Source organism: Micromys minutus, assembly GCF_963924665.1.
Source record: "Micromys minutus genome assembly, chromosome: 2".
Taxonomy (NCBI): domain Eukaryota; kingdom Metazoa; phylum Chordata; class Mammalia; order Rodentia; family Muridae; genus Micromys; species Micromys minutus.
Window position 1 is genome coordinate 54128031 of NC_137971.1, and position 138743 is coordinate 54266773.

General features: G+C 43.3%; 2 protein-coding genes across 7 annotated transcripts in view; both read left to right on the forward strand.

Moving 5' to 3' along the window:
• Positions 1-874, forward strand: part of LRP5 (LDL receptor related protein 5) — a 93934-nt gene extending 93060 nt beyond the window's left edge. The window contains exon 23 of the mRNA XM_080913228.1: positions 478-874. Within this exon, the coding sequence (XP_080769354.1) occupies positions 478-739 (262 nt within the window). The 3' untranslated portion in view covers positions 740-874. The remainder of the gene's footprint in view (positions 1-477) is intronic.
• Positions 875-7637: 6763 nt separating this feature from the next.
• PPP6R3 (protein phosphatase 6 regulatory subunit 3) lies at positions 7638-112747 on the forward strand. Of its 6 annotated transcripts, XM_080912383.1 has the most exons (25): positions 7674-7728; positions 26814-26874; positions 31321-31468; positions 46092-46324; positions 51543-51729; positions 54609-54746; positions 57667-57732; positions 60564-60676; positions 64507-64620; positions 72982-73111; positions 75571-75723; positions 77079-77228; positions 78566-78630; positions 80605-80720; positions 82733-82818; positions 89107-89193; positions 93421-93518; positions 95292-95346; positions 95796-95926; positions 96943-97064; positions 100681-100834; positions 101382-101488; positions 103256-103406; positions 108194-108313; positions 110650-112747. In XM_080912383.1, exons 4-25 carry the CDS (start codon positions 46098-46100, stop codon positions 110699-110701), a joined length of 2622 nt encoding a protein of 873 aa, XP_080768509.1. In that variant the 5' UTR covers positions 7674-7728; positions 26814-26874; positions 31321-31468; positions 46092-46097; the 3' UTR covers positions 110702-112747. The 6 variants fall into 6 exon arrangements, with proteins under 6 accessions (XP_080768508.1, XP_080768511.1, XP_080768510.1 ...); XM_080912382.1 differs by lacking the exon at positions 26814-26874 and having other exon boundaries at positions 7638-7728; XM_080912385.1 differs by lacking the exon at positions 26814-26874 and having other exon boundaries at positions 7638-7728; positions 93472-93518.
• The last annotated feature ends 25996 nt before the right edge of the window (positions 112748-138743 follow it).

Here is a 138743-nt window from a genome sequence, read left to right on the forward strand (position 1 = left end):
GACAGAGGCAGGAGCATCCTGGGGGCTCACTGGCTAGCTAGTATAGCTAAATTAGTGAGCCCTAGGTTGAGTGAGAGCCCCTTCTTCAAAGGATAGCGTGGAGAGTGATCTGTCACTCAGAAGACATCTGAGTTCAATCTCTGTCCTCCATACTTGTCCATGCGCACTCACACGTGATATGCACACCCACACCTCCAAAGCAGGAGTGTTTTCTTTTGAGAAACAGAAGTTTGGAGGTTAACTGAGCTCTTGCCAGTCAGCCAACAGGATCTGCTGACCTGTTGTCTGGGAAAGGACCAGAGATCTAGTTCTTACCAAGCCTTAGCTATGGAGGCAGAAAGGGAGAAAGAGACTAAACTCTAGGTCAGGTCACCCAGCAGGCCTTCTGCTTATAAAAATTGCTAAGGACCAGCAGTTCAAGGGCCTTGTACGCATGTGGCTAGGCACCCATGTAAACTTCTTCTTTGTTCCCTCTAGGCCCTACGTCATTCGAGGTATGGCACCCCCCACAACACCCTGCAGCACAGATGTGTGTGACAGTGACTACAGCACCAGTCGCTGGAAGACCAGCAAATACTACCTGGACTTGAACTCGGACTCAGACCCTTACCCACCCCCGCCCACTCCCCACAGCCAGTACCTGTCTGCAGAGGACAGCTGCCCACCCTCGCCAGTCACTGAGAGAAGCTACTGCCACCTCTTCCCACCCCCTCCATCCCCCTGCACGGACTCATCCTGACCTTGGCTGTCCACCCGGGCCTTGCTGCCTCCCTGTAAATATTTTTAAATATGAACAAAGGAAAATATATTTTATGATTTAAAAAAATAAATATAATTGGGATTTTTAAGAAGTGAGAAACACGAATGGTGAAGGGTGGGCAGGGCTGGGAAAACTTTGTACAGCGGAGAAAATATTTATAAACTTAATTTTTTAAAACATACCTGCCATTCTTTTATGCTTTATGAGTATTTGAGTGTTGAGCCTGTTCCCAAAGAACAGATTTCACCCCACTTATGCATGGCTGTCCTTCTCTCAAGCCCCCTTAGGCAGAGACAGATTGTGACTTGACCTGTCCAGAGAATCAGTCACATGCTGCTCAAAGGCTCAGGGCGTTTCCCATTTTGTGTTCCTTGGCTTCAAGCTGTGTTGGCATTCTGGCTTATCCTGGTGTTAATCACGAGGACCAGAGGCCAAGGTGGTCTCTGACCATCCCATCTGTGTAGACCCCATTGGATGGAGCTGTGAACTCGACTCTGCCAGACTGTAGTTGCTCTGGTCACGTCATAGACAGTGCCTTTTGTCCCTAGAGACATCCAGTCAGCAGAACCTGAGGTCTGTCCACATGTTCACCTGGGTGGTGCTGAAGTATAGAGTCCTGATCTCTATCCTGAGGAGGGATCTCCTGTCTGACAGGTGGTGAAGTTAAGTTGGGGCATGGACTGAGGAAGAGTGGGTGACTCAAGTGTCCTGACAGTTGAAGGGGATGATGTCCTGTCACATCAGCTTCAAGCTTGACTACATTTGTGGCGTTGGAGTGAAGTCAGAACACTCAGTTTTGGGTGTGACGGTGCCTAAGAACTGAGAAAGAAAATCTAGAGCCTTGGGCCTGCCAATGGAGTCCTGAGACTGAATTTTTGAGCTATTCCAAGGGGCCTGAAAGTGCGGAACGAGGTAAAAGTGGCTGAAGGAGAGAGGCCTAGGAACTGCAGGCACTGTTTGATAGAACATACCAGAGTTTCTTTCCTGGCCTGAGACTGATCAGGAGCCCCCATCCCACCCCCACCCCCCAGGATGATAGTCAGGCATAGCAGTGACACAGGCAGGCTGACTTGCAGGTTTCGCCACTGACATCTACTGGTCCTCTGTAAACAGACGCAGTCGTGAAACGATCTGATTGGCACCTGTCACTGGTGGTCCTCCTAAGGGTTCTGTGCAACAATGCCAGAGGAGACTGTCCACAGCAGGGGCGGTCTTTGGTAAAACACAGGTTGTGACCTGTTAAAGCTCAGAGGTAATGGGCAGGCCTAAGTTTATTACAAAGTCTGACAGAGCCAGAGGAACACTTGAACTCCTATCACCAAAGGCCAGATCTGCCACCAAGTTGCTTTTGGGGATTAAGCACCCAGAATTGCTGGCTTTTTAGTTGATCCACATGTTTTGAGGCACTCATTGAAATTCAACTTCCAGCCTGGTCTGTTTCTGACTGAGCTGACATACGAGCTACCTGCATGTGGGCAGGGGGTGACAAGCATCCTTGGTTTCCCTGTGCCATCCATGCATCCAGCCCAGTGACCAGGCAAGGGGTGGGAAAGAGAGAACTTGAGCTGCTGGCCTTTGGCAGCCTGCCTGAGCAGGGAAAAGGCCAAGTCACACTCTGCAGCTCTCTCCTCCCAGTACTGTGGGCAATACTGTCTGCATATAGTGCTGTTACATGGCTAGAGTACCTGTTCCACCAACAGGTTATCATATGCCTAAGGATGCTGGCTGCTGCTCAGAGGCCTCATCTCTGGTCTTTTTCCTGTTTGTGTGGTTGGCTAGTAAAAGCTGGCAGCCAGTCTAGTCATCACCTACAAGGTACCAAGGGAGGGTCAGGCTGTCACTGAGATGCCCAATTTAGCATGGGCCTTGAATCCCGAATACTGCATCCCTGGAGCTCAACTTGTAGGCAGCTGCAGGTTGGAGCATCTCCTCTCAGCAGCCATCATTAAGCTAATATAGCTTCTAAGAGGGATTTTTGTGAATTCTGTAAATTTCAGGAGCCCCCTGAGGCTTGTGAATTTTTACTTCTATGCCTTGTAAGTTTCCTGTCCTTCCTGAGTCTTCTAAAGTATCCTCCAAGGAGGGATGTTTTAGTTTGAAGAAAAACAGCTATGGGGGCACTTCCACCCCAGGGTTCACCATCCAGAGATACAGACATTTCAAAACTATGAGGAAGGCCCTGTACTGACACTGTGCTCTTCTGTGCCCCTGTGAGGGGCATCTTGGTACTGAGACAGGAAGGCTTTCTGAAGGAACTGGTGTCTGAGCTGTGGTGGTACAAAAAAGGAGGGGCATTTACCTGGCTCTTTGCAGCAGCCTAGTTAGATGTTTCCCATTTGTTGTTAAGGAAACCAAGGCTTGTTACAAATTGTTGTTTGTACCCAAAAGAAACAATTGTTTCTATTCATCTGTCCCCTTCTACCTTCCCTGTCACTTTCCTATCTTCCTTACACCTCTCTGAGCCCCCAGGAATTTCCTTTTTTAACAGTCCCTCCTTCAGCAGACCTGTTCAGCACATCCCTCCTCCATTAGACTGTATCTACTGTCCTATGTGCACAATCCTTGGTCTACATCTATAGCTATCCTGAGGCACTGAGACAGCATCCATCTTGAGGGATGGACAGTTCATGGGACCAGGTCTTGGGCATTTTCACCTGCCCAGATTCAGGAAGTTTGGTGGACTTCAGGTTCTACTTAGCTTCTCAAATGATCAGGGTTGGGGTCCCACCCTCTAAGCCCTCACTGGCTTCTTGCTGATGATCTGCTGTGGTCTCTCGCTCTACCCAAAAGTCTTTTTCACTTCCTTTCCCAGAAGCTTGATAGCCACAAGTGGTCAGCACTCCTGGAGGGCTGGAGGGTCCCCTTTTCACAGACTGGGCAGCTATGAGCTGTCCTTTTAGGGAAGTTCAGCTCCTTGCCAGCTCTCACACTGTAAAACTAAAACAGAACGAAACAAAACAAACAAAACAAAACAACAACAACAACAAAACGGGAGGGAAAGAGAGTGAACTTCAAGACTAAGTGGGTGAGTGCTCAGGTTCCCTAGGAGACTCTGGTTACTCCTCTTGAACCTCAGGATTTCTTGATCTGACTCAGCAACAGCCTGTATGCCAGCCCTGCCCTCCTGGACCTTGTCCTCTGCCAGGGCAGTAATGGCCCCATTTCATCCCCTGGGTCTGTGTCAGCAGAGAGTGGAAGAGAAGATAGTATAAGGCACTGGTGGGGGGGGGCATCCTTCCTCAGGCCCAACTTGCCTACTTTAGTTTTTATGCAGAGCTCCTCTTTCTCTTGCAGTATATGACAGGTATGTCAAAGCATCCTCTGGGGAAGTCTGAGGGGTTTGCTTCTTTGCATTCTTTTACATTATATCCTCAATGAATTTAATCCAGGCAGCTCTGTATTTGCTCCCAAAGTTTAAGGAGCAGCAGTTGGATGTTCTCTTGCCACTCCACTGTCTACTGATTGGGCTTAAAAGAAAATCTGAAATGGCTGTGCTCTTTAAAATGGACTGAAAAGTGAGCTGTTCACTCCAGAGGGAAGTGGTGTGAGAAAGGGATGGATGGTGGGGGGGGGGGGGAGAGAGAGGTGGAGAGAAGGAGAGAGAGAGAGGTGGAGAGGGAGGGAGGGAGAAAAAGGTGGAGAGAGGTGGAGAGGGAAGGAGGGAAAGGTGGAGAGAGAGGGAGAGAGGTGGAGAGGGAGGAAGAGAGGTGGAGAGGGAGGGAGGGAGAGGTGCAGAGAGAGGTGGAGAGGGAGGGAGGGAGAGAGGTGCAGAGAGGTGGAGAGGGAGGGAGGGAGAGAGAGGTGGAGAGAGGGAGAGAGAGGTGGAGAGGGAGGGAGGGAGAGAGGTGGAGAGAGGGAGAGAGAGGTGGAGAGGGAAGGAGAGAGGAGAGAAGCAGAGGGAGAGAGAGAGGTGGAGAGGGAGGGAGGGAGAGAGGTGGAGAGGGAGGGAGAGAGGTGGAGAGGAAGGGAGAGAGGTGGAGAGGGAAGGAGAGAGGAGAGAAGCAGAGGGAGAGAGAGGTGGAGAGGGAGGAAGAGAGGTGGAGAGGGAGGGAGGGAGAGAGAGGTAGAGAGGGAGGGAGGGAGAGAGGTACAGAGAGAGGTGGAGAGGGAGGGAGGGAGAGAAAGGTTGAGAGAGAGGGAGAGGGAGGGAGAGAGAGAGGTGGAGAGGGAAGGAGAGAGGAGAGAAGCAGAGGGAGAGAGGGAGAAAGACAAAGAGGGAGATAGGAGGAGAGAGAGGTAGAGGGAGAGGAGGTCCTTCAAACTTGCACAGTTTCAGGCATGGAACTTAATCTGTGTCACATGCAAGGCTTTTCTCTGATTCCATGGCTCTATGGGGCTGGCAAGCAGGCTTCAGGCTCAAGTACCTTCTTCCCTAGGAAGCCCTCCCTGACTTCAATGTGTCTGGCTAGGTTAGGAATGAGTGCACCATATCTGATAATTATGGGCTAATTACTGTTGTCTGAGTGGTGTGGTGGGTTATCTCTTAGTTGTAATATGTATGTACCTGGAACCCATGTGAGTCTGGGAGAAAATAATGCAAAACAGATGCCAGCAGGTGCTTTCACTACAAATAAATGAAGGAACAATGCTTTGGGGCCACTGATGACTCTTCCAGATGGCAGGAGGTGGCTGGTTTGGTCAGTGAGGCAGCTGGGCTTTGCCTTCATCGACAGCACAGAAGGCAGCCTTCTCCCACTTCAAGCTGGCCCCTCCACTCCCAGCTGGCCCTTCCAGCCAGGGCCCAGTCTTTAACTGCTGCCCTGCCGTGAGCTTTCTGCCTCCGTAACTCTTCACCAATAGGCCTCAGTTTTAACAATGTTTGTCACTAGTTATGTGGCCGCAGGCAAGCCTTCAAGCCTCTGTGTTCCTTAGTTAACATTTGTTGTCTCTCTAAGCGCCTGGAGGGATGTCCTTGATGTGAGCTGGGAGATAGCATCACTTGCACTTCTGAGAAGTGGAGGGTCAGAAAGGTTAGGTCACCTGGCTAAGGTCATCCAACCCCTACATGGACTCTGGTGTCAGAATGATCTCTGGATCATAGTTAGCTAGTTTGTAAAATGGGGACTATAATGTTGCGGTGGATCTACTGGCAATAAACGTTTTCTGGAATCTGCATTCCTGGAAGGTGAACTGGAGGCCAGGGTAGGTTATGTCCAGTTGCATAACTGTACAGCTCTCTCATGCTGCCCTAGAGGTGGAATTCAGAGCCAGACTGAGTGAGGCAGCGGACTCAGGCTAGCGGGACTCTGTGTAAAGGACAGGGGTGAAGGTTCAGAGATTGGGAACCTGGGGAAAGCATCAAGTGTCCAATAAGGTAGGTCCTGTCTCCTTCAGTCCAAGGGCTAGGTTCTATCACTTTCCCCAGGGGATGGAGGCCTAGAGGCAGCCTAGAAAAGATGCTCAGGAGACGATGCTCTCTGAGCTTCAGTAAATCACCGGAGAAGCCTGGGACCCAGACTGCTGGACCTGCTGGAAGAGCTATGCAGGTGGTCGCACTGCCACTCAAGGCCTGTGTAACTCAGTTACCTCTGCTATCCTGTCTCCCAACCATACCTGAGCCATTCCTGCCTTTGAAACTCCAAAGCTCCACCCTGGGGTCTCTGTAACACCTTTTCTCTCCCTGCCATCAACACCGTACGGATTTGGAGTTTGGTCCTATCACTTGTTTTCCAGATGGCACGGGAAGGCTTGCTTCATGAAAGGCCTTGAGTCAGAGATTTTGTTGACCATGGTACAGTGCACCTGAACTTCTGTCCTACCCATTCTGAACCAGGCAGGTTATTTACAGGGGCCTCAGGGGAGCATCTTAGTATCTCTTCCTGTTGCTGTGATAAAATATTCTGACAAAAGCAACTTCAGGGAGAAAGGGTTCATTTTGTCTCACAGTTCAAGGATATAGGCCAATATGGCAGGGAAGTCAAGGCGGCAGGTGTAGGAGCCTGCCAGCCAGGAGGCTGAGAATGCTTGTGGTCAGCTCGATTTCTCCTTTTTATACAGCCCTAGGAGAATTAACAACCGGGACTAACCTTGACAGTAGTAAGCGCAGGGTTTTAGAGCGGCGACCCTGATGCCTAGGACCCCAGTTCGGGGCTGAAGCATTTGGAAGAAATTCATGTGTAAAAATTGTTTGTGACAAAAATGATACGGCTTGCTCTCCTTTGTATTAGGAAACCCTACACTCTGACCCCATTTTCAGAGATGTCACTTTACGCTGTATGAAATGACCAAACTGGTCTTTCATAAAACTACACCATGGAGAATGCAGGCATCGATCCCGCTACCTCTCACATGCTAAGCGAGCGCTCTACCATTTGAGCTAATTCCCCAGCTATAATTAGCTTCCGTCGCAGATTCTATTGTGTTTCACGTCATCGCCGGTTTTGTTTTTTTTTCTCTCCAGCCCCCCCAACCTCCGCCCGTGGCCGTTGCCCCACCGCCTGTTGTCATTGTGCTAGCCCATTGGCTTCCCGGCATCCGGAGCTACACAGCCGGGATTGGTTTGGTTTATTTGTTTTAAAATGCATTGACTATGCGGATTGGTGGCCCCAAGCGTCCGTCATGCGAGGTCCCGCTGTTGCTACGGGGCAGAGGGACCCAGCCTAAGCTTCTCTCAATTTCTCTGACTTGTTTCTCAGACACCGGGGTCCTAGAGGTTCCGGATCCGTCAAGATCATGGGAAAAAGAATTCGCCTCTCGCATTTGACTGACAAGGCCTCAGAGCCAATCGAAGTGGAACCGAGGGAACCGCTGGGCGGGCCAATAGGTTGTGGGGGGCGGGAGAGGCAGGCCAATGATCCTTGTGGAGGGGCGGGGTCTATCTTGTAATTGGCTGACGGGTGGCCGGAGGGAGGGCGGGGGTAACTCAAGGCCTGCTTGATACGTCCGCCATTTTGGGCGCTTCGCTGATGGTGTCGGTGAACCCTTTTCCCGCCTGAGCGCGACTAGCTGCGGGTTGTGGGCGCCTCCAGGTAACTCAGAGGAGGGGGCGGCGGCTCGGGGTGTGCGGGTCGCGCGGGCGAGCGGCCGACCGACGGGGGCGGTGGTCCGGTCCGGGCGGCGTGGGGAGGGAGCGTCCCGGCCCCTTTCCCCTCCCCCCCGGAATCGGCTGCTTCGGCGGCCCGGGAGGCGGCGTCCAGTCCTAGCCAGGACCGGGCCGCCAGCTCCTGTCAGCCTGGCCGCGCGTAGGCAGTCAGCCGAGCCGACTGCGAACTTTGGACGCCGAGGTGACTCCGGGCTTGGCTCGGCGGGAGCCTAGGCGAGGCGAGGCGAGGCGCGCCCCGAGCCAAGTCGGGGGTCCTGGGCGAGTTCCCCGGCTCCCGCGCCCCGGCCTTCCCAGCGACTTCTCGGGATCTCCAGGAGCTTGTCAACTTGCTGGAGAGCTTCGCGAAGGCCGTTGTTGGACTCTTGTCCTTCGAGAAACAAGTTTTGTGGGTTTCTGGGCATTAGCAGAGTCATCGGAATACACAAAAACCAGTTTTGAGTCTCCCGGGGCCATCGCAGTGAATCTTCACCCTCTGCCGCTGAGTCTCTTATGGAGATGCGGGCTTTTGGAGGTTCCTTAGTGTTTTGGAGCTGAAGTGAGGGGCTACCCTTCTTGTGACTTAAAGCACCTCCCTTTTAAAGCTCGGTTCACTGCTAACTTGGAGGTCTTTTTCCCACCAGTCTTGTCTTTCATTAGAACTTGGACTTGAAGTCGTAGGTGGGACAGGATGAGTGATCTGATTAGCTCTGTGCCTGGACTTCGCCACCCGCATGACTTACTGTCATTTGCCCCCTACCTGCTGTGGTCTCTTTAGGATGGGTTAGAGCTTTGTTTATGTTTTGCTTTTGTGGAGGGAGGGGAACACTTAGACGAGGTTTCCCTCCATCTGAGCACTTGTTAAGATACTGTTTCATTTTCTTAAGTGAAGTTTACTTTGGTTTTTGTCCTCAAGGTCATGTTGGGAATGACACAGCCCTTAAGAAAGGGACTTAAGATTTCCTCCCACTATATTTGTTTCTTGAAACAGCAAGGTGCAAGATCCCTGTTGTGAATGGTGTTTGAACTTTCTTTTGGGCCACCTGAAAATTAAATCGTTCTTTGCCACTTTCTAGTCCTGTGACCTTGGATTAATTAGTCCTCTTTGCTGCCCCTGTAACCCAGGAAAACAAGTTTGTTCCATACGTTTATCTTATGTTAGGTTCCAATTATATCTAACGCGTACGTATTAGACCTGTAGCTGAGTATATATGTAAATAAGTTAGCACAAAGTACGTAGAATCGTGCTTTGCTCATAGAGTCAGCTCAGTAGTGACCATACTTACCAAATTCAACTTGATCTTATTTTATTTGTTTTTGAGGCAGGGTTTTATTATGTGGTGGAAGATCTTTACTGCTTCTGCCTTTAATAATGGGATTAATAAAGTTATGCACCTCTACACCTGGCTCATTATTTAATTTTTGAGATAATAGGGTTTTCTGTAGTTTAGGATGTTCTTGACCTTCCTATTCAGATGAGTCTGGCCTCAAATTCTTGATCTTGCTGTCTCTACCTGACAAGCATTATGAGTAGAGGTGTGTATCACCACACCTAGTTTAAAATTAACTTTTAAATGTTTAGGCACAATTAGGAAAGCCATGTATTTAAGGATCAGCTGGGCTAAAAAATTACTGGAAGTTATTTTAATTTTTTTATGAGAAGGGATGTTGAAAATATACTAAATCACTTGAGAGTTTTGTCTAAACCAGTATAGAAAACACCTTCAGGAACTTAAACATCACCTCTCTGCTGCTTCTAGGTACTGCTTCTTGTGTAGTTGCCTCAAATCATAATCTTAGGTTTTCCTGGTTGTTATTGCAATTGAAAGACTGCAGTCTTGAGAGCTTCAGCAAAGGTTCAGGTTAAACATGTCTAATCTCTAGATGCTCAGAAAACGGATAGCTTTTGAGTATCAGATTGTGTATGTAGGTAGTAGTTTGTATTAGGGATGCAAAACTGGTAAAGTCTGTACCAATACTTCAGAATCTGAATCTGCTGATATTGTTGTAGTCTTAAACCACCTTGGAAAAGGTATACTCAGCTTGTTGCTTGGGGAGTAGTGTGGTGTGTGGGTGCTTTGGGACCTATTCTGCACTTTACTTTTTTAAATGTCTGCCCTGTGCCTTATCCATGGTACTTGAAAAGAGGACAACTCTTGGTGATAGTTGCTTGTGCACTGGGGAAGCATATTTTGATGGACTCTATCTTAAGTAGACTTGAATATACTGATTGCTTCAACAGGCTTTAGCTTTTTGAATAAAACACCCCCTGCCCAACTGCACAAAAACCAATCTGCTACAAAAACAAAGCTTGCTAGTTTGCATTAACTGAGTGCTTAAGGAGTCTATAGTTGGTCAAAAATGGATAGCACTGAAGATAGGACAAGTGGGGTTTACTTAGCTACTTTAAGGTGAATTTTGACAGTTTCCTCTAAAAAAATGTGTTGTTACAAGTAAGCATTTCTTTTTAAAAACAGTATTTTTAGGGTTGATGATCAACTTGGATCTTCTATGATTAACTTAGTAGTTGAGATAGTTGAAAGCTCAGATGTTACCAGTGTATATTTTTGCATTTTACTACACTTCAGTAGAGTAAATGTAGATATCTGTTCAACTAAAACTCAGCACTAAGTTTACTTTATTAAGAGGGCAGGAGTCTGGCCTGGCACCTGTGTGTCAAGATCTGGCTGCAGTGGAGGCTGAAAAGTTGCCTTTTTTCTTTTTTCAAGAATGTATCAAATATACTGACCAGGCCTCTTGACTTTCAGTTATATGTCCTATCTCAAGATATCAATTGACTTTCCTTTTTTTTTTCATTAGCCCATGATGCATGTTTATGTGGAACAGAATGCTTGAATGTAATGTGTATAGATGAAATAAAGGTAATTTAAGCATTTCTTTTTTAAAGAATTTACTTATCTTATGAGTACACTGTGGCTGTCTTCAGACACACTAGAAGAGGGCATTGGATCCTGTTACAGATGGTTGTGAGTCACCATGTGGTTGCTGGGAATTGAACCCAAGACCTCTGGAAAAACAGTGCCCTTAACCATTGAGCCATCTCTCCAGCTCCCTGAAGCATTTCTTGCCACAAAGATTGCCTTGGATTAGGAAGTCTGGCAATGTACAGCACTTGATCAAGATGCATGAGGCTCTTGATATCTATCAGTAGTACCCAAAGAGATGAAGCTAGGCATGGTACCTACCTGTAATCCCAGCACTTGGGAAGCAGAGGCAGGAAGAGCTGGAGTTGAAGGTGATCCTGGGCCTTGTAATGAGACCCTGTCTCAAAGAAACAATGAAAAAAAAACCTCAGTAAAATATTTTTTTCCTTGTTGCTGTGGTCCTGGGAATTAAACCTATAGTCTTATTCGTGTTAGGCAAGTGCTTTACACTAGATAAGAGTTTTCCAACCTTTTCCCCTCAGGAAGCATTCTTTTTGTCCTATCATACCTCTGGTGTGCTGTAGAGGGTAGAGGCCAGTTAAACCTACAATGCACAACCGCCTACTCTCTCCATTCTTTTCTACCATCCAGCCCTAAATATCAGTGGTGCTGACATCATGATAGATTAATATACATGAGAATTATTTGGATACTTTAAGACCATGTTGAACTTTATCTCTGGAAATTTGTGGTAGTAAAGACTATATAATTTTTCAAAAATTAGTTTATTATGTATATGTGAACTCTCATGTGCGTATCTGTAGGTGCACATGTACTATAGTGCACACAACACAAATATGGATATTAGAAGACAGCTTTTGCAAGTCTGTCCTTCCCAGGGATCAAACTCAGGTCATCAGGCTTGTGGTAAGCATGATTAACCACTGACCCATCTTGCAGGCTGGACTTTGATAAATCTTCGTAGACAAATTGAGGTGTTTTAAGAAAACTATAGATTTAGCACTAAATGGTACCATTTGCACACATTCTAAGACAGGAATCATGGAGATGCCTTCTGACTTTAGTCTTGAACCTTAGCTTGTGGTTGTACTGAGGACTGTAGTCAGCCTACCCACAACACTTAACCACTGTCTTTGTTTCCACCATCTCCCCATTTAGAGACAGGGTCTTGTCATCCTGTGTCTGCCTTCCAAGTGCTAAGATTTAGTTGTTAGCCATTATACCCACCTCCATCTACTTCTGATCTTAATGTGTTTTAGATTCATTATATTTTGTGCATGAGTGTTTGTATGTGTGCTGCTGTGCTCGCAGAGTACATTGGATAGATCACTTAGAACATTATAAGCATTTGTGATCAACTATGTGAATGATGCTGGGAACTGAACCTAGGTGGGTTCGTTTGTTTTTAATACAAGAGTAGAAGTTCTTTTAACTATTGGGCCATTTCTCCAGCCTCTAGTCTTCATGATTTTTGATCAGAAGTTGTATTAACTGAATCTCTTCTTTGTCAGTAATGTATTAGGGGATTAATCGATGAATAGCCTTTCAGGACCTATGTCTGGAGGGAGACAGTTGGCAATTTCAGTTAACCAAGGTTTCTTAGTATTATATAGTCATCCCTCTGTATCATTGAGCTCCATATTTGTGAGTTTACACAGCATGGATTAAATGTATTACATTTCAGAAAGTTCTAAAAAGCCAAATTTGAATTTGTCACAGGTGGAGCACTTTACTGAGTCCTGTAATAAATGTGAATGTAGATATGCTCTGCTGTAGCCACACACCACTTCACAGGTCTTCAGTGTCTCCCACTGCAATGCTTTGTGTGCTGCTTTTGTGTCTTGTGTCCAGCTTTTGGGAGGTTGCTGGTCTGTGTCTGTGTATTGAGCATTCAGACAAGTTCATTTTCCTTTTATTCCCTGAATAATGCAGTATAACATCTCTTACACAGTATCACATTACGTTGATTTTTGGATGATCTAGAGAGGTTTTAAAGACGCAGAAGGCAGGCATCCCAGCAGGGTCCTAGAAGCAGTATTCTGCCACTAGTTAGGTATGGCCTGGTGGTAAGGTTTAAGTAGAAGCCTAGGAGGAAAGGGCTGCTATTGCTTGACCAGTTTTATTTGTTTGAACTTTGTGTAGCTTAAGTTGTTAGAAGTCTTGGAAACAAATGTGCCTGGTGTAGGCCTGTAACCCAGCTACTTGGGAGGTTGAGGTAGGAGGATAGCAAGTTCAGAGTCTGCCTGGGCAATTTAGCAAGATTTTCTTAAACTGGGGGAAGAGATGGCTCAGTAGTTTAAAACACTGGCTGCTTTTGCAGAGGACCTGACTTCAATTCCCAGCACCCACTTGATGTCTCACATCTGCTTTTAACTTCAGTGGAGGATCTGGTGTCCTCTGACTTGGGCAAGCTCCTGCACACATGTGGTACACAAGCATACATATACCCAGACACATACAAGTAAATAAATATTTAAAAAGCACTTTTGCTTAGCTTGGTCTTGGCCTTTGAGTCCCCAGTGCTACTAAGAAAAAATTAAAAAGGGTTCTTTGTTTCTCAGAATGGTTACTTTGATGAATCTCCTTGATTTGGGTGATTTAAAAAGGACTGCTGGTTCTCTCAGGCTGGTGAAGCAGCTGTGTGATAACAAGATGGATACTTGTTGCTTGAAAACACTTAACTCCCTGTTTCCAGACCTATCAAGTCTTCTTCTAGATTCTGTGTATTGTCTCTGCTTCCATTGTCTCTGATATTGCCCCCTCCCCAACTCCATTTTGATGAAAGTTCTTGGGCTGTGGCTTAGGTTGGCCTTTAAGTTGAGAAAAAGTTCAAGGCCTCAGCTTGCCAAATTCCTTTAGGTGCTTGCTGACCATCTTGAACATCACTCTTGTAATGGATGGTGCTGGAAGTGTGGTGGGGATCTATACTGATGAGGTGACTGGTGAGGGTCTGGTGATAAGCCTCACCCAGAGTTTCCTCTTAACCTATGTAGTGGAAGGAAAAAACCAATTCTAGCAAGTTTTCCTTTTATCTCTAAACACATGTTGTCTTTTTTCCTTTCATGACAAAGAGATAAATTTAATATTTCTTTCCAAGCTTTGGTTAGATTTCTTTTTTGTCGTTGTTTAAAATACTTTGTTTTGAGACAGGGTTTCTCTGTGTATCCCTGGCTGTTCTGGAATTCACTCTGTAGACCAGGCTCACCTCAAAGTTTAAAATATTTTCATTGATCTAAAATAATTGCCAAAAAATTAGGCTAAGGAGTAGTTTTACTTAAATTTAGTGCACTTTTTAACTCCAGCACAAATGCTGGATAGTTCACCACTATACTGTTGCTCTTTTCTATGAACTCCACAAACCTGGCCTCATCTTCAAATTTTGGCTTTTCTGAACTTTCCCCTATTTACTCTGGGATTTCTATCAGTTTTCTTTTCTCCTAGGCGTAAGCCCTCTATTTTTAGCAGTCTGGTAGGTAATGGCTCTTTGCATTTTGATCATTGAGAACTTCTTCAGCACTATTTTCTTCTTATCTTTTCCCTGTCTTTCTTTTCCTTATAGTGCTAGTGCAGCTTCATCAGACTTGGGATCATCAAATAGATTAGCAGCCCGGCAGTCTGTGAAACAGACTTTGGCTTGGTTTTGGTTAATTTTGCTTTTTGGATTCAGTTCTTTGTTTACAGCAATGTCTTTGGCTGTGAGTAGGTGATAGATTTTGGAGGATAGTTTCTACAATTGACAGGTTGTTGATCAGATTTCTCTAGGTAATGAATGCCCTTCTATGACTCAATGTCCACATGCAGGCACTCTTCTAGCTTTCAAGATCAAATAAAAACTGATGTTGGAGCAATTGTTCATGTAGAGGTTATTCTTAGTCTTCAGGAATCAGCTTCCTTTTCCAGATAGAATGATCCTTTTCTCCTGTAACAATGGCTCTAATGCATTCTGCTGTCAACTTGACTTTCAGGTCTTTGGTCAGCTCTAAGAGGTCTGGTAGTTCTTCTCTTTTCATTTTCAGCTTCTCTTTCACCGAGACTTTAGTCAAATTCTTTATGACCTGGGTCTTAGCTTTATCTACCTGGAGCACCAGTTTTGCAAAGACATCCATCCAAATAACTCCAAAATCATCCTCTTGGAGGACTTGGGCCAGGTGTTGCTGAATTACCTGTGCTTCTTTCTCTCCTTTTCCTCTCCTTTGCTGACCCTGATGGTCTCAGGATTTGGAGCCATAGTCTGAAAAATAAGTAATGCTTCACGAATTTGTGTGACATCCTTGCCCAGTAACTAGAATGGTTACTATATTGTTCCAATTTTAGTATATGTACTAAAGCAAGCACCTTTGGTTAGTTCTCAAGAAAGTCCTTTTTCATGCTGTAGAGATAGATGGCTCAGGGGTTAAGAACCCTGCTGCTCTTCCAGAGGACCTGAGTTCAATTCCCAGCAACCACATGGTGGTTCACAACCATCAGTAATGGAATCCAGTGCCCTCTTCTGGTATGTCTGAAGACAGCTACACTGTACTCACATACATAAACTCAATCAATCAATCAAAAAAAAAAGTTCTTTCCCTTTTACCAGTTAGAGACTGATGTTTAGATAATACTTGGAGCTGTGATTAAGAGAACATTTGGAGAAACACGTAGAGGCTTCTACTATGCCTAACTGGGACATCTGTACATCATGAGTTTGGCAGAGCTGGATTTGCCCTAGTAGAGAATTCTGACTACTTAAACTGTACAGCTAGCTGATGCTGACATATTTTAGAGTGCTTAGTACACTTACTTGGTCTTGGTCAGAAAGCAAAGAGGCAATTATTTTCTTGGAGATATCATTCTGAACTAAATTACTTTTTATTTAGGCAGGATCTTGTTATGAAACTCAAAACTTGCAACACTCTTGCCTTGGTCTCTTTGAGTAGCTGGGTTAAAGGCCTTTCTGATTGATGTTCACTTTCAGGTAGGTTCAGCACCTGTGCATTTAGCACCTGTCATAGTTATAGTACTTTATACCACTCATGTAGGGTTTTATATCTGTCCTCAGTTCACAATGTATTGTGGTCAAGAGTGCACAAACCTCAAGTAGTGGCCTTGAGTTTTGCCACATGTGGGTTTCCAGCTGTGTGAATCTAGTACCTGTCTTCCTCTCTGCTCTAGTCTTATGCCTGTGACTGAATAGTGTTGGCTTCATTTCAGCCTGAGTACGGTTGTACAAGAGTCACTCTCCTCACTGTTCTCCTGTCTGATAGAGCTGTGCGTAGAAGCAGCTCTGTGAGGCCAGTGAGAGCCCTAAGGGAAGATGTGTGTTCTGGCCAACTAGAAGAGTTCTGGCTGTTGGGGATTTCTCTTGAGGGAAATTTTGGAGAATTTATTTGTAAGTTCTTTTTCCTTTAAACTGTGATTGTGTTACATGTTTATTTTACATGTAGATAAACTTGCATATTAATATAATGCCTTTCCTCTAGCTGAATAGAGGGCATAAATTTGAGGTTTTGCAGTATGATTTCTAAAACATTTATCTTTAAAATCTCTGTTTTGGGGCTGGAGGGATGGCTCATAATGAAGAGCTTGTTTCACTCCCAGCACCTGCAAGCACACTTTTAACTCCTATAACAGGTCATATGACATCCCCTTCTGATCTCTGCAGGCACTGTTTTCACATGTATGTACAAACTACATACAGGCACAGACATACAAATAAAAAATTAAATTTACAGTCTTTTTCTTATTGGTTCTCAGAACTATATAAACACAGTTATCTTTGCTGTGATGTCTCCTGTGTTCTGTAGGACTACATATCTGTCTTCTTATACTTTCCTTCCCTCCCTCCCTTCCTCCCTCCCTCCTTCCCTTTCTTCTTTTCTTGAGACTTGGTTTCTCTGTGTAGCCCTGTCTGTCCTGGAACTCACCAGACTGTCCTGGAACTCAGAGATCCATTTGCTTCTGTCTCCTGAGTGCTGGGATTAAAGGTGTATCACCACCGCCTGGCTGAGCTGTGTGTCTTTCAACATATTGTGGATAAGCACACAAGAGCCTTGAAGAATAGGTGCGTGTCTGCAGATATGCAGTTTTGTTTGTTTGTTTGTTTGAGACAGGGTTTCTTTTGAGTAGCCCAAACTGTCCTAGAATTCTCGGAAGACCAGCCTGGCCTAAACTCAGAAATCCAAAATGTGTCCTTCTCTTGAGTGATGGGATTAAAAGCATGTACCACCACTTCCCAGCTATCCTCATTTTCTTTACAGATTTTACATCATGATTTTATAGTTCTATTGAGGTAAGTAAACATTTTCTGTAAAGGGTCAGTTGGCAAATATGTTAGTCCCTGTAGCCCCTTGGCTATTATGTGTGAAAGCAGCCACAGTCAAAATGTGGACTAGCAAAAGGTGGCTGTGTGCCTGAAGGGATTTGCTCTGAGGATAAGTAAGTGGTGGGCTAGGTTCACTTGTACATTGTAGTCAGTGGTACCCATTCACATTTGGTTTTTATTTCTAGTCTAATGAGTTTATGAATTCAAAAAGTGTATGTCATGATTGTTACTGATAAGAAAAATTATAACTGAAAGTTATACTTTAGCCTGTTATATACTAGCCAGTTTAAGAAAGTATTGTTACTCCCTTTGGTCCTGTATATCCTTCCCAACCAACTTCTCTCTGACCTCAAGGCATTCTATTTCTTTACTTCTATGTAGCCATCTGCTTATGTCTCCTTATATAATGTGACTTAACTTTACATATCATTAAACTATATAAATTTGAATCTTTTATTCTATGAATGTCTCTCTTAACATGTTCTCAAGATCTGTTTTTTTTTTTTTTTGGAAGTTGGTTGTGGTCATGCATACCTTTAATCCCAACAGGGATAGGTAGATCTCTGTGAGTTTGAGGACAGCCTGGTCCAGGACAACTGGGACTGGTTACACTGAGAAAGTCTGTCTTGAAAACAAGAAGACAATCCATGTTGTTTTCCAGATGTTTGAATACTTAACAGATCCATGTTCCTGTCCTCATACAATGTATGCTTTTAGTGTGGGGAAGTCAGTGAACAGAGAGTTACTGGTATAGTAGTTATCTGGTTACTGATAGGAACCAGCAGAAGAGGAAAGGCTGTTCAACCTGAAAAGCAATGCTCAGATTAGGCCTACCTGAGAAGGAATCTTTGCCTAGAAGATGAAACTCAAGGCAAGAGGCCATGGGTAATGTGGGGCATTGTTGTAATAGAGTCCAGCATGCATAAGTGCTATGAGGGGCTAGATCAGTGTTGGAGAGAGGGTCTGTTTTGAGCCAGAAAGGTCCCATTGCAGCTGAGTTAAGAATAGCTGTCACTGTGCAGCTGTCATGAGATGCTTCAGAACACCATGGCAGTGATCCAGAGGAGCAGTTGTAGCAGCTTGGGCAGAAGGTGACCAGGAGTGGTATTGAGAAGTAGTTGGAGTCTGGATCCTTGTTGGAGGGAGAACAGATGAGATTTGCTGGCAGACAGGAAATGGGTGTAAGAGAAGTTCATTCCACTTTGTGTTGTGTTTCCTTTTGAACATGTTGCATTCTATGCGTTTATTGTCCTGATGTCAGAAAATAGGATTGTTTCCAGTAAGAGAAAGCTGCTGTCAACAATTTTGACACAAATTGAGAAAGCATGTCTCCAGGGCACAACCTGGAGTATTGAGGCTGTTGGGACATGTTCAGTTTCAAGTTTTGGAGGTAGTGCAAACTGTTTTCAAATGGTCCTTGATGGCTCTTTGGATTGTCAAACCATTTTATATTTACCATTTTGGTGAGCTACACCTTAGGGGTCTTTAAAAAAAACAGCTTCAAACCAAAAGCATTAGCTTAGTATGCTAGTAGGTGGAGGCAGGAGGATTGGGAGTGTTCAGAGTCATCATTTATTACTCTTTGACTTCAAGGCCAGCCTGGGCTACATGAAAACTCATCTCACAAACAATGTAAAATGTAACATTATCTAAACTATGTAATTTAATAGACTTTAATGTCCCATAGAATTGTGTGATCAACATAGTCTAAGAATATTATCTGTCTCCTGTGTGGTCTGGACATTTCCTGTGAGTAGCTGAACAGTAATCTTTTGTGACTGGGAAATTCTTGTTTCTACCTCTCCAGCTGTGGGACAGTAGGCATTTGCTGGAGATTTGAACTTGGGTCCTGATACTTACTTGGCAAGCAGTTCACCATTTGAGCCCAGTCCTGTATTTGCTTTGATCTTCCATGGTGTCTGTTGTATGGACAGTTTATCATTTCTGTTTTGGGGCTGTTAGGAATACTACTTTTGTTGGTCTGTGGAATTTGACTTTTTGTCATCAAGATAGACTTCCTTGTGTAGTTTAAAATAGCTTGAAAACTGGATCTTCCTGCCTCAGCATCCTGAGGCAAGTGAGATGGCCTAGCAGATAACCCCAGGTATTACGCCTGACTGAGTTCTTTCATCAATCAGAAGAGAGCAAACACCTGCAGGTTGTCCTCTGAACTGTGTGGAGAATGCATACAACACTGTGAAATATAATGGATGTTTACAGAGATGCTCTAAGTCTGGCCCTTATTTTCCTCTGTGTTTTATTATAGCTCTTGTATTTTATCATTCTCCTACTATTTTACTAAGAACTAGAGCCAGACCCCTGCAAAACCGATTCTGTCATACATGTTTATTACACTGTTGAGGTTGAATTGGTTCATTTCTTATAGTTAGCATCTTCAACTATAAATGAATTCATAGAAAATATTAGTAAATGATATAAGTGCAAGTGTTAAGCATAAGAAAGTGTAAGAGCTGCCTGCACAGGTAAGATTCTGCATAAAAATGGTAGCTGCACATGGAGTGCAAGCTTTGGTTCTGATGAGCTGGAAAGCAGCAGCATGCAGGAAAACAGGCATTCTGAATACTGGCTTAGTGGCTTCCTGACTATAACACTGGGTTAGTCAGTTGTCTTAGTTAGGGTTTCTTTCTTTCTTTCTTTTTTTTTTTTTTTTAAGATTTATTTATTTATGTATGTGAGTACACTGTAGCTGTCCTCAGACACCCCAGAAGAGGGCATCAGATTCCATTACAGATGGTTGTGAGCCACCATGTGGTTTCTGGGATTTGAACTCAGGACCTCTGGAAGAACAGTCAGTGTTCTTAACCACTGAGCCGTCTCTCCAGCCCTTAGTTAGGGTTTCTATCACTTTGAAAAAAATATGACAAAAAAGCAAGTTGGGAGTGGGTGGGAAGGGAAAGGATCTATTCTGTTTACATGCTATTATCACCAAAGGAAGGCAAGAACTAAAGAGACCTGGAGGCAGGAACTGATGCATAAGAAAGGTGCTACTTATGGCACTCAGAACCACCAGCCCAGTGATGGCACCACCCACAGTGGGCTAGGCCTTTCCCCATTGATCACTAATTAAGAAAATGCCTTAGAGCTAGATCTCAAGGAGGCTGAGGCATTTCCTCAATTGAGGCTCCTTCCACTCTGATGACTCCAGTTTGTATCAAGTTGTCACACAAAAGCAGTCAGTACATCAGTATTCTGTGAAAACTGAAAAAACAAACAAACAAAACAAAACAAAACAAAAAAGATTGTTTTGAAGCTCAAATGAAAATGTTTGGAATTGTTTGATAAATAAATCATGATTCATGCCAGATGTTGAGGCACATGGTTTTTAATTCCAGCACTCCAAAGGTAAGGGCAGACAGATCTCTCTGAGTTCCAGGTCAGTCAGGGCTACACAGTGAGACAATAATCAAAAAGCAAGCAAAAAAACAGATGCTAAGTTCTTCAGAGGCAGCTGTGGTCTGATGCCTGTAGACTGTTTTCAGTACTACAGAAAGAAACTTATGTTCTGGATCCCCATCCCCCAGCCCCCATCTAGAGGGTATTTCATGTGGTAGTTTGTTTTGTATTTGTCTTTATTTATGTGTGTGCTTGTACATGCATGTCTGTGTACCCTCCATGTGCATGGGTGCTGTCAGATGAGAAGACAGTGCTGGGCTCCCTGGAAGTGGAGTTACAGGCAGTTAGTTGTACCTTATCCATGGAGGTTTAAATTTGCACAAATTTAAATGAGGTCCTTTCTGAGTGTGAACATTTGGAGGCCAGAGGACAACCTTGAGTATTATTTCTACAGTGTCTACTGTTTTTTGCGTCATGGTAATTCACTGGTCAGTCATTCTAACAAGCCCCAGATACCCTGCCTCACCCTCTCCAGCCAAGGGCTTGATTCTCAGATTCTTTTTCGTAGTTACATTGGTTGCTTGGATAGCCTTGTTGATAAAGAGTATATGGACCTTTACTTACAGAGGACTTTTTCCTATCAGTTCTCTAGCACTGCTGTAGCAATTACCCCAGCACAGCAACTCAAGACAGTGCCAGCTACATATTGACATTTCATAGTGACTGTATGTAGTAAGTAAAAATAGAGTAATAAACATACATACATATATATAGGTGTGTGTGTGTGTATGGGGTCTTACTCTATCACTGCATCATATCCCAGGCATTTGAGTTTTGTGTGTATAACTCAGTATGTCCAAAATTTGTTTGTTTGTTTGTTTTGAGACAGGGTTTCTGTATGCAGCCCTGGCTGTTCTGGAACCTGTTCTCTGTTAGACAGGGTTGACCTCTGCCTTGAGTTCATGGTTAAAGGTGTGTGCCACCACAGCTTTTGGCTGCAAAACCACTACCATTTTAGCATGCAATCAATATAAATAATGAGAAAAATTTTTTTCTGTTTTATTTAATCTTGGAGCTATACTAGGAATTGAGCCTAAGACTTCAAACAAGCCAGGCAAGCGTCTTGCCACAGAACTATACCATTAGCCCGTATTTAATCTTTGAAGTCCACTGATGTTTCTTTTTCATAGCACATTTCAGTTCAAATGCACTGTGGTTCAGATGTGCAGAAACCTTATGTGGGTGCCACAGAGAAAGCATAGATCACAAACTTCAGGTGAGCAATAGAGAACTTTGACAAAGAAAGAACCCAAGTAAGAAGTGGAAGTGAAGGCTGGAGAGATGGCTCAGTGGTTAAGAGCACTGACTGCTCTTCCAGAGGTCCTGGGTTCAATGCAACCATATGGTGGCTCACAACCATCTGTAATGGGATCTGATGCCCTCTTCTAGTGTGTCTGAAGACAGCTACAGTGTATTCATAAATATAAAATAAATAAATAAATCTTTTAAAAAAAAAGTAGAAGTAACTTGGGTTACTGTCCATCTTCTAGTCAGTGGCAGAAAATTGAGAGGAGGGAGAAGGTGGAACTATAAAGTTTGATGATTTGATTGGAGATGGGAGTATAGCAGAGAGGAGCCAAGTCTGTCTCACAACTTGAAGCCTGTTTTAGTGAGCTTGGGAAGACTTAGTGAATGGAAGGTTTGGTTGGGTGGGCAATGTGATGGAAAACAGGGCCTTCTTTGCGTGATTGACTGTACTAGTTTACTTCGTTGATGATTAGTTCACTCTAAGACATTCATGGGAACTGTCTACTACTACATCTTGTTTAAAGTACAGAGATGATCCTACTGGTTTAAGAATGGTGTTTATAGAGCCACTTAAGAAATGGGCTGGGTGTTGTGATGTGTGCTGCTAAAGAGATGGAGGAGGATGTGCTAAAGAGATGGAGGCAGGAGCCTTGAGATCGTAAAGAAACCAAAGGAAATCTCTTACTTTATTCCTCAAAGCTTGTTTTGGATCTTTTAAGCTTTGCAAATTTTTCTCAGGACTGGTTAACCTGGAAGACTGATAAGGAGTGTACACAGCCTGCACTTTAAAAGTCTCCTGTGATAGTAATGTTAGAGAAGAAGAATGGCCAGGGAGAAAGAAGAATTTGTGGTCAGAGAGGCTAGCTGATGAGAACATTCTCATTCCAATATAGGAGGGTGGGGCAGGCGGGAAGAGGTATCTCCTGGTGAGCTGCATTGAGAGCAGGTTAAAATGAGGACTGAAAAGGGTAACTCGGTCAGCCCAACTTGAAGTAAACTGGTACAAATAATACCAGAGTATAATTACTACAAAGCACTAACCAGTTCAGCCCAATAGAAATGGACAAAAACTATAAACAGACACTTGGCAGAAAAGTGAAGTATAAATGGCTTTCAAAAATTCAAAAAAACGTTTTTGGCTGGAAAGATGGCTGACTGGTTAGGAATGTGTCCTGTTGTTGCAGAAGACCCAAGGTTAGTTCCCAGTACCTACATTGCAGCTCAGAACTGCCAGTAATTTAGTTCCAGTGGATCTCATAGTCTCTTCTGGACTCTAGGTAAACTGTATTCAGACAGAAACATACTTTAAAAGTGTGAACACTATCTAGCTTTACTCATAAAGAAATCATGTTTGCATTTTGATGGATGTGAAGAAACAGACATTCACACGAATGGGTGGTAGAAATAAAGTGGGTGTGACCTAACAGAAGTGCATGTCTATTCTCCAGCAGAGTTGAATACTACGTGGTCATTAGTGGTGGTGGCCATCTTACATGGGAAAGTCTATACTGGACAAACTTCTTCAGGAAAGGATGTAGAGGTTTTTTTTGTTTGTTTTTGTGTTTTTTTTAAAAAAATTAAGGTATAAGTTAAAAATCTTTGAGAATCTTTTTCTTATTTAAAGATCTAAAAACATCCCAGTGGGTCTGGTATAAGCCAGAGCAGGCTGTAGAAGTGAGGCTTTGAAAAGAGCTGTTAACTGGTCACCCTGTGGGGGCGTCCACCCCTGTGTCAGTCAGTATAGATTTGTTTTTCAGAGGCTGGCAAAGATTCTCTCTGGGGAACTTGGGCCTGTTTGATGTACATACTGGGTGACACCATAGGTAAAGGATGTGTAATATCTTACAAGATTTGTGAGTGAATCCACATTTTATTTTACCTGATTATACCTAGAAATGAGCATATCTTCCATCAAGGCCACATCAAATTTTACTTGGTTTGAATCCTTGACAGAGTAAGCAAATGTCTGATGCTAGAGAGCTCTGAATATATAGCACAGGACCTGGTGTATGTGAGGGCAGCACAGATCTTTGTGAGCTGTACATTCGCATGTTGCCCGAATGAACACAGTGCTGTGGACCCTTTTGCAGTTTGGCCTTTTATTTATCTTTTTAAATAAGAGGCTTGGCATAACCAAACAGACTGGTCTTTCAGCAGAGAAACTTCTTTTTAAGAAATTCACTGGAACTCACTATAATGATGAAAATGGCCTCAAGCTCAGAGAGAGTGGTCTGCTTCTGCTTCTTGAGGTTAAAGGTGTACATTACCTCTGTACATAAAGTTGCTTTGAGCAACTTTACATTCTCTATTATTTTCAGTTTAAATTTATTTAAGTAACTTCTTAAAAATTTAAGACTGGTGTTATTCATTGGTTTGTTTTTCTTTGTATTCTGGTACTATCTATATTTCCTTATTTCATAGATCATAGGAATAGTAAGATTGAACAGTGATGATTTAGTTTTAAGTCTACCATTTTGTAGGTAAGACAAATACAAAGAGAAGGGATTCTCTGCCTAAAACGGAATCTTTGTGCCATCTTAGGTCAAGACCTGCCTGTTAGACTTACAGGGATGTGCCTTTGATTTGAAGAGTATCAATTTATGAACATTACTAGTTCGCTTAAAAAGGGGCATGTTGGTGGTGCATGCCTGTAATCCCAGCTCTTGGGAGGCAGAGGCAGAGGCAGAGGCAGAGGCAGGAGGATGGCAGCAAATCAGAGGCCAGCCTGATGCACATAGAGTTTAGGCTGGCCTGGGCTACAAAGTGTGAGATTGTCTTACAAAAGAAGAGAAAGGAATTTATTCTAATAAATTTTCACTCACTTGGTTGCTCATATGCCATGTAAAAAGTTTTGGTGACATTGAGGAAGTGTTAAGAGTAGGTTAAGAGTTGGGCTAATGAAGTGTAGCCTGACCAGTGTATAGTAATTCCTCATTCACTGTGGCAGTAAACTGGTCTTGACTTTGGATGCTAGTTTACTAATCCATAACTTGGCTGTATTTTTATAGTAGGTTAGACTGAGCTGGCTTCTTGTGTCTGAAGTGATGTGAGTGTTTCAGTGAGCATAGCCAGACAGTGATGTAATCCAGTCAGGTGCCAAGTTTTGTTTACAATGTATCACCTACTGATAATGGCCATCCCTAGGTGGTAGGGAGGCTTACCTTGGCTTGTATGTACTTTACAGGGTAGTCTCTTTACATTCTTAGTGTGATGATTTTGGTTAATGGCTTAGAAGTGTTACTATTCTTTCTGGGGCCTGTATTTGTGTTTGGCATTTCTGAAGTTACTTGACAAAGTTGCAGGTATGTGTGTATAATTTTTACTGTTGTTGGGTATTTCTGAAGATATAGAAGTTTTATGTTTTAGGTTTTTCCCAATTATGGATGTTTTTGCAATCCCTTTTTATTAGACAAACTCTTGCTGTACACTCTTTTTTCTTTTCAGCTATCAAATCTATTTATTATTTGATCTAAAGGAACTAACTGAATAGAACGCTCAGTTTTAATGTATCCAAAAAGATAGATTTGCGGAAGAGTACATACGAAGAGAAAAAGACACTATGATCAAGTTGTGCGGATGAAATTAAACATGTATCCTGTGATTTGTCCACAGCCACAGCCATCCACGTAGTAACGAGGTCCCAGGGCTGCCCATAAGAAGCTGGTAACCCAGTGGGAACTGGGGCTGTAAAGGTTTCTTTAAAGACGTAACGTGGTCAAACTAAAACAAAACCCAAAGCAACTGAAAGACCTGGACTAAGTGCCCCAGTTAGGGACTCCTTGGCAACTTAGATCCAACCAAACGACTCTGGTGGACGATTAGATTGAAACGTGTAACGCTCTCTCCCTAAAAATAATAATAATAACCAAAAAAAAAAAACCCTACAAAGTCCATCAATTACGTTCGGCTCTGAGAATCGGCAGTTCCCAGCACCTTCCTTTTCCACTTTTTAAATATTTTATACAGTTCTGCATCTGCGGTCTTTCCATTCATTAATGGCCTTACACAAGATCTCCCCGTGGCTTCTTTTAAGGCAGGACACCAGAACGCCAAGCCTCTGGGGTCGAGATCACGCCCTCGATCCTCTGGAGGTGGGAGCGTCAAGCACTTAAGACTTGATTATTTAATTGCTGGGATAGGAGTAGACCGGGTGTGAGGGGTTGTGCCAAGGTGGGCACCCCGGTGTGCGCGCGCCTGTGTGTTGGGATTTGTCCTTCCTGCGCCCTAAGATTGCGTGTCCTCCTTGGGCCTGCCTTGCGCTCGCACGCCCCAGGCCTTGTCCGCCTGCCCAGCACCCAGAGGATGCCCCCGAGAGGACCCCGCCCCTCCTGTGTCCACGCACCTGCGGCCCCGCCCCCGGCCACGAACCTTCACGTCCACACACCTGCCCTGCTTTCCCCCCCACACCCCCGCAACCACCAAGGTGCAGCCGTGCTCCTCTCTTCGGCTGCTCCGGTATCTCTGCTGTACAGTCTTGAGTTGAGTTGATCATGAACTTACTGTGTAGCCAGGGCTGGCTTTGAGCTTCTCCTGTCTCAGCCTACTAAGTACCGGAATTGTATGTGTGTCACAACATAGTGTGTTGATGATGTTTGTATTCAAAGTTTATAGGTAAGTTTTTATTCACAGCATGCTAGCCATTGATAGTAAAGTGATAAGCCTTTGTGTAGATGGATTATCTCATTGTCTTTCTCTTTTGACTTGAGTGTTTTGAAGCACGCATAGTGGGATCAGTGAGCCACATTAAAATGATCAAGGTGGTGGCCTGAGGATTTTATGATATAGCAGGGAGTAGAGTCTTGCTTTCATGTATCTGGACTCTAGGCTGTCACTTGTCTGTGGCGTGGGCATAGTTTTGTTGTGCCCAATACTGTACAGGAAGACAATATTGGATATTATGGAGTGGCTTTGCTCCCTCTTTGGCATCAATAGGGTGCGGTCTGCTTTTTAAATTTTATGTGAGTGCAGAGTGCAGCTCCCCCACCAACTCCATAAATAATTTTGATTTCAATAAATTTCATGTCCATAAAAAGCCTGATTAGAATGATCTCTCCTTTTTAAGGTAAGGGGTCGTGAATGGTGAATGTTCATTCTATTTTCTCAGCCTTTATGATTAAACAACTACATTTAGATGCTGTTCAGTTGAGAGATTCTCTTCTGTTTTAGGTTAAAGCAGTTTTCTATGGAGTATGAAGGTGTGTTTGAGACTGAGCCCAAGACTTTTGATGTAAGCATCCTAAGCATGCATTCTACCTCTGAGCTACTTCTCTAACTCTTTAATGGATATTTTTATAACAATGTCATATTTGCATTCTTTAGCTGTCACCACAGTTTGTCATATTGAAAAAGAAGGTAGGAGTTATGGTAGGGATAAATTTTATGTGTGTTTGGAAAAGTATTGTTTCTGTAAGGAATGATAGATGATAACATTTAAAAATGAAAGCATAGTAATTTTCCTGACTTGATTAATTTTAGGAAATTGGTCTTTGTATCCATTTCCTCCAAGAGAATAATTCAGTAATAGGTAACTAAACTGCATGGCTGTTATTATTAGTGTTGTTTGTTTTGGGGACAGGGTCTCTCTGTGTAACCCTGGCTATCCTGGAACCTGATATATAGACTAGTCTGGCTTTACCAACTCAAGAGATCCTCCTGCCTCTGCCTCCTGAGGATTCAAAGGCCTGAAGTACCAGGTCCAGCTATATGCTATTTTAGCTACCAAATCATCAGTGCCTCCCTTAGCTGCTGTGGCCCTGTCCTCACTCCCTCTTCCAAAGCAGTCTTGCTCTCTGAGAGCCTCTTTCTCATTTTGTGCCTTCTGATGTAAAAATATAATTTTCTAGAAATCAGATCCTTAGGAAAGATTCCTGCTCTTTTCACTTTTCATGTTCTTGGTGGGATCCTTGCTGCATTACCCTTCCTAGATAGACATTGTTTTAGAGGACGGGGGCTTTGTTTCCTTTGTTCAGTGATCTTATGTCAGAGTTTGGGCACCTTTAGTTCAGTTTTTTCCCAAGCTAGGATCTGAAACCTTGTCTTGTTTCTTCAATAGTCTAGCTTTTGCCAATCCTTCAATGCCCAGCTTATTTCTCCATTTTAGCAGTAGCAGCCCTAGTGTTCCACTTTCAGTCTTTACTAATGTAAAGCAGATAATATATATACACATATTATTTTCAGTTTTGCTTCTTTTTCTCTTTTGCATCCTCCAACCATTGCTGTCATACTGCTTTGATATGTCAGATTCAGGATTTGTCAAGCCAAGAAGTATAGAATTCATTTATGCCATCTTTATAGTTCAGGAATGGATTCTCAGGTTAGATGATGTATCTTTTATCACATCATCTGGAAAATAGCTGGTATGACTTTTGGCCTTAGTATCTTGTGTGGTTTCCTGTCCAGAATTGTTAAGAACTTGTGGTTTTTGTTGTTGTTGTTTCTTGTTTTTGTTGTTGTTTTTATAGTTTTCAAGATGAGGTTTTCTGTGTAACCCTGCCCTGAAATTCATTATGTAGACCAGACTGGCTTTGAACTCAGAGATATATGCCTGCCTCTGCCTCCTGAGTGCTGGGATTAAAAACAACTCATTTTTAAAATGTGTCAAACTTTTATATTTCTCTAGTTTATAGCCAGGAGCAGCTCCTAATTAACTGCCTGCCCACCCCAAGACAGTTTATATTTTGAACTCTTTACACCATAGAGGGTAGGATGGAAAAACAAAACCTCACCAGTCATGTTTGAAGAGTTCTTGCTTGGTGCATACCTTCTGGGATTGTAGTTGTAAACAGTGCTCATTGCTTCTCATTCTTCCAGTGTAGATCTTTACTTTGTTGTTAAATTAGTGTTAGCACTATCGCTGTGCTGGTTAGCCATTTGTCTACTTGACATTAGCTAGAGTTAATCTAGGAAGAAGGAACATCTGCTGAGAACTTGCTTCTATCAGATTGGTCTGTGCGATTAGTGATTGATGTGGGAGAGTCCAGCCCACTGGTAGTACTACATCTGTGCATGTGGCCTTGGGTGGTATAAGAAAGCAGTCTGAACAAGGCCTGGGGAACAAACCAGTAAGCAGCATTCTTCTGTGGCTTCTGCTTCAGTTCTCGCCTCCAGGTTCATGGTGGATTGTGAGGTAAAATAAACCTTTTTCTCCCCAAGTTAGTTATGGTGTTTATCACAGCTGTAAAAACCTAAAAAGGACAATGTATGACTGTCATGCTATTTATAACAATTCAGTCATGTATTATATACTTTCCCCTCTTAAATGACTTTGTGTATTCCGTGAAAATGGGCCTTTTTAATGTACTTGTCTGTGATTTGGCATTAGACTCTGTTGTGTGCTCAAGTGCTCTGTTTGTCTTTCTGAGAAACTTCTCATCCTGAAGTCTAGACCTCTTGCCCTTGTTTGTGCACTGGGGTCTTGCTGTTCTTCCTCTACCCTACCATGGGAGAGTTTTTTGTCTTTCATGCATGGGTGATTATATCCCAGAGTCTGTGTTGTTTGTTGTTGTTCCCTTTCCTTTAAAGGAACACAGTCTGAAGTTTTTGTGAGAAAGCAAACAAACCTGAGATTTTATGTATGTATGCATGCATGTATGTATGTATTTATTTTTTTCTTTCTGTGTACTCTCGGGAGGTAGGGTCTTGGGGAGGGAATGTAGGGCTATTTTCATGCTTGGCAAGTTCTTCACTACTTAGTTGCATCCCAGCCTAGTCAACGTAGCGAGTTCCCGGTCATCTATGGCTATTATTAATGAGACCCTATGGGGTGGGGGTGGGGGGTGGTTTTTATGCTAGATGCAGTTTACCACTTTTTAAGGGGGAATAAATGAAGCAGGGCCTAGAAGTACACCTTAAATGAAAATGACATGGTCACTCCTAGGTATGGCTGAGCAGGATTTATTGTAGCTATGAGGAAGAGTTCCAAAAAGGAGATGTAGAAGGGTCTAGACTGAATGGGTCATGAGAAGAGGTGGGGGAAGTGAGAGAGGAAAAGAATTGAAAGGGCAAGTAGACCAAGAGAAAAAAAGGACCAAAGCAGTGCATGGCCAAATGGTAATTTTACATGAAAACGAGAAGCCTGGGTTAGGGAAGGGAACCAACCAGTCATAGCGCAGAAAGAAATAGAAAGGGTGAACTTACTAATCAGCAAGTCTCCGAGACTGCAGATTGTATGGAGGCTACAAGCCTCCAGGACTATCCTAAATTAGATTATAAGGAGGCTAGAGGATGCCCAGGACTGGGCGTAGGCAGCAGATGGCAGTAAGCCCCCTAGAGGAGAATAAACTGTACTTTTCCAGCTTTCTAGTGTGACTTCAAGAAACCCAAAAATCAAAAAATTATCTTTCTGAGTCTCTGTAAAAGCCCCAAGCTACCTTTTGTGGCTGGATCATGAACTTTGACAGCACTTGCACAAATCTTCTTTAGGATCTCTTGGGTATTATTTTTTTTTAATACTCAGTACTGAATTACCTCCAATTATTTATTTAATACTCAATACTGCTCTCTTTATCTTATAACCTTTCTATTTAATCTTTAATTTCTGCTCTGAAGTTTTACATTTTGAAGCCCCCTTCCTTCCCCTTGTGTTCTTGTTAGTGGCACCTGGTGTTTAGTGATACATTATTTGATCTTTCTGGAGGTAGCAATTATTTTTTAAATGTGTATTGTATATTTGTACAGTCTTTCTGTTTTCTTTTGCATTTTTATGTTTGCTGTGATGCTCTTTTTGTTTTTCAAGACATAATATATCTGTGTAACAGCCCTGGCTGTTCTGGAACTCATCTATGGACCAGGCTGCTTCAAGCTTCTGTCTTCTCGACTTTCTCTCCATGTTGAATTGTAGTCTTGAACTGTGTGCAGAAGTGAGCTCCTTCTCCCTTGAGTTTCTTTTGTTCAGGGTTTTTGTTTGTTTTTAAATCACAGCAATAGGAAATGAAGCAGAGACACAGTCCAAGTGAAAAACTATAAGCTCTTGAACAAAGGCTCTTTCTTTGAAGTGTAGATCCTTAGACAGTGTATGGACCCAACTGACAACAGTGTGTTTGCTTTTTGCCTTTGAATAAGGATACAGACATTGTGTTAGTGATACTGCTAGGAGTCTGAGAGTGGGCCTGGTATTTTGTCTACAAGTGAACAGAATAGGTGGTTATTGTTGGTGTTACAATTTATTACAGAATAGCTGAGGGACTTGGAACTACACAGATTTAATGCCAGTTTTGTGTACGTGTGTGTGTGTGTGTGTGTGTGTGTGTGTTTGCAAAGGCCAGAAGAGGTTGTTTGCTCCCCATAGAACTGGGGTTGTAGATGGCTGTGTGTCATCTAGTGCTCTTATATGTTGAGCCATCTTTCCATCCCTTTGCTTAATATTTAAAGTACAGTGCTTTGTAGTCAGCTTTAGGTCATTTCATAGATAGTAAGGATATGGTTCTACAGTCACTGACTGTGCTGCCATGGCACCTGTGTATATCTCCAGGTTATTCTTCAATGTGGAATAAAAACTAGTATAGGATTATCTGGGTTTTTCCATGTTCTCGTAGAAAAGCTTCAATTTGAGCTTTTTACTTCTCTGAAGTGTTGTTCTGTGAGCCAGTATTTTTTTTTTTTTTTTTTTAATGGCAGCTGTCACCAGATCAAAACACAACATATGTGATTCTCTGTTTTGTTTTTGTCTTTACAGGAACACTTCTGTTTCGTACAATATTCTCTCTTACTCCTGATAATCTGCTAATGTAATTTGGAAGATAGCTGTCACCAGGATAACCTGTAATGGGCAAGGAGCCACAGAGAAGAAAACATTTCTTTTAGTTTTAACCTTGGTTTGAAAGGTAAGACTCTTATAATCATCAGGTATTTCCTTTCTGGGATTCTTGTCTGTAAGAAATCAGGTACGTGTTCTGAAGCAGGTCTGGGCAGTCAACCTGCACTGGAGAGTGTGTAGTACTATGGTGTTTTTAGAATGTTAAACAGCAGCTGATGTAGCTGACTTTGGTTATCTAGGAATCTCTAGAACTCAGTGGGTACTTGTTTCCAGTAGATATGGAGCTGGCCACTAAGGAGCAACCAATATTTGAAAGCTGGAGTGAAGTAGAGGCCTTTGACTCAGGCTGCCTAACTCTGTGTTAGGTACCAGTGGCTTCTAGCCAGCTGCCTCACATGTTTAGGAATATAATTGCTTTAACTCTTTACTGGAACTATTGATTAAAGCTCAGAGATTGACTTTGCATATTTATTTAACCTTGCCTCAGTGTAAAGTTGCTTGTTTTACAAATGCTAATTATGTTCCTCAAAAAACTGCACTAGAGGGTCTGAACATAGCTTCTGGAAACCTGCCCCCTGTTGGTTCTGATTGGTAAATAAAGGTGCCAGCAGCCAGTAGCTGAGAGGACAGACAGAAGCTCGATTTTAGGATTTCCTGGGCTTGGGTGGGACCAGGAGGAAAGGAAGGAGGAGAGCAGCTATTTAGGAAAGTGTAGAGAGAGGCAAGACACAGAGGCTTTCATGAAGTAGGGAAGCAAGGATCCGCCCTAGGCTCTGGACAAAGAAGGTATGTGGCCCAGAGGGCATCACAAATGGGTCCAGAGTGGCCAAGTTGGGACACTTGAGTTAGTAAGTGATAACTCAGTTATCGGCAGGAGGTAGGTTCTAGCAGCATAGAGGCTAGGCTGTTGTGCTTCATAGGGCATATTAAATATGAAGGTTGTGTTTGTGTGAGTGTTTCATTCAGGAACATAAACCATTGGGCAGGTAGCAAACCCTGAACAGGGATTTATTAATAAATAATTAATACAACAAATGGCATCCAACATATGTCTCAGTGAGACTGACCATGTACATTTCAGAATTCCTGCTGGCTCTAGAACTAAGCTCCTCCTTGATGGCTTCCTTTTGTATCTTCTGATTGACATTGTCTCAAGGCCTTTGACATTTGTAGTATATTTGCCCATTCAATCCCACAGTGTGGAACTGTAATGACTGATTCTGAACACCAGTTGATTGATCCCAGGCATCCAGAATGTTGTTTTGCCTATGATCTGCCAGACACCCTTGGCTCTCTTAGCCTCTGACCCACCAGGTGACATTGACAGACCAGCCAAAAGGAAAAAGGAAGTGACACACCCAGACAAGAGGCAGAGCAGTAACAGTACAAAAGACTGTCCTGAGCAGTAGAAGGGTAAAGCCTAGCAAGTGTGATTCCTGGAACTCACATGGTAGTTGGCCTCTGATCCCCACACATGTGGACACAGAGGCACAACAGAAAAAGGTGGCCCTTGAGTTTTCATAGTGGTACTCCACCTTTGCCATTTTCTCAACTGAGTCTGTATGTCACTGTCCTGTGACTTCTGTGTGTGAACTTCCTCTGGCTATCATAATTTCCTTAGCCATTTATTGTTCAGAAACTGCACAAGAACTATTCTTGTTCAGAAAAAATTCATTCATTCTTGGCCCTGGGCTTTAAAAAGTCAAAATAAATCTTAGCGCTGAGCTGGGCATGGTGGACACATCTTTAATCTTAGCATTCAGGAGGCAGAGGCAGGCAGATTTCTTTGAGTTTGAGGCTAACCTGATCTACAGAGCAAGTTGTAGGATGGATAGTCAGGGCTACATAGAAAAACCCTGACTCAAAAAGCAAACAAAACCCTAAACAAAACAAAAGATTAACATTGGTAAGTCAGTAGCTTCTGTGTAGCAGAACAAGTCAGAAACTAATGATATACACCTAAGAAGTGCATGTATCTCACTGTGGACACACTTGGTGCAGGGGTATGACAACTCAAACATTGCCCAGTACCTGCTGACAAACAGTTATAGAGTGGCTATAGTTTTAATTAACTTACATTTTTATAAATTTATAAATTTGTTCAACTAAACCTCTTCTAGGTCTCATGCTTCATTTCGTCATTTTTTTTTTTTAAAGCTGTAGATCTAACTACCATATTGAATTGTAGCATGCCACAGCAGACTCTGTTTTAAGTTGTTTTTTTTCTATGCTGATTTGAAAAATATTCTGCCTGTGGCTGTTTCATGAAGACTATTAGGCTAAAACCTCAAAGAGTGTCAGGTTTGTGACAAACGCAGTGACACCCTCTTGTCAACTTCTACCTTCCACACATACTTGGGCCTGCTTAGTCAGCTTTGTTCACATCAGTGACCTAAGTGCCTCTGTGTGTATTCCTACTTTACTCCATCTTAGCTATGCAGAGGAGGTTAGATCTGTCCTGTCCATACATCCTTCTTCATCTTCTAACAGTTCAAACACACCTTTTACCTGGAATCAGTATTAAGTGTAGGTATTTAGTTAATTATTCCTTAAAGCTTTGACTCTTGCAGCGTTTTTCAGTAAAGTCAGATATATCAGCAACCTGTCCGCTGTTGTCATTGAGATACATTTCTATCTAGAATCTGTACCTCTTGCCTACCTCTGGATATGTTGCTCTTGAGCTTTTCCATATCCTCTGTATGTATCTTCCTTTCTTTTCCTCTCTTTCAAGGTATCTTAGCTTCTTGTTTCCTGTGTGTTGGCCTTTTTTGTGAAGCATACTTTGAGGGTCTACTTGAGAGTGTGGGAGTCTGCAGAACTACTCTTTCTGAAGTATCCTCTACAACTAGAGGAGGCTAGTATATTTTATTTTCTTATTTTGTGATTTTGTTTCTGTGAGTTTTTCTCCCCTAGACAAATTTTAAGACTGTCTTTGCAGCCACAAATTTCATGAGTATCAGAGATTTTATTTTACAGTATTTGAGTTGGCCCAGGCATGTCCAAAAGACAGCTCTCTTTGATTAATTTTGGAAAATAACATTTTACTTTTTTTTTGTGTTTACTACTAAGGTGGTAGATTATAGTATATTCCAAACTGGATGTGATATGTACATCTCTCAGCCAAGGACTGTGGGTTTTAATTTTGAGCTCAACCTTGGCTACATGGAGATTTAAAAAAATCTAGGACTGTGGGCTGGAGAGATAGCTCCAGCCCTTGCTGGCTATAGCTGCCTGCACAAGATCTGGACAAGATGGTGGTGCCCTTAGACATACTGCCACAGAGGCTGAAAGGGCTCACAAGGGGAAATCATAGGCAGTTAGTGGTTGCTGGGAGAGAAAGAGACATTTGCTTTTTACACTACAATGGTGTAGTCACTGGTGAGATGGCCATGTTCCTAAGTGACCATGATTAAACTCACTGGACTCTGAGAGAGGGATCTGGAGTGGGAGCAGTGTTTGGGATGTAAATAAATAAATACATAAAGAAGAAAATAGAAGAACCCTTGCTGCATTTGCAGATAACATAGGTTTGCTTCCTATGTTCCACATTATGCTGCTCTGTGCCATTTTTAACTCTAATTCTAAGGGGATCAAGTACACTTGCAGCCTCCACAGAACTTCAGGGATATGATATATATATAGGCAGACATATGAGTGTGCGCACACACATTAATGAACATAAAATTTTAAGTAGTAGGGCTTAGACTACTCAGTGGTAGAGTGTTTTTGTAGCATGCCAGAGATTCTAGGTTCAGTTCCCATTCTCTGAAACCCCCAACCCCACCCCTACTCCTGTTCCGGCATGTGCAGCTTTCCTTCCCTCAGAATAAATAATCCATACCATTTTTGAAGACATTTGTTTCTTTTTCTCTGATAAGTTTCTGGGAGAACCTTGCTCCTAGTCTGCCATTGCTCTTACTTACCCCTTTCCTTTCCAGTCCAACCTCAGTTTAAAATAAAACCAAGAACCTCCTATTCCTGTTACGAGTAGCTCATTCTTCTCATACACATAACTGTTGCTTTTGAAATTGTGCAAAACAGAAACAGCTTCCCATGACTAGTTGTGGGCTGTTTAATGGGGTTTCCACACCAGCAGACCATGTACATGACAGTAGTTCCATAGGAGTGTATTACCCAGTGACATCATGCCACCTGAGTTTGTGATGTTCTCAAAACGACAAAACTGTCTAATGGATATGCTTCTTAGACAACTCCCCTGGAAGGAGAAGCTAGCTGTTCATTCAAGTTGAACATGAATATTTGTAGAGGAACAAACTCTCATCCTTGAAATATTTGAATTAGTTGGCAAAAAAGTAAGTCTGGATTTTTCTTGGTTGTAGTCCTTTTCTTTGTTTTACTCCCAAGACTCCTTTTACCCCTCTCTGTTTTTGGTTTTTTTGTTTTGTTTTGTTTTTAAAGAGATGGAATCTCCTAATGTTGTCCAGGCTGGCTTCATCTTCCCGAACTTAAATAATTCTCCTGCTTAAGTCTTCTGAAGTAGCAGTATGTATCAACATGCCAGGCTTTGCCACTTTGCCTGGATGTATGTACATGTCATATGACAGAGGAGGTCAGAAGGCAACACTAAAGTTCCCGGAATTTTAGTTAAGAATGGTTGTGGACCACCATGTTGGTGCTGGGAATTGAACCTAGGTTCCCTAGAAGAGCAACAAGTGCTCTTAACCTCTAAAGCCATGCCCCCTCCATTATTTTATATTGTATGTATGGGTGTTTTACCTACATGTATGTTTTTGAACTACGTGTATATCTGTCATGGGCCAGAACAAAAACATCACATTCTTTGGAGTCACAGATAGTTGTGAACCACTATGTGGGTACTGAAAATTGAACCCAAGTCCTCTGGAAGAGCCAGTTCTGCTTAATTACCTCTCTGACTTCTGGGGTTTGAGTTTTTTCTTTTTTTTAAAGCATAAAATGAGCTGTACAATGAGATTTTCTGCCTCACTCACTGTTTTGTATCACACAGGTACATTTGGACTGTGTCGTGTGAGGCATCTGCTCTTTGAGCATTGTGTTTCTTAGGCAGTTAAGCATTTCACATGCTAACAGTAAGTCTGTCATTCAGTACTAAAGTGCAGTCAGGAATGTAAAGGGGAGACTAGGCTTTAACAATTTAGAAGTTTGTTGGCAGTGAGGGAGGCATGGCAGTTAGAAAAAAGCTTTGTTTGAATTGAGCCATTGCAGAATCTTCTCTGGCCCGAGTCCTTTTGGTTCAGGCTCTATTCTCTCCCATCTCTGTAGTAGTAACATAACCTCTAGAGTGAGTACTAGCTCAGCTTCAGTATGTCTGTCTAGGAAGTCATTGTCCACTAACATTCACTGATGTTTCTGAAAGTCAGAAAAGTAATGTGTGTGGTCCCTACTCTCGATGGTATGATGTCTGTTTTTCTCACTAAACTCTTGGATTGCTCTGGTTCTGCAGCAAACCTGAGCTGTGCTGTGCATTCATGCTGACCTCTTCAAGGCCTGGCCTGGCCTGGCCTTGCCCTTTCTCATTCTGCCTTCTGGTCCTCAAGGCCTGTTTGCCTGCTGCAGGGTTGCTGAAGCCTCATGAGTCTCCTTTCTATCTTTGCGATTAGATTTGGAGCACTTTCTTTCTCTCTACTATATACCTACAATATGCCTACTACCTCTTGAGTGTGGGGTCATAAGACTATATCACTTACTTATATGCCTGGTTCCACTCCTTTTTGAGGCTTATTTTTATAATGGATTCTTGTGGCAGACTGTCTTACACAGAGCATCTTTGCTGTGTGGAGGTTTTACTTCTTTTATCTGCTAAGACTTTCTGTTGACTCTTTAAGAAGTTGGTACCATTTATATTACTCCTGTAGTATTGATGCAGTGTAAATTAACATTTAAAAAGTTACATGGCAGACTTGGCTCAGCGGTTAGGAGCACTGACTGCTCTTCCAGAAGTCCTGAGTTCAAATTCCAGCAACCACATGGTGGCTCACAACCATCTGTAATGAGATCTGATGCTCTCTTCTGGTGAGTCTGACTACACCTACAGTGTATTTACATATAATAAATAAACAAATCTTTAAAAAAAGTTACATAGCTCCAGGTGTGTTTATCCCAGTCTTAGGGAGCCAGGGGTAAGTGGATCTGAGTTCAAGACCAGCCTAGTCTATAAATTGAGTTCCTGGACAGCCAGCAGAAAAATTCTGTCTCAACAGTAATAACAAAGTTACATGGATTTAATTCCTTTATTTCCTTTCTTAAAAGAAAGTAGAGATATGACAAAGCTGGTTGCTTTTGATACCTTTGAAAAATCTGTATAGGAGCCAATAAAAGTAACAGGCTGTTACTTTTATTGTTACTGAGTTTGTTCTGCCTTTTCCAAGGAAATGTCTTTTTGGCCACTCCCCTGGAATCTGGGTACTTTGGAGATGAAAGCAGGACAACATGGAGTGGGAAGTCAGCCTGGCCTATGTCTCCAGACTCTTGTTTCCTCACCACCTCCTCCCAAAAAAAGATGAGTGCATTGTATTGGAGATGGAGAGATGGCTCAGCTAATGTCTTGTGGCTGACATTCTGATTTCCATGCCTCTACTTCCCAAGGGCTAGGAGTACAGGAATGTCTTACTGTGCCTTGTCTCCCTTGACCTTTATTGGAAAAATTATTAATAACTAACTTTGCCTGTGGATCAATTGGAGGGACTAATTTAGTACTACAAGAGGATCTTTTGGTTAGTGACTGCAATAATTAGTCAGGTCTCATTGTTGCACAGTACAGTGCAGGTGACATGTGGCTCTTGAGAACTTCAAGTTGAGAAATTCAATTTGCATGTGCTATACAAGTGTAAAATATACATTAGATTTCCACAGGTTTCTTACTTTTTATTTTTGTGTGTGCATATGTGTGGCTGTGTGAGGACCATCTGGGGTGTCATTTCACAGGAACCACCTTGTTTTGAGACAAGATCTCTTGCTGCTCTGGTACTTGATACTAGGTTGGCTAGCTGTCAAGCCCCATGGATTCACCTTTCCTATGCTGGGATTATAAACTGGACTCTTTTACTTGGGTTCTGTTGTAGAAAATATTTAATCTCTGCCTGAAGTTTCTACCCTGTCCTTGTTATTTAAGTTCCCAGATGAAAGGTACGCACAACCTTTATGTTTACAATAAGCCTTAAACAACAATATAAGAGAGCAGGGCAGATACTATTCTCTATGTTGTTAGAATTTTTTTTTTTTTATAGATATCCCGAGCTATTACTATGCTTCATCTGGGCTGCTCTTAATTCTAATTGGACAGCCCAAAGGGCTATGTTCTCTTGACTCCTAACCCATGAAGGTTCCTTCCTTCTCCTCTTGTACCTTTTCATTCCTCATGGTCCTCACCAACTCCCAAGCCTGCGAAATCTAAATCCCACCTATGTCTCTTCTGCTAAGCTGTTGGTTGTTGGCATCTTTATTTGCCAATCAGAAATAACTTGGGACCAAGTTATCTCTGGGATAACCAGATTTGAAGGGTCCCCACACTTAGTATTACAATAGATGGTGAAAGAGCAAACTTTAACAGGGTTCTGTAGATTCAACTCAGATCTTCAGGCTTGTGTAATGAACAAATTTTATTTACTGAACTGTCCTCCTAGTCCTCTCTTACCTTTCTGATGTGACTACTAAAGACTTTACACTTAGATGTGGCTCACATGGTGTTTGTATTAGGTTGGTCTCACTCAGGCTAGGAGTGAAAGGAGACTTGGGATACATAGGGATGAGATTGAATTGGGGAAGTATGTGCATCCATGGTTTAAAAACATATGTAAGTGTATGTGTAATTGGAATTTCGAAATATTCCCTTCATAACACTCTTTAAAACAACGTTAAAAGTTTTGGACACATTCTGTTTTCTGAGGCTTTTTCTGTGTGTTACTTGGGAAGAAGCAGCTGCTTCTATTTCTGTATTGTTTGTTGTGTTCAGGTGCTTAGGTGACTGCAACCATTACAGCTGAAGTTCTCCTAGTAATATTTACTGCAAGCCTGGTGGTTTGCTGTAATGTTCCCTCTGGACTTGGAATCATAAGGACTACAGTGGGACTGGCTAATTCTGAAACTATGTAGACAGATTTGGCTGGGCTGGCATTTTACTGTGCAGTTTCACAGAACCCTGTGCTCAGGGCTTCCTTTAATGCTTTACTGTTGGTTTCTTGAAATCGTTACCATCTTGAGTTGATTTTGGAGATAGCATTTTTGTTTTGTGTCCAAACAGTCTTGGATATAGCTGTCCCACAGGGCAGGATATGGACTGGGAAATTAGATTGAGAACCCCACTTCTTCCTGAAGAGAGGAGTGCTCTGCCGAAGCAGAGGTCTTCAGAGGGATAATGTATTTCTTGTTATTTCTGCAGTCCATAGTTCATTCACACTGCAGTCATCAACAGTTTCTCTTTTCAGAGAAACTAGGAGCTTTTTTGATAGTATGTGTTTTAAATTTAGTATTTGGTATCATTGATACCCCCTTTGACAGTCATGTTGTGTTACTTCTATATAAACATAGTTTTTTGAATTCATGCTTTTCATGATTATATATTCAAACTCTAATTGGACAGCCTGTAGGGCTGTGTGTTCTCTTGACTGCAGTTTTTGAAAATACAGGCTAAATTGATCCTTAGTTGTCTTTTTGCATAACAGTTGATGAGCAATATCTTCCACTTATGGCATCTGATAGATAGTTAATGTGATGAGCTGCTAAGGCTTAAAGTATTGAGATGAAGTCTCAGGACTGCAAGCTTCACAGCCCTGCAGCTGGTGATAGGTTTCTGTGGATTCTTACTGGCACTGTAGAGGTACCAAAGGTGTCTTACTTAGGATTACTATTGCTGTGGTGAAACACCATGACCTAAAAGCAATTTGGGGAGAAAAGGGTTTATTTAGCTTACACTTCCATATAGCTGTTGATCATCAAAGGAAGTCAGGACAGGAACTCAAACAAGGCAGGAACCTGAAGGTAGGATCTGATGGCCTTAGAGGATGCTGCTTACTGGCCTGCTTTCTTATAGAACCCAGAACTGCCAGCCCAGGAATGGAACCGCCCATCAACTGCTAATTCAGATAATGCCTTACAGCCACATTTTATGGAGGTTTCCTTCCTTTCAGATAACTCTATGTATCAAGTTGGCATAAAACTAGCCCACACAAAGGATAGGATACTGTTGTTACTTGATGGAAGCAAGTGATTGTCAGTCCGCCATGCTTAAGTTACTTGGATGTGCTGATATTGTGTGAGCAGGACCTTACAGAGCCTATAGACTGGTATTCTCACATCTCTTGCAGATGAGGTCCACATCTCCCAGACAGTCAGTGCTGACACACTGAAATGAAAGGTTCATGTCCTAGATTGTCTTTCTGAGCCAACCTTGGTAGTATGAAACTAGTGCAACAGTTTTAATGGATCTGTAATGAAAGCCTCCATCTGAAATGAATAGGTTTATTCAAGAGATGGGTTCTTAGGCTCTTGTGTGGATAGATTGCAGTTTTCACTATGGGACAAAGAAAACCAGAGATCATCTGTGGGGTCAGGTGACTCCCTGGTGACTTACTTGCTTAAAATATCTAGTCCTTTCATGGGGAAAAACATTTTCAAACTCTTCTTGGTTCAATTTGTAAAAGAAGCCTACAATCTTGGTAAAGGGATCCTCGGTCTCCCACAAAAAACCTCACCTTGCTGTCCAGCCTTCCTAAGGGAGGTTGAGTTCCTGCTTATCCATATGTAAGTGTTACTCAGCAAAAGTGTGGATTTAAAGTATGTTCATGTGTCCTGCAAACACTTTGTTAGGTCCATGATGGGTTTATACCTGTAACCCCTAGCACTTTTCAGGAAGAGGCTTGAAGATCAGTTGAAGGTCAGCTTCAGCTACATACTAAGTTTGAGGCCACACTGGGCTGCGTGAGATTCTATCTCAACTGTTTTCTCCCTCACCACCAATATTTTTTTTATTGTTAATTCTGACTCTAGTTTTATTGCAAATCTTGGCTTGTGTTGTTGGTCTTTAAGACAAGATCCCCTGCTATGTAGCCCAGGCTAAACTAAAGCTTACAGTCTTTCGGCCTTGCCTTGCACAGTCCCTCCCTCCCGCCCTCCCTTTCTCAGATTTAGTTATTTTATGTATTGTCACTGTCTTCAAACACACCAGAACAGGGGATCAGATTTCATTACAGAAGGTTGTAAGCCACCATGTGGTTTCTGGGAATTGAACTCAGGACCTTTGGAGGAGCGGCCAGTGCTATTAACCACTCGCTGAGCCATCTCTCCAGCCCCGGGTTTGGCTTTCTAAGTGCTGTGATTATAGTCTCAGGCTGCCATCCCTGATTTTTGTTTATGTTTTTTTGAGGCAGGGTCCCTAATCAGCTGGAAATTTGCTCTGTAGATCAGCCTGGCCTCAAATTCACAGAGGCTCTGCCCATCTCTTCTTGTTTCTCAAATGTGGAAACTAAAGGTATTTACCACCATAGCCTACTAGAATAGTTATACTTTTTAAAAAGCTGCATTTTACTTGAGGAAGGGTGATTGAACTTTGTAACTGTTGTTTCTAACTTCATTTAACTTAAAAAAGGATACCAACCCAGGGACAACTACTTTACCAGTGCTGGTTGTGTCCATTCAGCTTGCTGTAGAACAGGTGATGTTTGCTAGGAGAGTTTACCATGCCTGAGTTTTGGTGAGATAGTGACGTGCGCAATTTGAAGAACATAAACTGTGTAGAAGTATATACTTCTATATTCTTAATGTGTGGTGATGAAGGAATCAATCACTTTATAATAAATGTTAAAATAATTCCTTTTCTCTGTGTTAAATTTTATGTTTAAAATAGTTTTTATTTTAGATAAATACTTCAAAAGTTTTGGGTTAGGGGGTTAGAAGCCATTATAGCCCTTCTGGACAATGGGCATATTGTTTTGAGTGGATTGTAACAGCCTGGGCAAGGATTAGGTCTCCAGGTAGCTTTCTACCATGTGTCAACTTGAGAATCAAGACCTCTTTTGTTTTTAGTTATATAAGCTTTTAGGACCATTCTGGTCATTAGCAAAGCTAAATGTAAGGTGTGTGTGTGTGGGCATTGTATGTAGGCTTTCTGATTAATGGCACAGCATAGTAGAATTTTTCATCTACCCAATACCTACCTGTGTATGCAGCTGAATGCCCTGGAGGTACTCAAGAGGGCAGAGCAGGCTAGCTGCACAGCTGCGGCAGAGCAGGTTGGGACCTTGGGGTAGATAGATGCCTGGATGGATTCAGGAGGAACTTTTTACAGGTTGGAAGACACTGCATTTTCTGTGAATGACCAGATAGTGAATACTTTTGGTTTTGTGGGCCACAGATGGATGGATGATCTCTATCACATTCCTTTCTCCAATTTCATTCTTTGCTCAAACCTAACCCTATTAAAAACTGTCAAAACCATTCTTAATTGTGTTGTGTTGGGTGTCTTTGCTAACCCATCCTGCTCTTATGTTATTATAACTAATCTTTTTTTCCCCTAAATCCTATATTTGATGCATTTCCTGACTAAGAATATGATTTGGGCAGTTTTACTTGCTGTGGGTAAATCTGCTTGATTCATAATTTAGAGCTGTAACCACAGTTTGCAGCCATCTGTAGCCTGTGTGCTCTGAGTTTTTCTTTTGATGGGCTCTTAGGCAGCCCAGGAAAATATTGAAAGATCTTTTGTTTCATAACTCTGGAGTAGTGAAGCTGTAAAAATACACTTTAAAAAAGTTGTGATTTTTAAAAGATTTACAAATAAATGAACAGCAGCTACTCTAGTAGAAGATTTTAGATAATATTGATAGTGTGACTTTGTGCCCCTAAACAAGGACAACCTCTCCCTTTTCTCTTTGGGAATATAAAAAAGAAAACCTCTCCTTGTCCCCCCCCCCATTCATTCATTCATTCATTCATTCATTCATTCATTCATTCATTCACCGGACAACTCACATTTTATTCTGTCTTGACTGGTGTACATTAGGAGTGGGCAGCTGGAAACTAGTGTCAGGGCAGAACTGAACAGGTCGTGGGAAATATGGCTGCCTTTGGCACATAGACTGGATAACCATACATTGGCTGAAAGTTGGAAGACAGGATGGTAAAAAAAAAAAAAAGCACAAACCTACCACCGCACAGAAACTATGTCTGAATTCTGTAGTGTGTTAGGGAGTAACATGCAACCCTAAAAATATGGAACGCTTCATGAATTTTTGCGTGTCATCCTTGCACAGGGGCCATGCTAATCTTCTCTGTATCGTTCCGATTTCAGTATATGTGCTGCCGAAATGAGCACCCCCTTCCTTTTTAAAAATTAATTTATTTTTATTACATGAAAATTGATGTTTTGCCTTTATGTATGTTTGTGTGAGGGTGTCTGATCCCTTAGAACTGGAGTTACAGACAGTTGTGAGCTCCTGTGTGGGTGCTGGGAAATGAACCTAGATCCAACTCTCTATTGTGCCCTTCCCCTTTTCTTCTTTCCCTTTGCTTGTAAGAACATGTATGACCAAGCCAGCTCAGTCAGCAGGTTCTCTAGTGCAGGAGTGAGGATTAAAAACAAAAAATACAACTAAACGACATTGTAGTATGACCCCAGCCAGTTCTGAGGCTGAGGTGGGTTTATTTTTTTCCTAGTCTGCTTTTATGCCATTTTAATTATATGCAAGTAATAAGGTCAGTTTTAGGTTAAGGAAAACAAGCAAGACAATAAACACAAATAGTCAAGGAACACGCAAGAGGCAATAAAGTCCTGTGATCACTGTTTCTAAGGGCTTATCAATATCTGAGTCTACTTCTCTGTCCTAGCCCAAAGTCACATTATTGACCAAAGCCTACTTCTTTGTTCTAGCCTAAAATCAGATTCCTGCCTGAGCTTACTTCCCTGTCATGGCCTAATGTCAAATTCCTGCCTGAAGTAGCCCTACTTCATGTCCTGGCCCAATGTCAGATTTTCTGCCAAGTGACCCCAAAAGCTCTCTACACATGGAGATATTGGTGAGCTTTTCTGGTGGTAGTCCTGTCAGGATGTACTTGACTGGGTGGGTGGCTAAGCTGTAGCTGATGGAGAACTTTTGTTTGGGCACATGGTAGCCTTGTGACTTACCACACTCTCAAGGGAGTCTCTCTGAGTTGTTCAGAGGCTAACATACCTTGAGTGGTTCTGTTGCTGTGGGGGCCTGTGCTGGATGACTGCATCTTGTTACTACTTTCTGGTTAGAAGTGGCCTTTGAGACCTCCTTCACATTCCATATGAGTAACAAATGAGTGCATTGAAGAACAGGCATTTCATTTCATGGTTGTGGGCATGGAGACCAAGTTGAGGAAAGACTATATATAAAGTGTTGTTGGAGGTTGACTGTCAGTCGTTTCTTTTAGTGACTTCAATAATTAAATTCTGGTTTAGTTCTTTTCTGGTACTTTGTGACCTCAGACTTTTAGCTAATGAACTCACCTGCAGCTTTACAGTGGGGATTCATGCTCTCTGTAATAAAGAAAGTTCTGGTTATGTCTCTTTATTTGTCATTTTTTGCTGAAGATGGCAATTCTCTGAAGTATCTATTCTTCCTTCAAAAAAAGAGTTGCTTTCTGTCTCTGTCTCCGTTTCTGTCTCTGTTTCTCAGTTTCTCTGCCGGCCTGCCTCCTTCCCTCCTCCCCTCCTCCCCTCCAGTTTGCCCTTAACCCAGGCTATACTTGAGCATGCAGTAATTTTCTTGTTTCAGCTTGCCAAATGGTAGAATGTGAGGTATGAAATATTTTTTGCTTAAAAAAGTATTTAAATTAATGGCAACATGCTTGTGGAGGTTAGAAGACAACTTGGAAAAGGCTAGTTCTTTCCACCTTAGAGTTTGTGGATCAAACTCTGGTCTTCAGGCTTGTCAGCAAGCTCCTTTCCTGCTGAGCCACAGTGTCCTCCCTCAGCATTCTTTTTGTTTGTTTTGTGTTTTTGAGACAGGGCCTCTGTATAGAATTCTTGTGATCACTATGTAGACCTGGCCATCCTCAGACACACAGAGACCCTTTCATATCTTACTCTAGAGTGATGGGATTAAAGGTGCAGGCTACTGTGCCTAGCCAGCATAAAAATTCTTAAAGTATGAATGAATTACTTTTCCTCTTACTTTTTTTTTTGGGGGGGGTGGAGGTGACAGATTCTTGCTGTGTGGCTCAGGCTGGCCAAGAACTTGTGATCATTCTGCCTCACTCTCACAAATTTTAGAATATTGGGTATGTGCCAGCCTGGCTTGGATGAATTATTTTTACAGGTTAAAATCCTTCCAAGCTCTTGTATTCAGCATTTTCAACATTTTAGTCAACTAAAAATATTTTCTGGGATGGAGTGATAACATCTAATTTCGGTTCCCAGTACCCACTTGTGGCTCATAAACATCTGTTACCTCCAGTTCTAGAGCATCCACCAACCTCTTCTGGCTTCCATGACCATTCCATGCAGGTCATGTAGAAAGCTAATAAATAAATTCTTTAAAGATTTTTTTTTTTAAGAAAGAAAAAATACTGCCAGTGTTACTCATTAAATCATTTTGTCGGTTCATTGTGAAACTGCTTTATTTTTGTGCCAATGCCAAGTTGGCATTGTAGATCAAAATTGAACTGAAATTCAGTTTGTAGAAAATTAGTAAAGCCAGAATTTTATGAAAATCTTTCTTTATCTTGTTTAGAACAGCATGTTTTGGAAATTTGATCTTCACTCATCATCCCACATAGACACACTTCTAGAGAGAGAAGATGTAACATTGAAGGAGCTAATGGACGAGGAGGACGTCTTACAGGAATGTAAAGCACAGAACCGCAAGCTCATAGAGTTTCTGTTAAAAGCAGAATGTCTGGAAGACTTAGTCTCGTTCATTATAGAAGAGCCACCTCAAGACATGGATGAGAAGATCCGATACAAGTAAGAAAATGGCGTCTTTACCTTAGGGTGGGGTAGAAAATGGTTACGTTTGCTGTTTAAGAATTCCCTAGAGCCACTATTAGCTATTGACAAGTTAAGATAGTCAAGTGCTACATGCTTTATGGGGCGCATAATCGATTCTAGAGCCAACTCCAGTGAGTCACAGGCATCTAAAATGTTCTGAATCTTTGTCAGAAGTACAACTTGCTTTATAATTAACAAACAAGCTTCTTATATTAGTAAAACATTCAAGTGTCTTCTTCACTTTCCAGATAGGAAGCCAGAAGTCTATGACCAGATAAGATTGCCTTAAGGTTTAGTCAGAGCTTGGCTTTTAAGAGCATTGCTCAAATATTAAGGTTAGCCCCTCCTTGCGTGAGTTTTAGGTATGGGTTGCATGGGTCTTGGTGAACAGCAGTAAAGCTATATTTAAGCAGGAAATGACATAATAAAACAGAGTGGGTTTACCTACTGTGGCTAGTTCAATTGAATCTGCATATAAACAGCATGGCACAGTAAATGAGAGTCCTTTAATGTTGTCACTTCTCTGGGAACACTGAGCATGTTCATGGGCACATTAATAATTGGGGTTGCAGTTATTTCCATAGCCAACATTGTTAAAGTGGTCCACATTCTTCACACTGGAAATAAACTTCAGAAACAAACTTACTTCGGTTATGATCCATTAAGTAGACACCAGAGTACCAGGAATCGTGGTTTTAAAAGCTGCCTTTTCTGCCTCTTATTGAGATTTTTCCCCACACTGTCAGCAGAGTACTTCTTGATGCCTTTAAAGTTATTGGTGCTTGGATTCTCAAGATTCTGTTCTCCACTAGCCTTCAAATTTAATACTCAACAATCATTGGAGACTGATGTCTTATAAAGGAAGAAAAACATGTATAGCATAAAAATACACACGTCTCTGTTCTCTTAAACACTTTGCTGCTTTGGAATTCCTTCCACAGTGCTAACATATAAGTTAGATAGAGCTTATCCAGGTCAGAAGTGGAGGTGATATGGTAATAGGTCCAGAATAGTGGGCCTGCAATCAAGCCACCTGGAGTGGTGTGGCCCTCTCTTTATGTAAGCTGTGAGCAGACAAGTGGTTTCCCTTCTTGGGTTTGTCTTCACATTCTGGATGAAATTACTTGTTCTAATGCCACATGCTTTGTGAAGTGCTTACTTACTGAAAGAAAAGGCTGCTGTATGTATCTGAAAGCTTGGCAGTGATGCTGCTTTGTGTTGCTGTGTTGTGTGTAAGACTGCAAAAGCAGGTACCCTCTCTCACACAGCCCCCTGGATGTACTGGATGGTCCCATTTGGAGGAGCAGTAGTTGAGTTGGATGGACCAGTACTTTTATCTGCTATGCCTCTGGCCCAGGCAAGGCCACTATTGGGGTGTACTTTGGGTGACCTGAGCCATCTATATTAGCATGGAGGGCTTTTTAGAAGGAATCTGAGGCTTTTTTAGGGTTAAGATAGATCGTTGTGGTCTGGGCGAGTCAGAGTAAGATGTAAACCACAGCTTGTCAGAGAAGAAAGCAGGCTAGGACAGTTGGTGGGTGAAGGGATTCTGGAGGAAGCCTTTGCTTGGAGCCATGCAGGAATTGAGCTAATTGTCATTGTAAGTGTTTGACAAGGTACAGCCAGGCCAAAGGTGTGTGTCTTCACAAGTGTTCTAAAGTGCATGAGTGTTTTGTATACCCTAAGTGTAACAACATGGCAGCCTCATGACTGGAGGTGAGCCAGAAGAAAAAGGAACAGGGTCGAGGTCAAAACATCCTCGAAAATAAGCCATCTAAGGTTTTGAGCCCTGACTGTTCATGTGCCCTGACTGTTGTTCCTTGTTCACTCTGCCCACTCTGAGGGTCTAGGCATTGGGGGACTGGAGTAGAAAGGAAAGGTGAGTTAAGAAGCTGGTAGCGATCAGCATAGAAAGGTCTCAGTAATCTATTTGGGTTAGAATCTAGACATATAAAATGAAGTTGGAACAGAAGGGCCACCTTAGTGTGAGGTCAAGAGGGAAGGTTGTGAAGGAAGTACAGTTGGAGTTTTACCTAGGATAACTGAAGGTGGAGTAGCTGTAACATTAAGGATAGATGTCTAGGGAAAGGTAGGTCGGGCATTTGGCTTCAGCCTTGTCAAGTTTGAGATGCCTGGTTAGTATGGAATAGAGACAGGGAATCAGCAGGTGGATGGGTGCCATGTGAAGGTATGGAGTTAGCTGAGGTCACCTGTGGAACTGATAGAAGCTATTAACTGTTTCAGGATTTCACACAGGGACTCAGGAGTAGCCAGGGCAAGAGGAAAACAGGTAGTGGCTACTATCCAGAAAACCATTGAAGAAAGGCTTCAAGGAGGAAAGAGAGCATGATCAGAAACTGCTGCCGTATGAATCCCCAAGTTTGCAATATGCCAGTATCAATCCCATTGATTTGGGTCCTAAGAGCCTGGCTGAAAGAGTTCTGAAGAAGAGTGAAAGACATGCCAAGACATCTCCTTCAGGTCACTTTTCAGCAAGAGAGCAAGAGAACACATGGTAGCCAAAGGCAGACATAGAAGTGAAGGTGTTTTATTTGTTTTCCTAAATAGAAGGAATGGTGATCTTAGTGTACACTGTCAGGAATGATGCAGTAAATAGGATGTCAGCCAAAGGAGTGGGCTTTCTAGTATAAGGCCCTGTGCTATAGCACATAGGAGGAATTAGCAAACTTTCTGCAGTTTATCCTAGAACAGGGCTTCTCAGCCTGTGGCTCATGACCTTTTTGGGGTACAGATGACCCTTTCATAGTTTCCTAAGACCATTGGAAAACAGGGTTTTTTTTTACATTAGGATTCATAATAGTAGCAAAATTACCTTTATGAAGTAGCAACAAAAGTAATTTTATGGTTGGGGGTCACCACAGCATGAGAAACTATATTAAAGGGTACCAGGATCAGGAAGGTTGACCACTGTCCTAGAAAACAGAGAGTAAAGTTGCAGTCACTCATTAAACACCTTTTGATGCTAGCCTCCTCATCATGTGTTTCAAGCCTACAAACTGAGGGAAAAGGACAGTGTACCCCTGGAAAGTAGACAAGGCAGGACGTTACCCTTGTATGAATTTCATAGCTGCAGATGTAGCCACTGTGTATTTCTGTCCCTAGGTAGTGGTTACAGTAGAGAAGTCTGCTGTGGCATTGATGAATGCCTGTTTTACAGTATAGGGGAGACCAATGGAGCAGAACCTTCCAGAAGACAGCTGTTGGGTAGTGGAGTCAACATGCCTACATACCTGCAATTCTGTTTCCTTTTCTGTCTTCCTCCTGAATTTTTTGTTTTGTTTGTGTTTGTTTGTTTTGAGATAGTCTCAAGTCTCATGCTGTTTATCCAGTTTTACCTCAGCCCCTTTTGGGTACAGTGCTTACCTGCTTGCCTTGGATACCTTCACATGTGTCACACACGCCAGCCCATAGTCTTTTCCTCTGTTGTGTATCATATGGTCACTGTGATTGTTTTGTCTCCTCTTTAACCTGATCAGCCTTTGAGCTTGTCATTCCCGTGAATAACCTGGGCTACTGCCTGACGGGTTGATGGAAGAATATGTAGAACAGAGAAGGGAACTGTGGGTAGATACAGTGCTGCCTGATGAGTCTCTTTTAGTCTCCCATGATGAGAGGTAGCTGGCAGTTCAGAGAACATGGAGAACATATTACTGCCTGATTTTCAGAGTGAGTGGTCTGGCTGTCAGAGACAAACATGGTTGAGGTTGCAGGTTTTTATGGAGTTGTGAGGAGTTATATGTGGTAGCCTACTGAGTGAGATCACAGTAAAGAATGACAAGTGGCTGGGTTCTTGAATGTCCCTAGCCTCACAAGATCCTGGATTGTTCTAAATGGTTTAAAGATGTTACTTACTAATTCTATTAGTATTACTATGACCTAGCCAGCCTCCAGTTATCAAAGCAGAGTCCTAAGGATTTTTAAAATCAGCTTTAGCCCAATTATTAGGCAAATTACCCCTAATCTATTTTTCTATAGGCTAGACTGTTAATTCTCCAGCTGTTTTCCCCAAGTACTTCTTTTTGAGTCTTGCTTGGGTTATTTCTGCTCCATCAGTTCATCCTCAGGGCATTTCATTCAGCCACAAGCAATTGGTCCATCACATCTAATGGAGACCTCCTGTTCTCTCCTTCGTCTGTCTTCTTTTTTCCTCCTTTCTTTCCTTGTGGTCCCTACTTGTTATCCCTAGTCCAGTAACTGAGCCCCGCCTACCTCTATTCTCCTCAGTAATTGGCTAGAGCTCCATTTACTTAACCAATAGCTTTAAATTGGGGAGCAAGGTTTATACAACAAAGTGTTATACATGAGAATCTGCTCATCACTGGCAACCAGATCTTGGGGTTCAGAATTTAGCATTTGAATACACAGTACCAGAGCAACCCCTAACAGAAGGCTCTTTTCTGAAGGTGTGTGTAGCATTCTTTCCTCAGGCTGGAGTCCTGTTTACCCCTTCTGTATACCATGCTAGGTGTTTTGTTTAGATATGGTAAAGACCGAAAATTTGTTAGCTTATCAGAATTTTATCATACCACTTGTAACCCACCTAAACTGAGAAGTGGCCTGCTCATGTACCTACAGCAGGCTCACGTCATTGCCACAGCTGTGGATACTAGTTTCCTGGAATCCAGACACCCTTAACTTGTCTCAGCTTGCCACTTCTCTGTCCACACAGACTGTGTCAGGACACTGCACCCTCACTGAGAAATTCTTCTGTTAAAATGTGGCATACTTGGCTTTTGAATCCTATTCGTGCACTGTAGTTGTGTTAAAACAAATTATTTTTTTAAAAAAGATTTATCTGTTTATCATATATGAGTGCTCTGTCTTCATACACACCCAGGAATCAGATCCCATTACAGATGGTTAATGGGTCCATGTGGTGCTGAAACTAGAACTCAGGACCTCTGGAAGAGCAGCCAGTGCTCTTAACCTCTGAGTCATCTCTCCAGCCCAGAAACAAATTCTTATTAACATTTAATCTAAAGGCAATTTTTTAGACAAAGTAGAAAATGTCTTTTAACTTAGAGGTTAGATGGAATGGATTGAAGGTGTTTTTAATTCCTTGTAGATGAATTTGATGATTTGATAGAAATTTAGGAGACCTTCCTGGTGTGTGCTGTACATAATATGATAAACTGTTTCCATTAGATGATAATGTAATGTCCTGTTCTTCTAGGTATCCAAATATATCTTGTGAGTTGCTCACATCTGATGTCTCCCAGATGAATGATAGACTGGGGGAAGATGAGTCCTTGCTAATGAAATTGTATAGCTTCCTCCTAAATGAGTCCCCCTTGAACCCACTACTCGCCAGTTTCTTCAGCAAGGTGCTAAGTATTCTTATCAGCAGAAAACCAGAACAGGTAAATACTGTTTCCAAAGGTAAGTATCTGGGCTGTGTATCCCTAGGGTGATACCAGGAACCTTTGCTGCAGTGTTCCTGAAGTCCATTTTCTACAAGAGAGTGTGTTGTAGGTCTTTAGCAGTCTGAGCAACCTGGTTTACACATTAAAGACTATTTCTCCTTTGACATACACTTGGAAGGGCTTCAGCTCTGTTTGTTAGCATTCTTTGATTTCTTCTAGACACGTAATCAGAATCATCTTTGTGAGAGTAGCAGGTTGAATCTGAGTACATTATCTAGTGACCCTTTGGATTTAGTAGTTGGCTTAGCTGTTCTCAAATAATGATCTTGAGAAAAGCTAGAGTCAGGTATTCCTGAAAATGAAGCTGACTAGTGCTTGCTATACAGTGGTCATTTATTTTAGCTTCACTAAAATACACACCTCAATATTCTTGACACCTGTTTTTCCCTCCTAATTCAGAGTTATGTGGAAATGCCATTTCCCAAGGAGTGGTTCACCAAGTGTGACCTTTGGATCAGTGTCACCATCATCACCTGAGACCTATTTTTTTAAAGCACTGCATGTTCTTGATTCCTCCCCCTGCTTTGCAGGGGGTCTTGACAGTAAGGGTTTTAGTGCATTTTTCAGTTAACAATGTTGCTTGTTGGAATTGGAGAACCATTGCTCTAGTGGATATTGTTGTGAAAGGGTGCAAGAGCTCACTTCCAAGAATCAGCTAGAGCAGCAGATGCTGAGTGCAAGCTGACAGATTATCAGTTGCAGCAAGCAGAGGTGAACATGGTCAAGCCAGTCAGACCTGGTGTTCTTGATGGTGGAACTAGTCTTCAGTTACTTACTTGGTCTTGTTCTGCGGTCAGCACACATGAAAGGACTGAAATTATTTTGGGCCCATTATGTTCTGTTCTTTGTTAAGGCTGGATCCATGTTCTATTTTAGAAAGATGGTGTTCATTTTGTTCAGATAAGGTTTTTATTTGAATAAGGCAACTTTCCCAAGTTCGATCCTTTGCCTCGAGTTACGATCCCCAAGTTATGGTTTTAGTAGTGTAGATTGTTTCTCATTCTATCCTCCACATAGAAATCAAAGTATTATTGGCAGTTGCAAACCATCCCATACCCTGGCACAGTTAGTTCAGAGATAGGTACCTCCATTAAAAAGGCATGGTTCATTATGTTTTTATCCTTACATTTGCTGTTGAGACCTAAGCTGTGATTTCTGGTGTATATAAGATAAACCATGAAAAAATATGGAAGACTTTCTGAGTCTCTATGTTATTGACATTAGGGCTCAAAGTCAGTTCTATTATCTGTCTGATAATGATGATGTATGTTCAGTTGAATCCTGAATGAAGAGTCCTAACACCTGGTTGTTCTTGTTTCTCCAGCTAGGATCTCTTGGATGATGATGGGAGTACAGCAGTGTTACTTGTGTAGCTGCTTTTGTCAAAAGACAAAAGCTTGTTTCCTGTTGTTTGGTAGTGTTAGTTGGGACTTAGGCACTGCCAGTGAAGTCATAAATGCACAGTCACATGGCTTAACTAGCCTTTAGAACAGGGTGTTCAACTGTTATTAACAGTTATTAACAACAAAACCTAAAGCATAGACCTTGTGGTTCATGCTGTATTGTTCACAGCACCAGCTAAGGTTTGTGCCTGTGGGCTGTAGGAACAGTTTCTGCTATGAAATTGTGGGGTAGTTTGGCCACGTGTGACTTTTTCCTCTTCTCATCCTTTCTTTCAAAGACTTCTGTAGGAATCAGCTGTGAATGGCATGGCTGCATGGCTGCCACTCCTTGAAGAGGTTCATCTAGTTGTCTACACAAACAGTGCACTGACTCACTTTGAAGTTACTTGGCAGTTGTAGTTCTAGCTGTTTTGGCTGTTAAGCTTCTTTGTGCAGCTCAGCAGAAGTCCTGTGACTCTAATAGCATGCAGATCTGAGTTTAACTCCCAGGACAGTTTCCTTTTAGTTGTAGGAGAGCCTAGGATTTCTCATCTAGAACAATAAATCTTCACCTTCCAGGGCTTAGTGAAAAATTTTGGCAAAAAAAACTTGCGAAGCTCTCCTAGGATGTGTGGTGGGTTTTAGTAATAGATGCTGTGGGCTCTGGGCTCACAGACACAGATAAGACATAGGAAGCTGTGCAGGACAGAGCATCCTTTTCATTTGTAGGTTTTTCCCACTCAGCACGGCCCCCTCTTCCCAACCTCTTGTTAGTCACACATGCAGCAGTGCAGCCTAAATCACCTAGTGGACCAGGCAAGTTAGCTACTTAGAAACATCTTTGCTTTGAATCTCCCTTTGTTTTTAATATTAGATATTTTAAGTCGAATAGGATTGTTTCATAAAGTAGTATATATATATATTTAAATGTTTTATGTATATGGGTGTTTTGTCTACATGTATGTGCACCATATATATGTCTGGTGCCTACAGAGGCCAGAAAAGGGTATTGAATCCCCTGGAACTGGAGTCACAGGTGGTTGTGAGCCACCACATGGGGCTGGGAATTGAACCTGGGTCTTCTATAGGAACAGCCAGTGCTCTTAATTGCTGAACCATCTCTAATAGACTGTTCTTTACCTGTTTGCAGGGTTGTGGGGGTTTTTAATACCTGTTCTTAGAGAATGAACAATGAAAATAAATGAAAGGCAAAGTTTAGGTGGCTTTATTTGTAATGGAGATGCCTGTTGATTTAGGAGATGACTTTATTTAAGGGTTTTGAATTTAATATTGCAATTGGTTGCCAGATTTACTATGTATTTGCTGATTCAGTAACTGCCTGTTCTTAAGTTGATTGGCAGGATTTGATGAATGTAGGTAACTCTATGTATGTCTCAAGTTATGCATCTTTCAGTTTTATTTGTTTTTCTTTAGATTGTGGATTTCTTGAAAAAGAAGCGTGATTTTGTGGATCTGATTATAAAGCACATAGGAACTTCTGCTATCATGGATTTGTTGCTCAGGCTCTTGACATGTATTGAGCCTCCACAGCCTAGGCAAGATGTTCTGAATGTGAGTAGAGATTTGAACTACTGGGGGTGCTGTTTTATGTTGGTTCTTGGGCTCCTGTGTGCTGGGGGAATCCTATAGAATGAGGGGGTTCTGGGGATGAGGCAAGAAGGTGGTTGTTCCCAAACAGAAAAGATTCAGATTTTTATTTATTTTATTTCTTTGAGATTGGTCTCTCCTTGTGACCCTGACTGTCTTGGAACTCATGGCTCCTCTCAAACTCAGCGATAAGGCTCTATACCTCCCAAGTGCTGGAATTAAAAGCATGTACAACCACACCCAACTGACATTCAGACATTATAGGACTAGGGCTCTGGATGCTTAGATCCCTAGATCTATCAGATACTGTGCTATTTGCCCTTTGCTGATTGCTTTGTTACATTGACAATGACTGAATTGAGAATTTGTCCTAAAGCTGAGTCTAGATATAAGCAGATCAAGGCATTCTTAAGAGTGTGCCTCTTATGGGAGGTTCAAACAGGAAGATTGGTGATACATGAAAAGGGCTTGCTTATACGTTCAGACAAATTTAAGATATGTGCTTCGAGTAGATAGATGCCTTAAGTGAAAATGGACTCAGGAGGTTTGAATAATCCCGGGTATAAGGGGTCCTTGGCTGTGCCCCTCACCCCACTTAGCCCTGCCTTCTAGAACCATGCCTTGGTTCTAGATCCTCATTCTCTTGTGGTTGTACATGCCTATATTGCCAGAACTCTGTAAGTTGAAGCAGGAGAATTTTAAGTACTAGATAGCTTGGGCCACATGACATCCTGTCTCAAAAAGAAAGAAAACCTGTATCTCATTGAAAAAGAGTTTTGTTTGAAATTCTAGTTTTAAAGATTTAAGGGACCAAACTGAGAAAGAGGGTCTATGAAGGGAAGGTTTGCTGGGGATTATCCACTGCAGGGTACACATTGCTAAAATGCCCCGTCATGTTTGCTTTATTTGATAGGTCAAGGTGACTTAGGTAACCAGCTAAGTACTACAAGCTGGTGCCCTGGGACTTGCAGGGCAAGGCTTCAGATAGAGGCACCTTGCTTCTTTTGTGTGTCTCTGTAGATCTGGGTCTTTTCTCAAAAGGGATTCAAGATTTTGGGAAAAGGCTGTTAGAGCAAGAGGAATAATGAGTTGGTACACAGTGAAGTGTGGTTTGCTGTAATATGTCTATCCCTCTGGTTACTTCTGAGTTGAAAAGTTTAGAGCTTATTTCTTATTTAGAGGTATACTTTGAGGGAGAGCTGTGTGCTTAGTAATGGGAGAGCAGGTTTGTGAGGAATTTTTTAAAGTCTTTTTCTTTTTTCTTTTAAGATTTGTTTGTTTACTTATTTATTTTATGTATATGAGTGTTCTATTTTCATGCACACCAGAAGAGGGCATCAAATTCCATTACAGATGGTTGTGAGCCACCATGTGGTTGCTGGGAATTGAACTCAGGACCTCTGGAAGAGCAGTCAGCATTCTTAACTGCTTAGCCATCTCTTCAGCTCCTTAAAGTCTTTAAATAAATAGCTATGCAGAGGATAGAAGTTCAAAACTGGTTAGCTCACCAAATGTCCTGGCCTTTCTGGTGGTCAGGAGTCATGTACTCTAGGGCATTGCTGTTACAGAGTGGCCTCAGGTAATATTGTGGGGGAATTTCATTCCATACCCAGTAATTTCTGGGAGATTTATAAAATTAGATTTTAGGTTTATGAAAATGTTAAACGTATTTATAAAATAGATCTTAAGGGCTAATAAGATGGCTCAGTGGGTAATAGCACCTGTTTTAAGCCTTTTTATTTGAGTTCTATTCCCAGAACCAACAAGATGTAAAGAACCCACTCCTACAGGACAGCCTCTGTCATGCACACATGTGCTGTGGTGCTTCCTCTCTCGTGCACACACACACACCCCGATTAAATGTAATAAAACATAGCAGTTGGGTGGCTTCTGTTATACACCTGCCCCTTAGTATTTGTATTGCTCTTTGCTGTGCTTTTTGTGAAGAGCCAGAAATAGCTTCAGGGGTTTGTCTCTCTGCCTTTATCAAGTTGTATTTGGTTTCTTGCCCTAAACCTCATTCTCTTCAACCTTTGGAGGTCAAGTGTCATTTCTCAGTACTTAACTGCCTTTTATTTTAGGGTTTTTTGGTTCTTTAGGGAACTGATATTAAGCTTGCTGGTTTGTCCATTATCATTATTATTTTTTCACTCTGATTCCTTCTGTGTTTTTGTACATTGAATCTCATGTAGTTACAAAGAGATTGTTATGGTCTCAGCAGCTCTACCTTTGAAGACAGGCAGGTGACTATCATCTGCTTTTAAGCTGCCTCAATCTGGCCCTAGTATTTTCTGTAGAGAATTTGGTTTGGGTATCTAACCCCGTCCTCCCTTCCCTCCCTTCTCCCCCTCCTTCCCTCCCTTCTTCCTTATTTCCTTCCTTCCTAAGGATTTCTCTGTGTACCCCACCTGTGATCATGCCTCTGCTTTCTAAGTGCTGGGATTAAAGTTGTGCATTACTTCCTCCTAACTTAAAAGCTCCTTTTTGTCTTGGGTTCTCCTAACCCAGAGACTTGGTTCTAAGTGTTGTTCTTAGTTGATCTGAATATCAGAGCTGACACTCTCCTAGAGATAGTATGTACTTGCTCTCAGTATTGAAATCATAGCCATGTAAATGTTGAATATCCAGTAGTCACCATCATTGAGTGTTGTCTGAGTGTGTGGCTATTGGGACGTGGAGATGTTGGTGAATGTGGTCATTCTTGAAATGATATATTCACTGCATTTTCCTTGGGGAACTTTTTAATTTTCTGTAGTGTTCAAAGACCAGAGAAACCTGTAAATTCTACTTAAAATGTGATGGCTATTTCCAGTATGTTAATCTTCACTGGGGCTTGAGCAGGAGCCACTTGTTGCTATGATCACTTCTACAATGTGTTTTGCAGTGGCTAAATGAGGAGAGAATTATCCAGAGGCTTGTGGAAATAGTTCACCCATCGCAAGAAGAAGATGTAAGTTCTCTTATATAACTTATTTTTTTTATATAAAAACTATTCATTCGCCATAGAACATACATGTGTATATATGTAAAGGGATTCAGAGGGGTTTTGTAGAATAGTGAAAACCTGCCTTTCTTGAGTTGTGAGGAGCAGGAGAGCACCATCTCCTTCCCAGTATGGGTCATGCTAAACCTGCTTTGTGATAAATCTCTATTCACACCGATTTTTCTTTTATATCTGCTTTTTTTGTAGATGATGGGGCTACATCTATATCTTGAGAAGTCTGACTAAAACTTAGTAGGCATCACAGGGTCTGGGTCACCACTGATCCTAACAGTGATTTCATAGTCTTACCCCTGACCTTGAGACTCAATCTGTTTCAGCCTGGGTGTGGAGGCTAGAGACAGACATTGTGACAGTGTATTTTGTCTCATCTGCTCACCTCCTTCCCTGGTGCTGGAAATCAGACACAGATGCGGCAGTGGGTCTGAAGCTTCCACATTGAACCCTGACTTGATGGGTCAGGATGTGTATTTCTGAGGTCTGTAGCATCATTTCTCATGAATCACACAAAGGTCTATGAGATTATCCAAAGTCAACCATTATGTACAGGCATAACTGTCAATAATAGATTCAACTGCATTTCCATGTAGGAGTTTAGGGTGATTCAGTGTGTTTGAGGCCTTAGGTCCTCCTTTTATGATTCTGGACTGCTGGTTGGTTAGATTGTAAGGTAAGCAGTATGGATGAGCAGGGCAGAGGAAAACAAGCTTTTATCCAGAGGACATTTTTATCCAAAGGTGGTTTTCTGTAGAGGTGGATTTACTCTCCATTTAAATAGTCTGCTTTAAAAGTTTTTATGGGTTTTTAGCAATGACATAGTGGCCAAGAGCACTTATTGCTCTTTCAGAAGACCTGACTTCAATTCCCCACACCCACTTAAAAAGGTGTAACCGTCCCTAACTTGTTCAAAGGGATCTAATTCTCTCTTCCAGGTTTTTAAGTACCAAGCACATACATGGCATGTTCCTACGTACATATGAACGTACAAAGTAAAAATGAATCTTAGAACTTTTTTTTTTTTTTTTTTTTTTATGGCTAGAGCTGATCTAAGATATATTTTTTATTTCTCCACTATCCTGTCTTGGGATTGTGAAGTACATTCTCCCCTGAGGTAGCTGCTATTGTTGTCAGAGTTAATATTCTTCACACACTCCGGGGATATATGCTAGGTGCTAAGGGAGAATTCTGGTGCAAGAACTTTTGGGCTTATTGGGTACTAATTTCTTCCCCTCTGGGTAGGAGCTCAGTGGTTCCAGGAGCTCTCAGTTCTCATGTTCTAGGGGCCTGGCCCGTGCTGGCAATAGAGAACAATGACGTAGCCAGAGTTGACCTCTTTGTGGGGGTTGCTTTCCATAAGTAGGTTTGTTCTTTACTGTATTCTTAAACAGACCTTGATTTCTTTCTTTCTTCTTCTTCTTCTTCTTCTTCTTTTTTTAAAGATTTATTTATATAAGTACAATGTAGCTGTCTTCAGACACACCAGAAGAGGGCATCAGATCTCATTACAGATGGTTGTGAGCCACCATGTGATTGCTGGGATTTGAACTCAGGACCTTTGGAAGAGCAGGCAGTGCTCTTAACCACTGAGCCATCTCTTCAGCCCCAGACCTTGATTTCTTACATAGCTTTCCACTTGTCTGTAGAGTCCATCAGAAACTATAAAGGAGAGCCTCAGCTCTATAAAGTTTTAGCTTAATCTTTGGTATATAGGTGCTTTGCCTATGTTTCATTTCTCTGGGAAGACAGCCCCAATGCTGCTCACTTGTTAAGCCCATGTTTAGTTTTATAAGAATCCATTCTTGGTTACTGCCTTCTGGTTTTCTGCTCTAGTATGCTTGACTTGACACTTTTTAAAAAGTAATGCTTTTAGGTTTATTTTTAATATTAGTGTAGGTGTTTTACCTGAATGTATGTGCACTATATGTATGACTGGTCATCATGGAGGCCTGAAGAGGGTGTCCAGTCCCCTGGAGCTAGAGTTACCGATGGTTGTGAGCCATCATGAAGGTGCTGGGAATTGACCTGGGTTCTTGAGAGAAGTGCCAGAGTTCTTAACCACTGAGCAGTCTCTCAGCCTACAGCATACTTTTTGAAAAGACCAGTCATGATTAGCATGGTGACCCCTGCCAGTAATTGCAGCAAGTGGAAGGTTAAAGCAGGAGAGTTGCAGAAGTCGGAGGCCAACCTATAATACATTTTGAGATCTTGTCTCAAAAACAACACCCCACACAGGGTGTGCTAATTTTCATTTTTTAAAAGTGTTAGGTTATTCTAGTTATTCTGATTCTAGTCTGTAAGTGTGGATTCCCACTATATATCATCTCTCCAGAACGTGATGTTCAGAAATGTTAACATTTCCCACAGGACATGAATGCTGAGGCATCCCAGAAAGGTAGATAGACACACCACCTTCTATCTTCCAGAGATGTGTTAGTTTTCCTTTGTTTGTTTTAATTTTTGAGCTAGTGTGTGTATTCATCTGTGCTAATAAAGGTGTTTGTGGGGGATAGCTTTTCTTTTTTCAAGTATTTAGTCAAAGACATAGTCCATGCCAGGCCTTTGCTCACAAATGATAATGTACACTGTGTAGTTGTGGAAGAGAAGCTCATCAGCCTGGCAGTCAAATGTTTCTATCTTTTCCTTTGGGGTTTCACTTGTTCATTTACGCTTATAGGCAGTTTTAACTTGTGTTACCCCTCAAGCAATTTCTCCCTTTACCTTTTACTATAAAGTTAACTTCTAATAAGTTCCATAGCTAAAATTGTACCTTTTTCCTTTAGCGGCATTCAAATGCCTCACAATCACTTTGTGAAATTGTTCGCCTGAGCAGAGACCAGATGTTACAAGTTCAGAACAGTACAGAACCAGATCCCCTGCTCGCCACTCTAGAAAAGTATGTTTACTACTTGGTTCTTACTTTCCTCATTGATGCTGTTTGATGTGTTACCTTATAAGTGACTGGTAAGTGACACGCTCCTTTGAGGGCATAGTGTCATAAAAAAAACCCTACGCAAAGCAGGAAAGCCTGCTTTTCTTCTTCCACTGTTTGTGACCCAGTAGAGACTGAAGAACAAGAATGGGATCCAGTGGCATGTATCGTGGACTTCAACTTCTCAATGCCTGCAAAGCTGAGATTTACAGAGCCATCCTGACATAAAACAGTCATATTATGACTTGGAGGACTTCTTTTTTTAAAATATAGAGTCTTCTGTGTGCATGCATTTGACCCATCTATGTCATTGGTTTCTTTTTCTAGGGCCACTGTGTCTTTGTAGCTTACTCAGGCTGTTTGAGCATGTACCTTGTTTTAGCTTGTGTTAAGGGGAAGGTCCTTTGGGGTTGGGCTGCTGTTTTGATTTCCAGGATTCTCACATTATCAGAAAGAATGTTGGTTGGTAACGTAGGTATGTTGTTGACTTATGTCTACACTGTTAAAGTAGTGTTATAGAAAAGAAGGCTCTCTGTGGGAGGAGTAACTGAAAAAGAGTGCACATTACATGGGTGAGGAGACCTTCACTCTACTGCTCTTGGCTTGACTCTCATGGTGTTCCTTCATAGTCCTCCAATGTAAAGAAGCTTTTGCCAAAGTGTCTGTTAGTAAGGGGAGGGTGCATCTTGCCATAAAGGAGAAAAAGACTCATTCACAGTGGTATCCCCATAGTTTTTGATGTTATGTCTTGTTTTTTATATGTACTACTTTCAAACATGTAATACCTTCCACATCCAGATACTTACACTAGATAAACTGTAAAATTCTGAGTGTTTGGATGGGCATAGTAGCACATGCCTTAAACACAGTACTCTGGAGGTACAGGCAGCCAGTCTTTGAGATCTGGGACAACCTCAGCTATATAGTAAGACCTTATCTCTGATAAACAAAACCAAAAAAAAAAAAAACTTTTGAGTTTCAACAATTTCATAATGGTTTACAAAGCTACTGTCCAATAGAAATACATCAAAACAACATAATTTTAATATTTTTAAAGTATGGAGTCTTGAAATCTGGCATTTATAGTTAGAATATGTGAAAGTCAGTAAGCTATATTCTAACTTTCAGTGGTGGCCACATTTAATAAGTGGTTGGTACAGAGTCATCCCACCTACCTGGTCAACAGTGATCTCTGAGTTCTGCAGGGCCACCGGAGCCCATGTATATGCTTGCATCTAACTTTCAAGCTCTGACTTTAGTTCTTCTGAAATCAAGATAAGCATATAGTCATGATTTATATTGATAAATGAGTGAATTTTTTCAGATACATGGGCCAGGTGAGTCAGTGGCCTGAGGTATCCTCTAAAAGTCAATGTAGAGTGGATATTCTCTTTCATTCTCTCTTTCTCCCCCCTCCCTCCCCTTCCCTCCCTTCATTCCCCCCTTAAGGAACGAAGGATTTAATTTGGCTCTCAGTTTGAAAGTACAGTCCATTCTGGCGTGGTGAATATAGCATGAGGTAGTTAGTTGGTTATGTTGCCTACAGTCAGGAAGCAGAGGGAGATGAATGCTTCTCGCCAATATCTTTTATTCTTTGACAGTTACGTGCTGCCAGTTCTTTTATTTATTTATGGATTGAGAAAATACAATAATCAAAGGCTGCCATGAGGGTGGGCGAGGGAGCACCCTCATAGAGGCAGGGTGAGGGGGGATGGGATGGGGGATTTTATAGGGGAAACTGGGAAAGGGGATAACACTTGAAATGTAAATAAAGAAAATATCCAATTAAAAAATAAACAAAAGGCTGCCATGAGCTTAGAAAACCTATGAAATATACTCCCCAGTTCACATATTTGATTAATATATTCAATAACAGTATATTAAAATATGTTGCCAGTGCTCTATTGCTGGGAAGAGACACTATGACCATGGCAGTTCTTAGGAAAGAAAATATTTAATTGGGGCTTGCTTACAGTTTCATACTTTATTCTCTTAATGATAAATAAGGAACATGGCGGCATTCAGGCAGAGAGTTCTACATGTAGACCCATAGATAGCAGGAAGTGAGTGTCTGGGCCTGGCTTGTGCTTCTGAAACCCCAAAACCAACCCCCCCAGTGACATACATTCTCCAACAAGGTCACAACTCCTAATCCTTTCAAACAGTGCCACTTTCTGTGAGACTATGGGCCTATTTTTATTCAAACCACCATGTTGTCTATATTTAATGACCAAGTAGTTTAGTTACTATATAATAGTCATATCAGAGTGTCAGTCTTTTGGTGAGACATAAAAAAATTACCCATATTTGAGTGTTGAATGACCCATGTACATGTGTGTCGTGGATGAAAAGTGTGGAAGGGTGGGTTTGAGTGGCTGAAAGAAATCTTGAGTTGATGGACATGGAATTTAGGACGACGTTTGGACCTAAATTAAATGCATTCTAGCTAGTATCTCTGAAAATGTTTGGGCCGTACTGTGTATCTCAATTATATCTAGTAATGAACTCAGAATTTTTGTTGTTTTGAGTCAGTCAGTTTTATAGATGTGAGTCTTTCTGTGACCACCCTACAAAAAACAAAACTCCGAGTGATGAGGAGCCATTGTTCCAGAGATGTGGATGAGTAAACTAGATGGCTTTACACATGGTGACTTTTCCTGATACTTGGTTGGCATCACCCCTTTTTTAAAAGGGGAATGGGACCATGTCAGAAAGCACCTTTTAATCTAGAGGCTGAAAGGCATCCCATATCTTGTGGCAAGTTCCATCCTGTAGTTTTGGGTGATGATGGATAGTGGTGTTTGGATATGACTCTGGCTGTGACACCAGTACTGTGTTGTTAAATCATAAGTTTTCATTGGTTATTACATGATTTTGTCCATAAGAATGCTCCTGATATGACAGCATTCCAGGTTAATATAGCCATGAAATGGTTAGGGTTTGTTTGCCATTGCCTAACTGAGTAGATGTCAGTGGTTTTGAAAGCATGACTTTGCTGTGGTGAGTGCCCTGCAATTTCTGAGCATGATAGGGACAAGTATCAGTGCTGTTCAGCTGGAAGCCCACCACAGAAAAATATAGTTGCCAGAACCACAGCTCCAAATCTCTAATCCAGTAGTTTTTGACCTGTGGGTCAAAACCCCTTTGGGAGTCAAATGACCCTTTTATCAGGATCAGATATCAGATATCAGATATTCACATTATGATTCATAACCATGACATTACAGTTATGAAGTAGCAGTGAACATAATTTTATGGTTCAGGGTCACCACAACATGAGGAACTGTATTATAGGGTTCCAGCATTAGGAAGGTGATACTGACTTTAACACTTGAGAATTACAGAGTAAAAGTCAGTGGATAATGGTCTTTATGATTTGTTTTGGATCTTTGGTAATCAAACAGCAGCCATACCTGTGTGGAAAAACGTGTGGGTTCTAATTTGTCATTTGGAAAGATTTTCCTTTTATGAAAGTGGTAAATTGTAAGTCTTTAGTGTACATCATTGTCAGACAGTCACCATGGCCACTACTCTGCTTTGAGGACATCACACCTAACCTTGAAATATTTGTTGCTTATCAGCTTGGTTGACAAAAGCAAACAGGGCCACTCCTTATCCCATTAGAGGAGATAAACTTCTTACCTAAGAAGAGTTGCTGTAGTAGTGACATTTCAAGTAGAAAGCAGACTTGGCCTTGTGTGGATGGATGCTCTTAGGGATTGGGTTGGATCTTTTTACTTATTATTGTTAAATGACATTGCAGTCAGTGCTTGACTGTTGTTTTTTTTCCCCAGGCAAGAAATTATTGAACAGCTTCTGTCAAATATTTTTCACAAGGAGAAGAATGAATCGGCCATAGTCAGTGCAATTCAGATTTTGTTGACTTTACTTGAGACTCGACGGCCAACGTAAGCTTTCCTTTTATCTCACCAAATGACCCATCTTGTTTTACTTTTAGATGTCTTAAAAGCTGAGTTAAATTCTTGCCAGGTGAGCATGCCTTTGAGGATCAGGTGCTACTGAATTTTACTGTTGTAGAGATAATAATTTCATTTATATGAGCACCATGGTGTGATCAAGTTACTGACAGCACTTTGTATTTGCTATTGTTAGTGGATTGGAGGTGAGCAAATCCCAAACATGGACAGTGGCGCAGACAATTGTCTGGCAGTGTGCTTATGAAGTTGGAGGAGGGATATCTCAATTGACAGGGGCTGATACCTCTCACAGTCAAGCACTGACTGCAATGTCATCTATCTCCAGATTCCCTTCTTGAGACTAATTTCTGTTGTTTTATGGGTCTCACTATGAGTGTATTACACTTCAGTGGCTGGATGAACAGGAGGCCTGGGGCCTTAAGGAAAATTTTGTGTCTCATAATCATGAATATGGTATGTTTTTCAGTGAGCCACTAGGTTTTATATGTTGTCTTTTACAGTGTAAAAGTATCCAGGGTAAGTATTGTAGAAATATTGTAGAGATTATGTTGTTTTGCCTGTTGTTACTAGATCCATCTAGTGAGGCAAGTGAAATAAGAGTGATGGGTGGCATCCCTCGCTGGCAAGGCTTTTCTTTTTTCTTGCAGGGATGAAATGTAGGTTTCTGTGGTGATAGTGAAGGCAGCCTCACCAGTCCCGCTTCCCAAATGCCTGACCTCTGCCACTGCCGTGCTTAGTCTCAGTGATAATAGAAGGCCTTTGGGGAATCTGTAATTTGCCTTTCTCCTTCTTTACCAGAAGCAGCAACATGACCTCATGCCCCAGGGCCTTCTACCCTCTATGGCTTAATGTCATGCTGCAAGTTTTGTATATTAACTGTGAGGCTTATACAATAAGTCTGTCCTTTTGTTGGGGCTCTTTTCCTTGTATTTCTTGGTAGATAATTCCATCTTGTATGGGAGTAGAAACTGATCTGTGAAATATTTATGGAGTAGTAGATGTTGCCACTGTCAGAAAAAGGGAATTTATATAAATATAGTCATCATCTTAAAACTTTGGAAAAGTGGGCAGTATGTAAAGAGAACCTCAGTAAAAGGATGGGAGACTGTATGAAGATGCAAGAGATGAAAACAGAAATGATGAGCCCTCAGCACTTACCATAGACACCAACATTTGAGAGAATCCACACAGGAAACCAGAAATGACCAATGATGGAGTGGGAATAGTTAAACATAACATTGCCTGCTCGCTGAGAACCCAGCAATAACTGACAGGGCAGCAGGAATAAATCTGAGTGCCCAAATCTTTGTTTCTGATGCTGTTTTCCAATAAAAGGATCCAAAGCTCCCTTAAAAAGGGCTAGTCCAGTCAACTGACAGCAACTGAAAGTCCCACAAAGGAGGCCCCGAGAAAGTAATCAAGGGAGAAAGGTATGAGGGAGGGAGGTAACTGAGTTAGGGTTTCTATTGCAACAAAAACAGGTTGGGCAGGAAAGGGTTCATTCTCCTGACTTGTTCAGCCTGCTTTCTTATAGAACCCAGGACCACTGCTCAGGAATGGAACCACCCACAGTTGGATGAGCCCTCCCCCCATCATTACTAATTGACAAAATTCGTTATAGCTGGGTCTCATGGAGGATTTTTCTTAAGGATTTTTCCTTTCAGATAATTCAAGTTTGTGTGTCAAGTTGATGTAAGAGTAGCCAACACAAATGGCCCCTTATCCACTTGACATACAAATGCATCACTATTAAGCCACATCTACCCTTTCTTATCATCCTGAGGTCTTACATTAAAAATGTAAGATAGTTTTAAAGGTCCCACGGTCTTTACAAATTCAAATTTTGGGCTCTTCCCGGCCTTGGTGGCACACTTGTTTAATTCCAGTGCTTGGGAGGCAGAGGCAGGAGGAGATCTTGGTTACAGAGAAACCCTGTTTTGAAAAACAAAACGACAACAACAACAAATCAGTCTCTTAAGATATTCCATCTCTAAAAACCTAAGGTCTTTTTTAAAAGTTCAAGGACTTTCAGCTGTGGGCTCCGATAAAAATCAAAATTAAACATCATCTTCAAGAGGGAAGAATCAGGGCACAGTCACAATCCGAACCAAGCAAAACCAAACTCCAACAACATAAATAAGTAAATGTTGAATTACCTGTTATTCACTCACAGTCTTTGGACTCCTCCAAAGGGCTTGGGTCACTTCTCTGACTCCGCCCTCTGCAGCACACACAGCTTGCATTCTAGGTTCCAGCTGGCTCCACTCTGCTGCTACTGTGCTCGGTGGTCATCCCATAGCACTGGCATCCCCAAAGCTGCTGGGGTCCCTTGCTATAACTGGGTTGCACTTTAACCAATAGTCTCTTCGTGGTGCCAAACCTCAATTTCTCAAGCTAAAAACCCCTTCCATCCTGGGTCGTCAACTGCCACCAAGGCTGCACCTTCACCAGTGGCCTCTCCTGGCCTTTCAAAGTCCATGACCTTTTCATGCCTTCAAAACCAGTATCACCTGGGTAACTCTTACACATTACAAAGACCAGCTGCCAGCATGAGGTAGAACCTTGGCTACCCTAGAAACAGCTTGTGTGTGTGGTTCTCAAGAAACAAAAGATTTCACCTCAGTGATACTGGTCTCTTTTTCAATCATTGCTAATTTCTTAGCTCTAACTAACCAGCATCAGTTGTTCCAGAAACACACAGGTTTCACTTTTGTTAATCACAGCTGATTCTTCAGACCCGGCTAGCTAGAATGATAGACTCTTAATTTATAATAGCAAAGAGCTTTGATAAAAGTCTTTAAACTTCCCTTTGAAGCTTTCACAAGCCAGGCCTCCATTTTTTGCATTGTTTTTAACATTATTATCTTCTAATAAGCTCCTACAGAACATGTCACTGAGCTCTCAAAGTTCAATAGCTTTTCTAGCTCCAAGTTCCCAACTCTTTCCACAATCATCTGGAAACATGACCAGGTCTGGTATCAGCAATTCCCCACTCCTGGTATCAACTTGTCTTAGCTAGGGTTTCTTGCTATAACAAAACACTATGACCAAAAAGCAAATTGGGGAGGAGCATAAATATAGGGTTTATTTAGTGCATACTTCACATTGATGTCTCCTACAGTTGTCCTCTAACTTCCACACATGCACAGTGTGTACCTCACACCACAGGGGAGTTGTGGTTGAGTTCCTATTGGTATCTTCCTCCCTGAGGAAGGAATGTGTTTTATGGACATTGAAAGAACATAGGAATGCCACAGAGAACTCACTAAACATATTCAAGAGGTGAAGAAATAAAACATATTTAAGTTTCCTAAATGGAAAACCCTGCTGAGGATTACTTAAGAATTAGATAGCTCTGTTGTATAGACAAGTTAAACCCCTCAGCAAAGAGCATTTCCTCCCTATAGAGTTAGGTGCAGCAGATGCATTCTAAGTAAAGATATATCAATAAACAGAATGAAGGAATACATCGCAAAGCCTTGTTAAAAAGCTAGCATTATCTTGAAACTACCTGAAGTAGATGAGAATAAGATATTAACAAGAGTACACAAGAGCTAGATGAAAACTCCTTTAAAAAAATAGACCAAATATATCAATTAGACCTTGAGATGACTTAGTGAGTGTCCTTTGTCCCCAGTTTTAGGGTGGACAGAGACAGAGGCACACTTGGGCTTCTTGCTGGTTCACAGCATAGCTCCAAGTTCAGTGAGAGAGACCCTGTCTCAAGGAAATGTAAAGAGTGATAAAGACACAAGACATCCTCTGTTCTCCATGCACATACTTGCACATGCCCCTAAAGCAAAATATGTAACAATCAAATAATGTATACTAAAAGTATAATATGACTAGGAGGCTCATTTGTGTCTCAGAAATCATATAAACAAACATTTCTATCTGTCTTTAAATTCTTTCTTTTATACCAGCAAACTTTTCACAAGGATTAAGCCAGTATAGTAAAGGAAAAAAAGAAAATGGCATCTGTATAGGAAATAATTCAAAGTTGCCTGGCCATAGATTACACAGGATTGTATTTGAGCAAATCTTAAACAATATGCCAAGTACTGGGTATAGCCAGCCACAGTTATGTAGAGAGTCATTGTTGTTATTGTTCTTACTGTTGTTGTAGTAATGCAAAAAAAACCTGTTTTAACTAATAATCAAGTATAGTAAGAGTCCAGGACACAGGATACAAAACCAGTACAATACTCAAAATTGAATTGCATTTAAATTTTCGCACAATGAGCAATTGGAATTTGAAATTAAATGTATCCTTTATAGAAAAGGAATTATTTATGTATAAATTTTAACAAAATGTAAGGTTTATTGACCTTAATCAGTGTAAATGCTTCAGTATTGTCAGTGTTCCCCAAACTGACCTGTAGATGGAGGCCGATACCATCAATATCTACACAAAACTTATGATAGATCTCAAACGAATTCCAAACTTTGTGGAAACCCCAAAGCCAAGGCAAACTGGACAATGGAAACACAGTAGGTGCCCAGATCCCTGGAACAAAGATGTGATCACACACGGGGTTCTGTAAGGATGTGGAGGCTGTGCACATGGAAAGAGTAAAGTTTCAGTAAGTGCTTATGGGGCAGTGTATTTGACCTTATTATACCAAAAAGTTTTGACTCATAGATCATAGAAAAACTTACTAGAAATGTATAATGGAAGTAGACATCAATCCTAAAACCATGGAAATTTCAGAATATTTGACTCAGGCAGTTTTCTTAGACATGTCACCAAGTCATGGTCTTTGTATTCTAGCTTGAATTCTATTGCTGTAACAAGAGCCATGCCCAAACAATGTGAGGAAGAAAGAGTTTGTTTCATTTTACAGGTATAGTCTTGTCATTGAGAGAAGCCAAGGCTGGAGCTTGAAGCAGAAACTACAGGAAAATGCTGCTTACTGAGTTGCTTCCAGAGTCATCTTCAGCTAACTTTTTTCTAAAGCCTAGAACCATTAGCCTAGGGATGCTATGTCCTGCAGTGGTTTGGGCTATTGCAGGTAAAAAATCAAGAAAATGCAGGGAAGTATGCCCATAAGAACTGACAGGAGCAGTTCTTCAGTTAAGGTTTAGTTCCCTCTTCCCTGGTGACAACTGTGATCAGCCACTACAAATCTTCTCCTTGTCAATTTGATCTTTCTTTGTCCCCCAAGAGCTCATGTTAATATGAGTGTCACAATATAAAAAGTCCAACTTTTAGAGCTCCTGAAAAACCCAAAATAAGTTTTGTTTTTTGTTTCCTTATCTTAGAAGGAAAGACCCAGGTTATAGTTATGAGCAGAACACAGCAAACTCAAATCCAGCCATGGAAATAGTTCAGTGTCTGGCTTCTGGGAATCACTCATGGTTATCCCTGTTTCTCCTGCTCTGCTCTCTGTAGCATGCACAGCATGTTTGATAGGCTTAAGACAGCTTCAGAGACTTAATAACTGTCCACTATCCTTGGTGGATGGCCCATAGTACCGATGTTATCAGGGTCTCTTAACACTTTACATTGTAATAAGCCTCAGCTGTTCTCAGTGACCCATTCATGTCTCCAAAACCAGTACAATATAGAAGAATGTCTTAGGGTGATTTTTGTTGTGATGAAACACCATGACCAAAAGCAACGAAGGGAAGAAAGGGTTTATTTAGTTTATATATCTTAAATCATAGTCCATTTGAAGGAACTTAGACTGAGGTGGAACCCAGAGGCAGAAGCAATGAAGAGGCCATGGAAGAGTGCTTCTTACTGGCTTGCTCCACATAGTACCAGTGTCACCGCAATGGGCTGGCCCTTCCCCCATTGATCACTAATCCAGAGTAGATTACAGACTTGAACCAGTATACCTATTTCAGTGGTGCTGGGGATTGAACCCATAGCTTTCTCCATTAGGCAAACTTTACTTACCAAGTCATATTTAGTCCTACTACTGCAGACTTTTGAAAGCCCCATGTTTGTTTCCTGTGTCTGAAAACAAAGTCAAAACTTGGTGGCTTACAGTCAGGCTTTTTGAATTTTTGCCACTCCATAGTCCCTTTGGACCAAAGACATTTTTCTCAGTACTTTATAAGTATATAAATAGAAAAACAAACCAAACATTTATTAATGATAAGGCTTACATTTCTTTTAAAATAGTCTTTGGTATACATGCAATTTTACTTTTAAAGGTGAAAGAGTAAATTTTTGTAGTGAGGTGGATATGCTTGTTCGCTTTACATAAATAATTCATGGCTGAGTCTTTAACGTTTGCAGGCTGTAGAGCATGTTCAACTTTATAATCGTCAGTGCTGAGACGGTCACTTCAACCGCATAGTACAAAGTGGCAGAAGTATAGTTAGGGACCATCTTGAAAAATCTGTTTCTAATCCCAAGTAAGCATTTTAATGCTTGATTTTTTTTTTTTAATGGTTTGTTTTTAATGAATTTTGTTCATGACTCCAATAGCAGTTTTAAGATGAAACATTCTGGCACATTTCAGTCTGATGACTTACTAATTTGGTGCTTTCATGCTGAGGTTGTTATAATTCAACTGTTGTATTTGTCTAAGAGCACAAAATTGTGCAGTAAAACATTGCAGCAGCCATAGCCTCAGATTGAGGCAAGATGTTTCAGTGCTCTTTATTATGTGGTGTGATGGCATATATAACACATACAGAGTTCAGAACCCTGGCAGCAGGGAAGTCACATGAACACAACACAGTGAGACCCATAAGAAACACCTCAGATTCATAACATGTTTGATTTTGAATTAGTTTTTCTTGTTATATATATTCAGTCTTATTGTTTCCAAATGTTTTGATCCCTTCTCCAACCCCTATCCAATTACATTGCTCTGTGTTGGCTTGCAGCCCACAGTTTCAGGAGCCGAGTCTGAGAGTAACAGTCCTAAATGCCAAATTTCCAAGATTTCTTTCAAGTGTTGGTGGTGCTACAGTCCCAGAGAAGCACAGAGATAATGGTTCCCTTCTCTTGACTTTTGATAACTCCATGGCCTGTGGCCACTGTTCCATTTGTCCTCATCTTGCCCTCTCTGTGTGTGTCTCTTTCCCTTCTGTTCTCTAGGGACTCTTATGATGGCACTGTGGGCCCACCTCACAATGCAGGTTAATCTTCCATCTCAGAGTACTTAGTTACGTCTTTAAGGGTCTTTCCTCCAAACCAAGTGGGATCCACAGGCTATGAGGATTAAGATAACATTTGTCTGGAGAAGCTAACACTTGACCAGAGGTATCACCCTTCCCTTTTCTTCAGGAATTGTGTCGCTGAATGCAGCCTTCAGAGCATGATGTCACCCACAGTGGTGTGTTTTCAGCAGCACTTTTTAAGGTGTCTCAGGCCATATGTAGCCCTTGGTCTGTTGATAGACTCCTCAGTGTTGTCCAAGAAGGGACATCTTCAGGTGGTTCTTGTATTAATAGTCAGTAAGTAACTCATATAAAGAGGTTGGATTTGGGTCCAGGCAATCTCACTACAGAAGTCACCAGAGTGGGTTTGTTTTGTTCTGTTTTTTGTTTTTGTTTTATTTTAAAGATTTATTTATTTATTCATTATGTATACAGAATTCTGTCTGCACATATGCCTGCAGACCAGAAGAGGGCACCAGATCTCGTTATAGATGGTTGTGAACCATCATATTGTTGTTAGGAATTAAACTCAGGACCTCTGGAAGAGCAGCTAGTGCTCTTAACCTCTGAACATCTCTCTAACCCTGCATAGCATTTTTAGTTTAAACTTCATATCCCCATTTTCACACCAATCTAGGTCCTCCCTCTTTTCCTGGGCTTATCCTTTTCCCACTTGAGAGCTACTGTGCCTTTGAAATTGCAATATTGGCTAGAATTGGGATTCTCACTCTATCTGTTGTTCCTTTTTTTCTGTTGTTTGTTTGTTTTGAAGGAATGACTGAGGACTGAATTTTATGTAGAATAAATTAAAATCTTTAAATACAAATCAATGTTTACCTAAAAATAATCTCAGGGATAAGTAGGGACCTGCTTATTGCTAGCATTCGCATTCGCAAATGGCAGCTATTTCTGTGGCCTGTGACTTGGGTCAGTTTTCCATTTAAAATGTGCATTTTCTGATTAATTAGAGATATACTGACAGGAGTTGGAGGGCTCAGGGGGAATCTGGAGATGTGACATAATATCTCATCTAATACCATAACCCCTTCAGGTTCTCAGGGCACAATGGCCAATCTCTTGAGTCTTGGCCACCTCTTTGACATCACTATAGTATTGTCATACAAAATCATGTGTGCCTGTGGGTTGATAGGGAGAGTTTGCATGTAGTATTATGAAATTATTGTAGTTACCTTGATTTTTTTTTTTTTCCAGATTTGAAGGCCATATAGAAATATGCCCACCAGGCATGAGTCATTCAGCTTGTTCAGTTAACAAGAGTGTTCTAGAAGCCATCCGAGGAAGACTTGGATCTTTCCATGAACTCCTACTCGAGCCTCCCAAGGTAGGTTTGCTGTCTTAAGTGTTATAGGCAGCCAATGGCTTGGTTTTGGCAGTCACTGGAGTCTGAGAATCTTGGACATACGAAAATAACCGTAATTAGCATTACATATTTGTTTTTTAAAAGTGTGTGCATGTGTGTGTACCTTTGTTAGTTACATCCTTCCATTCAACTATATGGGTTTTGGAGATACAACTCAGAAGCTTAGAGGAAAATGCTTTGCTCATAGAGCCACATTCTCAGCCTACATAAAATGTTTAAAGGTACACTATCAATTTTTTTCTGCCTCTGAGATACCTTGTTGTTGGTTGATTTGGTTTTCTTGTGGGGGCAAAGTCTTGCTATTCTCCTTATGAGTAATAAGATTACAAGCATTTACCACTGTGCCTCTCTTGAGGCCTTTATCCATATGCCTTGTCTAAATTAGTAAATGAGGGAAATTAGAATTAAAAATATCTACTTAAATAAACTCAGATTCTTGTTTTGTAAATCCTTGAGTACCTATGAATCAGTAAAAAAGATAGTTTTCTGTTTGTAGCATATTCCTTTTAGGCCTTTGAGGTAAAGTTAACCTTTTGTGATCTGATTTTTGAAATTGCATCTTCATATGAGCTTGGGGACAGTGGAGACAGATGACATTTTAACTGAATATAGTCTATTGGGGTCGTAGGGTACAGCTTGGAAAAAAACTCGCACAGGCTGTTATTTTTCCAAGGAGAACAACTGTATGCAAAACTAAACACAGTCGACCTCAGGAGACCTACCTAAGAGGCACGCTGGGAGCCACAGCTGCTCTGCTGCAGTTGTGCAGGGTCAGCTATGCCTCTTACTTTTATACAGTACATTTGGATCTACTGTCATCTGTAGTGTTATCTTTACATTGGTAAGACTTTAATATGTGAGCTTGTTACTTCTATAGGAGGTCTTGTTACTTAGACAATGTTCGGTTCCTGTGAAAAGACACATGACCAAGGCAACTCTTATAAAAGAAAGCATTTTATAGAGGTTTAGTTCATATCCTGAGGGAAGGGCTAGCTTGATGTAAGAGCAGTAGGTGAGAACTACATCCTGATCTTCTGACCAAGAGGGAGAGCCCACCTCCACTGACACACCTTTTTCCGAAAGGCCACATCTACCCTAAACAAGGCCATATCTGCTAATCCTGCTGACCACTCCTTGGTGACCAAGTATATGAGCCTATTCAGACCATTCTTGTTCAGACCACCACAACCTTTTCAATAGAAAATATTAAATATGATATTTTGGAAGAGGAATAGCAGAATACTTTAAGTCCATACCCCAAGGCTCTGGTTAACTTCTAAATTGTTGTTCAGATACTCAGTGCTGTTGTGCCTAGCAGTTCCTTCTGGCCTCAGGGTTTGGCATCTTTATTTAGCTCATTCGCCTTAGGAAACTTTTTTTTAGTGTTTAGCAGCCAAATAGCCAGTGACATCCTTGCCTATCCTAGGAATAAGAATAAGAAAAGGGATCTAGAAGACAGAGCACCACTAATGAGAAATGGAGTCAGGAGGCTGATAAGGAGAGGAGGTGTGTGAGAGCTCAGCCTGCATCTTGTCTCGGGTGGGTCACTTAGCTTCTTTCTAGGTGCACAATGAAGCACCTGATTCACAGCCCCAATACATAGCTAAGTTTCTTGTTGAGACTTCTTTTTCACCCTAGCAATGAGCGACACTCATAGTTTCACTCTGTGATAAAGTGTGTAAGTGGATTCAGGGAGTATTTTAAAAAGCTTCTTTAATAGATTAATGAACTTATTTGTTGTGCTAAGGATTGACTGTAGTTTTATACATGTTAAGCAAGTAGTCACCCCCAGGCACCATGAAGCTTTTTACAAAGTCTCAGAGTTTTTTGGAGTAGAACTGTGAGGCTTGGGCCAGAAGATGGGATTAGCAAGTATGAGGGTTTAGTTTAGGCAGTTGCTGGAGAGTCTGAGAAACTTGAAAATAAGACACAGGTGGCTAATTAGCATTACAGACTATGGTTTTTGTTTGTTTAAAGTTTGTGTGTGTGGGTGGGTGTGGGTGTGTGGGTGTTTGGGTGTTTCAAAAACAGATTGTAGGAACTTGTTAACTCCTATGTGCTATAGGAGATAGTGAGTCGGTAGACCTTCAGGGAGGGCAGCTTAGTGGTACATTTTAGTCTGTCATTCTTTTGTGTCAGAATGTCTAAAATTCTGCAGCATCTGTTGTGTTGTGATTTTAGATTATTGATACTCCTTTATAGACAAGAAGGGTACATCTATCGAAATTCTTAGGGCAGATACTCACTCTTTTACTGTATATGTACTATTTTCTGGCTTCTTTTAAAGATTCTGGCTACAAGGTTAGATTTCTCTCAGGGCTTAAACTGTATAGTATTAGCTAGCTTTATGCTGTGTCTGCACATGAACTTTTTGTTTATTCACTCAACTGAATTTAATTTGAAAGCTTTTTCTTCCACAGAAAAGTGTAATGAAGACTACATGGGGTATATTGGACCCGCCTGTGGGGAACACTCGGTTGAATGTAATTAGATTGATATCCAGCCTGCTCCAAACCAATACCAGCAGTATAAATGGAGACCTGATGGAACTGAACAGCATTGGAGTCATATTGGTGAGATTCCGCCTCATAGACAGTTGAAGTCATCCTTGATAGTTTCTAAGATTACAGCACAGTCTTATCAATCTACAGGGATATGATCTGGGGACAGATCTCTTTAACTGTCACCCTAAACAGTAAAACTGGTCTGAACTCAGTCTGACTTGTCCCAAGTCTGCGTGTGATGTGAAGTGCTAAAGGTGTCATCTTGTTCTGACACCCATCCACCCAGCAAAGGGAGCTCATTCCCTCCAAAGTCTAGGAGATGCTAGGAAAGCAGAAAGTACTAGAGCAGAAGAACAAAAAGGCCAGAGGCACATACGTCACTAGGCACTGGCTCGCCTCTCAGGGCCACATCCCGACACAGTTAACCCTAATAACTGTCCTCACTGCACACTTGGGCTCTGAGTAGGAAGCCTAACTTCAAACAGGAATGAGAAATTTAACAAGTTGCTATCTACAAATTGACATTGGGCTAACAGGATGAAACTGTTAGGTTAACCTAGACCCTCTTTCTCTAATAAAAATAATCGTCTGTATCACATTTCCTCATTTCAAAATGAGCCTTAATTGTGGAATTCCTGGACAGTGCAGAGCAAAGACTATGCCTGCTTGGTGGTCTGAAAAAGCAGAGCTAATTCTCCCGGCAGTCACAAAGTGAAGAGCATGAAAGTGGGCTGAGCTGGATATCTACATCACTGTAAAAACTTTCTCTTTGAGAGGGTTATGCTCATTTTGTCTTTGTGTTTCTAAAACTTTCTTCTACTTTCTAATATATTCTAGACAAACTCAAACATTCTGAATGAATAGACAGTTATATGGACTATGAAGTGGTATTTCAAACCACCCATTAAATAAAGTTTTGTTCCCTTTAATATAGGCATGTGCGTACATCTGTGCACACATGCATATGTAAGCATCATGGCCTCATATTAACATCAGACTGCATCCTTTCAGAAATCATTTCTTTTGCTATGCAGGATCTCAGACTCACACTAAGATCAGTCTTGGTAGCAAGCACCTTTACCTACTGATCCAGTATGCTAGCCTTCTACCTTGCTTTTTTGAAACTGAGTCTCAGAGACCGAGTCTCATTGACTCTGAACCTCTTCAGTTAGACTAGACTGGTTGGTCAGTAAGCTTTACCTGTTTTCACTTCCCCAGCACTGAATTACAGAGATATATGCTGCTATTCCCAGCTTTTAAGTAGGTACTGGGGAATCCAGTCATATTCTCCACTTATTCAGCAAGCACTTAACTGAAGGAATGTCTCTCCACCCTGAAAATATGTTCTTCAATTAGTACTTTGTGAAAGCTTAAAGTGGCTTCAGCATTAAGCCAACTGAAGAGACTGCACTTTTCTTCTGTAGGACATGTTCTTCAAGTACACATGGAATAACTTTCTACATACACAAGTGGAAATCTGTATTGCTCTCATTCTGGCCAGTCCATTTGAGAATGCAGAAAATGGCACCATTACTGATCAAGACTCCGCTAATGACAATTTGTTATTGAAGCATGTAAGTACTACTTCCTGTCACTGTGTTTTCCAGAGTGTGGTTAATTATGGTTGTAGGACAAACTGAGTAAATGTCCAAGTTGGAGGGTTTAGCTGTCATATGCTCATTTCACTTTGACCAGTGATTCTGTTAATCACATGAACATAACACCTCTCCAAGAACTGTCAGCTCACTTCCCTATAAATACAAGAAGTTTGAGTATACTTTATGGGAGGCAAATGAATCATAGATAATTAAGTATTACTGAAAATACTTTTTACTGTACTTCAGCACATCAGAATTTTACTTCCAGTGCTGAATAGGTGCCTAAACATGTGAAGAAACGAGTTTTATTAGTCAATGTTGAATGGTCATTCTTTATGGCCATTCTTTTAGGGTCTTTCTTGTGTTTCATAGACAGGGGGCAGAGGGTTCTTGCTGTGTAGACCAGAGTGGTTCTTGGACTCAGAAAACTTCTGGCTCTCTTGGAGCTGGGGTTATAAGCAAGCACACTGATACCTAGCTTGGGGGTCTCTTTTCTGTAAAATATGTGATTTTTTTTTTTTTGTTTGATCAGTTTTCAGAGTTCTGCATTTTTATGGTTTTATCTAATCCTGTAGTTTCTATGTGGTTTATTCCTAGACCTAGAAGGCAAAAAGGCTGGCCTGGAACATCCAGGTCACTAGAGAAGAAAAGTGCTATTGCTCATTTTTCAGCCCATAGTGGCTTCTTTTTGAATTGCTAGAGTTTCGGTATAACACAAGTTGACATTATTACAATGTTAGGATATGTTTATGGTTCTGTTGCCCACATGTAAAAGCAAAGCAAGCCAGGTATGATTGTGCATGCTTGTAAATGTAGCATTTAGGAGCTAGAGGAGAATCAGTGTGTTCCAGACCAGCCTGGCCTAAGTGAGACCCTCTCTTAAGAGGGATTACCATCCTTACCCCAAACCTCCTCCTGGTAACATAAAGCAAAGAGCAGAAAAGTAGAGCTTTGCTGCTCACTGTGGTAGTACCCTTAACAATAAGTTGCCTAGCAAGTGTTCTCTGTGGCCTGGGTCCTGATGGGGCTGCTCACTGGGGATCTGGAGTAAATAGTACCATGTTGCACTTGGGTGGGCCAGTAACTAAGAACCACATGCATTTTTATTTTATGTAAAGATCTTTTTTTTTTTTTTTTTAAAGACAGTTTCACTATAGACCAGGCTGGCCTTGAACTCACAAAGATATGCCTACCTCTACCTCTAGAGTGCTAAGGTTGAAGGCTGAGCCACCATGCTGGGTTTGCTTTAATGTTTTAATGCTTTAACCATTAGATTAATAATTGGAGTAATTAGAGTGTTCTTTCTTATTTAGCTTTTTCAAAAGTGTCATTTAATAGAGCGAATACTTGAAGCCTGGGACACAAATGAGAAGAAGCAGTAAGTAACTTGTTTTTCTTTCTTTTTCAACACAATAATTTTATTATTTGGGAATTTCACATAATACACCTCAATTGTCCTCACTTTATAGTCCTCTCAGGTGTACCCAAATCCTTGTGATCTCCACACAAAAAAGGAAAAAAAAAATATTTTCTGTGTTACTCATGTATCCACTGGAATATGGTAGACTGACTCCTAGTGGCCAGTCCCTTAAAGAAAACTGATGTTTCCCTTCCCCCACCCAGAAGCTGTCAACTGTGGAGAGCTACACATCAGCATCTCTATCATAATTTTTAAGAGTTCTACTCAATGGCTTCCCATCCGGACTGTTTCTTTGGGGGGCACAGGGGAGACTTGTAAAAATATGGAATACGTCATGAATTCGTGTGTCATCCTTGTGAAAAGACCCTGCTAATCTCTATCATTCCAATTTTAATGTATGTGCTGCTGCTGTGAGCACAGCTAACTTGTTTCTGCAAGCAGTCCAATTTGGTTTCTAATTTACAGAACATCTTACCATCTCCCCTTTGCTACTTAGAGAAAGTAAAAATAGTTACATCATAACAGATACCTTTCTATCAACCTTTAGTCAGTCCTTCCTCCTTTGAGTGAGATTCTATTGCCTTTGGAAGGCTTTCCAAGCATAGTATTGAGGTGAATAAAACAGTCAAAAGTTGATTAACCTCTCAGGGCAGAGCTGTCTGTAGGCATGCTCTTAGAGTAGAGTCTCACCACACAGGCATGCACCTAGACTTTCTTCATAGACCAGGTTTTGTAAAGCCTTAGTTAGTTGCACCCACTATTTTCTCACATAAGATGTTCTTGTGGTGGTGGCAGGGGCTAGCAGCCAGTCTTCTCAATACCCTGGGAGGTTTTACAGCATCCCCAGATTCTGAAGCAGGTAGTGTAGGGTGGGTTGCTGTGTAAGGCTGGGTGTGTTTGTATAAATGACACCACATTATTGGTTACCTAACCACCACTGTAGTCAGAACATAGAGTGCTTCCATTATTATTTACAAGTGCATTGTCCCCGGCACCATTTTCTTCCCTTTTCTCTTTGGGTCGGCATCAAATAGACTGGTGAGGCTGAGGGTAACCTTGAACTTCTGGTGCTGTCTCCTCTTCAGTTCTGGGATTATAACCATGTGCCCATGTGTGGCTTTATGAGGTGCAAGTAATTAAGCCCAGTGCTTTTAGTGCAAACTAGGCTGCGTTCTACCAGCTGAGCTTCTCAATAGCTTATGCTGTCAAGATCCATCACTGATTAAATCTGTATTCCCCTGAAGGAGCTAAGTGACTCATGGAATCAGCTTGCCTTTGTTGTTTTGGGTGGTAGTCCTGGTGTTGTTAATGGTAAACTTCATAAACATGGATGAACACAGATTAGTTTTGATGTGGTCAGTATGGGGAACTGGTCCAGTTTGTGTGGCTGTGGCAAGGGGTTTGATTAGTTGTTGCCAACAATTTTTTAAATAAACCATTGACATTAAAAGGGTCATCTTAGAAAAAGATGAGAGTAGTTGGAGAAAGTAGACTTCAGCAGAAGAAAACACTGAGGCTGAGCTCACTGGCCAGGAGGGTCTCCATCCAGAGAGTGACCGGGCACTGCCTTTCTTACCTAAGCCAGGTTTTCAGATAAGCCACTGTCTATAAAGTTTTGAGAAATGTCATTAGTGATTTGTGTCTGTCTATTAGCACAAGTAAAACTTGATGTCTTTTGGGGGAAAGGGCCAGCAAAATTCTGACCTCAGTTTTTGATCATCTTCTTAAAGTCTGAAATTCAGAATTAAAAAAAAAAATGTAAAGGCGGATTTCAGTGTCTTGGAGCATTAATGAATGTTTGCTTTAGATAGTACCAGCGATGGTGATTGTTGCTGACATTGGAATGACTGTCCTGTTACTATGCTGCCATGCTTCCTGTTAAGTTTTATGTCTTTCATCTTAGTCTGAATATTTATCCTTTCCTCTTGTCAGGGCTGAGGGAGGACGACGGCATGGTTACATGGGACACCTCACAAGGATAGCTAACTGTATTGTGCACAGCACTGACAAGGGTCCGAACAGCGCGTTAGTACAGCAGCTCATCAAAGGTACGTTATTTAACAACCTAATTAACAAGTTAGGGGTTAAAGTGTTGGGGGCAGGTTAAAAGCTATAGATGGGGTTTGTTTACATTTTAGAGACATTTTAACTTGGAGATCTTATTGTGGCTCTTGAGAATATTTTTGAACCATGTGGTCGTCAGCTGTACCTCTGCTCAGATTTTTGCTGTTCATTTGAAATCAAATGGCATGCTAGAGTCACTGTCTGTTACAGAGTACTGTTGATGGCCTGCTTTTCGTTCTGTTTTTATTTTTTAAAATGTATGTGTTCACCTTTAATCCCAGCTTTTAGAAGGCAGAGGTAGATAGATCTCTGTGAGTTTTGAGGCCAGCCTAGTCTATGTAGTGAGTTCCCAGACAGCCAGAGCTACCTAGTGAAACCCTGTCTTGAGGTGGGGTGTGGGGTCTTTGTATATAGTTGTTTTGCCAATGTGTGTGTCTGTATACCATGTGCATTCGGGTTCCATGGAGGTCAGAAGAAGATGTCAGATCTCTCTGGAACTGGACTTTATGGATGGTTGGTTGTGTGTTGCCATGTAGGTGCTGGGGATCAAACCCAGGTCCTCTAGAATAACAGCCAGTGCTCTTAACCCCTAAGCCATCTCTCCACCCCCTGACCTGATACTGTATTGTGTTTGAGTAGAGCCACTCAAACTATGGTGGTTCTTACTTTTTCTTCTGAAGCCTACTTTTTAAAAATGTATATTTGTGTTTTGCCTATATACATGTATGTACACCATGTGTACCTAGTCAGAAGAGAGCATTGGATCCCCTGCGACTTTTTTTAATGGATGGTTGTGAGCCACCATGTGGGTGCTGGGAACAGAACCTAGGTCTCCTGAAAAAGTAACAAGTGCTCTTAAGCACTGACCCATCTCTAGCAGCTAGAGTCTGGCCTATTCTCCCTGAGACACTATAACACTATCAGTGTTTCTTCAGTGTCTCCGTTACTAAAATGAGAAGACTAGATCCTAAAGGATTCTTTTTCTATTAGCATTTAAATTTAATCAGCCCAAAGTGACTTGTACACAAGCCTTCTACACAAGCCTCAGACCACAAGTTCATATTGACAGAATGAGAATACCAAATGCTCTGACCTGCAGGATCTGACCCAGCAGGAATAACTAGTTCTGAGACATTTTTGAATGTGAGAAATAATCTTTGTTCAAGGAGTGGTGCTCTGTCGGGTGCACTGAAAGCCTAATTCTCACTCAGTGACAGAAAAACTGAGGCTGGCCCACCTGTAATTATGCTTCTTCAGAAGTACAAGCCTCTTCTTGAAGTTACTCCTTGTGGTTCATATTCTTATCAAGGAGAGAGGGCCATGTGTGTTAAGGCTTGTTTTTTCCTGGAAGTTCCTGTGTGAGTTTGTACCTATGTATGGTTGCTTAAACCAGAGTTGTCAGATGACCCTCTCTGTAGATTGACCTGTAAGGTTTATACATAGGATTTCATTTCTGAGAAAAACTATTAAAGTTTTTCTAGAAAGTTGAATTTTGCTATAGAACATCTCTTCATGTTTTGTTTATGGCATACAAGTGCAGTTGCCACAGCCAATAGTCAACAGGGTTCCATGGACCATTCATCAGTCCAGTGTCTGTCATAGGATCCCAGCAAAGTACAGAAGCTAGTATTTGTAAGGTTTCTTAAACTTGACCACACAAACAGTTCTTACCCTGCCCAAAGATCTGTCCTTGTTCTGAAGAGTTGTTTGGAGATTTTAAAAAAAAGTCTTTGCTTTCAGCAGAGCAGTTGTTAGTAATTGCTGCATTGCAACTCTTGACCAGATCAAGCCAACAGTATTGGTGGGGTGGGGCTGTTGGTTGGGGCTCAAAAGTCTCTTGACTGTCATTCTTTTGGACCACTGGACTGGCCATAGCCTGGACTTCAGCTCATTGGACTCCGCTGAATACTATTCATATGACTACTCTTTGAGACTGTGCACTCTCATCCCTCTGGGTCACTGTGTGATAATGCTTTTTTCCTTTTTTACTCTAAAGATCTTCCCGATGAAGTCAGGGAGCGATGGGAGACATTCTGCACGAACTCCTTAGGAGAGACGAACAAGAGGAACACGGTAGATCTAGTAGGTTTCACAGGTTCCATTTCTGGGGTTTTTGGTGCTCTCAGCCATTGCCTGTTTACTTGAAAAATGTTAAAGACTGTACATTAGGCCCAGTGAATGTGGGCTGAAGAAAAGCTTGTGACTCTTTGCAGGAAGAGAATAGTAGTCACAGCATCCTTGATTTGTTCATTTACCTCCTAGGGACCTACCTTGCATGGCAAAAAGGTACTAAAAAGCCACCCATGTTCACTGCAGTCCACAACAGTGTCTTGTCTCGCTTGGGTCCTGCTCCCTTAGCACCTCAGCACCATCTTCTCTCTGCCTTCCTCCTGTTCTGTTGCTTTGTGCTTTGTGCTTCAGGTCACTCTGAGTGCTTATAACCCCAAACATTCCCATGGATGTATCTAGTATTATGGAGTTCAATTTATTCACATTTTAGAACATTTTTTGGAGCTATAAAATGACTCTGAAACTCCAGCTTTAGAATGTTGAACTGAAATAGTATTTTCAGCCAGGGAATAATGGCATTGATAATTTTTAAAAATTATATTGGACTTTGGAATGTGTTCTTGTTTTTTTTATGTATTTATTTTTTAATTTTTGAAAATATTTATTTACTTAACATATCTGAGTATACTGTAGCGATCTTCAAGACACACCAGAAGAGGGTGTCAGATCCCATTACAGATGGTTGTGAGCCACCATGTGGTTGCTGGGAACTCAGGACCTCTGGAAGAGCAATCAGTGCTCTTAACTGATGAGCCATCTCACCAGCCCAAGAAGGGCACTTTTAATAAATGCTACATCTACATAGCTGGATGACTTGGGCTTTCCTGTACTAGTCAGTTGATTAAAATAATTGAGGCTGGGTTTGAGTGGCTGAGTGCTCTGAAGAGTTCTGCTGGTCTGTGTTGAAATATTTTGTTGCTGGTTGAGCTCCCACATAAATTCTACTGTAGGGATGTAGCCAGCATGTTATTCTTCATTTTTTGTATATAAGTGAGTATTTTATTTGTGACACTTTTAAAATTATCCACCTGTGATTGATTTTGTTTCCTTTTTTGAGCTAGAGTCTCATGAAGTAGTTCTGCCTGGCCTGTTTTTTTTTTTTTTAATCCACTTAAAACTTGTTTCCAAACTGTAAAAAAAGCAATTTTCTTGTGACATACTAGTATATGCCTGTAATCCACCGGAGGATCAGAAGTTTGAGGCTGGGGCTAGCAGATGAGTTGCTATATAAAACACTTGGTGTGGGAACCTAAAGACCTGTATTCAGTCCCCAGGGCCTATGTAAGAGCTGGGTGTGGAAGTGCATGCTTGTAACCCAGCATTAGGGAAGTCAGGATGAGCCCAGCCTAGTGGAAATGATGAGCTCCAGGTCATAAACCTCTGACCTGTATAGGTACCCACCCGTACATGCACTGCACCTGCAGAGACACACAGGTGCAAGAGAAATCCAAGTCTTTCAGGGTGGCCTTAGCTACTTTGCAGGTTTGAGGCCTGAACTACATGAATAGCTCCCCTCCTACCCTGATCCCTTCCCCGCACCCAGAAAAGCTTTAATCTTAGGTAACTACAGCAGATTACTTAGAAAGCAGTCTGTAGTAAAGGAGGGTACCATTGCTGCTCACACAGTCAGTTCTCAGCTGTTGGGCATGCTGTCAACAGTCCAAAAGAGACTCATTTAGTGAGTGCCTGAGTGAGAGCAGCACGTGCTGGCTCCACCCATCTTGGTGAACACCGTCTTTTACCAGAGAAGAGTTCTATTCTCCCTGAGATGTCAGTGTTCTTAGACCACAGATACTCTCAGTAGGAAGTCATTCCCAGTAGGCTGGGGAGAAGCCAGCCTGCATAGCAAGATGTTGGTTGTAGAGCAATCAGCAGACAGGATAGTTAAATGGTGCTGTGGGTAAAAGCTCCTGCTGCCAAGCTGCACCTCAGGTTGATCCCTGGAACAACATTGTTGGAGCAGGTAACTCCCTACAAGTTTTTGTGCCATGGTGTGTGTGTGTGCCCATCCCAAAAAACCAAATTTAATCAACTAATCAAGCAATTAATTAAAAGATCTTGAAGCATGTTGATATCCTGTTGGGTTGGTTTCTCTCCCAGTATTTTGCTGTGTTGACATTGTTGGGTTTGCTTAAGGCCTTTTCAGTTCTTTGGCCCCAGAGACTTTCTCCATGTTTCTGTATTTGCTGTAAGCCCTTCAGGTAGGGAATTTTTCAAAACTACAGATTTTTCTTTTTAAAAAGAAAATATTTATTTTATGTATATGAATACACTATACACTGTAGCTGTCTTCAGACATACTAGAAGAGGACATTGGATTCCATTGCAGAAGGTTATGAGCCACCATGTCATTGCTGGAAATTGAACTCAGGACCTCTGGGAGAGCAGTCAGTGCTCGTAACCACTGAAACATCCCTCCAGCCCCCAACTACAGATCTTTCTTAAAGATTGAGGATAGTCTAGCTACCAAAGATGGTTTAGCTATTTATTTCCTTCAGGTTATTTTTCTCCCCAGAATATATTCACTTTATTTTGGTGGGGTTAGGCACATGTTTTAGGAGGGCAATAGGCTATTAGAGATAACTGCTATAAATATAATTTGGTAAATAGCATGGGCCATATTTATCCTTGAAAAGGTGACAGTGCCAATGAATGTAGTTTATGGTCTTAGTAAAAGCACATTCACCAGTGGAATTACTCAGTTGAGTAATAGATGAATATGCCAAATAGACACCTGGATCTGCTGCCTTACATGCTTGCTTTCAAGATGGTTCACATGCCTCTGCAGTGTTGAGGAGTGTTCATAACTTGAATTACTATGTTGGTATATTGCTTTGGCCATTTGTATTTTAATGTTAACAAAAAGATAGCTTCTACTCCCCCCGGCCCCCACCCTACCATGTCATCATAAGCTCTGTGGGCCCTGGCTCCTGTGGCTCCCATTGCAGCATTCAACTCAGCACTAAGGTGGAGATCAAAGCATTTACAATGAAGCCAAATATGTGTTCAGTAGGTTCCTGTGCAGCCACTGTTTGTGAGGGAGCTAGAATGTTAAAAATAGTATGCTTGGGCCTGGGTTGTTGGTTTAGTTTTGTTTTTATAGTATTTCAGTTTGTAGCCCAGGTTGGCCTCAAACTCTGAGTTTGTGCCTCATCCTTTCAAATGTTTGGATTACAAGCATGCACCACCATACCCAAGTTTAAAATTTGGTGTTTTAGTTTCATCTGAATTTTGCCTAAACCTCCAAACTAAAAATTGATAAGGATTTAGATAAAAATGGAAAATAGATAATGTTTTGTACAAACTTTGAGAGATTGAATTTGTCTCAGGCTTTACTTATCTCTCCTGTGAAGAGAGTATTTTATAAGCACTACTATTTTCTTACCATCATTGACAGGGCCTGGAGGTAGTGTGGAGTGATAGGCATGTACTTGTGTGAATTTACTGTCAATGTAGCCAGCCAAGATGTGAGCAAGATTGTTTGTTCTCAGCCCTAGAGGTGGCAGGAACTTAGAGTTCCAGTAAGGAGCTTATGGTAGCATCTCTTGCTAATGAGTCTCAGCAGTCTCTTTTTAGGGTGTTGTTTTGGAGCCTTGTTAGAGCAGTCACTCAGTTGCTCCTGCTCTAACACATTGGCAGTGCCTAAATGCTGTCATAGAAGAGTATGCACACTTACGTACTCATGCTAGTATTAGTTATAAAGTAGGCATTTGAGTGCTTGCAGTGCCAGGCTTAGAGGATGTTACTTAGAACTTACTAAGAGGGGGAGTAATAGAAGCTCTGGACACAGGACTTTGTCTAATAGCCTGTTCTGGGTCATAGTGCTGAGGATCTAGTACCAGGGAGCAATTGGGAGTTCCAGATGTATATTGTCAGTAGACTGGTGAGATGCTGGCCCAACAGGTAAGCACATCTGAAGATCTGAACTTTATCTTTAGAGCCCATGAGAATATGGAAGGTTAGAACTTACTAAACAGTTGTCCTCTAGCCTGTACATATGTATTATGATACTTTTATACACACACCACACTACACAGTGAGACACAGGCAGACTAATAATAAACTTTTAAACCTCACTCAAAGAAGACTTAATTGTAGGTAGTGTAGCCTGCAGAGAGGGAAACAAAGTACAAAGACTGCAAGTGTGTGCAGTAGGTAGGTACAGAATCTCTGCAGCTGTTGTGTTAGCCCAGATAAGGGTGGAAGTGAGGACAGATGCAGACTGTGGGACTATAGCTTTGTGTCTGGATAAGATAAGAAACCACTAAGTTTAGATATAAAAAGTGACATAATTCCATCTACCTGTGGGAAATTTTCTGTGGCTTTTGGGCCAAACGTAGACTCAACACAGAATAAGCTGCCTCATTGACATTAACTCACTAGCTGATGGTAGAGTAGTGAGAAGTAGTAGGGCAGTGCACTGTGAGGGCAACTAAGCCGCTGTGAAGAAGATAAAAAAAAAAATACAGCCAAGGTTTTAGCTGAAGGAGCAGGAAGCTGGCTTCTGGGGGTTTTTTGTTTTGTTTTGTTTTTTGTTTTGTTTGTTTGTTTTAAGCTTCTGGTGCCTTTGAACTGTTGAGTGTGTGGTGTAGATCTAGAGCCCAGGCTTCAGAGATGGTAATGAATGGGTTGGAATTCTGATCCCCCCCCCCAAGGCAATGAAATCCTCTTGAATTCATTTCATTCTTTCAGATTCTTATGGTGTGGGTGTTACACCCTCCATTAACACAGCTGAAGGTCTGCCTACAGTGTATTGTTAGTAATCATAATTGGTTAAAACTGTCTTGTAAACTGTGTACCCAGTGATGTTCACTGAGGCAAAAGGATCCTTAGTTCAAGGCTTTCCTAGACTATGTAATAAGACCCTGATTCTAAAGGCTAAGGCATTATAAACACTTCCCTGGAAAGAGGTGCTTCATAACAACAGTGTAGCAACCCATGTAAAGGAGTCACGTGGCTGGCACTGACTAATTGCTCCACAAAAGTTTCTTTTTTATTTAATGGCATGATTAACTCTTCCTTTTTATAGAGAACAAAAACCTATGGCAGTGTTTTTTAACCTTCATGGTGCTGTAACCCTTTAATTTAGTTCCTCATGTTGTGGTGACCTCCATAAAGTTATTTTGTTGCTACTCCATAACTGTAATTTTGCTGCTGTTATAAATTGTAATATAAATATCTGATATGTGGGATATCTAGTATTTGATCCCCAGAGGGATTGAGAAGCTTGGGTTGAGAATTTAGCGGCTGGAGTCTTTGTAACATAGCTGCACTTAGACAGGAGGACTCCTGGGAGCAGCCAAGTCTCTGCTGGCTCATTCTGGATAGCTAACTCATTCTTTAAAATTGTCCTGTTTCTGTGTCCGATACTTTGGTTGTAACCAAGTATACATTGGGTTAGCATGATACGTACTGGCTTGCTAATGTCAGACTGTGAAGCACAGCCTCAAAGTTAGCAGAGGAACACTTATGTTTTACTTAAGTTTAGAACAAGTGTTTACCTAGAACAGAAAAGCACAAGCCTATAATTCCAGCTCTTGTGAAGCTGAGTGAGCTAGGTAGATCTACCCCTGAGGCAAGCCTAGGCTACATACTAAGCTAGTATAGAGAACTCAAGAGACTTCTGTGTAAGTGACCTTAAGAAATAAAACATTTTCTTCTAGAATTTTACTGACCTTCATTGCTACCCGTGGTAGCCTTGAGATCTTCTGTTTGTTTTTAAGTTACAGAGAGTTGACTACTTATTTTCTGTGGGGCAGAAAGGGCACATTTTCAGAGGGTCTTTTATTGATCAGGGAACTGTTGAATGAGTATTTGTGACTAGTGCCTTTACTGGTATAGGCAGGAAAGTCAAGAAGGAAGTAAAATGCTTATCTATAAGGTTGACCTTTCTCATGGCTCGTAGAACAGTGTTTTGCCCACAAAGCCTGGTACATACCTGCTGTTTTTGTTTCATCTGCAATGCACTGTTACTTCTGCCTTCCCCCTTGAATGGAGGAATTTTTCCTTCTTCCTCTGCAATTCCTGGAGATGCTATTCCTGAAGAGTGAAACCACCAGCAAGGTGGGTGGGTGTAGCCAGAGAGTGGACTCTAGATTGACTGGATGTGCTTGACAACTTAATTGTTATTTCTGGGTTTGTTGTTGGTTTTTTTTGTTTGTTTGTTTGTTTGTTTTGTTTTGATTTTTTAGTATTTTGAAACAAAAGCTGAATGTGATAAGTTTTTTCCCATAAAAATGCTGATGCAAATGTCCACCACTTTTCAATGTTAAATAGTTTTTTACATTTTTATGCATATAGGTTACAACCTGCCATATTCATTCATCCAGTGATGATGAAATTGACTTTAAAGACACGGGTTTCTCACAGGATTCCTCTTTGCAGCAAGTGAGTCACACCTAAAGCTTTGCTATTTATTTTTATCTTAAATGCTTAGTTTAGCTGTCCTTGGGGATCAGCATCTGACACTGTTAGAATGTGGTTTGGGATTGCTACCAATTAGGAAAAATGATTGAAACAGAGAACTGGGCCTTGACAGGTAGGCTTATACTGTTGTGTTCTGGGTACCAGGGAGGAATGATAACATTGGTGAGCACTGCATGAACAAGGTAGTGAGCAGGCTCCCTCACATACTAACTGGGCAGACCTTAATGGTAGTGCATTGTTACTTAAGTGCAGAGACCCTAGCTAAGAGTAACAGAAATAAGTATGAAAGCATTGACGGGAACTTTGTGCATTGCCTCTGGGTGCTCTTGTGTTGTATGCATATAAATGAAGTTGTAGCTGAAGGCATTCTTGCCATTCCTGCCTCCAAGTTGACTCAATGTATTGACTGCATTTAATCTTTCTAACAAACAATAGATCTGTATTAATATGTACTAATTTATTATTCTTGGAAAACTGATATTTGAGTTTATATTTCTGCTGGAGGTTGAGTTTGAGAGTTCAGAATAGAAGCAGATAGTCCCCTGTTCATGGGGGAAGTTGTCCTTAGCTGTCTGGTCTAGGCATCAGTGTGACAGTGGGATTAGGACTGCTACACTACACTGGTGTGTACTGCACCTTCTTTCTGACTCTCAGTCACACTTCTAGGTAAGGTTAGTGTGGAATTTCTGATTTTCTTGTGTGATTAGTTTTTGCTTCCAAGTTGCATCATATTCCGGTATTACTACTGAACAATTGCTTGCTTGTGATGTGAAAGACATTTAGCCTTTCCCAGATGGATTTGAAGTAAAAGTTTAGTACTTTTGGTTTCCTTTTTTTTTTTTTTTTTTTTTTTTTTGACACTACTCCTTTTGGCAGCCATTCTCTTAAATTTAGAGTTGGGAGCACTGTGGAAAAAGTGTCCTAAACAGAACACATCTTGCTTTCAAGAAGCACAGGCTCAAAGTGCATTACTATAATCCTAGAACAAAGCATAGTCCATTAAATGTGAACTGTCAAGGTAGTTTGGACCTGCTAAAATATAGTATTAAGAAAAAAGATGACTGGGCCAATGAGGTGGCTCAGCCATTGAGACGCTGCTGAGGCATAAGCCTGAGTTTGCGCTCAGAACCCCACATACAGTGGAAGGAGAGAACTGAACTCACATGCACACGCATGCACAATAAATGCAATTTAGATTGGTAGGTAGTTAGGTACATTGGTTTATAGTTTTAAAGGATGCTTTATAATATTTTCCTGACCATGTTGGTAAGCTGTCACACATGCCTTCCTCCCGCTCCTGTAAATCAAATTGAAGACTTTGTAGATGCCTAAACTACTGATTTAATCTAGAAGTTATTTTTAGGCATATAGAAAGTGTGTTGGCTTACTTATTTTTGGTTCTAGATACCTGGTTCTAGAGCCTTGTCTGTTTGAGGGTGTTTTCTCTTGTATTCAATTCACTGTACAAAGCTGGCATCCTGATATAGCCCTGGCCAGGACCTTAGGGGCTTTATCCACTTCATGTGACTTCCACATGTATGGAGTAATACTAGTCACTCTTTTCTTATTGACAGGCTTACAGTAGCTCTTTTTGGCATAGTTACACTATGAACTAATCATGAACTGTTTTAAAATGAATCTGATTCAAAGCATTTTTCTACAGAAAGAGGGTCTAGGTTAACCTAACAGTTTCATCCTGTTAGCCCAATGTCAATTTGTAGATAGCAACTTGTTAAATTTCTCATTCCTGTTTGAAGTTAGGCTTCCTACTCAGAGCCCAAGTGTGCAGTGAGGACAGTTATTAGGGTAACCGTGTCGGGGATGTGGCCCTGAGAGGCGAGCCAGTGCCTAGTGACGTATGTGCCTCTGGCCTTTTTGTTCTTCTGCTCTAGTACTTTCTGCTTTCCTAGCATCTCCTAGACTTTGGAGGAAATAAGCTGCTCCCTTTGCTGGGTGGATGGGTGTCAGAACAAGATGACACCTTTAGCACTTCACATCACACGCAGACTTGGGACATGCCATTGGGTCAGATTGAATTCAGAGAGGTTTCTGTGCTAAGAGGGTGGGAGTGATGTTAGAGCTTGCTCCTCACCCAAGTTAGGATGGCAGTACTGAGCGAGCAGTGCTCCTTAATGTTACTATAGCCATGTATGTTGCTTTCTAGGTTGGGACATATAAATTGGCAGCCCTTTGCATGTAGAGCGTGACAGCTCTTCATTTTGGGGATACTGGCTTTTATACATTAGTAGAAAGCAGATGCAGACAGGAAATTCATTGCTACTTTATCTTTCCAGGCACAATGCTAGACTGAGAACTAATGAGGGCTCTCTGACCCCAGTTTCTGTCAGATGTTGTAGTTCTTGACTAGATACATAGGGTTGATAAATAAAAGTACATGTGTGTGTGTGTGTGTGTGTGTATATATATATATATATATGAATGTGTCTGTTTGTGTACATGTATATATGTATACATTTGCATTGTATTTGCTGGTTGTGAAGTATTGAACTTCAGGGATTGTTTCTTTTCATATCCAAAGAACTGTATTATAAATAGTGTGAAAAGTAAAAAGTTTGAGGAAAGCCTATGTATATAAAACAAAGTTTCTGCAAGGGAATCTGTGAAATCTCTAGTCTAGATAAATCCACAGTCTGTCTTGTGTTGATTGGTCAGCAGAATGACCCCATGGGTCTTTTACACACCTTATTCATAAGCAATAAGGTTCTAGGTCAGAGTAGCTAATGTCAGTCTTTTGCCAAAGTGGCTGTGAAGGCTGCTTCCTGTTTTCCATTTGTACGTCCTGAGTGCTCTGTCACCTAGAACTTTTGTCTTCTCTTCTGCTCTAACCAGCTTCCCATGCCTGCTTCAGTCGTGCTCCAGACCCTATCCATACTCACTTTCCTTACACATCCATCACCTCATGCCAGGCCATCTGTGTGATTAAGCCTGATAGGGGAGTGATGTCTTGCTTGAGCACAGTGAGTTCTTTACACAGCCGCTCCAGTCAGGGTTAGTTGGGTTTTCCTTGTTTTTGTTTTGCCTTGTTCTCGCACTTAAGCAAATTTAATATCTAAAGCCAAACATGAAGTTTATTTTTAAATTACATACATTGGATTATCCATGCCATAATTCCCTGCTATGAGAGTTATTGTGGTCAAGATGCATGACAGAGATATCTTTACAGTGCAGGGTTGGGGCTGTGGGCTTTGCTGAGGTGGGAACCCAAGAAGTCTCCTGACTTCATTACATCCTCCTTTGCAGCCAGTGGCCTCAAAAGCTGTTCCTTGGGTCTCGTTGCTGACTCTGTCCTTGGCCACATGTAATACTCACAGCGTGGTCCTGTGCTCTGTGTATTCATTGTCTGGGTGAGAGTGAGAGGTGAGGTGGCACTCGATGTCTTTGTGTAGTGAGGGCATGTTTCCTGATGGCATAAGTGACTGTCAGCACTTGAGTGGGTCCAATATAACATTCCCTCATTTTCCAACTGGGAAGACTCACCTGAGGCTGATGGAAATAGAATTGACCTCTCTGTAGACCTTGCAGTGTTGCATGCTTTTCTGAGTGATTTCTGAGGAGGTTAAAGCTTCCTGCTCTATCTCTCAGGTAGGTTGTGTTAGAAGTATCTCAGGTAGTTCTCAGCCTCCAAGACTTAGGCCAACACTTCATTTGTAGGATCATGAATATGTCCATCAGTCTTTCTCTGATGCTGTTTTTGCTGTGGTGGATGGGTATGGGGAAATGGTGGGGGCTAGGGGCAGGGTGGGAAGTTGGGGGTGGTTAGAATATTTTGGGATATATTTTGGGATACTGTTGGTTGTGTCTGGAAATGATGATACTTCTGATAATTTCAGACTTACTTGTCTTTCACCTCTTCACACCAAGGCTAACGCAGTTCTCTGTCCAAACACTGTTTATAGTAGTTGTTACTTTTTATAGTATCATCTGTTAAATATTTCTTAATGATATATAGTGGAGCAATTTCTGTATCATATTTCAGAAATTCCCCCTCTTTGGGGTAAAACGTGTCTGAAATTATTTGATTTTTCTTTTTTTAAAGAAAAGCACACCAACTTTTAAAGCTACATGGCTGTGTGAATTAAAGTGGTTTTCTGGAACACAAATGGGCAAATAGTATATAGAATGTCATTAGAATCATGATGTCACTGTCACTGGTCCTGGGGTTGCCAGGCCTTTTCTGATTATCAGATGCAACAAATGACGTCCAATTTTATTGACCAGTTTGGCTTCAACGATGAGAAGTTTGCAGACCAAGACGACATTGGCAAGTAAGTATACTTTGCTATTTTCTTAATGCTATTTCCTCATACACACATTTTGTAACTATTTTCTTGGTTCTCCTGTATGTATGGCTTCTATAGCTTCTCTGAGTTGAGGATCCCACTGTCATTTTCTTGATACTTATTATCTTCTGAGTTACTTCTAGTCATTTTCTTTAAAACTGCAGCCAAGGGACCCTGGGGGTTGAGCAAGGCATTGGGACCTTTCCTAGCGACTTGTTTTTATTAAGTGATCTTGAGTTTTTAGATTAGTCTCACTCTGTTACACCCTGCTGATGTTGGATTTGTGAGCTTAAGCATCCTCCTGTCTTAGCTTCCTAAGCATATGGTAGGCTAGGTGCCTGCCATTGCCCTCAGCTACCTCATTCTGTTCTTAGTGTACCATTACTGCTAGTGATTCTGTAATTCCTTCCCAAGTTTGCTCCCTGGTCAAGGTGTCACAGACTGTCCAGCACATTTGTTTAGTACTGCATTCCTGCAGATGGCCAGGGCAGCAGGACCAACCAACCCTGCTTGTATGTGCTCTCTGATCTGGAAAAGTCCCTATCAGGAAGGAGGTTTGGGTTATTTTGCAAAAGCCAAGCACTCTAACCATTGCTCTGTCGTCAGGATCAGAGGCAGAGAAGGAATTAGAAACTGCAGAGCAGTGAAAGGAGATGTGCAGGTGACCAACATCTTATATCCTGTCTGGGAAGGAGGACACACCACCCAATATGAGGATTGTTGGTTATTGAGAACAGAGGTGAAGGAAAAATTTAAACCACGATGATTATATCTTAGGTAGTGACTCTCATTGAGTTCACTGTGATATTATAGCAGGAGTTTGCAGTAGTATTGGACGTGAGCCAGTGTAGGCTGTTTAATTACACATTGGAGTTTGGAGTCTGGGAAGCTTAAATCTCTTCACAGCACACTACATGAACATGCTATGCAGGCACTCTGGAGCAGAGGCTCTACTGCAAACAGCAGGCACTAAGACACCCAGCTACCCTCCTCATTTGGCTTATTTCTATTCAGAAAGAACACTACTACACAAGGTATTTATCTGTTTGCTATGTGAACAGCCTACACAGGATCAGAACACACAGACACACACACACACACACACACACACACACACACACATACACACACACACACACACACACACTGTTCCTACACCGTCTCCACTTGACATCTTGGATTTTCCCTGTCTAGACTCTTTAAGTATTACCAGTTCAGAATTGACATTCTCTTTTAGAACAAATGCATAGGCTGATAACTAGTTAGAACTGAGCTTTGAAGATTAATGGCATTGTCCCACCATTTACAGTCCCACCATCATAGCTGTCATCACGTCAAGGAGGCAGGATTGCCTGTGTGTTTCATGTATGAATTGGTCCTAGTACCTAACAATGCTTTTGTGCTTTTTTTTATGTTTGGGCTTGATTGTTTGGAAGCTTTTTTTGTTTTGTTTTGTTTTTGTTTTTTGTTTTTTGTTTTGTTGGTGTGATCCTTGTAACCATAATTCGCACAGATGTTAGAAATACAATGTTGAAAGGCTGTCAAGGCCTCAAAGCTTCATCTCAACATCTCCCATCTCAGCTCTCCCCTGTATCCACTCTTTAGTACCAGGGAGGGCACCACTGAATACAGCAAGGTGGGTTTGTGTGTTATTAATGGAGTATGTGTTAATAATATAAATACTTTGAATTTTGAAAATTTCAGAGCACTGTTTATAGCCACCAGTGGATAACAACAATTGTTGTGTTTTCTTTACAGTGTTTCTTTTGATCGGGTGTCAGATATCAACTTTACTCTCAATACAAATGAAAGTGTAAGTATAAATACTTTGTTTTCTGTTGTGATGTGCCACTGGAGAAGTGGAGACCTGACTTGGGTTTTGAGGAGGCTGCAAATGGTTGCCCCGAGCTGTAGGCTCCTCTGTCCTCTGGGATCCCACTTCCCAGTTATCTTAATGAATGTCACATGCTCATGATGTCTGCCTAGACCTACAAGTCGGAGTTTGCAAACTTTACTTTAGATGTGACTAGGTTAATAGGACCCTGGTCACTGTGATTTTACCATAGACCCTTGGCCTTTGTTTCTCATCTCTGTTTTTATGTTTATGCTTTATTTGGGCATATAGGATATGTACTTTTTTTTTTTTTTTTTTTTTTTTTTTGGAAAAGCAAATGTAAAAGCACGATTTTCATTGGTAATTTGGGAGAGAAAGCAGTTCTAACTCTAGTTGTGTTTTTCTCTTTTCCTCACTTTTTTCTATAGGGAAATATTGCCCTGTTTGAAGCATGTTGTAAAGAACGGATACAGCAGTTTGATGATGGCGGCTCTGATGAAGAGGATATCTGGGAGGAGAAGCACATTGCATTTACCCCAGAATCCCAGAGGAGGTCCAGGTGAGCCATAGCTTGTCATGCCAAGTAATTTTCATGAGACTTGCACATGGTACCACTGATGTAGGCTGAACCTGAGGCCAGTGCTTCATTCTAACAGGAGGAATGCTCTTCAGAATGGATGGAGAAGTGACTCCGCAGTTAGGAACACTGGCTGCTCTTCCACAGGACCTATGTTCAGTTCCCAATACTCACATGGCAGCTCTCAGACTGTCTATAACTCTAGTTTCAGGGGAATCTTACATCCTCACACAGTCGGGCATACAAGCAAAACACCAGTGCACATAAAACAAATAAGTATTTTTAAAAAGTAGATGGAGGACTGAAGAGATGAGCCAGTGTTTAAGCACACTTGCTGCTTATTCAGAAGACCTGAGTTAGATTCCCAGTACCACATGACAGCTCATAGCCATCTGTAACTTCAGTTCCAAGAGACCCAATGCCCTCTTTTGGCCTTTATGGGTACCACACATAGAAATGATACACAGACATATATACAAACAAAACACCCACATATTAAATAAACAAAAATAATAATAAAAGGGAGGATGTTCTGTCCCTTTGTGCTTTTAGCAACATGGCTCTTTACACAAAATGCATAGGATATGGCCCCATGCTCTTTCTCCTTTTCTTTTAACTCAGTTCTCTTTTGCAAGTAACTTAATGAAAATATATTTATTTAGGGCAAACACGTATGCCATAGCACATGTGTGCAAGTCAGTGGCATCTTAAAGTAATCCATGTTCTTCTTTTTTGGTTGTGGGCCCTGGGGATCAAATTCAGTTTGTCATGCTTGACAGGAAGCACTATTACTCACAGAACCATCTCTGTCCTGCAAGTAATATCTAGTCAGTTAGCATCTTTGGCACATACCAAACCTTCCTCTATGATTCAGTCATAAGTGGATATGTTCCAGTTGAAGAGCAGTGTACATTTACACTGTAGGTAATATTTAAATTTTTCTGGACATGGCTGGTCTCTGATTAAGCAGCCTTAAATATTGCAGTGTTGTTTTGTAGCTCCGGCAGTACGGACAGTGAAGAAAGTACAGACTCTGAAGAAGAAGATGGGGCCAAACAAGACCTGTTTGAGTCCAGCAGTGCAAACACAGAGGACAAAATGGAGGTGGATCTGAATGAGCGTGAGTCACCCTGTCCTTATGAATTAGTTCTAGTGCTTGAAATTGCCTATTCCTGAAACTTATGGAAAGAGAAGCCTGTGGCATCTGAGATGGCCTCTGAGGCACGTTTACCTAAAAGCACTGTTGCCACACCATGTGGCATTCCTTGCAGGTTTGCATTTCCAGAATATCATGTATAGAGGGACAAATTGAATATACTTTGATGATTGGTGTGGTCATTGTCTTTACAAGTCTGGCTGGGAGCATAGGGCCCCCACATGTCCCTCCAGTTCCAGGGGCTGATGCTGTAACAGTGTGGAAAAGCTACAGAATAAGGCAGGAGTGGTCAGTGATGATAACATTGCCATTCCCGCAGTCCTGAGTTCAGGCAGGTCATTCACAACTGCCTCCAGCTCTATGGGACCTGATGCCCTCTGCAGATTGATACCTATGTGTACTGACATAGGCACCTATACATACAGACACATGCATATACATAATTTAAAATATGTATTTAAAAAAAGAGAGAACACAGGCCCCAGAAATGAGGAAAAATTGTGTATTATAGAGTCAAGATTGGAATGCACTAGAAGGACAAAATTAGGCTTAAGCAATTTTAAACAGTTCTTTACAGTTTATTTGTGAAACTCCAAATCTTAGGTTTGTTCAGCTGGTTCACATTTGTACCCTTCTGCTTATTAACTAGAAGACTTGAGTTTGTTGCCTTTTAAAATGGTACTGACTCTTATTTAAAAAAAAAAAAAAAAAAACTAAACTAAACTAAACTTGGGGTGGGGTGGGAGTGCTCATGTGAAAGCCACATGGTGTGACTGAAGACTTTCCCAAGCCTGACCCAGTCACCATGGAGGCTTGTATGTCCTTGGTTCTTTGTGAAGCCTCACAGCCAGACATGGCTTTAGCAGTCATCCTTCACATTCCCGAAAGGTTCCAGTCTCTTTCATTCTCCAGTCTGAAAGGCCTTGGGTTAGGTCCACATGTTTATGTGCCAGACAATAGGCCTGTAGTGGTGAATTGCTTAGAGCCTCCTGGAAGTAGTAAGCACTCCCTAGCAGGTGTGGAGAGAGTTGCAGCTGGCAGATCTTTCTGAGGGTGTGCTGCCTCAGTGCCACTGACAAGGCCATTTGAAAAGAAAACAGCCATCAAGAAGGAAGGGTCCCACAAGCTGATTTGACTTTAACATATTTGTTTTTAGTTATGTTTATGTGTATGATTTGTGAGTCTGTACACATAAGTCAAGAGTCCAGAAGTACAGCATCTCCTGAAGATCCTGTAACATGGCTGGAATTACAGGGGTTATGAACCAGCAACCTGTGTAGATGCTAGAGACTGAACTTAGGTCCTCTGGTAGTTTGTGCTCTTAACCACTGAGGCATTCTCCAGCCCCCAAGAATTGCTTTTTGAAGGTTTTTGGGCACTGCTGAGTACTGTGCAGACAGAACTCAAAGCAGCAGCACTGGAAGAACTGGACTGGACAGTTGGGAGGTCATAGGTAGTCTGGAGGAGGGAGCTCTGACATCACCAAGGTTGCTTTCTCTTGCGCTCTGCTCTAACACTTCACACATTCACTCTGTCATTCACTCTGTTGTGCAATAGATCACTAGAGCTTTCTTATCTGTCCCTGCCAAGCAGCCCTCATTGCCCTTGTTCTCAGTGCTGCTGATGTTTGGATCTGGCTAGTCTGGGTGTCTCATACATCTGAAGTCATTATAGCTATGTCATTTGGGACTAGTATTCCACTTGACAGTGTCATTAAGTTCATTCCCTGATGTAGTTGCTACAGGATCTCCTCTTCTTCCTCCTTCTCCTCCTCTTCCTCCTTACTTTTTTTCCTTCTCCTCTTCTTCTTTTATTATTATTTTTAATCTTTTTTTTTTTTACAGTCCAGTCGTTAACCCCCTCCCATTCTGCACTCTGACAGTTTCTCATCTCATTTCTCCTGCCCAGTCTCTAAGAGGATTCCCCTACCTCACCCCCACCCGAGGGAGGGATCTGGGTAGGAGAGGAGAGCAGGAGGGGAAATGATCAGGTATTGAGGGAGGAATAGTATTAAAGCTCTAAGAGCAAGCAGAATAAATGGAAATATGCAACATCAAGAGGTGGGAGGACCCTCTAGAATGTACCAGAGACCTGGGAGGTAAGAAAATCTCAGGACTCAAAGGGATGGACCTTAGATGAAGTGCCCAACAATGGGGAGAAGGAACTTGTAAAGCCCACCTCCAGGAGAAAGATAGGGCATCAAGTGAGGAATAGGGTTGCCATCCCACAGTCAAAAACACTGACCCAGAATTGTTCCTGAAAGAATTGCAGGGACTAAAATGGAGAAGAAACTGAGCAAAAAAGAGGTTCAATGACTGGCCCAAGTTGGATCCAGCTCCAGGGAGGCTCCAAGGCCTGACACTATTACTGGTTCTATGGTGTGCTTACAAAAAGGAGTTTATTATGACTGCCTTCTGAGAGGCCCAACCACTGAGGTCAGCTGACTGAGACAGATGCAGATACTTACACCCAACAGTGGGGAACCCTGTGGTTGAATTATGGAAAAGCTGGAAGAAGTTGAAAAGGGCAACCCCACAGGATTTCTTCTTTTAAAGCTAAAGAATTTTCCAGAATTTCTGGGCATTGTGACACATGCCTATAATCTCACCACTTGGGAGATGCATGGGTATCAGGAGTTTAAGGTCATTCTCACCTACCTAGCAAACTTGAGGCCAGCCTGAGCTATAGCTTTTGTTTCAGAAAGCCAAAGAGAAATTAGGAAGAGAAAAAGGAGTGTGAAAGGGTGGGTAGGAGAAGGATGGACAGATGGACTCTGAAGGAATGAGCCGGTATGACTTAAACAACATGTCATCTCTGCTCTATGTTGAGGGGAATGTTTGGATGATGTTTGTGTTTACTACAGCACCACAGGACAGCAGCCTCCGTTTTTTGTTTTTTTTTTTTGTTTTTTGTTTTTGTTTGTTTGTTTGTTTTTGTTTTTTGTTTTTGTTTTTGGTCAGCAGCAGCAGCAGCTCTTAGGTTCTTCCACATGCATAAGCACAATCTTTCTCCCTTCCCTACAGTTCCCCTGGGTTCTTTGTAGAGTTTTGAGAAGTTTCTGCTGTTAGGCCTTGGGTGTTAACTCTGGGAAGGGCTGTCACATATCCTTAAAGTACAGAGTTTCTCTGTAGTCTGAGCTGTACAGTAAAGCTCTCACCCAATGGACTTTGTGGTCCCAGAACTTTGCATATGGTAAGCAGAAAAAATAACTGTTGGGTGAAATTTTTGTATGTACTTGGAATGATACTTCTGTTGTGAACTATTCCTAGGAATTGAGTTGCTAGATGAAAAACCACAAGTATCCCCTTCCACTCCAGTGGTTATGCCAGCCCCACACTCAGTGCCACCGTGATAACTTCTCTCCCATAGCAATTATCTTCTCATCTACTAATCAGATTTTGAAAAATCATTTTCATTCTGAGTATATGCAAGGTCTACCTCAGCTCAAATAGATCTCCCACCTCAGTTTCTGTAGTGTCTGGAATGATGACAGGCACACCCACCACACTCAGCCTCACAAAGACTCACTTGTTAAACTCAAGGGCTAAAGGCTCCAAATGATAATCCTCCCTCATTTCAGCACCCACCTGGTCGGCCAACTTTGACGTCCCAATGGAAACTACTCACGGCACTCCCTTAGACTCAGTGGGATCTGATGTCTGGAGCACAGAGGAGCCAATGCCAACTAAAGAGACAGGCTGGGCTTCTTTTTCAGAGTTCACATCCTCCCTGAGGTGAGCAAGTTGTATGCTTTCTTGAAGCTTTTGCAGAGGGAAGCAGGCAGTGCGTGTACTTTGAGCATATGTTCTGCACCTTGTTTTACCTCTAAATTGAGTGAGGATTAAGATTCAGCAGAGGGTTGGGGCATACTGAGCTGAGTACCTCAGCAAAACAAGCTGCCCTGGGAAGATTGGCTCCAGGGTGCTTAAGCAGGATAGAAGGGAACATGGCACCTTTAGAGCTGTGGAGCTTCAAATGCTCTGCAGGTGGATTGAGGGGAGGAAGAGTAAGCGCCTGACCAACACCAGTGGAAGGGCAAAGCTATAAAGCCAAGCTGACTTTGCTGTGTATATGAGACTGTATCTTACTTGCCACATCTAGTGCTCTAGAGTAGAATGCCTGTCCTGGTGTTTGTTTTACTTGGTGATGGAGACCTTATTTCAGAATTTTCCTGAGCAGCTTTACCAACATTTGAATATTAAGTGAGGATTTCATGTTGCACTTTGTGTAACCCAAGGTCTGTTCACACTGCTGACATCTGAATTTTCTCTTTTCTGAAAGCACAAAGGAGTCTTTAAGGAGTAATTCTCCTGTGGAAATGGAAACCAGTACTGAACCAGTGGACCCCTTGACACCTGGTGCAGCTGCCTTGGCCACTCAGCCAGAGGGTGAGTACAATGTGCCAGTGTGCTCATAGCAGGTAGGAAAGACCAGACAAGACTTGGGCTCAGACCAAAAAGGAGGCAGAAAGATAAGAGAGTAGCTCTGATGTCCATTGGACATCACAGGAGAAAGGGGAAGAAACCATGACAAAACCACAAAACAGGGATTCTAGAAAGAGTTGGGTACCAAGTGTCAGTCTTGTCAGTGTTGAGGATAGGTAGGTATCTGTCTTAGTTAGGGTTTTACTGCTGTGAACAGACACCATGACAATGGCAAGTCTTATAAAGGACATGTCAGTGGAGCTGGCTTACAGGTTCCAAGGTTTACTCCATTATCATCAAGGCAGGAGCATAGCAGCATCCAGGCAGGCATGGTGCAGGAGGAGGTGAAAGTTCATCTGAAGGCTGCTAGGAGAATACTGACTTCCAGGCAACTAGGATGAGGGTCTCAAAGCCCATGCACAGGGCCACACCTTCTAATAGTGCCACTCCCTGGGCTAAACATACATAAACCATCACCATATGTAAACCCAGAGAGGAGGAAGCATAGTAGAAAAGTCCAGACTAGATACCGTGTCTCCATTCTGTGCCTGAATACCCTCTAGAGTTCACATGTGGTGGGGGTGGGGGGGGGGGTTGGACCTGGTCTAGGTTGTGGGCCTTTTTTTTTTCTCCCTATATGAAGTGGTCCCAGGTGTCTGAATCCTAGGAGGCTGTATCACTGCTCAGAATATTTACCTGTGCCCCTTGGACTGACCCTAAACTGTTTGCAGACTGGTGAAGAGCCATTTTGGAGAGTGTGACATGAGCAGGGTGTGATAGGAGTTGGATGTGTGTGGAGGCAAGAGCCTCAGGAGCAGAGCAGTGAGTTTCTGGGAAAAGAAAGAGGTAGTGAGCAGAGAGGCCCCAGAACAGAACCAGAGAAGTGATGGGGACATCTTTACTCTGAACATTTGAGCCCACAAAAGTTGTGTCAGAACTTTGTTGCCTGGTAGTCTAGTTTGATTTTATTGTTGTGATAAGACTTCTGACAAGAAGCAACATAGGAAAGGAAAAGCTCCACTTGAATTCAACTAGCTGACCACATTGCATCCACAGTCAAGAACAGAGAGAACTTAAAAGTACCACCTTGCTGGCTGCTGTCAGCCTTCCTTCCTCTCTTATACACAGTAGGGAGCCTGGCCCACAGTTGGCTAGATCCTCCTCTATTAGTTGACATCTATATAATCCCCTACAGACTCACATGATAGAGTCATTCATACTCTAAACTGTAACAGTTAACATTTTAAACACTATTGTGGCTGTTTTGTTGCTAAGGAGCTAGAGGCACAGAGTGGTCTCTTCTCCCTGTGGTTATACAGGTTCTAAGTCGGGGTGGGGATACTGGGTTCTGAACTAGAAATCTTGACAAATCTAAGATCATAACCATTGAGCATACCGTGGCTTCCTGTTGTAGAACAAAAGAGATTCCCAGGCCCATTCTCCTATGTTGTAGAGTGGACGAGGGAGCTGTGGGTGGAAGATGGAACCATGTGGACACAGCTAGGAAGGGTCTTTGGAACTTGCTGCCCTCCATTGAGGAAGACCTATGAGTGAGTGACCCTGGTAGGCATTTATAAGAGCCAGGTACCTATCAAGAATGTAGCCAGGCAGAGATGCCACTCCTAACATCTTAAAGTAGTAGGCAGGACTAAGGCATGGAAGTCTTAACAGAAAAGAGAATGAGCTACGGGGTAAGTTTGTTAGATGTGACCCTCCAACCTACATTTGTAGCACCGGGCAGCGTGGCCATGGAAGCCAGCTCAGATGGGGAAGAGGATGCTGAGAGTACAGACAAGGTAACTGAGACCGTGATGAATGGCGGCATGAAGGAAACACTCAGCCTCACTGTAGACGCCAAGACAGAGACTGCAGTCTTCAAAAGGTAACCAGAGCCTGGGGCTCCTACAGTGGTGACAGCTTGTTGGGAGGAAATGGGGAAGAAGCCAGACATGAATATTTTTAGATTCAACTGAGTACTCAACAGCTAGCTTGCTATCTTTCTAATATCTCCATTAATGTTACCAAGAGATGGAGAGTTTGGACCCCTAAAGTACATTTTTCCTTATGTGTGTTGTCTTCAGAGTCTGGTATATTGACAGTGTTCCGGTAATTGACACAGCTTTACTCATGACAGAAACTTACATGGACAGAGAGGCTGCAGATCCCTCTTGTCTATCCAAGATTCAGTGATGTGCAGACAGATTGACTGTGACTGTACTGCCATCATTGTACTTCAGCAGCAGTGAGATACTGCTAACAACACCAGACTCAACTTGAAAATAGACTCAGCTATACAAGTTATGGGATAGAAAAGCAATCAGAATGGAAATTTAAATCTGGGAAGTGAAGAGGGTAGGGAAACACTTTCATCAAGGTTTGGGCCTGATCACAGACATCATCTTTCACTGCCTAATGACGACACCATAAGACAAAACCACGAACTAGAGAATAGATTATAGGATACTGTCATATATGGCAAATAAAATCATTGAAAAAATGCTCTTATTGAAAGCTTACAAACTAGGTCCCAGAGAAGTATCTCTGTTGGGCAAAAGCTTCCCCTTGCAAGAGTGAGGACCTGAGTTTGATCCTGAGCTCTCACATGTAAGCTTGGGGAGGCAGAAACAGGAGGAGCCCTATGGCTCATTGGCCGGCCAGCCTAAACTACGTGTTGGACCCCAAATCCCGGTTTGAGGAACTACAAAAACAAAGCGAAAGGCTCCTTAAGCAGCTAGGGTTGAGCTCTAGCCTCCATATGCATGTGCACTCACATGTGCACATACACAAATAAATAACAACACTTGTATACACACATGTAAGAATTTACCGTGCAAGTTTGATGACTGGATTTTAGTCTCTGGAGCCCATAGAAGAAGGAGAGAAACAGAGTCCTAAAAGTTGTCCTCTAAGTATACTTCACACATACACATATGATATTAAATAAAGTATTTTAAAAAAAGATTAGCAAACAAAACCCATCTAACTTGTTTTTCCCATTTTAGTTATGTCTATGGATGTTTTGCCTGTGTATTATGTCTTCATCACATGTGTTCAGAGATCAGAAAAGGGAGTGTTTCAGGTCTCCTGAGTCTGGACCTGCAGATAGTTGTAAGCCACATATGAGTGCTGGAAATTGAACATAAGTTCCCTGGAAGAGTGGTCACTGAACTCTCTCTAGTCCTCAAACAAAAAGAGTAAGACAAAAAGATACTAAACAAAACTTAAAAATTACACACACACACACAAGACCATTAACTCTATTTTTATTTACTACCAGGTCAGATTAACTTTTACATTCAGTAAGAGTTCTTAGAAGGAATTTGTTCTGAATACTCTTACAGAATGGGTGGTAATTCAAGGTTTGCCTAGGTGACCAAAAAAAAAAAAAAAAAAAGGATAGTTACAAGACCTGCCTGTCACCTGTGCAGCCAAGTACAGACACAGCATTGAAGCTGTGATGTTACTGCACTTGAAGAATGGGCCCCTCAGTGTTAGAGCCTTTGCCTAGCATGCACAAAGGCTGTGTTCATCCCCAGCACTCTTAAAAAGTAAGGAAAAGTCCAGTCTCCTTAAGTATTTTTTAAAGAAACTGCAGGAAGATTATGAAAAGAATACAAGTACAAGCTGTGTGTGGGGGTGGGGGGGTTCTACGGTTCCACAGGTGAAGTGCTAGCCGAGAGTTAAGTATGAGGGCTTTTGTTCGGGTCCCCAGCATCCATGTAAAAGGTCAGCATGGCTATATCCAACTGTTATCCCAAAGGACAGGCAGATCCTGGAAACCACCTGGCTGTCCAGCTTTGCTTATAGTGAGCTTCAGGTTCATGGAGAGACAGTGGCCTAGATAATATGAGGAACAGTTGACAAAGACATGCACTGATCTCTACCAGTGCATGTATGGGCAAGCACACACAGTCATATGTCACACCCACATAAAAGAGATACCCATCAGTCTCATCTCTGGGGGAATTCTTCAGTGCCAGTGCTCATTTGCTAGGCACTTTGCCTGTGTCGTGCTTCAAGCAGCTCTCTCCTCTCAGGAACCCTGTGAAGTATAGCTATGAGTCTTATCCATACTTGCCAAGTGAGGGACCAGGCACTAGAGCCAAATAGTGTACCTAGAGTCTCATGGGAGTCATCAGAGGAAAAGATAGAATATACTTCTGACTTATGGGCAGAAAAGCATTTCTTTTCAAAACAAGGAAAGGTGGCTGGGGAGACAGTTCTGAGGTTAAGGATTCTTTCTGCTCTTGCAGATGACCCAAGGTCAGTTCCATGTTGGGCAGCCGATAGCTGAGTGTGACTCCAGCTCCAGGGATTTGATGACTCTGGCTTCCTAGGGTACTCATGCACACACATTCAAATATAGGCAGACACACCTACTCATAATTGAAAAAAATGTTTTTAATTATAAAAACAACCCACGCAGTTGTGGTGCATGCCTTTAATTCCAGCACTGCTCTACAGAGTAAATTCCAAGACAGCAACACAGAGAAATCCTGGAGAGAACAGGGGAGAAAAAACAAAGAACGAACGGAGGAGAGGCTGTAGAGACTGTTGAGTAGCTAAGAGTGCTGGCTACTCTTCCAAAGGGTTTGATTCTCAGTACCCACATGGAGGCTCACAACCATCTGTAACTCCAGTTCAGGAAATTTCACACCTTCTGGTTCTGTGCACCAGGCAGACATACAGTGCACATATTTACATACATCAATGTATATAAGGTAAAAGTAATAAAAACCAGAAACTATAATGCACAAAGAGTTGAAATGATTGCATTGTTTTTAAAAGTTTCTAGTCAGTGATTAAAAGAGCAGTTTGGGAACGAAAGGTGTAGTGCCTGAACAAGACTGGAATTTAGTGTTCCCAAAAACAAAACAAAACCAAAAAAAAAAAAAAAAGCCCAGCCCTATATGCTAATATGAACAAGAAAGTCCACTGATGGTGATGATCTCAGTAAGCACCAGTGCTGACAGTCCTGGGCCTATTTGGTTTAAGGCAGAACCTGCTTAGAATACAGCTTAGGCTGGTCTGAACTTGCTGTGAAGATAATCTTGATTTTGTGATCTTCATGACTCCACTTCTCAAATCTTGAGGTAACCTAGAACTCTGTGCAAGCCAGGCAAGCACACATCCAAGTGAGACTCTAGGAAGCTTGAGACTAGTCTGGGCTACATAGTGAGACCTGTCTCAAAAAGAGAAGGAAGGAGATGGGGTGGGTGGAGAAAACTTAACTAGAATATGAGCAAACAACAGCAGTTTATAGGCAGGTAAACTAAAAAGACTGAAGAATGAAGACACATTCTATGTCACTAGAGATGAGAACAGGCACCATTTGTGGAGACTGGACAGGGATTTAGGTTGTGAACCAGGCCTTGTTAGTAGGAAAATGTGTTGTGAATCAGGTTCTTTGCTGATAAAAGATGGCCCTTGGTTTTTGTTGTTGTCGTTTTCTTTCGCCTATATATACCATCCTGAGAAATGCCAGAGCTGGTGGTTAATGTTGTGGCAGCCTTTGTGGCTGTAGGGAGCAGCAGAGATACATATTTGCTGTGGGCATAGTGCCTTTGCTCAGGAGCATGTGGCACTTCAGATGTGCAGTGTTCAAACAAATAGACTTTGGATTCAGGCCCAGGCTGGTGGCTTGGAGTAAACACATAGAGACAAGTATGTGCATTAGAGTAGTTGCCTTGGAGGGAAAGGAGTAGAAGAGGGGTGAGAAAGGGAGTTGACAAAGAAGTCTTGGGATTAGGTGTAGTGTGGTGGGACAGTACATGTTTAGCATGCTGATGCCCTGGCTCCTCTACCAGCACTGTGTGGAAAGCCTGTCTGTCAGACCGATACCGGCCCTGTAAGTTGTGATTAGCCTGGTAACCTGCCCCAAAGTCAGGAAATCCATGTACAAGTCCAGGCCAAGGCTTGGGTCTGAGGAGACACGTCTCCCTTTCAGAATCTCTTTGAATTGGGTAAAGTGTGAATTCAGGTAGAGCAGAACACAGCTAAGCTTCTGGCTCTAAGAGTCTGAAATGTGTCTGCTGTCTCTCCACCAAGAACTGCCCACAGGCAACTCTGGCTCCCATTTTCTGCTGCTCCTGCTCTTGGCATACGCTGCTGGAGAGCAGCAGAAGGCTTTCCACCTGGCTTAGCAGCGGGTACCTCTTACCTGAGGCCAGGCTGCAAGCCAGGAGCACGTGCAAGTGGTGGGCCTGGCCTTAAGCGCACGGTGGAACTAAAGGCTCCTGTTCCTTCAAACAGGTTCTCTTCACACCTCCACCGACTCTGCGGGGTGCCATGTGCAGTCGTGGACATGTTTCCCCAATTCCTCATTTCTAGGAGTGTTCTGAAACTCTTGTACGTTTCTTTTTCTGTTTTGCACACTTGGCCTCAGAGTATTGAAGTCCTACCGGTATGTACGGTGACATGGACCGCTCTTTCTCAGACACCAGCCACATTACATTGTCCCTTTCAGTTCCCACCTGCGTGTGGCCCTTTCCTCTCGTGGTTCCCCAGTCACTGTCTGCATTTCTGTGATCCTTCCACCCTGAGCATGCTCAGCCCCAGGGCTTGCCACCTTGGCAGTCATGACTTCAGAGCCATTTGCATGTGACCTCATCCTCTGACCCTGAACATTGTGCCTGGTATGTAATGCACCTATCTTCCTTTCTCCTGTAGTGAGGAAGAAAAACTGTCTACCTCTCAAGATGCTGCTTGCAAAGATGCAGAAGAGACCCCCGACCCAGCAGAGGCCAAGTGCACAGCTCCCCGGACCCCCAGCAGTAGTCCTGAGCAAAGGTAACCATCCTGCCTGTACGCTCTGAAGGCTCTACCCTACTTCTGCTTGATATCTGGAAGGCAGAAGGGAGTCGGCAGTTAAGGGTGGGGGCTTGAAAGGTCTTTGCAGCAGTGCCCAAGCCTTTAGCAAGTGTGCTAGGGCACAGTGGCATTTCTCAGGTCTCAAGTAGTCAGATGCCCATGTCAAACTCTAAGAAACAGCACTTATCCTTGCAGCCTCAAGCCTGTATGATTAAGAACTCTGGCCCTGCAGGAGGATTCTGGGGAGGAGTGATTGCTCAGGCCAAACTCAATATTTTGAGGCCATGCTTTGAATGGTGTTGAGCTTTCCAGGGTTGGAGTCCTTGAGGTCCTGTGAAGTGCCTCATTTCCTCATCACACTTGTGACACTGGAGGACTTGTCTGAGGCCCTTTGCCATGTACTGCTAAATACTTTGCCCCTAGAAGGAGTGCCCCCATGGGATCAATTCTTAGAGGGCTGATACCTGTGGGTGGGTGTGACTTAGTGATGTGGCCCCACTACCAAAGCCATGTGATTTGGATGTGGTGGTTTCTTTCTAGTCACCTTTTCCTTAGATTGAGCCAGCGGTCTGAAGGAGTAAGCCAAGCCAAAGCCTCAGCTGCAGAGGGCCCATGCCCTCTGGAAAGTAGAGCCAGGTAGCCAAGGGATTCGCAGGAATCTCCATCAGAAGAGTGAGCTCACTTTTCTGATAATTATTTGAGATATGTATTCCTTCTGGAAGGAATAACATAACCATTAAAGCAATTGCAAAAGCATTGGACTTTCTCCTGGCTAGACTCCCCAGTGGGTTGTGCTCTGCAGAATCAATGTTCAGGAATCAGTGGGGACACTTACTATTCCTGGTGTGGGAGCTCCTATTCATGACAGCCCTCTGCCCTGTTTGTGTTCAGAAATTCTAGTCAAAGTATGGATTTGGGATCTTTTTGCCTACAGAATCGATTATAAGTACTGTGTGGGTAGGTTAGGAAGGCTTAGAGAGAAAAGGCACTAGCTAGGTTTCTAGCTATTTGGGAAGGCCTCCTTTTTGTGGGTTTTCAGGGTGTCTTTATAAGATTACATTAGCCCCTGGAGCATGGGTTGGGAAGTTTGTTAATACAAGTGGCTGTGGGTTGGGTTTTTGTTTTTGTTTTGTTTGTTTTGTTTTGTTTTTGCTGTATAGTAAAGACTTCCTTGCCAAGGGCATCCACTTTGGTTCCTTTTGAGCTGTTTTATACGGCATGAAAGACCCTGCTCTTCCTCACCCAGCCCTGGCCAGAACAGGAGTCACTGGTGAAGCCATAGTAGGCAGGTATTTTGTAGCCCAAAGAATGTACTGGAGGGGAGACTGTAGGGCTGGCTATGTGCAGAAAGGTGGGGGTCAAGACTTCGCCCCTGAGCAGCCACATTGAGCTGGTGCCAGAGGAGCTTAGTGTGCTGCCAGCACTCTGTGGAAGCAGTAGCGTGGAAGGAGCACCATGGCAGCCTTTGCCAGTCTCATACTGCTCTGGGTCTGGGCCTTGCCAGAACCTTTCTTTACTTGAGTCTGAGGACTTTGCATTACCACCATATCTGGCTGCGCCAGTCTGCTCTGGCTGCACAGTTGTTCTGTTAGTGTTTTACACACATCATACTTATAAAGCCCTAGATGGGCGTTATTGTCCCCTTTCTGCTGAGGAGAAAACAGGACTAGAGGTTAAGAAATGTGTTTAAAAGCATACAGCTTGTGAACTGCAGGTGTACTCACACCCAGCTCGGTCTGGCTCTGGAATCCTCAGTCCCTGTGCCTCATACAGTAAGGCACCATCATGTGTAACTGGAGTACATACGGGGGGGGAGGGGGGGCACCTCCTGGTTTCTGTTATAGCTGCAGGTCTCCAGTAGGGAAGGCCATTCATTTAAAAAGTATTTGTGTGCTTCTGGTCACAGAGTGGCTAAACGCTTCAAATGCCTTAGGCTGTGGTTTTGGCAGACCATTTCTGCTCTCTCTGGAGCTGCTTATGTTTGTGCTGCTTCTACTCTGGAGCCAGTATCTGGCTGTGCGCCTTTGTTCACAGTAGTTATCCTCTTCACAGACCTTTGCCCTCCTGTTTTCTAGCAGAGCTCTGCTTCCCAGGTGGAAGTCAATTTGCACCCACATAGGACAACAGAGTTTCCAAAGCATGTAGCTGGACCAACAGTGTGGAAGCTAAACTGTTAGGTGAATGGAACACGCCCACGTGCAGTTCTGAGAAGTAGAGAGCTGGGAGCGTCACACATGTACCCTGTGTGGAGGGTGGGCAAAGCTAACTTCTCCCTGCTCAGCTTCCAGTGCCTCAGGTGTCTGTCTCTCTTGCAGGACTGACCAGCCAAGCATGCCAAGTGACACGTCAGTTAATGGCCCTGTATGATAGGTGACGTCCACTGCTGCTGACTGAGGACTGCAGGCCACCACCACCCAGGGCTCTGGAGGGCTCGCCCAGAGCTGCCACACCTCCACTGCTGCACTCTGAAGGGATCAGGACCAGCAACCTTTATATTCTAGATTCTAAGACATTGTACAGAGAAATTCAGACGTGTAAAAATATTGCACATTGACAAATCCAAGAATTTTGGCGTATGTTTATATTGTATTGATCTAAATACTGGGTAGCCTGTGACACCAGATCTTGCCACCCATGTAATAATAGTAATGATACATAGTTCAGATGGTTGTAAGAATAGTTTTATAAAGTGACTACACAGATCTATTGTATTCAAAACATAACTATTTGACAATTATTAGTGTGACCAAAGTATTAGGCAGTTTTCATACATTTTCCACCTTGTACAAAATTCTGAATTCATTTTTCTTCCAGGTTGGCACGGAGCTGTCGATGGAAAAGCCCTCTGCGTGTTATTTTGGTTGTTCTGATTACAAAGTGATTTTGAATAAGACATGCTTGGTGTTTTTTTTATAACCCACTTTCGATTGGTAATTGTTTTCTGTATTGTTTGAGGCGGATCAAATTCGTGAGTCTTGGTGGAGATTAAGTATTTATTGCTACAGATTAGTTTATGAATTGCTGTTCTTGTAAAGCCATATGTTCTGTTAAGGTCTGGTTTGCTCAGAGCATTTCTTTCTGCAGGTGAAACACTAGAATATTGGAGTGTACATGGCTGTGGTTAGATTTTTTTTCAGGGGTGGGGGGTGGTGTTTGTTTTTTGTTTTGTTTTGGTAGTTCATCCGCCTTTTAACCCATTCACCAAAATGTCCCTGTCGGCAAGTATCACTGATGCCCATTTCAGAGTGGTCTGCATCCACACTGCTCTGTGTCACAGAGGTGAGTCTGGAAATGCTCATGCTGGTGACGGGGTAGAGGATGCCCATTAAGCAGGCTGGCTGTTAAAGGAATCACAGCCTGGCATCCAAGCATGTTTCTTGTTTTACTGTACCTTGTGAGGTTTTCACTTGTAAACCAGTGGATTTTAGAACTGGTTTGTGTGTATATAGTGATTATGGATACTAATTCAATGTAATTTATAATTTTCTATGTCAGCGTAAACACATCCTAGCCTCCTCCAACAGCTGAAGCAATGGCCAGTGCACTGCCGTGGCGTCTGGTGAAGGGCTCAGTCACCCCGCTCTCCTCTTGCACTTTTAGATGCAGATCAGTTTTTCATTCTATAATAGAAAATATTCACATATTTTTACATCATTTGTTTTTTCCTGACCAGTATTTAAAACCAAAAGGATATTCTGAAAAATGGCCAACAAGTTTTTTAGAACCAGCATCCCAAGCAGTGTGCCTACATGACATCGCGTGTGGAGATAGAGTCAAGTGTTCAATGCCTTACTCCTTACTCGCTTCTCACTGTACACAGTGCAAGGGACCACCTCAGGTGGCCGAGGCAGGCCTGGTCACCAGGCTCAGTGGGCAGCAGGAGGCCCTGGGACTGGTGGCGAGGGGCTCGGTGGCCTGTGCGTGCCTGCTCAGGACCCTTCAGTCACAGCTCCTTCAGAAGAGACTGTGTTCTCTGGAACCTGGTGCCACCAGAGGACAGGGCTCCTTCTGCTCGTCTCAGGGATGGTTGACCTGCGTGGCCCAGGACCTCACATTGCTGGCAGATGGCATGCTCCTGTCTCACCTGGTGACAAGTCTTGCTGACCACAGCCAGGATTTGGCTCCTTGTCAGCCCACACTGCCTCCTTGCTGTGGATCGGGCTGGCTTTTCTATCCCACCATCCACTGGGAAAGGAACATTTGGGTGTTGTGCTTGGGAAAGGACTTAGGTTTGCTTGTCTTGGGGAGAGGCTGTGAGGGTGAAAGGAACAAGGTGTGTTGGGTTGGAGGGTGCCAGCCAGGGCTTGTGATGAGTTCCTGCTCCTTTTCATTTCTGTGTATTGGCCGAATGAATTGCAAGACTAACAGATGTCTACAGTACAATACCTGTATTACAAGTAATAACAAAATAAAGCCTGATGCTTTGTTTCTAGAAAGTTTCTCTTGAGCCTTTTTGGGGTTCTAGTAGCCGCATTGTAAGCCTGTGCCAGGAGTCCTCTTCAGCTTTCCTCTGTTCTTGTCTCCTAGAAAAACACTGTCATGACCCACACCACCTTCAGCCACCAGTGCCTGACACACGGTGCTTGGTACATTTTTGCTAAGAGGGAACCAACACCACCTGCCATCTTGAGGTCGTCTGCCTGGTCCTCCAGCTTGTCAGCTTTCTGTATGTCTCACTCCCTGCCCTGCCTGCTGTTACAGCCAACGGACAACATCAGTGATAGTTCTACAGATTCACATTGCCATCCTCAAAGAGCATTCCCTGCTAAGCATGTGGTGCAGAAAGAAAGGCAACTTTTGTGGGTTGTTTTTTGTACATGTTTTGAGACCATGTCTCTATATAGTTCTGACTATCCTGGAACTTAATGTAGGTAGACCAGGCTGGCTTTGAACTCACAGAGATCCTTCTGGCTCTGCCTTTCATCTTCTAGGATTAATGGTGTCTGCCAGTGCACCTGGCTAAAGTGAGAAATCACTTTTAAACTGCCTTCTGACCTCGCACGCACTTCGTGGCACTTGAAGTCAACTCACATATAACATACATGGTGGTATTTTTAGTTGTTTTTTCTTAAATACTATACTGGGCTGGGTGTGGTGGTACATGTTTTTAATCCAGTACTTGGGAGCAGTCGGATCTCTATAAGTTCGAAGCCAGGCTGGTCTAGGAAACAAGTCAAGGACAGCCAAGGCTCTGTTATACAGAGAAACCCTGTCTCAGGGGGGAAAAAAAAACCCTAAACTGGACTGAAGTTTGCCTATTTGAGGAGGCTGAGGCAGAAGGATTCTCAGTTCGGAGCCACTGTGGCTTGTCTAAACTGCCATTTTTTGTGTGAAGGGGCTCATGTGCCATTATGCATGTTGTAGAACTCAAATGACAGCCTGGGAGAATTGGTTCTCCTCTAAATGCTGAGACCTTTTAATGTACTTCTTCATTTGTTATGACCCTCAGCCATAAACTTAAATTTTGTTGCTAATTCATAGCTAATTTTGCTACTGTTGCAAATTTTAGTTGTAACCCCCATGAAAGGGTTGTTCAACCCCAAAAGGGTCATGACCCACAGGTTGAGAACTGCAATCCCCATCACCTGCTGAGTCTTCTTACTGGCCAGGAGACACTACTCCAAAAGCAGGAGTAGAAATTATGGCATAGTATGTCTCTGTTTGCATCCCATCTATTTGCATTGAAAGTCTCCATCCCTCTTGTTGCTGCACCAGCAAAGCCTGTGCTCTGCCCATCAAGCACATGACTTTATGCTCCTCCTGAATTCTGCAGGTGTCTCCCACAAGTATCAACATGAGCAAGGCCATAGTCTCCTCAGGATCACAGCTACAACTGAATTTGGACAGGATGGTTCCTCTGTCTTTTGGCTTGGGGTGAAGAGTAGGCTCATAGGCACTGATAATGGGGAAGGTACTACAAGGACTGTACCCTTTCCTCCTGTTGGCCTTTTGTTGCATTCACTCACCCTGCTGGTCCATATTTGTTCAGTAAGATGTGTTTAATTGTCCTATATTGGGGTCTGCTGCAGCCCATGTACCAGGCTTGGTACACCACTTGCAAGTAAAGCTGGACAAGGCTGCTCTTGAAGAGGACGCAGGTTTAGTCCCAGCCTCAGGCCACTTACAACCACCTACGAGTAACTCAAGTTCCAAAGATTCTAACACTTTCTTCTCACCTCTGTGGGCTCCGCAGACATGTGGGCAGGCCACTGATGTACATAAAACGGTGTTTGTATGGAGAGAATGAAGCACTGCTTACCAGACTTGCTATAACTATCTGGCAAGAAGCAACTCGGGCACACACTAGAACACATATGTGGGCAAACATGAGTCATGTGTTAACACATGACTTGATTTCCAGTGCTTGGGAAGCAGAAGCAGGCAGATCTCTGAGTTTGAGGCCAGCCTGGTCTATAGAGTGAGTTCCAGGACAGCCAGGGCTACACAGAAAAACCTTGTCTCCAAGAATCAGGTGCTGGCGATAGCATGAAGCATTGAAACCTCTGTCATCACTGCTGCAAATGATGCATCCGTTTGGAGAGTTGCTGAGCATGTTTTGTTCTGGCTGTTGTGGGGTGGTTTCTTAATTATGCAAAGTGCCTTATAATCCCACAGCTTAGATTGTTACATGACAACATGCCCACAGAATATTTGTCCAGAGAAATGGATTGTCGCTTGACTGAGATAACTGTCCAGTGGCCAGAAAACAGGCAAATGACAGTGCAGTCGCATACTGGAATTTTACCCCATCTGAACCCCCAGGAATAAACTGGCAGGCGCAGGCGTTGTAGTGTACCTGAACCTCAAAGTGTAACGTGAATGGAGGCCCAGCATGTGCAGGTCCACCTTTCTGCAAAGCAATGGGGCAGACCATTTTACGGTCTTGCAAGGGGGTGGTGGTTTATTTTCTGCTGCCATTAGCAATGCTGCAGACCATAAGTTATACTGAGGTTTACCTTGGCTGTGATTTTGGTCCAAAGTTATGAGCTAAAGCCCCATGCATCCTATGGGGAGAGACAGCAGCATATCACCTTATGAGATCCTAATATCTCCCTCCCTCCATCCCTTCCTCCTTCTCTCTCTCTCTCTCTCTCTCTCTCTCTCTCTCTCTCTCTCTCTCTCTCTCTCTCTCTCTCTCCACACACACACACACACACACACACACACACACACACACACGGCTTCATCTCTAGACACCAAAGTCAGATCAAGCCCCTCCCCTTCACCCTTGGTAGGGATTTGATTCAAAGGTGAGTTTTAGAGGGACACACCCACCATGCTCAAGCCATAGCAGGAGGCTTGGCAATATGGGGCATGGGAGCTGATAAAGAAGGACATGTTCCATATCTTATCTACATTGAACTTATGTCAGCACAAGCCTTGATGATCTCTAAATGGCCCTGTGACCATTTACATCTGAGGCAGAGTCTACACTTCCTCTGGGGTCTAGCAAGAGACAAAACTGTGGTTGTGACAGATTCCCCTTCTGTGCTGTGTAGCAGGTGCTTGACTCCGTTGGTGGGCAGGGAGACACCTACCCAGCACAGCAGAACAGTGGCAGCCACAGCAGTTGAGTTGACAGGCCAAAGTTTAAAAAGTATCAAGAAAGCCAGTTGCTTTAACAGCTGAAGAACCAGTGGTCAAAGTCTCCGGGACAAGAACAAGAGACAAAGTAGAATCTGGATAGTCCAGGCTGAAGTGGGAAGCTGTAAAAGCCTGCAGAAGGAAAACTGCAGGCCCCAGTTGCTGGAGGAATATAGAAAAGTTGTCAAGCCTTTAGAGCCAATGAGCTGCTGTCAAGGGCTGAGCAATTCCAATATCTAGGTTTGTACCAAAGCTGCTGAGAATCAATGAATCAGTCTCCCTGGACCTGCACAAAAATGAACACTAGGGGGCGCCATACACAAGTGTTCTGTCTGCGTCTGTTCTTTGCTGTCAAATGCTAACTAAACAAATACTAAAGCTGCAGGAGCATCTCTCTGTACATGTGTAGTTTCTGTCTCAGTAGAGCAAATAGAGCCATAGCCAGGAGTCTCTCCAGTTCAAGTCTAGTCTGTACATAGTGGGACTTCAACCCACATTGTACTCAATGGTGAAAACCTCAGTTTGCCACGTCAGAAACATAGCTAGTCCTATTATATACAGCACTGAACATTCTCGTCAGAGCAGTTAGACAAGAAAAACAAAAGGCATCAAGCTTCAAAGGAAGAACAGGAGGCAGGAGACCTCAGTGGATAAAGCACTTTCAGATCCTCAGAAGCCATATAGATGCCAGACAGGTGTGACAGCTTGCCTTATAGGTCAAAGGTGTGCTCCCCAGAGCAAACTGGCTAGCTAGAAGGGCAGGATCAGTGAACTCTGAATTTAACTGAGACCCTGCCTAATGGGTAAGGTAGAAGAGTTAACAAGACCATTAACATCAACCTCAGACCTGTGTGCATATGCCCACATACCTGTAAACATGCCTATCCTCACACAGGCAAACACACATGCACACCACATGCACTTTTTCTGTACCACCTAGAGAACAATTAGCCATGGTTTGGGTTTTGGCTAAATTTTTGTACATATACAGCAAGCCAAAGTAAGAGAATAAAGAAAAAATAAAACGCCATCAAATCAGGTACTTAAAACTTCTAGGAGAAAGCAGCTGGGGTCCTATTCAGACAGCCCATTAAATCACCTATTTGCAGATATGATGGTTTGTATACAGAAAACCCTAAAAATATCCTACACAAAGCTACTAGAAGTGATAGACAAACCAAAGACAACACATACACAAACTGGGGTACAGAGACGGCTCTGTGGTTAAGGGCACTGGCTCTTGCAGAGATCCCAGCTTCAAGTCCTAGCACCCAGGTCACAAGTCCTAACTCCAGTTCCATGGGATTCAGCACAATTTTTCTGACCTCCACAAACATCAGACATGCAAATGGTTCGCAAACATACTTGCGGGCAAAACTCTCATACAGAGAGAGAGGGAGGGGGAAAGAGAGAGAACTTGTCTGTAACTGGGAATTAAGCCCTGGATGATGTACTTAAGTACTCCACTACTGAGCTATGCTTCCTTTTCTTACCCTTACTCGGTGTCCAGTGGCTGAGTCTGGAATCTGAAGTGTTTTATAGATGGCAGCTAGAAAACGCTGGTCCAGAAGGAGGGCTATGTTAAAAGCACCTTGCACTATTTCTTGTACCTTGGTAGAAGGAAGTGAAGGATCCAGATTAGTGGTTTTTTGAAAGCCTCATTCAGCTTGTGGAGAAATAGTGCAGGCAAATTATCCTTCTTGGGTGACCTTTTGATGAGGTAAGTGGCTTTTCTGCCCCATCTTTTCCCCTACAGCAAAGCTTCTGTCATCCCGTGTCTGTGGCCCTTGCTGCTCTAACCCCAAGCAGTGGGCTTCTGGCCTAGGTGAATCAGTGTGCTGGGCAGGCAGGCAGTAGGCTGTTAAGGATGGCTCATCTCCATGTTTACAACATCTTCTCAGATACTCTGCATCCCCAGTTATCCACACACCAAGGTACAGAGTGAGGCCAGGCCTCTCCACAGAAGAGCACAATGCTAGGGGCTGAGAGTTGCTGGCACATTGAAAGGGATCCTTGAAGATGCTTCCTAGCACTTCCTTGTCTCGCTGGAGCTTTCTGACTGAAAGGGGACATGGACTTGAGCTGTCACCATGGGCTCAGGCACTTCCTGTAAAGGTGTACCAGAGGCATAGAGCCAACATAATGGGTTCCCTGACTCTACACTGCTTAGGGCTGGGCTCCCTTTTGTTTTATTTTTATTTATTTATTTATTTATTTATTTATTTTTGTTTTTTGTTTTTGCTATCTTTGTTTTTATTCACCTCCTTTGCCTGGTAGGGAGCCACGAAGGCCTGTGCATAAGGAACGTCAGGCTTGTACCTTGATTCTCACAAAACAGGTACAAGTTTGGGACCGTGATTCAGTTTACACTTTCATGCTTTGTATTTCTCTGGCTTGTACTGAAGTCAGATGGTGTTCCAATGAAATATTAGTCGTTTTCTTAGATTCTTAAGACCAAACTTATTTCAATTCTGTAAAAAATATTTTATTATAGTTTTAAATTATGTGCATAAGTATCTACAGAGGTCAGAAGAAGGCAATGGATCCCCTGAAGCTGGAGTTGTGGATCATCCAATGTGTGTGCTGGGAATCAACTTCCCGGGTTCTTTGTATGAACAGCTTAGCTACTGAACCATCTTGACGGCCCCTAGATTTCTTTCTTTTCTTTATAAAAAATCTTTGCAGTGTGTAGTATATATGTGCACCTGCCCACGTGTACACTCTGAGGCCGGGAATGACGCTGAGTGTCTTCATTTGTTGTTAGTGGTGGTGATAGTAGTGGTCTGGTTTGGTTTTGCCTTTTAAGACAGGGTTTCTCTGTGTAGCCTTAGCTGTCCTAGAACTTGTTCTATAGACCAGACTGGCCTAGAACTTAGAGATCCACCTGCCTCTGCCTCTGGTGTGCTGGGGTTAAAGGTGTTCCCCCATGCCATGCCGGAATCTCCAGTCTTTGGCATAGTAAATGAGCCAGTAACCTTGAGTCTCTCACTAGTGGACTGGATACAGCTTGCCAGCCATACAGATAGACTTCAGACTAAGGGGTTTGACATCACCTTGAGTTCTTTTATTATGACTGTGGTTTACTGGAAGGGGAGGCATTGTTTTTACAACAAAAATGTCATGAAGGTTTTCTAAAATTAAAGTCTGTTTCACTTCTTAAAACTACAAGTAAAAAATGCTTCTGTGATTGTGGAGGAATAGAATGTTGCAAGTCAGAGACAGATAATCTTGGGCTATCTTAGGCTCTGTCCTAGATGTATTTCCTCAAGCCATGATAAAATGACCTGACCAAAAGCAACTTTAAAAGAGAAGTAGGATTTGTTCAGCTCTGCAATCCCGGATCACACCGTGCATCATGTCAGGGAAATCAAGGAGGCCGCTGGTCACTCACATCCACTCAAGAACAGAGAAAGAAACCCATGCAAGCCAGTGCTCAGCCCCTCTCTACACTTAACCAGTCCAGGATTTCCTTTCTGGGGAATGGAGTCACCCAAAATAGTCAGGTCATCCTACATCAATCAGTGAAAACAAGGGTACCTCCCACAGACATGTCCACAGACTAACATGGTCTAGACAGTGCCTCACTGAGACTCTCTTCCCAGGTGACTCTCCACTGTAGCAAGTTGACAATAAAAGCTAACCACCATACCCTCTCACATATGCTAAGGGGGAATAGTTATCTCCTTAATGAGACATTCACTCACATAACCTAGGCACCCCTCCCTCAATGCATCTGCTCATACAGATCCTGGGGGCTCAGCAAGCCTACCTCTCTCTTCCTCCCCCTCCCTACCCACCCCCCACCCTGCCGCTGTCCCAAGCACAGCTTTCTCTCTTCCTCTCCGGCTCTCTCCAGAACACAGTGGTGGGGCTTTCCGGCATGCCTTTTCAGTTATTGCTTCTCAGATGCTCCTAAAAGGATCTCTAAGTTCTCCTCTTAAGTTTGTTTCACATTTTTCTATGAGACTAAGGGCCCTCAAAGGGAGCCCATTGTTCCTGAGTGACAGATTGACTTTAAAAGTGACCTAGCTCTGAAGGCCTGGGGCTTGAGAGCTGATTGCATGGCAGCTCTGCTCCTTGTGGAACCAAGCATGAAATAAAATGCCATCGTTGTGGGAGCACTGGGTGCCATTGAGTTTTATGCAGCTTTTAAAGAGAATAATTTGAGTGTCTGCCTTGTGGGAGAGTCACACGTGGCTTCCACCTCAACAGACGAGATAAGCTCAGCCCATTAGACACTGTCTGGAGGAACAAGCTGCAGTATGGACAGATGGGGGCAGGGGTCACTCTGAGCTCTGTGGGAAGAACAGCCTTGAACAACCAGAACCTGTGAGAGACGGCAGGCAGGGCAGGGTCTCTGCAGAGGCAAGTGCAGCAACTGGATGCTCTGTGCTTGACAGAGCTCATCTGTAACTGAGTAGCGAGGAGGGCGGTGGGCTCTGGGATGGGGATGAATCTACACTGGCCTTGGCTCTGTTCACATCCACAGAGCAGCTGAGGCCAGGTCCTAACCTGTAACATCATCTTCCAGGCTTGCTGGGTGCATCTAGAATGTTCTCCAACTCCTCAGGGTGTTCACAAAGGGCCAATCTGGAAGACACAAACCCCCATGGGAGGGCACACACCTGAAGTCCCAGCACTCAGAAGTCAGAGGCAAGAGGATCCAGAATTCCAAGCCAGTCTAGATGCATATCTAGATCTTGTCTCAAAAACAAAAACAAGCCAGTTGAGAAGGCACATGCTGGCAGGCAGAGGCAAGAGGAGCACACGTGAGGCCAGCCGGGCACACCTTCAGGCTGGGGCTGTAGCTCAGTTTGTAGAGTGCTTGCAGAGCAGAGGGTACCAAAGCTATGGGTTTGATTCTCAGCAAACCACGCAAACACCTAAAAATCAAAGTCATCCTCTGCTTCATACAGAGTTTGAGACCAGCCCAAACATGAGATCCTGTCAACAAACAAACCAGAGAGGGCAGCTCTAGGTGTCTGCTGCTGTCTCTGAATTAATTTCCTATGTGTCACTGCAGATTTGTTTGGGGTCATCCCAAACCCCCTTCAGAATCTTTCCCAGCAAAGAGTCTGGGAGAGGACTCACTGATGCCTTCCTGGTCAAGCCTGGCAACTCCTCAGAGGGGCAGTGACAGGGGTCAGCAGCCATTGTTCACAGTGGCTTCACAGGCTGGTGAAGAAGACTGGGTAAGGAGACACCAGTCATCACAATAGCTAGAAATCTCAGTTCAGTTCTTCCCAGGACAGGTGAGACCAGCTACCCCAGGAATTCCACTGCTCCCCAAAGTGTGTCCTGCTCTTCTTGCTGTTTTCACTCTGATGGAAGCAGCCCTGGGTGGTGACAGAAGCCCATGACCTCACTTTTTGATAGGCAGAGGCAAGCCTTGGCTACATGGCAAGTTTGAGATCAGCCTTGGCTAAATGAGACACTGTCTTTTTAAGAGAAAGGAAGAAAGAAAGAAAGAAAGAAAGAAAGAAAGAAAGAAAGAAAGAAAGAAAGAAAGAAAGAAAGAAAGAAAGAAAGAAGGAAGGAAGGAAGGAAGGAAGGAAGGAAGGAAGATCCTTAGTGGGTAGGCAGTTCTTGCCCAGGGCCCTGTTATCTGAAAGTCCCCGGGCTTCAGGGTCTACCCTAAAACAGCCAGGACCTGAACTCATGCAGATAGAAAAGGACAGAGATCACCCAGCTTTGACTTTATATGAACCTGCTGCTGTCCCCAGAGCCCACTGCTCACAGGTGAGGAACATTACAGAGAAAAGGCCCCTCCTCCACTGAGGCATTCACAACTGCATCTTCTAAGATTTGCTTTGTTTTTGAGATAGAATTAATGTATTCTTTTGGGGTAGAGTAGCCCACACTAGCCTCAAATTCACCATGTAGCAAAGGATGACCTCGAATTCTGATTCTCCTGTCTCCATCTCTTGAGTGTGCCACATCCAGGGTATACAGAGCTGGGTATAGAAGCCAGGGCTCCTTTCATGCTGGGCAGGTTCTACCCACTGAGCAACAGCCTCAGCTTCCTATTTTCACAAATGTGAAACACATAGATGTTTAAACAAACATCCTAATCCTGTCCAAAATACACAGTGAGTCAGGTGTATGGACACACAGCCATGGTCCCAGCATTGGGGCTGAGGCCAAAGGATTGTGAGTCAGGGTTAGCCTGATTCATAGAGAGACCCTGCCTCAGCAAAAGAGTGGGAGAGGGAGGCTAGCCTAGGGATAGGATGCTCACCCACGTGTTCAAGACCCTAGGCTCCCTCCCCAGGATCAGGGTAAAGCACATTGGTGAATTGGTAAACTGGCGATTTGATTACTCATTCCCTACTGTGATGTTTTCTGGGTGAATCCTTCCCCTGATGGGGTCAGGACTTGTCTGGATTGAGAGATAACAAGTCCTGACTGCTGATGACACTGGAACCAATAGTAATTTCCCACAGTGTGCTAGTTTGCTTTATTGTCACAAAGAAAGGCCCTCATCCTCAAAGCTACCTCCATCACACTGACCTGTGGCATATCTGTGGGGAGAAAAAATTACTAACTGATGTAGAAGAACCCAGCCCACTATGGGTGGTACCATCCCTATGCATGTGGGCTTCAGCTGTATGAGAAAGGTAGCTGAACAGAGCACGGCGGCATACATCTTCAATCCCAGCAGAAGAGGCAGAATGAGTTCTGTGAGTTCTAGACCAGAGCTACGCAATGATCTCAAAACAGACAGACAAATGGGTAGCTGAGATATGGGCCTAGGAGTCAGTGAGCAGCATCTCTCCGATGCGTCTGCTTCAGTCTCTGTCTTCATGTCTCTGTTTTAGCTTCTCTGGATCCTGGATGCTGGACCAGTAAAGTCAAATAAACCCTTTCCTCCCCAAGTTGCTTTTGGCCAGAGTTTTATCAGAGCTACAGAAAGCACACAGGACATACAGGACATTGTCACCTCTGTGGAGAGACACTAACTACTGAACCTCAGAGCACAGCTCAGGGGTCCCTTTCCTGAGGGCCAGTAACCACAGAGGCAAACAGCTGTGATATGGTCCCCCCCCCCCCAGGAAACTGAGGAGCCTGGGGGCCTTCAGAGACCCGTGACTAACGCTAATGCTGCTGTTGTCTGTCAGGCTCATTAGCAGAGCAATTTGAGCAGAGGATGGCATTACGCTAATTACTCAGCAGCTTGTTAGAGCGGGCACAGAAAGGTTCTGCCATCCGGAAATTAATCAGGACCCTGGCGCATTGTTGGGAGTCGTGAAAGCAGGCGGGTAAAAAAAATAAAGGTGAACAAAGTTGCGCAATAATTTCTGTTATTTTTCTACTGTTTTATTTCCTCTGCTGAAGAGGACGAGAGCCATTGTTCACCCTTTTCTCTCTTCTTTTTCCTCAAAGCTATGCGTGGGAAGCAAAATGACTGGCGTAACAGCTCCAGCCACATTAAGTCCATTAAGAGGACCACACAGATGCATTTGTGCTTTTCTTCATGTTGCTCCAGGGAGGGGGTGGCCTCCAGCGACAGCTGGGCCCTGAGTGACAGCCTCACCCCTTCCAAGCTCCAACTAAGGGTCCCTCCTGAGCCCCCTGCCTCCCGGGCTGCCCGGGGCCTTGTGCAAAAGCTGCATGCTGCACTCTGGACCCCCTCTGACTCTTGTTACAAAGCACCACACCTCCTAATGCCCAGTTCAGTCCAGTGATGCCGCCAACCCAACCCAACATAACCTACTAGGGTCCTAGAAGACCTGGATCCTGACCTTGTTGTAGAGAGTCATTTTTTTGCTAGCAGCTCTCTTCTTGGGGAGTAGTAGTAGCCTTACCACATACACCATGACAGCCCTGATGTGTGCACCCTAAATGCACATCCTTTCAAGCTGAATCCTCTCCCTGAATGTGAGGACCTCAGTGACCATGCCATAAAGGCAGATGGTTGGTGGATGGAGGTGGTGGCACACACCTGAGATCCCAGCACTTTGGAGGTGGAGGCAGGGACATTGGGAGGACCAGGCCAGCCTTGGCTACATAGTAAATTGAAGGCCGGTGTACTATGGAAACCCTGTCACAAACAACAGGCTGCTAGAGCACCCGCCTTGTACAGACCGTGCCTTGGCTTCAGTCCTCAGCTCCTCAGAAACCAGGTGTGATGTGAGCCTGCGCACCTCGTTCTCATATGCGGGTGCATGGTCATCACAGGCTACATAGAGAGTTTGGGAGGTGACGGTGACAGCACTGCTTTCTCTATCTCTGTCATATTCCATTAGGCACAGCTTCTCTCCCCACTGTGGCAGAGATGGATATTGGCATTGAGATGAAATATGTATTTTCATCAAACAGACTTTTGGTTTGGTTTGGTTTGGTTTGGTTTGGTTTGGTTTGGTTGTTTGAGACAGGGTTTCTTCTCTGTGTAGTCCTGGCTGTCCTGGAACTGGCTCTGTTGGCCAGCCTGGCCTGGAGATCAGAGATCCAGCTGCCTCTGCAGCCCAAGTGCTGGGGTTAAAGGCAAGCACTGCCATGCTTCAAATGGACTTTTAAGTGGCTTCTGAGCACAGCAACCTAGTAGCAGGGCTGGGAGTCCTGCCCTCACAGCACTGTCCCCTCCTGCTTCTAGAACTCCGGAACGGCAGAGACATGTGCTGAATCATGGCCACCCTCGTGGCTACTCATGCTGTCCAGGAGAGTGTTCCAAAGGGTCAGACAGAAGCCTCGCTTGATGACAGGGACCCCAGCTCATCCTGCTTAATAAGGGAGTCCGGTCTCCTGGTCTGGCCAAATTCCGCTCCAAGAAATTCTAAAGAGTCTTTGCTGCTGAAGACAGTTCCAGAGCCCACAGGGACAAAGAGCAATTTGACATCAGTTTGGGAAGCTGGGGACAGAGGTGCACAGGGAGAGACCTTGCATTTTTGAGGAACCCCTGCCCCACAGTGCAACAGCTGCATACAACCTCTGTCAGCCTGGGTACCCCCCTTGCCTGCCAGACCAAGGTCTAAAGTTGTCACACCAGGGCCTGACTGGGCTGCTTGTGGGGAAGGGAGTTCTAGGGACAAATGAGCCCTTCCTGCAGCCACCTTGCAGTGCCATTAAAACACAGACACATTTTATCAGGCTACTGTCTCACAATCCCGTTGTCATTCCTTCTGGGGACAAGGAGTCCCCAGACAACTTGCTTTGTTCTCGCAGCACTTCGAGGAAGCTGTTACAAAGACAGACTGCTCCAAACCCAGGGGGAGGGACTGGCTGGTGCCTGAGATGACATGCTCTGCTGGACCAGTGTCCCAACAGCTGGGGGAACAGTCAGAGATACTCCCAGGAGCCTGGGTCTCCTCTCAACGAGGCTGACAGCCTAGGGGATTTGCTAAGCTTCAGGTGCATTCAGGTTCAGTGGAAGGCCCTGTCTGAAAAATACGGAGCTCTCCAGGAAAGCAGCCAATACCTACCATCAACTCAGGCACATCATATGCACTTGCATGTTCATGCACACCCCTAAGAACAGGTATATCACACACACCACCACCACCACCACCACCACCAACAACAACAACAATAACAACACAAAACAGACAGAAAGGAGGGGTGGGTTTCTGGTTCTGTGCTGAGGTACACATAACCCCTCATCAGCTGATCTTGGAAAACAGCCCCACTAGCTCCCAGCCCCATATCGTACCCATTTCTGCTGGGGGCTACAGGTAATCACACAGCATGTAGCTTCTATCCTGTGGTAAGCCAGGCTATTTGGTGTAATGCTCTGGACAGGTTCCTTTCTACTTGGGGACAGCCAGCTGGAAACCACACACAGAAGTGACCTCAAACTTATGCTAAACCCCATGGCTGGGGAGCTCAGCGGCAGCTCCCATTCCCAAAGACAGGTTCAAGTATTACCATACCATTAGACTAAATCCAACAGACTGCTGAATGTTTGTGGAGCCAATGCTCTCTCCCCGAAGAGCACAGCCACTCACATCCCAGGTTCAGCAGAACTACTGTGCATCCACAGTGCCAACCACAGGGAGGACAGGCAGGGATGAGAAAGTGGTCACCAGCCAACCATCATCAGACAAGCTGGGAGAGTCAGGACAAGCCTCAGAGGAGGCCATACCTGTCTCCAAGGCATTTGGCACTTCTGGAAGAGCCAGTGCCTGCCACCTTATATGAAACAGACCATGGTGCTGTCACAGCTGTCACAGGACCCTACAAACCCAGAGCTCCCCAGCTCCCCCAGCCAGACCCAGCAAAGACTATAGTCCCCAGTATGGCCAGTGTGGGTGCTATTGCTGAAGTGAGGTGCCACCTGCACCTGGTCACACTGAACAGCTAAACTTTGCTCTGTTCACACATAATGTGAACACACCTCCGGCTCCTCCTTACACCACCTAGTTTGTGGGCTCATTTTAGGACCTCCTCTCTCACCCAGGTCCCCTATTCTGTTTCTCAGGATTCACAGTGGCTTAGCACAGAGGCTGTCAGGACCTAGAGCCAACATGTTAAGAGAGTGCATTAGACTGCAGGAGAGAGGGGAGCCACCCTGGTCACACTGAGCCACATTCAACTTGGACCCAGAAACTGTTTGCTAGGATTCCCGAAAAGATCGTCCTAACAGGCTGAACATTTAAATCCTCTAGAACCCACCAGAACACCCAACCCAACCTCCTGTGCTGGGAACAGGCAATGTCCCCATAAAAACCCTCCCCAGAGGAAGGCTGACTCTCAGGAGTGGGCTAGGAGACCCTCAGGAGTCTGGGATGTGTGACTTTGGAATAGGGACTGATTGCCCCTACCAGCACCAGCAAGGACCTGAGCAAGCGCTGGGCTGTGGCCGCTGTGGCTGGGTAGAATAGTAGCAGCAGAGCCTTTCAGGTCCAGGTATGGGACAGGCCTGAACACCCAGACCTCACCACACCTCCAAGAAAATGAGTGGATCCCACTGGCTGCCAGGTAGAGATGGGCCCAAGCCACTTGCCCGGTCTCACCTTCATCCAGGAGGCACTTGGGGACACACTGTGGTGTGATCAGAAGAATCAGGTCTTTATATAAAAAAATGGGCGCTCGAGGCTGGAAGTAGAAAAATCAGAGGCAAGAATGAGTGAACGTGTGGGTGAGTGAGGGTTAGGAAAGAAGAGGAGGTGGGGGAGATGGGGGTAGAGAGGGAAGAGCCACCTACGCAGGGTAAACAAAACGGGCTGTTGCACAAGGAGAAACCAAGGGGAGGCTGGAAGAAAACTGAGACTTTCTAGAAGTGAAGATGCAGGGGAAACCCTGAAGAACAGGAACTCTCTGTTGTGAGCCAACCCTGCCTGCAGGTTGCCTTTCACTAATAAAGTTTTATTGGCACACAGCCTTGTTTGTTCAGGCCTGTGGTGCCTGTGGATGAAGTGTGACAATGACTACACAGCCTGTTGTCCTTGGCAGAAAACATTTGCTGCCCTTAGATTTAGAAGCACCCGATGGTTGTCCCCACTCTGCCCACCTTCAGACATGACAAAACTAGGGTCAGGAGGTGGCTGTACCCCCATGGCCTGAGGTCCCAATGCACCCTGAATCCTGTGCGTGTTTGAAATAGGGCCGAGGGCTACTCCGTTTCCCACGGCAGTCTGGCTGTCTCTCTGGAGGGCTACTTTCTCTGGAATTTTCTCAGCTCAAGTTCATAATTCTGGCAAATGGTCTTGAAATGTGTTTCTAATAGTTTCAAGGGAGACTCAAATCTTGTTAGGTGACGCCAATGTGGATTTAAATATAAATCTCCAGTTGCCTGGAACACTTTCAGTTATTAAAATCACCCATGGAGAAACAAATAAAGTCATAAAAATGCAAATGAATGAACGGAGCCTTTGCCCAGGCACTGGGGGCCAATCCAGGCCAATATAAGGGTCTCAACCTTTACTGTGGCCACCAGCCCTGCCCTGGGATTTTCAGAGTCAAAAGAAGAGCCTGGGCTATGGCAGAAGAGGCTCATGTCTCAGCCATGATGTATAAAAAGAAATAAAAGCAAAACCCAGACGTGACAGCAGCCACAGCGGCTGGACGTGGTCTCCATCCTGCGTTCAGAAAACCCGTTTCCCACTCAGTCTAAATGGCCCAAATTACTGATAATTTCAGCATAAATCAGACCATTACTTGCTGCTGGGAGGACGCTTCTGTCCTTTGTTGAAGAGTGAGAAGTGAGCCTGTTCTCTGTAGACAGAAGAGGTGTGGGGTGAGGGTGTTCCTGGTGTCCCTTCACCCTTTTCCTGGAAGATCTAGGCTGTCAAATGGGCCTGCCAGACTTGTGTTGAGACTCCCAGCAGACCCACATGTGGCCCCAGAATGATTTCAGGAGACACCACAGTGGATCACATAAGACTGAACTCAGTCTGGGACACGGGGGTGGGGGTATCAGAGTAGGGGAAAGTCTAGAATACAGAGCTCAGAACCATTGTGCTGACTTTAGTGGTGAGAGGCCTTGAGTGGAAATGAAGACCATTTTGAGAGGTGACATCAGAGCTGTCTCCCTATCACCTCTTTGTCTCTCCCTTCCCCTGCTTCTCAACTCTCACAAAGAACAGGCCAGATCAGCCATCAGCTCAGCCATCAGCGAGCTCACAGAGAGGCACCACCCAAAAGCCAGGAAAAGAACAAAGCGAGGCTCCCCAAGTCTAAGAAGGACACTTCTGTTGCTTAAGCTGTTTGGTTTCTGGCATTTTGTTGCAGGCAGAACTAACATACTCGGGCCACTAGGCCAAAAGCTGGCCTCTGGAAGGATGCCACAGAGAAGTGACAAAAGGCTCAGAGATTTAGGGTAGAGCCAGAAGGGGCACCATCCTGAGATCTCAGAGGGGTCCTGAAGTCTGGGGGAATGGGCTCTGGTTTCCTTTCACCTTTGGCTGTAGGGAGTCAAGGTTTTTAGAAGAAAAACACAGGGATGAGGTGCAAGCATCAAAGACTGCAGTGAAGGCCTCTAGACCCTGAGGCCCCTGCTGGAGGCGCTTGGCCACTGTGTGATTGACATGCGCAGCGGGTGCTGGTGGGATCAGCAATCTTCACACTATCGATGTCTGCTTCTTCCCGACGCTTGTCCCAGCTGTGACATGTAGTGAATCTACGGCATGGCGGCAGACCTGCAGCTGCTGTATCTGGGTGGGGCTTCTACTAAGGCGAACAGCTAGTCTGCTTGTAGTCTTCTAAGATGTGCTTCATTTTTTTCCAGGTTGCTGGGTTCCCCACAAATTGGTAGTGAAACTTGGAAGAACTTTGCGGATACCACTGCGCCCCTCCGGCCAGCCTGTGCTGGGACGAACACGTCATGCTTGCAACAGCTTCTCTTTGTTGCTTTTTAAGAGCAGAAAATTCCTTGTTTGTTTGTTTTTCTTCCATAAATAGCGGGATTAGCTGGGGGCTGGGGTGGGGGTGTTCTGAGCCCCACTCCATCCCTTCCAAGGCAGACCAGGCCCCTCCTTGCTCGCCTGTTCTCTCTGCAGCCTTGGCTCCAGTTCTCCCTGGTGCTCCTCTCTCCTAACTGGACAGTCTCTGCGTCTTTCTGCCACACTTACGTTCTCACTGTGCACCTGCATTAAGGTCCCCACTAATAACCATTTGGCACAGTCACTATGGGGCTGTCTTGAGATCTCTTCTGACAAGGAAATTAGTCCATTTTTTTTCTTCAATATAGCCTTAGGAAGATTCTTCAGACAGGGGCATAAGGCAGACAATTTTTTTGCCAGAATCTCACAAGAATGACTCCTAGCCTAGTGGCTAATACTGTTCCCCTCTGACACCACTTTAGCTGAGCCTCCGTGGTCCCCATTGCTCTTAGAGTTACCGTCTTCCGAGTTTCCACAAGGATGGCCACTAGGCCTGCTTACAGCATTCAATCACTTCCCTAGACCTCATGTCAAAGTCTCCGGCAACCTCCCCACACATCCTGGTCAGGGCTGTCACAGAAGCAACCCACCCTCCCATACCAACTTCTGTCCTACTTACATCTCAGCGCTGTGACAAAGCAACTTTGAAAAGACAGCATTCAGCTGGGCTTATGACCTCGGAGCTTAGAGTCCATGATGGTGAAGCAAAGAAACAGGAAAAACTGAAAGCTCAGATCTTGAGCCACAGTAGGAGCCAGGGCCTACCTTGGAACAGTGTGAGTCTTGTGAAACTTCAAGGCCAGCTCCCAGGGATGCATCTGCTCCCACAAGGCCACACTTCCTAATCAGTCCCCTAAGTTCCACTGACCGGGGAACAAGTATTTAAGCATATGAGCCTACAGGGGCTGTGCTGGTTTATATAAAAATGGTCCCCATAGGCTCATATATTTGAACACTTACTCACCAGGAGTGGAACAGTTTGAAAGGATTAGAAGGATTAAAGGTGTGGCCTTGTTGGAGGAAGTATGTCACTAGGGGTGCCCCTTGAGGTTTCAGATGCCTGTGTAAAGCCCAGGCTCTCTCTCTCTCTCTCTTTCTCTCTCTCTCTCCTCTCTCTCTCTCTCTCTCTCTCTCTCTCTCTCTCTCTCTCTCTCTCTCTCTCTCTCTCTTCTTGCAGACTGTTCTATTGCTATGTAGAGACAGATGTGACCATAGTTGAGAGCTACCTCTAGAGCACCAGGCCACCAGGCTGTCCTTCCTGCCACCTTGCTTCCTACCTTGATGATAATAAACTAACCCTTTGAAACTGTAAGCAAGCCCCCAGTTAGATGTTTTGTTTTCTTTTTGAGATTTGCTATGGTCACATCTGTCTCTTCACAGCAATACAAGAACCATTCTCATCCTGACCACCACCACATCTTTCTTCTGCCAGGTTGGTGGGATGAGATTCTGCAAGCCATAACCAGGGTTATCTCAGAGCCCAGGGCCCCCAAACACTGGAGTGGCTCTCCTCTGAGTACCAACCCTGCAGGCCGGTCATAGCCTCAGTATCTCTAGCCTTTAGGATGCCCTCTCCTCCCGCAACTGACCATGAAAACTGAAGGGCTCAGTACCCAGAGGAGACAGGGCCATGCCGAGCCACCCCATGGAGGTCTGGATCTTTTGTGTTGTGTCCTGAGCCCCAGGGACTTACCATGTCTCACCCTGAGTGGGCCAGTGAGCAGCCTGAAGCAAAGGGAAGCAGTGAGGCCTGTGGACTTGGTCGTGGGTGGGGCAGCATCCTCTGTTGAGCAGAAGCAGGGCACAAGCTCCAGACCCCACACTGTCACCTCCCTGGGGGCTGGAGGACTTTTATTTTAAGAAAAGTTCATTTTGCGGGAGGAGGTGTGTCATTCAGTCTAGAAGACTGCCGGGTACTGTGACGCGGGTACTGTGACGCTGCTCGGTAAAGGGCAGAAATAACCTAATAAATCAAATCTGATTTGCAGGCAGTGGCTGGGGTCACCCGGCTGTTAGCGTGGTTGAGATGGAAGAGGAGGATGGAGTCTCAGTGAAAGGCCAGGACATTGGCAAGTGCCCCAGGACTAGGCCACAGCTGGGACAGAGAGCCGCTTTCCACCTGTGTGACAAGCCCAAGGCCATGCACCTAGCCTTCCCCAGGGTTCTGTTTCTTGGTGGCCTTCGATGGCCTGGCAGGGAGAAGGAGTGAGATGAGGTTCCTAGAGCCACCAGACAGGTGCACACAGGTGGCAGCCCACACTCATAATTGCACACAGCGAAGCTATAGCAGACGTCACAGGTACACAGGCACCACGGGACACCACCTTACACACAGACCTGTATCCACTGAGATACACACATCAGCCAAGACCAACACAAATGCCCTGCAACCCCTTGATGAGTGTGCAGATCTGCACACTTTGCACCTGTGGGCTCATTAAGCCTTAAGTTCCCCTTAGTTTTAATTTTGTATTTGAAGACAAGGTCTCAGGTACCCATGGCTGGGAACTCACTGTGCATCTGAGGCTGGTTTGAAACTCTGACCCTTCTGCCACCGCTTCCTCACTGCAAAGATCACCAGATAAGCCAGTACAGCTGTCCGTGTGGGCAGGTGTGGGTGTGTAGGTGTGTCCCTGCACACTCACAGAGGACATCTTGTGTCCTGCTCTGACACTGTCCATCTCATTTTTTGGAGTCAAGGTCTCTCACTGAACCTGGATCTAGGCTAGCAGCCAGCAAATCTTTTTGCCTCTGGGCCCTAGCAGTGACGTCAGAGGTCTGTCCGCAGCCCTGTCCTGCTTGCTGTTTTTAATGTGCACAGGTGCGCGCACACACCCATGTGTGCCTGGTACCCTTGGAGGTCAGAAGATCCCCTGGAACTGGACCAGGCGCTAGAGATGGCTGTGAGTGCTGGAAATTGAATTTAGGTCTGCTTCGAGAACATGTGCTCTTGTTTTGGTTTGGGTTGGCTTGTTTTGTTCTGTTTTGTTTTGGGTTTGGGGTGGGGTTGGGTTGTTTTTGGTTTAGTTTGGTTTGGGTTTGGTTTGGTTTGGTTTGGTTTAGACTTGTTTTGTTTTGGGTTTGGTTTGGTTCGGGTTCGGGTTCGGTTGGGTTGGGTTAGGTTGGGTTTGGTTTTGGTTTGGTTTGGTTTGGTTTGGCTTGGCTTGGTTTGGTTTGGTTTAGTTTTGGTTTGGTTTGGTTTGGGTTGGGTTGAGTTGGATTTGGGATGGTTTGTTTTGGTTGGGTTGGATTGGGTTGGGTTTGGGATGGTTTGTTTTGGTTGGGTTGGATTGGGTTGGGTTTGGGATGGTTTGTTTTGGTTGAGTTGGGTTGAGTTGGGTTTGGGATGGTTTGGTTTGGTTTGGGTTGGGTTGAGTTGGGTTTGGGATGGTTTGTTTTGGTTGGGTTGGGTTGGGTTGGGTTTGGGATGGTTTGTTTTGGTTGAGTTGGATTGGGTTGGGTTTGGGATGGTTTGTTTTGGTTGGCTGGTTGATTGGTTTGGGTTTTCCCTGTAGCTCTTGCTGTCCTGGCACTTACTGTGTAGACCAGGCTGTCCTTAAGCTCAGATCCACCTGCCTCTGCCTACTGAGTGCTGGGATTAAAGGTGTATGCCACCACCAGCTGACAGAACAGGTGCTAAAATGCAGAGCCAAGTCTTCAGCTCCAATGCCCATGATGCCACAAGGAACCTCTCACCTGCTGAGCCACTTCTTTACCAACCCCTCTTTTCAACATGGGGTCACTATATGTAGCTCAGGCTGGCCTCCTGGGTATTAGAATTACAGGGATGCACTACCACACTTAATACATTCTTTGTATTTTGCTAATTAAGTTTTGAGATTGGGGTGATGGCTCAATGGGTAAGAGCACTGGCTCCTCTTCAGAGGACCTGGGTTCAATTCCTAGCACTCGCATGGCAGCTCACGACTGTCTGTAACTCCAATTTTTGGGGATCCGTTGTCCTTCTGGCTTCCTAAGGCACCAGCCACACACATGGTATGCGTACATACCTGTAGGCAGAGAGGCAATGCACATAAAGTAAAATAAATAAATTTAAACAATAGTACTGTGTAGTCTAGGCGGGCTTTAAACGCAAACCTCCCGCCTCCTTTTCCCGGGTACTAGGCAGAGAGGCCTGAGGCAGTGCTTCAGGCTGTTTTATTTCATTTTAAAGAGAAGGCAGAGAGAGATCTGGCCTGCATGGAAACTCGTTGCTGCTCAGGATACATTTTTATTTAAAATCTCTTGAGGCGTGGTGAGCTGTAACCGCCACACAACCTAGCCAAGCTTCCTCAGTAGAGCAAAACGGATTTCTTGAGCCATCATAAGTGAGGACCACGGCCCTCAGTTCCGGCCCTGCTGTAAGGTATAGCACTCCGCCCCTACCCAGCATGCACGGTGCCCCAGTCAATTTCATCATCGCCATCTGTGGCCTTGCATGTATGTTTGGGTTTCCTCAGATGTCAGCAGAGGGTGCTGGATCCCCTAGGACTGGAGCGTGACAGTGAACTGCCATATGGGCGCTGGAAACTAAACTGAGCTCTCTGCAGCCTCAGGGCAAAGAGTCTTGCTCTGACCAAGCACATCTGTGAAACACTGAGCCCTGTTATGTGTGGAGCCCGGTTAGGTGTGGCATGGGACTTTTGTTAAAATAGGATTTCCTCCATTCTGAGAAGGAACCCGGGGTCTGTGTGTCAGGTAAACACTCTCCCTACTGAGCTGCAGACCCTGCCTGGTGCTATTTTCTTTCTCTTTACAGTAAAAATTTTAATACTTTCCTTACTTCGTTGTTTGGAAGGAACACAAGCGTGTGGCTGTGTTCTCTCCTTCCACCACGTGGCTTCTCTGGAGATTGAACTTGGGCCATCAAGCTTGGTGCTTGGTCTTAATTTTGTTTCAAAGAAAACACTATGAAGGGTAGCAAAAAGAAAAAAAAGAAAGGCTTGCTAAGTTGGAGAAACCAAATTTGTTTGGGGGGGGGGGGAAGTTATTGTTACTAAATATTTCTAAAACAAGTCCCTTGTCTGTGAGGGCCATCCTTAGCTACAGAGCATTTTGGAAGCTAGCCTGAACTATAGGACCTCCCCAAGAAGGGGGATGAGAGAGAATATTCATCTTCAAAATACTGACTCTTTATAGATTTTTACCAATTTCAAAGCTCAGTTTCCAAAATCTCTGACACTGATGGAGCTTGTGAGGCTGAGAGAACAGCAGAGACGGTCACAGCCGGAGGGCAGCGGCGTCACTTAATATGGAACATGGGCTTTGAGAGTTACATAAGCCCATGGCTGTCAGGACAGTCAGGAGGACACTGTGACCCTTCTGATGGCGCTTGTCAGCTCCTCAGAGTCATGCCTATCTCTAGGTCACTGTGACGATCACTGTGGTTCAGAGTGAGAATCCCAGCTGCCGCTGCCAGCTCAGTGCCTGTCAGCAACAGGACAGGCTGCCTGGTTGCCCACAGAGCTTGGGTCCTGGGTGCCCACAGAGCCACGGTGCATGATTATCCTCTTTTTCCTTACATCCTGAGATTGCCTCTGTGTACTTTTCTCAGAGGGTCCTCCCCTTAGAAGACCTGTGGCCTTGTTGAGTTGAGGTCCTGCTTAGCTTCCTATTGCTATACCAAAACCCTGACCAAAAGCAACTTGGAGAGGAAAGGGTTTATTTGGCTCACAGGCTCCAGTCATATTCAATCTCTGAGGAGAAGGTAGGCAGGAGCAGAGGCAGGAGACACAGACATCACCATTTCCTGCCTACCATTCACTGACAGGCTCACAGCCATCCCATTTCTTGGGGTGGCAGCACTCACAGCCACCCAACAATCAAGAGAATGTCCCCACAGAGTCACTCACAGGCCAATATGAAGGAGGCAACTCCTCAAGTGAGGCTCCTGCCCCCTCTAAGACATGTGTCAGATTAGCAGCCTGCAGCCACTGTGGCTCTGACCTAAGAGTTAAAATCCCAGGGGTTAGGGGTTATTCAGACCCAGGTCCAAGTCCTGGCCAGCTTATTCTTAGCTCACAGTGATTCTCACAGCTACTTGGCCTTATGTGTGGGCTGGTACCCAGAAGCCTTTTCATGTCACGAAGCCCTCTGACATTTCCAGACTGCCACCACACAGGTGATAGGATCAGGCTAGGCATCTGTCTAGGACTGAATCAGTCAGACTTCATGAGGTAGAATTTGGGGTTGGAGTGGTGGTGGTGCACACCTTTAATCCCAGCACTTGGGGGTGGGGGCAGGGAGGAAGAGAAGACAAATCTCTGAGAGTCAGCCAGCCTGGTCCACAGAACAAGTTTCAGGACATCCATGGCTACACAGGAAAACATTGTCTTCAAACAAACAAAAAACCAACCACCACCAACAATAACAAAACCAAACAAACAAACAAACAAAAATCTACTAACCCTCCCAAAGAAAACCCCACCAAGAGCGAATTCAGGGTTGGAAGGCACAAGAGTGTTCTAGGACACATGGAAGGAAAGCCCACTGTGGTGACAGCAGCCTTGTCCTCTAGTGCCCCAGCCCTCAAGGTCTTCAACATGGACCTGAGGAGGGAACTGGCAAATGAGAGACAAGAGACAGAAAGAAGGAGAGCAAGTCAAAAGTGCTGATCAAGCTCTCATTTACTATGCACCAAAACCATCTCTTTTAAAGAAAAACATGGAGAATTGCATGGGGACGGGGACTTCTCAGGTGCAACAGAATGTTCTGCCAAGCAGGATCTGTTGCCTAATTCAGTTAATATCCCCTAAGAGTTTCTGAAAATCATTCAAGATTTGTTAGTAGCCAATTTTTTATTGAACCTTTTGAGTAGTTATGGTTTGATAGCAGAATTCAAATCCTAGATAAAAATAAGGGTCTTCTAATTGAATTTTCTCTGGGGATATTTGGAGCCCATGATATGTCAATCTATGTGGCAGATTAGCATTCTTGAAAGCAAGATGTTTTAGGAAACGCGTTCGTTTTTCCCACTACCTACAAACCTCTCTGCCGTATCTGTAAGGCTCATTAGGTCCTTGTTGAAGCTTGGCCAAAGATATGGTGGCAGGGCCCTTAGGAGGGAGTTGCTTCTAAGCTTTGATGCTTGCATTTTGAATTTAAGCCAAGAGGCGTGGGGGGGGGGGGTGGGGAGAAGGGGACCGGGCTTGTTTGTCATTGGAATCATAAGGACTGCGGCAGAAAAGTTTAACTTTTGTCCACGTTTTAGATGAAGCGCTTTCAATATTACATTGTGCCAGTTCCCTGCAGTTCTCAACAAACTCTGTTTTCTAAATATCTGGCAGCCTCCTCCTCCTCCAAGGAGGCAGCTGCCTCGGGCAAAAGACCCCCATTGGGCTCATCCTTTGCAGGTGACTTTAGCAGTTCAAGGGAGGGGTAAATGCTCCACAGGGTTCCTTGGAAGCCAGTTTCTTAACTAGAGGTTTTTTAGAAATGCCTGCGGGAGCACCTCTCTGCTCCATCTCTTTTTCCATTAATAGTTCCCTCCTGGGAGAACCATGGGTAGATATCTCTGATAACATCAAGAATTTTTTAAAGATTCTTTTTCTGTACCTGTTCCTCGTGCCTTGAGAGACTCCTTGAGTCCTTTCAGAATAAGTCATGTCTACTCAATGCTTGTCCCATGATTGTGCGGCTCTCACTCACCGCTCCCACGGATCAGGCTCACAGGTGGGTAACTCTGGTGATCACATGTGGATCTTCACTTCTGGCTCCAAGCTTCTCGGCAATCCTAGAATTCATGGCCATTTATAGTGAGGGGCATTCGTCAGGATCTCCATTCCTTAGGCCCCACATTAGGCGCCAAAATGCCCCAGCCCACAAGGTCTTCAACATGAATCTGAGGAGGGAACTGGCAAATGAGAGACAAGAGACAGAAAGAAGGAGAGCAAGTCGAAAGTGCTGATCAAGCTCTCGTTTACTATGCGCCAAAACCATCTCTTTTAAAGAAAAACATGGAGAATTGCATGTGGGCGGGGAATTCCCAGATGCAACAGAATGTTCTGCCAAGCAGGATCTGTTGCCTGGGTGACTGTTCTACTCGGCTAGCTACCTGACCAAAGAGAGATCACCTAATTTCTGGGAAAAGGCCTCTTTCATGGGAAACAGAAACCTAGGCCTAGATCTATGCAAAATGGCGTTACTCGGGCTAAGGGAAATTCTTTATTCTTGTTGGTTCCCGGCACTCTAGATGACTAGAACAAGGTGAATGAAGCCACAGGGAAGGGGATAAAGAAGATAACAGGTGAACAGGCTCCAAGGTTACCTGAGGCCATGTTGCCTTCTGATATGACCTGTCTCCTTTTCCCTTAAGTCAGTTTATGACAACCAACAACTTCTAACTCAGGGTGAAGGCTGACAACCACCTTCAAGGAAAGGATTACTCAGAGACGTTTAGTTGCTTGTGTGAGGTAACTCAGCTGCAATGGGACAGAAGGAGGGTTTAAGCCCAGTCCAGTTGGGCTGTTAGGACAAATCTTCAGATGTAGAGAATACTTGTCTCCTCATGTCCCCTCCCAGCACCTCTCCTCCCTGCTCAGTCTCTGGACTTGTATTTGCCTCAAAGTCTGAGTTTCTAAGGCTCAGGTGATAGGCCTGAGCACTGGCCTGCCTAGCCTGAGGGACTGTTAATGTGTGGTCCCAGGCAGCACAAGATGCCCAGGAGTCACCACTGGGACCTTGGAGCTCAGCTTTGTGAGCTCCCTTGGGAATGGCTTGGCCTCTTCATACCAGATGTTCCCTGTTTCTGTGGCTCCTTTATCACACTCTACCTTCCCTTTAGGCCTGAGCAGGGTGGCAAGTTGAGAAAGGTTGTTGGAACCATACATTTCAGAGAGGGAAACTGAGGCCTGGATCACACACAGATTTGGGACACAGAAGCTAAATGAAGTCCTGGATCTATACTCCCAGAGAATCTCTCTACTCGTGACATTCTAAACCTCTTTCCACAGCCCAGTTGCATCTAAGAGGCCAAGGTAAGCAGTTTCATTGCTCTAACAAAAGTGAAATGTTTGGAACTGCAGCTGGGAGTTCCTATGGTGACCGACTTGGAACCCTGGCACTTGGGAGGTAGAGGCAGGTTGAAAGAGAAACTGCAGGGCATTCTTATCTACATAACCAGTTTGAGGTCAGCCTGGGCTCCACAAGACCATATCTAGAAAAAGAAAATAGACAGAGGGAATCCTCGTTGGGTAAGAACATTTGCTCCAAGTGTGAAGACTTGAGTTTGACCCTCGGGACCAACACTGTAAGAACTGACTCCACAGTTGTGTCCTGAAGTCCAGAGTCCATGGTAGCACACGCAAGCACCGAGACAGAATCAGTCTAGAAAGGTGACCTCATGATTAAGAGTACTAGCTACTTTGCCAAATCAGGGTTCAATTTCCAGTATCCACAAGGCAGCTCACAACTGTCCGTAATTCCAGTCCCAGGAGGTCTGACGCCCTCTTCTGACCTCTGAGGGCACTGAATAAAGGGCACAGATATGCATAAAGTAAAATAAATAAATC

What these genes read in the sequence shown, in the direction of transcription:
- PPP6R3 (XM_080912382.1), top strand. Translation starts at nt 46,098, where the DNA reads ATGTTTTGGAAATTTGATCTTCACTCATCATCCCACATAGACACACTT. An exon ending in ACCCATCGCAAGAAGAAGAT is followed by an intron (nt 57,733 to 60,563) that starts GTAAGTTCTCTT and finishes TTTTTCCTTTAG; the next exon opens with CGGCATTCAAATGCCTCACA. An exon ending in ACAATTTGTTATTGAAGCAT is followed by an intron (nt 77,229 to 78,565) that starts GTAAGTACTACT and finishes TTTCTTATTTAG; the next exon opens with CTTTTTCAAAAGTGTCATTT.